The following is a 144179-nucleotide window of genomic DNA, read 5'->3' as shown; positions in this document are numbered from 1 at the left end:
ACTCCTATGTGCAAAATAAGCCTCAGAAAAATTAAGAGGCATATAAACCATGTGTTCAACTTTAAGGCATGTTGGTTCCCTAACAGAGTGGACAAGGGCTACAAAGCAGAAGACATCTGCTCAATTGTGGGAATGCCACTTCCTCTAATGTTTTATTTGTCAAGGAAAGCCAAAAGGCCAAATCTGATGCCAACAGAGTGGGAAGCACCATCCTACTGCAAAGAGGGCTCTGCTGGAACAACAGCAATACTTCTGAACAATAACACAGTCTACCACTAAGCATTTCTCATCAAGACTCAGTGGTTGGTAATTATTTATTTGATAGGCTATAAACAGCACAAGGCTGTTGTTGCTCACTGAGGATTCAGCTCTGCCAGGGTCTGCACAAAGTACGGATGCACTCAGTTTCCAGGAGATGAATGAGCAGCCAGAGCAGTAAGCCACCCAGAACCAAGGAGTTCTTGATAAAGTATTACAGCTGCCACAGCCTGATCCGGGTAAAGTCAATTTTCTTTTCATTGTCAAACGAACTAAAAAGAGGGCTGGAGATATGGCTCAGCAGTTAAGGCGCTAGCCTGCGAAGCCTAAGGACCCAAATTTGATTCTCCAGTTCCCACGTAAAGCAGATGCACAAAGTGGAACATGCATCTGGAGTCCATTTGCAAAGGCTGGAGGCCCTGGCATACCCATTCTCTCTGTCTGTCTCTCTTCTATCTCTCTGTTTGTAAATAAACCAATAAAAGTATTTTTTTAAAAATGACTAAAAACAGCCGGGTGTTGTGGCGCATGCCTTTAATCCTAGCACTCGGGAGGCAGAGGTAGGAGGATCGCTGTGAGTTCAAGGCCAGCCTGAGACTACATAGTGTATTCCAGGTCAGCCTGAGCTAGAGTTGAGACCCTACCTCGAACAACCAAAAAAGACTAAAAATCAACCAAACAAAAAACACAACACATATGAAAACACTGTGGATGCTGCTATATGTTCGATGTTATCACCAGAGAGTCAAGTGGGATGAAGCCTGGTAAATGCTTACTTTTTTTTTTTTTTTTTTTGCAATACAAAACATCCTATGCTTTCAAAGGACTGACTGGCAAATAGAGAGAGAGAGAGAGAGAGAGAGAGAGGGAAAGAGAGAGAGAGAGAGAGAGAGAGAGAGAGGGAGGGAGGGAGGGGGAGATTATATTAGAGCAGCTCACATGACAGAGACACATGGAAGCTCAGTATGGGCAAAGGGTACTGCTACTGCCAAAAAATGTACGGTACATTTCAGGCTGCATTGAAACAAGCACAGGATCCAGATAATAGCTTCATTGTATTTAGTATGTCAGATCATATCTAAAGTAGTTCGTTCAGTTTTGGCCTCTGTATTTTAAGAGGTACAAATGACAAATAAACATTGTCATGAGCTTAGAGAGATGGATGTGGGAAGGTGGTCTGTAAACCATATTACGAGCATGTGGATTGAAAATTAGGCATTTTCTTAGTTTGATTTGAAAAGACTTAGATAGACTATGATGTATGTATGTATGAATTTTTTTTCAAGGTAGGCTCTAGCCCAGACTAACCTGTAAATCACTATGTAGTCCCATGTTGGCCTCAAATTCAGAGTGATTCTCCTATCTCTGCCTCCTGAGTGCTGGGATTAATGGCACATGCCATCACACCAGGATATGATACCCATTTTTAAATACTCTTAATAATTATTGTGTATACGAAGACTACATTTCAAATACATAGCCCCAAATGGCTACGGATCAGTAAGTGAAACTTCATGGGGAAGATTTAGCTCAATAAGATGGTACAACTAATAATCAGAAACCTTCCACATGCAAAGAAGGCAATGAAACCTAGAGACACTATGAAGGTGGGCAAGAGTTGACTCTCCCTACATAAGCAAATGCTTGAAACACTGCAATACACCTGACATGGCAGCACTACTCACTCTTCTGCACGAGAGAAAACAAGAACAGCAGCACGGAACAAGAACCAAGGTAAGGAATAAACCACCACACTGTTGGCCTTACAAACATGGGAAAACATGCTGTTGAAGGGAAATGAGATTTTAAGGCTAAGTAACATTAAACACAAAATAGTGTTTTAGATTTTACAGAGGAAATGTGTTTGGTCAAAACTACATTTCTTCTAGATGATTTTCCCCCCTGGTAGGACCAAGCTCCTTTCATTGTCGAAAGAGGTGCAAAATGGTCATAAAAAAAAAAAAAAAAAAGGCTGGAGGGATGGCTTAGCAGTTAGGGTATTTGCCTGCAAAGCCAAAGGACCCAGGTTTGATTCCCCAGAACCCAAATTATACAGATGCACAAAGGGCGCATGTGCCTGGAGTTTGTTTGCAATGGACGGAGGCCCTGGCGTGCCCATTCTCTCCCTGCCCCCTTTCTCTGTCAAATAAATTTTAAAAAAATAATAAAAAGCTGACATTAAAAACTACTATTCTAATAGCAAGGCAATACTAGTGCCATAATTGTATAAGCATTGAAATTTCGTGACAGACTAGCACACAACATGCCAATGCCATTAAAAAGGATCACGCCAAAATGCCTTGGCTTTCTCATATAATTAACAATCCAGAAAGTTGCCCAGCTTTGTTGTAGCTTCCAAATCTCTGCACATTTTCCACATACTCTGTAGGTCATCAGTATGTAAGACCTTGCCAGATGTGGTGGCACACACCTTTGATCCTAGCACTTGGGAGGCAAAGGTAAGAGAAATGACATGAGTTCAAGGCTACCCTGTAACTACATACTGAATTCCACGTCAGTCTGGGCTAAAGCAAGACCCTACCTTGAAAAAAAGGGAAATACAGTATGTAAGACCTTTATATCCCAGCTCTTGTTCAACCCACTCTCAGCTAGCACAGAAAATGCTAAACAGGATTTGTTAAGTCCCCATTTACTAAAATGTATTTTAAGTCATTCAAATCTACCATTACACAGTATATGCATGTAGCAAATCATCACACTGTACCCTGTGAATACCATATGTCATACTTAAAGCATTTCAAGCTACCAAATTTACCACTACACTTTACAAGAGTGTGACAAATCACCATACTGTACCCTACACGATAAAGCCACCAGCAACTTTTCACTATTTTAGAATTGTTACAAAAGAATTATATAATAGGTAAAACTATTATAGTAAGGAATGAGCAATCACTTTTTGTTTGAGAAAGGATATTGCTATGTAACTCAGGCTGGTCTCAAACTTGTGATCCTCCTGTGTCAGCATTCCAGGTGCTAGAATGACAGCTAAGTGCCAACCACCACAACACATCATATCCAGCTCATAATCACTTTTCTTCTGTCACTTACTTGTTCTAAACTGTGCTTATCTCACAGGATTTCACAGTGTATAGTTCCTGACACAAAGGACTAAAGCCCTACCTGCTTTTTCATGGCAGCTTTCAAATCCCCATTATTTTCTACATGCTCTGGTTGCTCCAGTAGGTCATGGGTTGTTTTTTTTTTTTTTTTTAAGCTCAAAGTCAGGTCCACTTACTTATAAAAATAAGTAACAAATTCAAGACTCCAAGCCAAAATAAGCAAACAAACAAAAAAGGGAAAAAATTTAAAAAGGCAAAAGCTGCATTCCTCTCGTCTTCTAGTAAGGAGTAGGAAAGTTTGGGACTTAAATGCTTAAGAACAAGTCACTGAGCCTCACTCATGCTCATGTAAGCAACCCAAGTTAAAGTCATTGGGTTATCAAAGGGGAGTGGAAAGGATATGAAAATGGAAGGGGGCTAGTTGGGAAGAGGCTTGGTGGGAGGGGGACAAGAGAAGGTAATGGTAGGTATGATCAAAAGACACTATATATACACAATAAATAAGTGTGTATGAAATTGTCAAAAAAATAAATTTAAAAATAAGAACTTGTCACTGGATCCCCAAAGTCACTATCTTTCTCCATCCTCTCATGGGCCCTACCAAGAACAGTCCAGGTCAAGGTGCAGAAATCAGGTCAACAGTTTCAAATCTCCCATGCTGATCCATTTAATATGAATAGTCTATATTTCACCAGAGAAGGGAGTATGAATCAGAGCCATGCTTTGGAAATGCTAAAACAGGGGCCACTTTCATGGTAACAGAGGTAGGTAGCACTCCCTTCCCACCTCACATACACACCTTATTGTCAAGGATATTTCAAGATATATGAGAGTGGATGCCCAAAATCATTAGTAGTACTGAACTTTACATATGCTATATTTATTCCTAAACATACATACTTATCAAATTTAATTTGTAGATAAGGTATAGTAAAAGATAAGAATGGAGTAATGTAAAACAATTATAGCAATGCAGCATAACAGAAATTACATAGAGGGCTCTTTCTTCCTCTCTTAAAGTGTTGTTCTTTACTGTGCTTATCCTTTGACTTGTGATGCAAGATCACACAATATCTATGTAGAAAACTGGAGTGACAGCAATGCCTTGGCTACTGTTAATTGAACACAAGTATAGGACGACTGCCACAGGTAATATGTTAACTCCACCCTGTATTAAGTGACGGATCAGCAGGTACCACATACAGCACAAATACAGACTAAATGATGACTAATATCCTGGTAGAAGACCTTGTCATGCTACAAAGTGGCATGTAACTTCAAACTTATAAATTGTTTATTTCTGGAATTTTCCAATTAACATTTTTAGACTGCAGGTGACTACTAGTAACTGAAACCAAGGAAAGTAAACCCTTAGGTAAGGAACTACTTCAAATTAACTATAGCTACCACGTAATGGCACATTTCCTTATGGAAGGCATTCTTTTGTAAGTACTTAACATGAATTAACTCATGCATCTTCTTTATCACAACTACATAATTCACCACAAAAATGAGAAAAAGGAAGCATAAAATGATTAGGTAATTTTCCAATATCATATAGCAAATGACAGGCAGGAAAGAGATACAATTTCAGTGGGATAGTTCCAGGCCCCTCTTTAACCTTTATATGTGGTGTGTGTGTGTGTGTGTGTGTGTATACACATACATATATATATCCTGACACTTGAATTCCCTTTTGAGCCCGCTAGCTTTAACCATACATGAAGAAATATTTTCACATGCAGCACTAACTATAGTCTTATCAAAATGCTTTCATAATCAAATTTTAATATTAGATGAATCCACTGTATCTCATAAGCTTCTAGTACCTAATAAAATCTAATTTTTTGAAGTAACAGCTCTCTTGGCACTATTATATTGGTACATGCAAGTGGGTGCCTTTTATACATTTGGCTTAATGTCTGGCACCAAAATTCCTTTGCACAGACTAGATGTAGAATGTGTTTTTTTTTTTTAAATTATTTATTTACTTATTTGAGAGTGACAGAGAGAGAGAGAAAGACAGATAGAGGGAGAGAGAGAATGGGCGTGCCAGGGCTTCCAGCCTCTGCAAACGAACTCCAGACGCGTGCGCCCCCTTGTGCATCTGGCTAACGTGGGACCTGGGGAACCGAGCCTCGAACTGGGGTCCTTAGGCTTCACAGGCAAGCGCTTAACCGCTAAGCCATCTCTCCAGCCCTAGATGTAGAATGTTTTATTTGCATGACTGTACATTAAAGTAATTCTACTACTTCTCAAATTCTAAATGTAATCATTCACTAGACATTTGACTGTGGAATGAACTCCAAGCACTATGGAGACAAGATGCATTAGATGGTTTCTACTCTCCAGGGAGGGCACAGTTATAAAGCAGTGCAAAAAGTGCTTTTCTGAAGATAGAACCAAGGTTTCCAAAGACAGACATCCGCCTAGCGAAATGAGAATAGTGAGCATTCCATGTTCAAAGGAAAAAGATGACTTTTTTCCTCTTAGGGAAATAAAACATTTCAGCACCACTGGCATGCAAGGTTTACATGAAAGAAAGGCAAAGTGATTAAGAGATGAAGAATGAAGCTGAAGCAAGATAAAGAAAAGGCTCAAGAGTAGTAAAACGCCACGGTCAGGACTCGGGCAGGACAGTGATAAAGTCAAATATGCGAACAATGTAACCGTCATGGTTATCACTTTTAAAGCCGAATCCAGCTCCAAGGGAATCTCACCCATACTTCCACACTTAGAGAAAAGCTGCACAAGGTGAAAGGAGGATGAGCTGGCTTCACCTGAGCTGCAGAGCAGTTTCAAACTGTGTCTTAGAAATACAGTATGTCCTGTTTACCTCATGCCTCTGATGAGTTTAACTGTTCAGGTTCCGAGATTCAAGCTCGAAGTTTTTCATCAATTATAGAACTAACCATATGTAGATCTAACCATGTGGCACTAGGTCTTTAAAATGGCAAAAATGTATAATGTAGAAAACGAGGTTAGATTAGTTTTATGGCTTATCAGTGTGTTTTTTTTTAAACTAAAAACTGTAATTTTAAGGGACTTAATTTTCTAACCTAAATATGAAGATTCACAACTGGACAAATACCAGTGTAATTTACAATCACAAAACTGGTATTGCTGGAAGCAATATACCTAATATTTAAGTGCAAGCAGAGAGAAAGAGAAAATGAATGAATGAAAATGGGCATGCCAGGGCCTCTACCCTCTGTAAGCAAACTCCAGATGCATGCTCCACTTTGTGCATCTGGTTTTACGTGGGTACTGGGGAACTGAACCTGGGTCATTTGGCTTTGCAGGCAAGTGCCTTAACCACTGAACCATTTCTCTAGGCCATAACTGGCCGACCACCGCCCCCCCAAGTTTTTTCTAGCAGTGATTTTGCTACTAAAAATCTATTTCTTAAACATGTTCTTCCACCTTATAGAATTCTAATTCTAAATGTGATCATGAAAAATTACCCCCTTCCTTGGCTACCCAGGTTCCCTATGTTCACTGAAAGTAGATTAGATAAACACACACCTCTTCAACAACTCGCAACTCATTTCTTTAAACATTTAAAAAATTTACTTATTTGAGAGAAAGAGGCAGAGAGAGAGAGAATGGCCACGTGAGGATCTCCAGCCACTACAAATGAACTCCAGATGCATGTGCTACCTTGTGCATCTGGCTTATGTGAGTCCTGGGCAATGGAACCTGGGTCCTTTGGCTTTGCAGGCAAGCCTTAACCACTAAGCCATCTCTCCAGGCAACTATTCTTGCCTCTACAGTAAGGAAGGCTCTGGGTTATAGCCCTAGGGAAAAGGTATGCCTGACTGTTTTATATCAAAACGATTATCCCTCCTAAGTCAGTGTAACCCCCCCCCCCCGCCAACTTTTTTCTCATGCTTTACCACCCCCCTCTTTTTTTTTTTTTTTTTTTGGTTTTTCAAGGTAGGGTCTCACTGTAGCCCAGGCTGACCTGGAAATCACTATGGAGTCTCGGGTGGCCTCAAACTCACAGCAATCCTCCTAACTCTGCCTCACGAGTGCTGGATTAAAGACATGCGCCACCACGCCCAGTGCATCCTTTACCACCCCCTCTTAAACGGTGATCCACTTTATAAGTTGTACACTGAAAAACGAATGTTCAACAACATTTAACTTATACTAAGAATTACAAAATTTTTCTAGTACATGAAACATAAAATAGAGAACACTTTTAGGACCACTTGATCATGTGTCAAAAAGGTTGCCTGGTACTATGTGGTTAAGGATGACTATCAAGTTATTTATGGAGAAAGAGTAGAGAAATAAATGGTAAATTAAATCCTTCAAAATATCATTTAAACAATATTTACAATATATGTACTTACTGAACAAGCACACAATATATGTACCTACTTAAGAAATGGCCCTTTTAAATATTATCACGGGAAAAATACTATTTTCGTGTATTTGCTCAGTGTAAAATTTAATACTGAATAAAAAATCATGTCTGGGCACTCTTCATATCCTCTAAATTTGCAAAACTAGCAAATGATTCCATTATAAATTTATTTGGGATAAAGATAACTCTCTACAAACAGTAAAAATAAATTACATCACATATTCCAACTAAATTAGTAATTTCAGGCAAACAAGTAAGTCAATGGCTCAATAATTCATTTCCACTTTTACAATATAATCATTAAGAACATTTTCTTCTATAAAAGTTCTGCTTATAAATAAAGCTACAACATACTTGAAAAAAAATACCACAGAAACACAGTACAAAAAAAATCGTCCTATGTAAAATCAAAACAAAACAATAGTAGTAACACACACTAATCTATATATGCTACATAATATATGAATATAAAATATATTAAATTAGTCCTAAGACTAAGCTTTCAAACCCATATCCTTTTCGGGACAAGGTTCTTGAATCCTTTTGAAAACATTCCACAGACAAAACAGATTTTTTTTAAAATCAAGAATTGTATTTTTACACTATTTTTACTTATTTAGAAGACACTGAGAGACCATGGGTTCACCAGGGCCTCTTTCTGCTGCAGATATGTGTACCACTCTGTGTGCATGGTTTTGTGTGGGTCCTGGGGAAATCAAACGTGGGCCAGCAACTTTGTAAGCAAGCACCTTTAACCACTTAGCCCAGCCCCAGGGCAAATTTATTTTAAATATACCTACTGTGATTCTAATAAATCACTAAATTTACCTTAGCAGAACTGCTAGCAAAAGCTAGAAGCACCAACTTATATAAGTTTTACTCAGTTATCCCCACAGGAGTATAAAATTTTCCTAAGTTATCTGCAAATAAATTTTTAATTCCTTCTACTTTGTGCAAAGTACAGTAACCTTTCTATTTAGACTAATTTCTATTTAAACCATTTTGAATATCCAAAACTCAAAACAATCTTCTAGAAAAACAGCTGGGAGAAAGGACTTTTTTTTCACATAAACTTTCTACTAATGTTATAGATAAGATGATCCAATGACATCATTAGCATGAGTGGAGTCCAGAAAACAAACATGGAATAGTGAAAGAAAATTAGAGGGAGTAAGAAGAAACTGGAATTTATACCATCACTCAGGAGGGAGTCTCTCAACTGTTAAATTTCTGAAGATAGCCAGGTCTAAACTTAGGAAATTTCATCTAATGAATTTCAATCTTTATTAGTTTTACATATTTTATAAAATATAGCAAATATTCCCATACTTGAGTTAACATTATGTGAAATTTTTAAAGTGACACTGAATGAAATTGAGAACATAAATCAGACTGAACTCCGATTAAAATTTCTCATCAGCACCCCCATTCCTTAATTATCATTGCACAGGTATTTTTAAAATGCAATAATATGCTTATTTTTTGTCTGTATAAAAAAAAACCCATGCCTGCAATAATCATAACTCAAATGCAATATATTTTTACCTCATTATGCTTTAAAATAACAATCGTTGGAGATAGTCCCAAGATTTTTTAAAAAAAGTTGAAAATATTTGATGCCAATATCTTCTTCAATCTTCATTTCAGTTATTTGCTCAACTAAGAAACTAAGAGCCTATAAAAGCTCAGTGGCATCGTTCAATCTGTTCCTTCATTCTTCATCATATTCAAGTATCCTGAGGAATAAAGCTATGACCAGTATTCCAAAGTTGGGTTCTTGAATCAAATTTGGTATTAAAATAGTTTACATTTGGTCTTACAAAAGCCAAGACAACACCAAGTGTCTAAACACACTTTTAGCACTTACATACCCACATGCTTAAGTCTTACCTTTCAAATACCTTCTCTAAGAATAAGTTCTCTAAAGTTACAGGTGGTAAAGGTGTCACTCTTAACGCACACCATGCAAGAACAGTATAAAGTTTGTGGCCACGACTTCCTCTCCCTCCTGCTTATCCCAACATTAAGGCTGAGCTAACGTGTATCTTCAATTCTGTTAGTTCATATTCCTTCTTTTGAAAATTCTATATATAACCAAAGCAAAGCAACATCAGAATTAAACTTCCCAAGTACTTCACTCAACTCCCTGCCATTCCAAATAAACCAATGCACTGACACAAAGGAAAAACAGAAATAAAAGTACCATTGTAAGTTTACAAAAACATATAGCTTTTAAAAATCAAAATAGCACTTTTTTTTCAAGTGGCCCAAACAGAATTACTACCCAGAGAAAATTTCAAGGTAAAGTTTTTTTTTTTTTTTTTTTTTTTTTTAAACAGCTTGTGGACTTTGGACTAAATCTATTTATTCTGACTTTGCTGATGTCTGTACATAACCACTTGTTGGACTAAGCTGCAGGACCACCTTCCTGGTGAGTGTCTTATAAGGTACTTTTGACTCCTTAGGAACCGAATCATCTTGGGTGGGATTCCCAACAAACCTAACCACCGTAACATTTTACTCAATGTTCACCATTTTAACTAGGTTTCAAGGTACTCGTTATAGTCCAGCATAAATCCAATGATAAATTTTCCACACATTTGAAACATTAATAAGTGGCATGTAAATATGGGACAATTAACTGAACTTTGACCCCGATGACTTTAGGAAAGGAATAATTCAAAGAAGACATTAACGAACCCTTATCTATGCCAAAAGCCTCTTTCCAAATTTTATGCTAAATAATTCTTATGAATCAAATCACATTTAATGAGTACTATTTGAAATTGTTTAAAGGTACCTTTCAGTGTATCCCTTTTCAAAAATTCTCATATAATTAACTACACATTAATTTGTTTTAAATATCAAATTTCTTAAAGTAAAGCACAACAGCTGTTTTCCTCAGCCAAAAAGTGTCACCCAGACATTACTGTCCTACTCTCTAGACCCCCTCAAGCAAGCTCTAAAGATTTCACTGCCAAACTCATCTGTTCCTCTTGCAGTAGAGAAAGCAAGCAATACTAGAAAAGTTGAAAAATAAATTAAGTGATTTTAAAAATGTAACATAATGTAGCTCATAAGTAATGGTCAAGGGACTAGTTTCCTTTTGGCAATAATTTCAGTAAGTGCTCAATAAAGATTATTTTAAAAATCAAGACATGCATATCTCCAGTCATTTTTCCATGTGTCTATCGCCTACACTAAAATGTCCAAGAACTCTTTTAACAGCAGGACGGACACATGACCTTTGTAATGTCACCAATGTCAACTAACCTTTAGAAGGGAGTTATGCTAACTACTAATTCGCCTATTTCTACAGCTCACTTTAAGAAAGGGCAGGCGAAAAAAACAAAGTAATTCACGTGTTATAGGAAATAATCTTGTTAAGATGCAGCAACCAAGTACTATAAGCTTGTATGTAGACATGTTTCAGTAGTGGCCAGTGGAGCAAGATCTGGATCCAAGATCCCCAAATACTGTCTTCCAGTTCCTATGGAAAACCTCTGGTGCCCTTTCTGCATGCCACAGGGGCTCAATTTTGGGGAGAGGGTTCTCTGCTGAGTTTTTCAAAGTGATAATTGACCAAAGATCCACAACCAGCAGGAAAAGCACCCCAGTACGAGAGATACGCTGAACCTGAACCTTCCAGTTAACATGAACTTTATGGACAACTTCCACTGTCACAAACCTGTACTTTTCTCAAACCAAGAAGTTTTCTTGGATGAGATTTAAGAATTAAAACACACTACTCTTTCGGGCATCTTTTAAGGCTAAACCTATGCTGGGGGGAAAAAAATCCTATTGATTTGACCCCACTACAGTGGAAATTTCCAGACAACTTACAAATATAAGCACGCGGCAGGTCAGCGGCAGTGCTGGATAACCTCAAAGTGATCTCACGGAGGGCAGGTCCTTTGGAGAGTTCATCATTTGGTAGAGGGACAGACGCGGGCACACATGCGACGGGGCTTAAAAGGGGAGAAAAATCGACCACCAGCAAAGACCCGGGCTGGCGAGAGTCCACGGAGCTGCTCGCAGGGAGGCCGCGGAGTGGTTGAAGCCTCTGGGCCAGCGGGATTACTTAACCTTGGCCGTTTAGAACGAAACTCCACTTTGACAGGCTGCAAAGCTTCGGAGCCAACGACCGCGGCCCGGGCGGGCGGGCCGACTCCTTCGCCCGTCCTCCGCGGGCGCGGCGCCGGACACCTGAAACTCCAGGCGGCACCTTGTTCCGAGCCTTCGCGGTTTGCATTCATCTTCAGGCGCCACGGGCGTTCATTCGGTTATCCGTGTGCGAGAGGGAGAGAGAAAGGGAGAGAGGGAGAAAGAGAGGTGGGGGGAACCGTATTTCCTGGACGCCCAGGGACGGAACCCGACGCTCCAGGCACTTCCCTCTCTTCCAAGTAACTTTTTTCTTTTTTTGGATCATTTCTTCCTAAAATAACCATAAGCCACAAACACCACACATCGGCATGGCAACGAGCACACGCCGTGGCCCCCATGCCGCAGCCCGCGGGCGGCTCCGTCCCCGCCGGCCTCGTCCGCGCCGCTCGGCTCCGCTCCAGCCCGGCTGCCCGAGTTCCGAGGCGCCATGGAGCTGTCGGCGGGCGCGCCGTCCGCTCGGGGCCGACTTTCCCAAGTGTCCGCGCGCTCGGCCGCCCGCGGGCCCACCTGCCCCGCGCCCCCGTGGGCCGCCCGGCCGGTCCCCGCCCCGGCACGAGCGCCCGCCTGTCAGCGCCCGGAGGGCTCCGGCCGGGCCGCGTCCGCTCGCGCCGCACTCACCTGACGGGACTCGCCGGGGGCCGGGGGTCGGGGTGGGGCGCGCAGGCCGTCGCCCGTCCCCTCCCCGCCCGCCGCCGCCGCCGCCGCCGCCGCCGCGCCTGCGCGCGCACCCCGAGCGGCTGTGGGGGGAGAGGCCGCGGGCACGCGCGAGCGAGCGGCGGGGCGAGAGCACAGGCGCGGGAGCAGGGGCCGCGGCGAGAAGGCCCGCGCTGCGGCGGCTCCGCACGAGAGGAAGCCGTCTCGGCCGCGTCCGTCATGGCGGGCGGCGGCGGCGGCTCCCTCCGGTCTCTCGGCTCCCTTCGCCTTGAGTTTGACCTTTCCCTCCAGTGTGTCTGAGCAGAGCGGCCGTGTGTGCGCGCGCGCGCCCCTGTGTGTGAGTGTGTACGCGCGCGAGCGCGAGCGCGCGAGGAGAAAGGGGCGGGTTCGCTCCCCGACGCCTGACGTCACTGCCATGGCAACGGCAGCCTCCGCCTCTCGATTCCCGTTTCCTGTCCCCTCCCCACCACCACCACTACCACCCCTCGCCCGGCACGTTCCGGGAGCTTCACGTGCTCACTCGCACGCGCGCACGCACGCACGCACGCACGCTAGCTCGCTCGCTCGCAGCGCGCGCGCCCGGAGCGTAGCTTCCTCTCCCTCACTTCTTGCCCTCGCTGCCTCCCCCGAATTGGACCAATCGGGAGAGGAGGAGCCAGGGGCGGGGCGCTCAGCTGCCCGGGCTGCGTGAAAAATATCCCGAGGCAGCGCGAAAATGCTTCCTTGGAGAGGGAGCGAGCTCCACGGCGGAAGGGGCGTGGTGGCCCCGACTGGAGCGCTGAGGGGAAGGAGGAGGAGGCGCTTGGTAGTTGCGGGAAGAAACTGGAACTGCTGCGAGCTAGCCTGGAAGCCTTGCAATGGAATCTGCCCACCCACATCTCCCTGTGTGACCTTGGACGTGTTGCTTAAACACTCTTACCTGAATGTCTGGAAAGATGAGGTAGTAGGAATCTACTACAGTGCTCGTAAGGATTAAACGAGATTACGTGGAAAACGCTGTATCTTGTGCATGGTAGACACTAAATACTTAGTTCTTACTGCGGAGCCCATGGCCTCGATATTTTGCAAATGAGGCCAACAGGATTAATTAAAACATGAAATGACTTTCGAGGTTAGATAGTGTCAGGCATTCTTCACGTTCAGAGTTCTTTCTCATGAAGGCTTCCCTTAGGGGAAAAATGAAACATTGCAGGGAAATATTTAAAGAGCTCTTTTTCCTACCTGTGGGGTCACTTCTTGTCCTCGCAGAAGTTTAGAACTGTGGACATAAGGGTTGCTGGGCCAAAGTGCTGCTTTGGAATGCGAATTTGGCTCACTTAAGCTCCAGAGTGACGCTGTCCTTTGAGGTGTGTAAATTTATTGCAAGGTTTCCATTAACATCTGAACACAGTTGTAGGAAGTCCCAGGTCCTCAACTCCGGGTAGCTGATTGGAAAAAAACAAAACAAAACAAAACAAAAAAAAACGGGCTGGAGTGATGGCTTGCTTTGCTTGTGGTTAAGGCAGGAGCAAGAATCCAGGTTCGTAACTCCCCCAACCCACAAGGTGGCTCATGCATCTGGAGTTTGTTTGCAGTGGCCAGAGGCGTGCCCATTTTTTTTCTCTAATATAAAAGTGAAATATTTTTTCTTGGTTTTTGTTTTTCGAGGTAGGGTCTCACACAGGACCAGGCTGACCTGGAATTCACTATGTAGTCTTGGGATGGCCTCGAACTCACAGCGAGGCTACTACCTCTGCCTCCCGAATGTTGGGATTAAATGTGTGCACCACTACATCCGGCTTAATATAAAAATAAAATACTTTTAAAAATGAATTCAGGGCTGGAGAGATGGTGCAGCAGTTAAGATGCCTGCCAACCAAGCCCAACTATCCAGATCCAATTCTCAAGCACCCATGTAAAGGCAGAAGCCCGGTGGCACCTGCATCTGGGGTCCATCTGCGGCGGCTTGAGGCCCTGGTCGCCTCTCTCCTTGAACATAAGTAAATAAATAAATGAAATTATTTTAAAAAATGAATTCAGTTAACCAACATTTTCTAGTGTTCAGTGGGCAAGAAGGCCTCCCCTAACCATCAGCAAACCAAAGAGCTGGGCACCTTAGGTTTCAGGCGGACTGTTGACCTTCAGCATTCCTGAAACCTGGACTTCAAGTTTTAAAAAATATTTTATTTTCATTTGTTTATTTGAGAGAGACAGAGTCAGACAGAGGGAGAGAGAAGGAGAGAGAGAATGGGCGCCAGGGCACCCAGCCACTGAAAAACGAGCTAGAGAAGCATGTCCCACCTTGTGCATCTGGCTTACGTGGGTCCTGGAGAATCGAACCTAGGTCCTTTAGCTTTGCAGGTGACTGGCTTAACTGCTAAGCCATTTCTTTAGCCAATTTTTTAAAAAAAATATTAAAATCATTTTGACTTATTTATTTGAGTGTTAGAGAAAGAGGGAGGGGGGGGAGAGAGAATGGTAGCACCAGGGCCTTCAGCCATTGCAAATGAACTCCAAAAGTGTGGGCCCCTCGTGCATCTGGCTAATGTGGGTCCTGGGGAATCAAGCCTCAAACCAGGGTCCTTAGGCTTCACAGGCAAGAGCTTAAACACTAAGCCATCTCTCCAGCCCTCTGGCCAATTTGTTAAAGATAGCTCTTAATCACTGGGTGCCTCCCAATATTTCTTGAATGTTGTAGTCTTACTTAACTCTTCATGTGCTCATTCCCTGCCCACAGCCCCAAACCTAAACTTGATCTTGGGAAAGAACATCACTCATCTCCTTAAATTGCCCTGGTGTTCCCCACTTTCCTCCCAGGACAGTACTGATCATGTGGCCCTTCCAAGTTTCCAAAAGGTTGGTGAAACTACTCAGTTGAATGCATTAGTTCTTTTCCAGAGCACTTTGCACACCTCTTTGGCAGCCATTCCTCGCAGAATTGCCCTCTACTGGATGTGCACATACTAGCCGCAGAAGGCTGCTCTGAACACCGTGTATGGAGTAGTTGTTCCTGTGGTCCAGTGTATCACTTAATAACCTTTTCCTCGAAGGCTGGGTTTATTTGCCTTCCCCATAAGTCTGCAAAGCATGTGTAGCTCCACTTGGCATGTATAGCCTCTTCCTCATACCACACACACCACCACTCAGCAGCTAGCCTAGTGAAGGGCTGGATGGGCTCCCTGCCTAGTTTATACTGGATTTTGTTTGCATTTTAGAATCAAGAGCTTATGGAAAGTTAAGAGTTCCCAATTAATTTTGGCCTACTCTCAAATATACCAGAAATTACAAGGTTACTCTCATGTGGTGAGAGAAAGCTCTGGCAGTAACACAAGATGTGGGGCAGAGCCAGAAGTAGGCCAGTGATGATCAGCTGCAGCTGTGAACCTGAGAGCTGAGATTTTGAGATGTTGTTAAGGGTGAGACAATAGGCACATTGGCCACGGTGTGTCAGTGATGGGGCTTCCTGGGAAGAGCTGTGGAGATAGCTCAGTTGATAAAGTGTTTGTTTCACGTGCATAAGGACCTGAATTCAATTGGCAGCACCTATATAAAAGGCCAAGCAGACACTGGGAGGTGGAACAGGTAGGTCCCTGGGGAATTCACCAGCCAGCCAGTCTAGGCTAACTAGGGAACTCCAGTCCACCTTCTTTCAAAAAAGATAAAGAAGATGGGCTGGAGAGATGTCTTAGTGGTTAAGTGCTCACCTGTGAAGCCTAAGAACCCTGGTTCGAGGCTCGATTCCTCAGGACCCACATTAGCCAGATGCACAAGGGGGAGCACACATCTGGAGTTCGTTTGCAGTGGCTAGAAGCCCTGGCGAGCCCATTCTTTCCTGACCTCTCTCTCTCTCCCTCTCACTCTTTCTCTGTCACTCTCAAATAAATAAAAATAACCAAAAAAAAGAAAAAGAAGAGGTGGATGGTATTTCTAGAGGACAAACACCTGAAGTTATCCTCTGGCCTCCACAAGCATACACACCTACAGACACACATGCAAGTGTGCACACACATACACACACACCTAACTATAACAGAGGAATGCTGACATCCGTGATCATTTATGCTGGGCTGGTAGCATCTGCTCTAATCAGTTGCTGAAGCCCACTGGTATTCTTTTGTCCAGTACTGTGTTCCTAATGATTTGCTATTTACCTTTGAGTAAATCTTTCCTAAATAGAGTCCTCTTATTCCCCATGTGCTCATAGAACTGCAAACACCAAGTAACCTGGCCTCAGTTGTTGGTTAGTTTTTTCTTATCTCCATCTGTCATCAGAATCTGGTTGTCTTCTTCTTTGGTCAAAGTCAACTATGAATTGTTCACAGCCTTATCCCCATCATAGGTGTAGTGTGAACCCTCCTTTAGCTTCCAAAATGGCCTAACAGGTCTTTCTTACTTACCTTGGAACCATCCAGTCCTGGCTCCTTCCCATCCAAGGATCCAGAGGGACCAGGAGGAAAGGAGGAAAATGGAGCACATCACCAGCCAGCTTAAAAATGCTTATGTTTTGGGCTGGAGAGATGGTTTAGCAGTTAAGGTGCTTGACTGCAAAGCCTAAGGACCTAGGTTCAACTCCTCTGTACCGATGTAAGCTAGATGCATATGCTGGCACATGCATCTGCAGTTTGCTTGCAATGGCTAGAGACACTTGTGTGCCCATTCTCTCTATATGTAATAAATAAATAAATACTTATGATTTGGCCGGGCGTGGTGGCACACACCTTTAATTCCAGCACTCAGGAGGCAAAGGTAGGAGGATCAACATGAGTTTGAGACTAGCCTGGGATACACAGTGAGTGCCAGGTCAGACTTGGCTAGAGTGAGGTCCTAGCTCAAAAAAAAAAAACAATGCTCATGACTGTAAAGTGCTCCAGTGACGTCTGCTCCATCCTTACTAGCTCCTTCAGCCCTGTTGCCTGCACTCTTTCTCAAAAGCTGCTTTGTTGTGTGGATGCTGAGAGCGCGCAGCTTCCCCTACACATCCTGCTCCTTGTGCAAGCAAGCCCTCCTGCCGAGGACTCTCTACTCTGCAGTGACCTCATCTTTGCCTTTGGGGTCTCTGAGGACAGCCCTTTCTGTGTCCCTCTGGGGCAGTTCTTCTTATTCTGTGTTGCAAGTTCTCTATGTTCTGACATGCTTTTTCTTTCGAACTGAAATGTCAGCTTCTAGAGATTAGAGGCTAACCTCGTTCCTATGTGTGTTTCTGAGAGCTCATGCTATCAGATAGTCCATAGTCATTTATTGAATAAATTAAAGTATTGAGCTTCTGCACTTACTCAGGTTTCCACCAAGTCATGTATAGTGCGCCACAAGTCATTAGCAGATACTTGGTAAATAAATGAAATAAGATATTTCCAACCTACTGTGTTTCAGGGCTGAGAAATGCCTTCCTTTGATTTTTATTAACTCAGCCCTCTCCCTTCCCCCGCCCATGACCCATCTGTAATGGTCATTGCTGTCCCCATTCTGCAGATAAGTAAACCAAAACATGAGAGTGGAGTTGACTGGGCCACAGTTACACTTAGCTGTGGATGAAGCCAGGATTTGATCCCAAGTTCACCTGATTTGAAATAGACCATAACGTAAGAAACCTGGTGCTGTACTGTGGTGGTGTTGATAAGGATGTTGACCACTTTTACATTTCCTCTTTCTCTTGCCTGTTTTGTCAGAAATCAGTGCTCTCTTTGTGTCAGTGTGAAGAAACGGGATTGCACTATGTGCAATGACTATGCAAAAGTCAGGCTGAACATGAGTCTTGTAGTTCTTAGCTTGTAATTGAAGGTAAAATTACCAAAGTTGAACTTTTAGAATATAAATGTTGGGAATGTAAGCACTTAAGGACCCAGTTAAGCTAAAATCTCTTTCTCCACAGTCTTTTTCTTTTTTTATATTTTTTCTCTCTTTTGTTTTTGCAGGCTAAAATATGAGTACATTTTCAGTTTGCAACATGGACAATTACTGGAGAGATGAGTAATCTCTTGGTATTTAAAAGGCAATCCTGGGCTGGAAAGATGGCTTATTGGTTAAGGCCTTTGCCTGCGAAGCCTAAGGACCCAGTTTGATTCCCCAGTTTTCACACAAGTCACATGCACAAGGTGGCACATGCATCTGGAGTTTGTTTGCAGTGGCTGGAGGCTCTGGTGTGCCCATATTCTCTATCTGCCTCTTTCACTCTCTCATAAATAAATAAATAAATAAATACTTTTTAAAAAGGCAATCCTGTTGCTGGGCAAATGCCTCAGTAGGTAAAGGCACTTGCTTGCAAAGTCTGACCGCCTGGGTTCGATTCCATAGCAAAACTACATGCACAAAATAATACATGTATGTGGAGTTTATTTGCAATGGCAAAAGGTTCTGGAGTGCCCATTCTTATTCATTTCCTCTCTCTCTTCTTGAACATACGTAAACAAAAAAATTTAAATAATAAAAAAAAGGTGATCCTCAAAATGTTGAGTATTAAAGCCACCAAGTATCTGTTGACCTCATCCAGAAGAAAGAGCATTCAGTTCCTGTCTTGAGGGACTCTGGCTCTGTGTTGAGAGGGCCCCAGAATGCCTGGGCTTCAGCAGAGTTGTAAGTACACTTTTGACTGGAGAGCACTTTCCCCTATGGTGAGGGTCAACATCTTTACCAGAACAGGAACTAGTAGGAGAAAGCAGTGAATGAGGGAAGTAGAGAAGTGGAGAAGTGAGGACCGTTCTACCCAGTTTGCCATACCAGTCCTGTGATCAGTGTGAATCATCTCTCTGAAGGCTGATGTGTATGAGCAGGAGTGTGCACACTGTGCGTAGCACAACAAACAGTAGGACACCGTTTGCATTGGGGCTCTAAGTGAACGTCTTCCTGTCATCCTCTAGGTTGTATGGTACTCAGCCTCAAAAGGCATGAAGCAGTGCACAGGGCACATATCCATTTAAATGATCCAATCTTGAATATATATATATGTATATATATATGATGATAGAAATAAACATTCATGTAATACTCATCAATCATCACCTCAAAAGATAAGAGTTCATTGTACCAATTGGCATCTAAAGACTTGTGCATATTCCAAAGTGCTTATTAAATTGATATCATTGTCATTCAGTTGAGAATTAATGCTAAATTTAGACATAGTCCAAAAGTCTGCAATTACATATGTACTAAACAGTAATGTACATCTTAGGAAAGGTTTTTTTTTTTATTTTTTATTGTTTATTTATTTATTTGAGAGCAACAGACAGAGAGAGAAAGAGGCAAACAGACAGAGAGAGAGAATGGGCGCGCTGGGGCCTCCAGCCACTGCAAACGAACTCCAGATGTGTTGCGCCCCCTTGTGCATCTGGCTAACGTGGGTCCTGGGTAGTTGAACCTCGAACCGGGGTCCTTAGGCTTCACAGGCAAGCACTTAACCACTAAGTCATCTCTCCAGCCCCTTAGGAAAAGTTTAACTGATACCTTCAATAAATAAGTTTAGGGCTGGAGAGATTGCTCAGTAGTTAAGGAATTTGCCTGCAAAGCCTAATGCCCAGGGTTTGATTCTCCACTACCCACATAAGCCAGATGCACAAAGTGACACAGGCATCTGGAGATTTTGCAGTGGCTAGAGGCGCTGGAGCACCCATTCTCATTCTCTTTCTCTCTACTTTCAAATAAATACATAAAAATATTTTTAAAAGGTATAAACATTTTCCTTGTATGCTATTTTATAATATGAAAGTGTTCTCCAAGGATGCAACATTTGGTTCATCTCTTTGAAACAATCCAATGTAATAGGGTACATGGTGAATAGAAAGTTTTATTATAATGCTATTTTTTCTTATACTTTTATCAGAAGAGGTGTCAGGAAATTAAGCTGGCTTTTCTTTATTTTATTTTGTTTTTATTTTTTTATTAATTAGTTTTGTAGTCAGTAAATACAGTCAGTTTGGTACCATTATTAGGCTCATCCGTGACTTCCCCCCGCCCTTGGCCCCTCCTTGTTGAGGTATATGGGTTGGAATTAGCCCTCCGTTATGGGTAGGAATTATGTCTCTGCATATCATGACCTAACATGTGGCTCTGACATTCTTTCTGCCCCCTCTAGCGCAAAATTTCCCTGAGCCATGTTGGGTTCATTTTTGGTCTGTTAAGCTGGCTTTTCTAAGGGTCTCCTGGGAATGCCTGAGAAAACTACTGTGAGTAGAGTGAGTACAGTAAGTTACTGTCCAGAGTTGGAGCCATTAAGCCAGGATCCATGAGCACCACTGCGTGTGTCAGAGAAAGCTGCCTTCAACCAGATTGTTGGACTTGGATTATTATCTGTGGTAGTTTGAATGCATGTCCCCCATAGACTCAGTGGCTTTATGAAAACTTGTAACTTGGATCTCAAGCTGCCTGGCTGGAGGAAGTGTCACTGGGGGCAGATCTGGAGTCCAGCCATAAGTTGTCACTGGGTACAAATTTGAATTCTAGTCCAAAGGTATGCAGAGTAGTGTGGACGCTGGTGGGGCTACTGGTTTTGTGTCTGCTGTTTTTCTGTGGTGCTGGCTGCTGTTTTGTTTTTTTTTTAAACCTCTCCTTGGATTTAGATTTATGAATGGAAGCAGCTTCTTCTGCCATAGATTAAACTTCCTCCTGGATCTGTAAGCTGAAATCAATCCCTTCCTCTTATAAACTGGGTCTGTTTTGGATGTTCATCCCAGCAATATGGAACTGATTACAACATTATGCATGCAATAAATCACTGCAAATGTGTGGGTTTCTTTTGGATATTGTTAGAGCAGTGAGTTTCCCCCAATGCACTCATGAAAAACTAAAATATATAACTATATTTAGATCCCAAATCTGTGGAGATACTCATGTTAGTTAAGACCCTCACGCCTATGAACTCCAACTTTGGGTCATTGTCTAAGTTAATCAAAAGAACTGAAAACGTGGACTTGGAGGAGGGTAAATAGTGCATTATGAGAATTATTTTAGGGAGCGTTAGAAGGGAAAGCAAAGCAGGAAAGCCCAAGCCCAAAGAAATTCTACTCCTTCTCAGACTGGCTGGGAAGGCAAAGAGAGATTGAGACAATCCCCCTCATATACATGAGAGAAGCAGCAGCAGCAGCTAGGGAGGGTCAGGGAACCAGGAGGGTCAGAGAAGCCAAGAGATTCCAAGAAGGGGCTGTCACACGTTTCAGGCCCATTTATGTGAACCATACATTCAATTAGAATGCGCCTCATCATCAGACTCAGCCGTGTAAGGGAAGGACCTGATTGGTTGTCAGGCTCAAAAAGAGGCTGGCTCAGGTAGGCCAGCCCACAGGTGTTAAGCCCAGGAAAAGTTGAGGAAGAAGCAAACAGCTGTTGCTAAGGTGCAGTTAGGAGGTTGATTTTTTGCAGCCATCTTGGATGAGACTAGATCAGATGTGGGTTCTTAGCTTTGCCAGAGCAGGTAAGCTGGCATCCATGTTTCTGTGTGCCAGTCCCTAGCTAGCTAACTACCAAAAACAAAACAAAACAAACAAACAAACAAACCAAACAACAACAAAAAAAAAACCATCTTACTCCTAACCTGTAACACTAGTAATGATAAATGTTCATTTTGAAAGGCACAATTTGGCCACTGCCTCTTTATTTCATTGCTTCCAAGTCTTTAATGGTCTTTATGCATGTGGGTGTTACTACTGAAACACTAGGAAGATACAGAAGTTGGTACTGAATCTGAAAAAAAATGACGCCCAGGAAGAGCCAATACATCATGCACCCTTGAGTTATCCACACGTGGTTACAGTTACCTTCTCATTGCTGGGGCAAACATCCAATCAGAAGTACCTTACAGGAGGAGCAAGTTTATTTCAAAGTTATGAATTCCAGGGGAACACCATCAATAGTGGAAGTAGCTGACTCACTTTCACAGTTCCAAGCACAGAGATACTACCGATAGCCAGCACTGAGAAAAGCCAAAACTCTAACTGCTCTCCGTACACCCAGTAGGGCTGGACTAAAGATCCGCCCCCAGTGACGTACCACTCTTCCCCATAGGGATCCATTCACTGGAGACTCAAGTTGCAAAGTCAATCTAAATAAAATGCCCGAGTCTGAGGGACCATACATTCAAGGCACCACACATGTCCACACCCAAACTCACTCATCAGACCATCATCAGAACCCTAGTCACCCTTTTTCCTGTCACCTTTACCAGCACCAGCATCTTCCTCAACATTGTTTTCTTAGTCAAGATGCTTACAGAAGTCCGAAGCCATAACCTTGACTGTTTTCAGTAACTCAGGAAGAATGAATGCCATGGTGAGATGATGGGCTCTCCTTTATGAATGATTGTTGTGTGTCTCTCTGCAATGTCTGTCTAGGGACTCACGAAGCCAGCAGCGTTATGTGAGGCCTCTGTGTTTGCATGGCCCTCTGGATCCTCGCATACAGCAATGGCATTTCCAGGTGCTTTACGTACAGGTCAATAGGAATGACTTTGGCTTGGTTGAGCGAATGAACTTCCCCTTCTCCCTGGGGATGGGCTGCAAGGTCCCTCCTGTGCAGTCCACACTTGTGCTCAGAGGCAGAGCACTCAGCTTCTTCTACTGGCTTGGCCATCGGAGTCAACCTGTAGGCCAGTCGATATAATGCCGTGACAATTAGAGAGCAGAGTTTTATTAAATTAACAGTAATATTCATGCTTCCAGGGGATCTGCAAAAGTCATTCCCATCATATGTATTAAAAATCAAAAGCCAAATCACTCTTGCCAGAGGCTCTGAGGCCATTGAATAAGGCCTTGAAGTATTTTAAAGTTATTTGAAAACCTTTAATCCTACACTGTGGCAATAAGCATGATAACTCTAACCAGAATCATCAGTTGTGAATAGTAATGACTATTTGTGGAGTGACCACCACATGCAAGGTATCTTGCTGGGTACTTTGTGTACAACAAGTATTTAAGATATTTATAATGGCTTTGCAAGGTAGTGTTGCAGTCAGGTTCCCATTGCTAGCTGGAAACACCTGACCAAGAGCAGCTTGTGGGAGGAAAGGGTTTATTTTGGCTTATAGACTCAAGGGGAAGCTCCATGATGGCAGGGAAAAATGATGGCATGAGCAAAGGGTGGACATTACCTCCCCACCAACATCAGGTGGACAATAGCAGCAGGAGAGTGCTAAAGACTTTCAAGGGGAAGCTGGCTATAACACCCATAAGCCCTCCCCTAACATTGCCTCCAGGAGGCTTCAATTCCCAAAATGCTGACTGGGTCCTGGCATTCAGAGCACATAAGTTTATGGGCACACCTGAACCAACCCACCACAGTAGGATTATTACCCCATCCTAGAGATGGGGAAACAGAAGTTTTGAGCATGTAAGCAACTTGCCCAGCATATCCAAAGGCACAAATCCAGTGCATGTAAAAAGTATCCTTTGAGGGCTGGAGGGATGGCTTAGCGGTTAAGGCATTTGCCTGCAAAACCAAAGGACCCAGGTTTGATTCCCCAGGACTCATGTTAGCCAGATGCACAAGGGGGCACACACATCTGGAGTTCATTTGCAGTGGCTGGAAAAAAGTATCCTTTGAGCCGGGCATGGTGGCGCATGCCTTTAATCCCAGCACTCAGAAGGCAGAGGCAGAAGGATCTCCATGAGTATGAGGCCACCCGAGGACCATAGAATGAGTTCCAGGTCAGCCTGAGCTAGGTGAGCCACTACCTCAAAATCAAACAAACAAAAAAAAAGTATCCTTTGAAAAGTAGAGCCCAAATCTTGTGCGTGTAAGAACCAATTCAAATTCATGAACATTTAGAATTGTCAATGTGCAAAAAATGGAGATGTGTCTTCCTTAAGCAGCTCCTACCAGGAATAATTTGGAATTAAAGGGCTTTGCATGGTTTCTTCCTGATTTTCTTTGGAGGATAGCCAAGTTTTAATAAGACTCTCTGCAAAAGAGGAACCTGGGGCTAAATCTTATTTACAGAGGCAAAAGATTATTTTCATTTCAATCGATCATTCTTACTCTCTACTTAAATGTGCCAATTAATGCAGGAATAGGGAAGAGTTGTCCAGTCCTCACGCTAGCTATGAATACTTATTTTAGGCCCCAGGCAGGTTTCTTCTGAATCATTCATCAGTTTACTTCCTTTCTGTCACCTGCAGCAAGACTGAAAATATGTGTCCTAGCCTGGGACAGTTACAGGTCACTTCATGTGCAGTGGACCCTGATTGAGGAGCTGAAGCAGCAGTGCACTGGCCTGCTCACACTGGCTCACCAGAACAGATCATGTATGTTGCTTCCCAGATTTGAATTTGCTGACATTGGCCTGAAATTGTCCATGGTGGGGATACTTACCCCATGCGCATGATAGATGACCACATTGGTCACAATAATGAGAGAAAAAAAATTCACATAGGTACTAAGGACCCGTTGTTCTCAGCTGAGACCCAAAGAAGTGATGTCAAAATCCATTTGATAACCTGATATTTGGTCACATGAAGATATAACCATCTAAAATGGAGATGATGTTCTATGAGTGATACCAGCTTTGGTATAGCTCACTGTCCACTACAGAGGACTGGGGGAAATGCTGACACTCAGAAGAAAATCTGGGAGCCGTCCTGTCTGCTCTGCTTATGTTGTAGGCTCATCTGTTACAGATGGCCTGGGTTCTTCCCTCACTGAATGGTGAGCCCCTTGCATGACAGGACTATATTTTGACCTGGGACAGCCCTTAGTAGACAGTAAGTACTCCACAAATGCTCTTTGGAATCCTTAGATTTGGAGAAGCAAGAAGAAAGTGAGAATGAAAGATGTACCAATTAGAAATAATTCAGTTGAATTCTTCAAACCAGTACAACTGGATCATGAGGCTACTTTTGGGGTAAAAAGTTGACCCTACTGAGGATGGCATTTTCTCTCACTTTCTGGGGCAATGAGAGGTACAAGTAACTGAACCGTTTGCTCAGGATCCTTCACTTTCAAAACAGTTCTACTCCTGGTTTGATGACTCTGTGGATTTCTTTACATCAACCTTTTTCATTTAAATGGGTCAATAAATCAATTTTCAAAAATTAAAGTTTAGGGGCCGAGGAGGTGACTCAGTAATTAAAAGTACTTACTGTGCAAGCCATGTGATCCAGAGCTTGGCTCAATTGCTATCCCAATAATAGCAATAATCAACATGACCTAAGATTTCAATATTTTCCAGCTGCATGGAATGCTACATGTGGCCTTGGCTCTCCTCTTGGAGAACCCACATAAAGCCTGACACATATGTCTGTAATCCTGGTGCACCTGTGACAAAGGGCGATGGAGTCAAGAAAATCCTGAAGGTCAAAGGCCATCTCACCTGACATTTGCATTGGCAGAAAAAGACAGACTCTGTGTTCAATGAGGTTGAAGATAAGGACCAACACCCCAAGGTTGTCCTCTGACCTCCACAAGTACGCCATGGCACATGTATGCTCATGCACACCACACACACACACACACACACACACACACACACACACACACACACCTCCCCCCACACCTTGTAGCTTTGGTCTATAAAGAGCATCTTTGAGCTGCTTTTCAGCATGACTATTAGAGATGCTGATGTATACAGCCATGCTTTCTGGTATACTCCAATTTGTAGCCTACATGTTTTTATGTGAATTGAATAGTTGATTTCCTAAGTCATAAATTCCTTTGAAAACAGACATACAATATCATCCCAGTAATAGCAATAATCAAGAAGACCTAAGATTTCATTGTCCTCCATCTGCATGGACTGCTTCATATGGCTGTGGTGCTCCTGTCGGTTGCTTGGCTATGTGGAAGGAGCTGTATAGAGAGATTTCTGACAGTCATCTCCCATATGAAGAAAACTCACTTTGAGAATGAGGCCCAGGAAAGCCAAGAGAGATGGGGTCTTGCTAGACTCCCCAAAGCTCCAAGTCTGTGTAAACAGAAGGAAGTCTAGCCACTGAGAGCCAAGAGAGCAGAGGGAGTCAGTCCTGGTGACTTTCTTGGGACTCCTGTACCCAGTCTTGCCTGAGTCCCTGCTTCCTAGTGTCCCCATTTAATGTCATCTATGAAATGAACTTCCCCATCCTCTCTGGGATTGGTTTTAACTAGTTTAACTTGAGATTCAATCACCTGTTACTAAAAACATTCTTTGGAATAAACTGGTCATTGGGGTTACTGGCAGATAAATTGAGATTGTGCACATAAACATTTCTTGCTACATAATGAGTGTTCAATAAAAGGAGGTTTTTAATGAAGTCTGTTGTAACCTGGGAATAGCACTCAACTAACAAGTCAGAGAAGTGGCCGGGATAGCTCCGTTAGAGGCTCATTGCTCTGACTTTCAGCAAGTGGGAGTGATCCAGGCAGTGGGAGGAAGAACTGGGTGGTAGAATCACATCAACATGAATTTGAGTTCTGACTCTGTCACGTGAATGACGTTGGACCCAAATGCCAAGCAATGTCAGTTCTCAGTTCCTCTTCCATAATCACCTCTTTGCAATGACTGAAATAAAGAAATAAGACATGTGGCATCATTCTTGGCACCCGAATGTTCAGTGAGTGCTGGCTGCCTTCCTCCTCCTGATTGCTTGCTACCTCCCCACCTCCACCGCTGGCCCCTCCTTAGGAGAGAACTCACTTGTTAAAGGAAGACACAGAGGGCTGTGCCCACAGTACCTTTTCCTGTGATGCCTCTGAAGGCATTGGAAGGCTGTCAAAAAGTTGTATAAAATGTGTCTTTTTGGTTTAAACTCCAGGTACTTTCTAATGAATATTTTATATGTTCCTTACTGGTTTTTATTTTGATAGAATTCAAGTAATTGAGAGAATGATTTGGAAGAAAAGACAGAATCAGAACCACAAATATTGGGGCTGCTATGTTCTGAGCGCCAGAGCCCGAGGTCAGTGGCCCCATCCCTCGCTTCAGAATTTGGTCCTGAAAAGCATACGCACTTCAGCTCATGGCGTTCACATGCCTCCTGTTAGCAAAATGGATCCCTGGCCCCAGTCAATAGTAGGGCTAAATTAATGGATATACAGTCTAAGACATTGCAAGGTTGGGGGTGGGGTTGCAAATTTCTTTCCCTTGCCGACTTGAGCAAGACGTAGAAAGCTTCAAGACCATCAGCTGCATCATGGAGACAGCATGGAACCAGGGGTTGAAGACAATAGAACTAGAAAAGAGCTGCTTGCTGTCTGTGCCAAGGCTTTGAGTGCTGAGATCTCTCTCTGCTCTGGACTTATGGTTACGCGAGGTGACGGATTTCCTTACTTTTGTGAAAGTCTGCTCCTATGGAAACTTCTTCAACAAGAGTAAGGTAGAGCAGAGGGTAGAGTCTACCAGGGACGCAGAGAGTCAGGGTCACCTCACCATCCAGGTTCAGATCATGTTCCTAGCACAGACTATTTTCATAATGTTGAGAAACTCCCTTCACCTCTTTCTGCTTCTGCGTCTGTTAACAGTCATGTTGAGCTCCTAAGAAGGTCCCTTTGCATGGTGTTCGCCATGCGGTGCCAGGCACGTGCACACCTCAGGAAAGACTGACCTGTTAATCACCAGCGCCTCTAGATGTGAAAGGTGATCTCTGAATCCACAGACCGATCTGAATGGGGTTCCTGATTCTCTTCCCTTCTATACTTGATACATTTTCTTTGAATTAGTTTTTTTTTTTTTTTTTTTTTTTTTTATGAGGTAGGGTCTCACCCTAGCCCAGGCTGACCTGGAATTCACTATGGAGTCTCAGGGTGGCCTCGAACTCATGACAATCCTCCTACCTCTGCCTCCTGAGTGCTGGGATTAAGGGCATGCGCCACCACACCCAGCTTGAATTAGTATTTTCATTGATTTTTTTTTTTTTTCGTTTTCTCTTTTCTGAGCCTTTCTCCTGGTCTCATTTCTTTAGCTAACCATAATTGGAATCAATTTATAGTGTCACTTGCTATGCTTTAAAATATGTTAAATTTACATTTCCTTGTTTTAATTTAAGAAATCAATCAAAAAGTAGAACATTTCATATTTCCTTCAATAAAGAAAAGGCCTTGTGATTTGTTTTTACACTGCCATTACATTTCATCTGCTGGCCTCTCATCCAGTGTCCCACCCTGTCAAAATCATTTTAAATCCTGACAGTGCCAGTTATTGGATTTGCTGTCCTCCCTGGCTTTATTTCATCTTTCTTTTAAGCCTTCACCAAGCCCTTGACAAAGCCTGCAATTTGGGATTGCTCTATCAGTTATCATCAGGTTAAGTGTACGTGCTAGAGAAGTCAAAGCCAGCAGCATGAGAATACTGGAGCTCCTGAAATCAGATTCCACACTCCCTGCTTGAAATTCCCATTCAGGAGGTGTCTGGTGGGGACCAAGTGTTCAGGTTTCTAACACACTCCTGAGAGATGCTCAGTAGGGGTCCCCTACTTAATTGTGGCTTAAGCAAGTTGGCAGTTCACTTTTCTCTGACTTTAAAGAAAGTCTAACAGCAAGGGGTTCAGTGCTGAAACCAAGGTTTCAGAACCATGACTTCTTTTAAAATATATTTTATGTATTAGACGGCGGGGCGGGGGGGGGGGTGAATGGGTCCACAAATTCCAGACTCATATATCACCTTGTGCATCTGGCTCACATGGGTACTAGAGAATCAAACCTGAGTCCTTAGGCTCTGTAGGCAAACATCTTAACTGCTAAGTCATCTTTCCAGCCCACACTGATTCCTTCTGTCTTGTTTTTTTCCACATATGACATTTGGTTTCCTACTCATCGTCCATAGTAATTCAAAGAAAGGGGGAAAGGATGTCTTCTTTTTAAGAACCATGGTCCAGAAGATAGCACTTCTGATTACATCTTCTTGGCCAGAACTTCCCTATAAATCATACTAGGTGCAAAGAACTTTGGGAAATATAGTTTTAATTTTGAGTGTCATGTGCTCAGCTTGAAATCAGGAAGATGAAAATGCAATTCCAACATTACTAAACTTTACCATTAAAACTGACATTTCTCCAACTCACCATCTGTGTGTTGGCATCTAAACTTCACTATGGCCAAGCAGTTAATAAAAATTCTGAGTCTCAATTTCTGATCTTCCCTAGGGTTGGTATTTTTTTCTTTCATTTCACAGTTAAGGATATGTGCTCTCAGAAGGTTTTAGTGACTTTCTTGAGATCCCATAGTAACCAAATGCCCAAACCATGAGTGAAACTCAGCTCTGCAGAAGCGAGGACTTATTCATATGTAGCATTCCAATTTGCAGCAATTGCCTGTGTGTCAGCAGATGAGACTGTGCATAAATGCCATCGTAAAGGGATCCTTGGAGACTGAAGATAGTTAGCTTACTTCCATATCCACGGAAGGGTCTGTGCAGACACCTGCTCCAGGTAGGTGGGTCTGGGTCAGAACCATGAGCTCCTCACGCCCTGGGGTCTGAGGACTCGCTGGATGCAGCCCTTGTAGGCACAAGGCCAGAGAAACACTGCAAGGCTGCTTGGGCGGGTCCACTTGCACTCCCTCAGCAGAAGGAAGTCCCAGGCCATGCCCAAAGTCAAGCAGGGTTTTGCTCCCAGGAACCCTGAATATCTCAAACATCCTCTAGTCCAGCCCAAACCCTCAGCCAGGCACACTGGAATGGGAAAAACCCCGAAAGAGCTGAGGACTGGGAGTCCCGAGTTCCTCTTTCACATCTACTGACTTGTGTGACCACAAATTACAAGATTTTTCTGGGCCTCAGGTCTGTTCTAGGGATTTCTAAGATCTATTCCAGTCTCATCTTAAGAAGATATGGTTTAGAAAACAAATCAGACCCTATCAAGCTTCTAATCTATGGCTTGTTCTTATTCTGAGTGTGCGCGCACACAAACACACACACACACACACACACACACACAGACACTGCATATCTTCCTTTGGAACCATTGGGTTAATGTTTATGGCTGTCAATGTTCAAACCAGAGCAAATTGCCCCTGGTCCTGCTGGCTACTGGATGGTTCTTGAAAAAACAACAAGAGCTTTTGATGCCACGGCCTGCCGTTCACCTGGACTGAGTGCAGCCTGCTCCTCCACTTAAACGGGTGAGCTTTCATTTTGGTGATTTACGGTAATGTCTCTGGGTGTATAGGTAAACATGCCATGGTTTATTTTGTAGCATTAATGAAGTCAGATTAATCTTCTAGTCCCTAGCAGATTCTGTTCTGAGAAATGGAGCGAGATTGCTAGGCATTTGTGTTAATTAGAGAAACAGCATTGATGGCATGGAAATCATCCTGAAACTTCACAACCCAATCTTGTTAATCCCCTGGATCCTTTGGGTGAATGCTATGCTGTTAGGTCAGATGACTGCTGGTCATGGAGAGACCCTCTGGTAGCGTGGTGTGTGGTGCCATGATAGCAGCTGAAGGCCTCTGGGCTCCACCATGTACCAGAAGCCCTACTTCCTCCTTCACAGGCATTAACTCAGTAGCTGGAGAGAGCACACATTTTCAGCTTGGATGGGCACAAGATCCAACCCTCATCTCACACCTTATAAGCTCTGTGACACTGATGTGTTGGGTGGAAAATTGGGTTCTAGGGAATTGAAATCAGCAGCCCCAGGCCCCCTCAAACCTCATGCTTGTGCAGGAAGAGCTCTTAACCAGTGAGCCGTCTCTTCAGCTTACATTTTTCTTTACTAATATCCTTGCTGTAGCAAATAAATGTATCTAATTTGTCTGTTCTGCTTTGGTTATATCCATTCAGCAAATTCTTATTAGTGCGATCACTAGATCAAAGGGTATGTGTACTAGCAAAATGTATTATGTATTTTCAAATTTCCTGTAAAATGGTTCCATCAGTCTATGACACCATCAGCTTGGGCTTCCCTCTCAGTCCTTGCCAAGTGCTGTGTGGTGGAGACACGGTCACTCCTTCGAACAGACTCTCCAAGTGCTTCGCTAGCGCTCCTTTCCCAGAACAGTCTGTGTGTGACAGCTCAGCACTATTGCTCTGCGATCAAAGTGCTGTGTGTGATTTTTCTCTTTCTTTATCTAAAGTGCACTTTCTGGCCTGTGCCAGCTAGAGAAGGACATTTAAAGCATATGACAGTATCTTCAGACTGAGGAACTTAGTGACTTTGTATTTAAAACATTTGAATATTTGTGGAAAAATAAGACCAATGATGAGGCTGGTTGGTTGCTTTTAGCATCTCTGGACAAACTAGTGAGGGAACAGCAGAAGCTCAAAAAAGGAAAATTCCAAGCTTAAGACCCACATACGTGATCTCAAGATTTCTAAGGGAGCCCTGGAGGAGAGTCTCCTCTCTAGCCAGAACAGGGATCAGATTGCAGAAAACCAAACCCAAGCTCTCATTGTGAGATTGGCTAACTTGCAACATAAACTCAAATCTCAGCTTGTGTGGCGGAACACTGGGACATTGAGGCAGCCTGGGCTCATGTGCAGTGGGACACTTGTGGGCGGCAGGCATGGGAGACAGGGGATTGGGCATGAGCTGGCACTGGTGTACAGGAAGAGTGAGCTGGAGCTAGTGTGGGCAAGTGGAATGGGCCTGACCTAGCACATGGACAGGTGGGCAGCTGGAGCAGTAAGCAGGCAAATGGGTAGAGCAGGCTAAGCTTGCACGAGTGGATGGACAGCATGCATGTGGTGGGCACATGGAGCAACTGTGCCTGGGCTGGAGTGAGCCAGCAGGTGGAGCCTGCCCAAGGTCACGTGTGGGCAGGGGTATCAGGGTAATCACCCCTGTAAGGTGAGGCAAGAGGAACTATGCTGGCTTGGACCCCTTTCCTTCAGTACGTGAGGGAGTATCCTGAAGCTGGGACTCTGGGTATGGCAGCTGCTTGGTGGGGTTGGGTGACTGGTGGGCTACCTGCAAGTGAGGGAATCAGCGATTCCCTTTTTCCCCCCCCCTCTGTGCCCTCCCACTGGTAATCCATTAGAGGCTGTCTCCCCTAAAAGACCCAGTGAACCCTTAATGCCTTGGCTTTCTTTCCTGGGGAGGTGTGGAGGAGTTAGGCCATCGCCATCTTGACTGGAAGTTGCATCTGACTTTTCATGGGTTCTAGGGAATCAAAACCAGGTCATTATGCTTTGCAGTCAAATGCCTTAACTGCTGAGCTATCTCTCCAGCCCCAGCAATTATTTTCATAAGTAGCTCTCTGCATTTTGTTCAACCAATTATGCTAACATTCATTACTTTAAAAATATCTAGCATCACAAGATGTCATATACATGGGAGTTTGAATTCTAGGTGTACCACTTACAGGTTCTGTGACCCTGAGAACACAGCTTCGCTTTGATGGGGCTAGATTTCTTTACCAGATAAACAGTGAACAAAAGTCCCAGGTGAGTCAGGTAGATTTGTTATGTAGTTAGGGTGACAGGGTCCCTGAAAGTTGGAAGCAGAAATGTTTTTGGGCCTCTCCTGTGTGGTTTTGCCAGGCCTACCACATGGGATCTCAAGCCACATGGATGTATTCATTTACTTTCACTTGGTTCTGTACTTCCACAAATAAATATAATAACTTAATAATCATCCTACTCAGTTTGGTTTGTCCAATTCTTCAGCTAAATGCAAACACAAACCCAGAGTTTGGGATTCAAGGACTTTCCTGAACCCCTTATACCCTGTTTCACAGGGAAGGTTAAATTTGTCACTATATGAAGAGCATTGGTTTTGTCCCTGCTATCTCCTATTATTGAGTTCAACATTGATTGGGAAATAGCAGACAACAGTGCGGCATGTGTGGCATGGGTCACAGTGAGCATCAGGAACCTTGCTCCTGAGATCTCAGAGTCAGGGGGAAAACAAACCAAGATTGGCTCAGCACAACAAGAACTGCAAGGGAGAGTGTCCCCTGATTTGTGTCTGTGGTAGCGGGGCCCATCTGTAGTAATGCCCCAGGCACTTGGCTGCCGTGTTCTTACAAGCCCCCTGCAGTGGCTCATACCAGTTTGCACTCCTGATCTTAACAAGATCAATAAGTCCTTTGTGAGAATATCATGTATGCTCTGGATGGCAAGTGTACTTAGGCAGGCAGTTGAGAATTCCTTTTTTTTTTTTTTTTAAAGGATTCTTTACCTGCTGTGCCAGCTCCAGAAGAGACTGCATCCATTGTTCAGGCATGAAATGGATTAGCCTGGTTGACACCACGCTATTGGTTCACTGTGCATTGAAGAGTTGCCAATCTTCAAGGCTTTCTTTCTACTTCCTTTTACTGCAGGAGCTGCTGTACAAACTGATGACCCTCATTGACAGTCCACTGTCCTCTCTCATGTGTTCTTGTGTCACTGTTGTCAGTGTGGTGTGATGGCACATTTTGTAGTGAGGGAAACCTGTGTGTTGCCCATAATAGCAGCCACTAGTTATGTGGCTGTTGAGTACTTGAGGTGTGGTTGGCATGACTGAAGATTTGAATTTTAATAAATTTTAAGGCAGTTGATTTAATCTGAGTGAATACCAGGTCAGACATAATAATGAAGCCAATAGCTCTGGTGTCACACAGGACAAATGTGCCCAACAGGAAAGGATAGTGGACAACTTTATATACTTTCCTGTTTCTGTTTAGTGATCCAATATTAATTAAGCTATGTCTGTTTTGAAAAACAGTGCCAGCCCCATATTTTTGTTTCTTTAATATGGAAGAGAGAGAATAGTGAAAACCTTTAATTTTTTTTTTGAGGTAGAGGCTTGAAATGGTTAATATTAGTTTCAAGTTGACAGGATTTAAAATCACCATGGAGCCAAATCTATGGGCATATCTACTACTGACTTTGTAGAATTCATTAATTTAGGTGAGAAGACCCACCCTAAGTGTGGGTGGTGGTATTCCATAGGCTGGGGTCCTGGGCTGCATGAGAAGGAAAAAGCTAGCTGAGCACCAATGTTCATTACCCAGTTTCCTTATGGTGGACTAAAACTGAATGTGACCAAAAGCTGCCTTACTTCCTTCTCTGCCATGATGGACTATAGCCCCTCAAACTGTAAGGTGAAATAACCCTTTCTTCCTTAAGTTGCTGGTGTCATGAGTTTTGTCAAAGTGGTGCCATAGGTAAATAATACAAAGCTGCATTTAGTCTCAGGCTTTAATTCATTTTGACCAGGGAATACAGAATTTAAGTATTAACTGCTGTCCCAGCTGACAACAAAATAAGAATTAATTTTCTGAATGGCCACAGTTTCTTGTCAATTTATCTCTGTGGACTTCCACAGTGAGGATAGGTGATGGGTAGTACAGGATTTGGGCATTTCTTTGAGTCTTAGAAATGCTACATTTCTAACCCTATCTTGCTTCCCTGCACAGATAAGCCTATGGCTAAGGGGACGTGTCTGTATCTCAATGTGGCTTTATTTAATGCAGTCCCAGCATGGGAGTTGGAGTTCTAGGTCTACTACTTACTACTTACCTTAGCAGAACAACCTTGATGGGACTCAGTCCCCAGTTTGGGATGAGTGGATGAGGTCATTGTTCCTGCAACACAGTGTGCTTTTGATTTATCTATTTCAGCTGTTCCTTCTTCCCCTTTCCTGGATTGCTTGCCTTATTTCCTTCATACAATATTACCAGAAAATAATCTTGTGAGAGTCTCATGTTCTGCTTCTATACCTTGTCCCTCTTTTCCTGCTTTTCTCCCTCTCTTTCCCGAGTGATATGCCTTAGACCCAGATACTGTTTCTTATGCGTTCCCTAGCATTTCTCTTAGTTCCTTTCTATGATGTCATCTCTTTTATTTAGAGGATTAGGACTTCTAAAGTTTCTGTAGAGATTTCCTCTGCACATGAGCTCCTCTAACATATTAATTTTGAGCCTTGCATTCAACTCCATAATGCCAGTGTGGACATGGGTGTCTTGGGGCTCCATGAGCAAACCTGGATTTCCTGGTGTGGGGTCACTCTCTGCCTGTTTAGATTGAAGCAGATTCAAGAGTCAATATTGGCCATGCTGCTGGCCAGCTTAAATATGTAGACTGCGGGCTGGAAAGATTGCTTAGTGGTTAAGCGCTTGCCTGTGTAGCCTAAGGGCTCTGGTTCGAGGCTGGATTCCCCAGGACCCATGTTAGCCAGATGCACAAGGGGGCACACACATCTGGAGTTCATTTGCAGTGGCTGGAGGCCCTAGTGCACCCAGTCTCTCTCTCTTTCTCTCTCTCTCTGTTGCTGTCAAATAAGTAAATAAAAATAAATGAAAAAAATATGTAGACCACTGGGTACCTCTCATCTCTGTCTCCTCATCTGTGGAGTGTGGACGACAGCCAGCTACCGGCAATGGGTGTAGCGGTTTGATCAGGTGTTCTCCATAAACTTAGGTGTTTGGATTCCTAGGTTCCCAGCTGGTGAAGATTTGGGAATTAACACCTTCTGGAAGTGGTGTATTGTTGGGGGCGGGCTTATGGCTATTACAGCCAGTGGCCCCTTGCCAGTGTTTGGCACACTCTCCTGGTGCTGTTGTTCACTTTATGTTGGCCAGGGGGTGATGTCCACCTATTGCCATTGTTTCCTCTGCTATTGTGGAGCATCCCCTTGAGTCTGTAAGCCAAAATAAGCCCCCCTTTTCCTCCTTAAAGCTGTTCTTGGTCAGGTAATTTCTGCCAGCAATACGAATCTTCTTGCAATAATGGTGCTATAGGAACTAAATACTATCTAGTAGGTATAATGCCAAGCAAGGTGACTGGCATAGGACAGTCTTAATAAGTGAAGATATGGCTATGTGACTAAAATTGCAATATTTAACACAGTTCTCATTCAAAATAGATATTAATCTGTCACCTGTCATTTGATAGCTTTTGAGGACATTGTTTCCCATATTCCTTGTTTTCATTCTATGTCCTTACAGTCCCTAATCAGTCAGTCTAGAGCTTGGGACATGGAATAATTAGCAAACACTTACTGGGCTGAAGTGATGCATGCCACTCCTGCACAGGGTGGAGAATGGAGTGGAAGCAGAATGAGCCAATTCACAAAGGTTGAAGTGAATCAACCCAGTGCCAGTGATCTCTTTAGAAAAATATAGAGACGGACCTATCTACTGCATTTCTTTTTTAAAATTAACTAATTAATTAATTTTTGTTGACACTTCCATGATTGTAAACAATAAATATCCCATGGTAATTCCCTTCCTCCCCCCCCCACTTTTCCCTTTGAAACTCCATTCTCCATCACATCCCCTCCCCCTCTCAATCAGTCTCTTTTATTTTGATGTCTATTGCATTTCTTAACGAGAATTTTTGTAAGCATACTTGAATACCTTACATTCCCTAAAGGAGACAGTTTGAAACACATGAAAGCTCTCAACTGTGCCTTCTAAAGGCACTGTTTATTTAATCTGAGAGACAAGAGGTGAGGTGTTATGAGTTTGGAGGCAGGGCTGCTAAGGATTCCATCCTGGTGCCCATGAAATGCCGCCCTTTCTTTGATGGATAGCTCATTATTTTACACAAGAGGTGAAGTGCTTTCCATGGCAGGTACTGTGCTCTTTCCAAGTTTGTAACTTCAGAGCTTAAGTGGAGTAAAATGTTTAAAATTTAAAAAAATTTTTAAAAATATTTTTATTTATTTATTTGAGAGAGGAGAAAAGGAAGAGAGAGAGAGAGAGAGAGAGAGAGAGAGGGAGAGAGGGAGAGAGGGAGAGAGGGGGAGAGAGAGAGAGAGAGAGAGAGAGAGAACAGACACACCAGGGCCTCCAGCCACTGCAAATGAACTCCAGACACATGTGCCACCTTGCATATCTAGCATACATGGGTCCTGGTGAATTGAACTGAGGTCCTTTTAGCATTAACCTCTAATCCATCTCTCCAGCCATATTTTTGCTTTGTTTTTTCGAGGTAGGGTCTTATTCTGGTCCAGGCTGACCTGGAATTAACTCTGTCATCTCAGGGTGGCCTTGAACTCATGGCAATCCTCCTACCTCTGCCTCCCGAGTGCTGGGATTAAAGGTGTGTGCCACCACGCCCAGCTTCACCAGCCATTTTTTTTTTGTTATTTTTGTTGCTTAATATTTTGCTAGTAAGGTATAACTCCATGTCTATTAATGGATATGTGTGTTTCTTCAACCTTATTTATTTTTATTTTATTTTATTCATTTTTTATCGAGGTAGGGTTTCACTGTATCCCAGGCTGACCTGGAATTCACTCTGTAGTCTCAGGATGGCCTCAAACTAACAGTGGTCCTCCTACCTTTGCCTCCTGAGTAAATGGGAGCTTTAGAAACTAGCTGTGCTTAATGCTGCACTATATATGTTCTAACTTATCTATTCTAGAAGGAGCTTGAGCCTGTGAGGGTCAGCAGCTTTGGAGAGTCAAAAGCATGTGAGGGTCATCAGTATGTGATAGTCATCAATGTACATGGCTCATCAGAATATGAGGGTCGTCTCATGCCAGAGTCATGTAGCATCAGGCCCTCTACCCTGGTTGTCATAAGTTGAAAAAAGAGTCTTCAGATCTAGATTCTGGTCTGGGTTCTGTCTTCCTCTTGGTAAGTGAACTAGCATTGTTGGGTTTTCCCTTCCTGGATGTCATCTTTCTCTTCTGTAACATTAGATTAGAATAGTAGTATACCAAACCTTGCATAGAATTTCATGGAATTCATAAAATCTCCTGGACATGTTAAAACTCTTTTCTTTCTCTTTCCTCCTTTCCTCCCTTCCTTCCTCCCTCCCTCTCTTCTTCCTTCTCTCCCTTCCTCCCTCCCTCTCTCTTTCTCTCCCTCCCTTCCTGATTTCTTTTTTTTATTTATTCATTTGACATAGAAAGAGGGAGAGAGAGAGAGAGTGAGAGAATGGGCATGCCAGGGCCTCCAGCTGCTGCAAGAGAACTCCAGACATGTGAGCCCCCTTGTGCATCAGTTAGCATGGGTCCTGGAGAATTGAACCTGGGTCCTTTGGCTTTGCAGGCAAACACCTTAACCAATAAGTAATCCCTCCAGTCCATTTTTTTTTTTTTTGAGGTAGGGTTTTGACCTAGCCCAGGCTAGCTTGGAATTCATTATGTAGTCTCAGGGTGGCTTGAAACTCATGACAATCCTCCTGCCTCTGCCTACTGAGTTCTGGGATTAAAGGCATGCACAACCACTCCCGGCCTGATTCTTTTGTTTTCATGTGAGAGACAGCACTCAGGTTGGCATATACCCACAGGCAGTAGAAAGAAATGACTGTGGTCCTCCCATGTCCTGGAGTCAATGTGGCTGTGGACAGGCTGAGTTGAGAAGGTCTGAGGATGCTTTAGGAACTTGTCCCCATCTTTCTTCTCTGCTCCAAGTTCTCCCAAGTGGTGTCAGAGGCCCAGCAGCAGCTAAGACTGGCTTCCTCCCAGTGAGCAGCTCCAGTAGACAGGCACAAGTTCTCTTCATGGTTCTGGTGAGTTGGGCCTAGCCTCAGCATAGGCCTGCAGATAGTGGAGTAGATGCTCAGTTGGCCATTTGCCTGTCACTGTATGGAGGGATGGGCAGGTCTGACTTAAACCATAGAGAGAGCTTCCCAAAGGGACCTCTGCAATAGCAAAGAAGCAAACAACGCAGAAAACAAGGAAGACCTTGTTTCAAGAAAGGTGTGAAGGAGAGGACAGACACCCCAAGGCTGGCATCATACCTCTGTATGCAGGTTGTGTACAAAGACACATCATATGCAATCCACACATATGTAAAACCATACTCAATGACACTGAGCACAGTGAATGCCAAGAAGGCAAAGACCACAGGCACCTGCTAGGTTTGGATCTTAAATACCTACTGCCCCACCGAGCCTGTGTGGTGCAGGGATAGCCTCTAGTGTGAAGCTCCTGGGAGATAATGGAACCCGTAAAAGTAGAGCCTATTGGGAGCATATTCTTGATGGGGGTGATGGGACCCTGCTTCTCTTTCTTTTCCTCCTTGGCCATGAGGTGAGCAGTTATGCAGTGTGCTCTCCACGATCTAACAGTCCCACCAGAGACCTAAAAGCACTGGATCCACTTGGTCACGTACCAGAACCTCTGAAACCACGAACCAAAATAAACATTGTCCAAGATGTTTGTTTTAGTTACAGTAAGGTCACACATATATCTTGCTTTGAAGGCTGGGCATCTATGAACCTCCCCTAGAGATTCTTGGCCCCAAGTTGAAAACCTCTAGACTCATCAGGGCAGAGGTCTTTCTCAACACTTAAACTCTCTCATGAGAGATAAGGATGACATTGCTATGAATTGTGTATTTGAACGTTTTCATAATATTATACAGTTAATATGTGAAGACTATTGACTTTTTCTTCTGTGTTTAATTTCATATTCCACTTGCTTCCATTTGCTCTGATGGCAATAATGGATATCCAGGTGATGTGGGGATTTGCAAAAATCCCACACAAGAGGCCATAGAGCTGAGTTTCAAGCAGAGCTCTCCCATTTCTTAATATTTTTTCCATGATTATACCTCCTCATGCTCTACCATACACTGCTTCCGCAAGCACAGTTCCTCATGCTTTGCCATATGTTCTTGCTAAGTTAAGATACTAGCATGACGAGGACTATTTAACTATGAACACTCCTCCTTGGTCCTTTGGTGGAAATGTTTTCTTAGTGTCTCATGACTCAGGGTAGTTTCTTGTCTGTTCACCCTTGATACTTTTATTTATTTATTTTGATTTTTTGAGATAGGCTCTCACTCTAACCCATGCTGACCTGGAATTCACTATGGAGTCTCAGGGTGGCCTGGAACTCACGGCAATCCTCCTACCTCTGTCTCCCGAGTGCTGGGATTAAAGGCGTGCATCACCACGCCCGGCGATACTTTTATTTTAAGAAAAATAACATGTTCTGTGAATTTTACTTATCTCTTGAGTCTATACGCTGTAGTTCATTTATTCTACCCCATTACTTAGTGTGTGAGCCTCACACTGGGAGGACTTTTCTGAAATCTGAGTGTGACGGTTTTGGTCATATCCAGAAAAATCTCAGGAGACCAGTGGGAGAGTGATTTTTGAGTTTGGCACACTGGAGCTCTCTGGTTTTTGAAATGTTAAGACCAGGATAAATGACCCATCTTTTTAAAGAAAGTGAGATTTCAAAGGCAGTGACTCAGCTCTGACAAAATGAGCATGGGTTTTTGAGAATTTTGCTGATTAAAGAATGTCATAAGTTTGTTTACTTTACAACTTTATATTTATTTATTTACTTATTTATTTTTAATGTGGGATAGTGAGAGACAGAGATAGGAGAGAGAGAGAAGAGAGAGGGTATTTGAGCACCAGGGGCCTCCAGCCACTGTAATCAAACTCCAAATACATGTGTTATCTTGTGTGCATCTGTGACCTTTTGCACTTGTGCATCTGGTTTATGTGGGACCTGGAGAGTCAAACATGGATCATTAGGCTTCGCAGGCAAGTGCCTTAACCACTAAGCCATTTCCCTAGCCCTAATCTAGGTCTTTTAATAGTGATCTAATGCAATGTTGTGGGTATTGAAGATCTATTACATAACTTCCTCAGAAATTTGGAGAATGACTTTGAAGGATGAACTAAGCTTGTCTGCTCAGTGTATGCAGAAACACTTTGAAGAAGAGGAATGAAATGAATAATCTGACAGTGTCCTTCCTGGTGTTATTTGATCAGGTCCTCTGTAAGCACGTGAACACATAACAGCAAGGAGTTCTTGTCCCAGGTCCCCATCCATTATAGGTGGGATTGAGCCATCTCCAAGGAGGACTCTAATGTCTCTTAGTCCAGCTTGCTCACATTCTGTTTAAAGAAGCAGAAACTCATCTAGATGAAATGATTTCATTAAAGTCTCCCCGTTCACCTGGAGCTCCTTCCCTCCCAGTCCCTGTACTTTCTTTTTTTTTAAAGTTTAGTGTCCCATAATTCAGCACCTGATCATCAACTTAAAACACACAGAAAATGTTTCCTTTAGAAACTGAGATCCAGTCTTGAAATGTAGTTGGCAGTTCAATGTTTTACAAATTGTCAGTGTGATTAGTGCTTACTGGCTGGTGGCTGCAAACCATTTCCTGCCTACCCAAACAAAGCAAATTATTAGGAACAAATGATGTAAGTATGTTTTTTTTTAAAAGCTATTGAAATTTTCTCCAAAGAGAGGAAACTATTATTATCCCAGACTAATAAATGAGAAGATGGAAATGGGCTGGACAACGTCTCCAAAATAGTCAGCCAGAATTAGAAGTTAGCCTTGCTAACAACCACCCAAGGGCAAGAGCTCTGCTGGTGTTTGCTTTTGCCAACTACATGGAGGGCCAAACTAAACAGGACATAATTAGGGAAAGAATTCCCATGCCCCATGTCCCCTGATCAGGAAGCTCTTGCCAAGTTCCTTGGTGGCTCTCTAAACCTTCTGACTTTCCGGGTCAGGAAGACAAAGCAGAAGCCATTGGAGTGATTGACTCTCTCAATGCTTCCCAGCCTCACCCTACCTGGCAAATAGCTTCATTTCCAGGACCCAAAATGTCCCATCTCAAGTTGTGGGTGACAACTAATTGCCCTCTCAGCTTCCACAAGTCATGGTACAAAGTAAGAAGTACATTCCAGAAGGTCTTGGCCAGGGCCTTTTGAGGAAGATGATGAACTGCCAGTTCATAAGAAATTAGACAACATGGGAAAATTTCAAGAATTTACCAGACTACCTTTTTCTGTAAAAATATGGTGCTAAAAATTAATAATATAGGCTTAAGACCCTTTCTAAACATACAAACAGACAGCTTAGGCTTTTAATGATTTATTCCTTTAGGTCCTTGCAAATACTGAGGTCTTTGTATTTATCAATTTTGTTGTATGTGGAGGAAAATGACTCAAAGACAAGGTTGCTGTGACACTCTCTGTCTCTATGAAGCCAGCTTAGCTGCCACTTTCTTTGCCTTCTGGTTGGAGGAGGGAGAGGCACAGGCATGTATGGAGCAAGCATCCTGGCATCCGAACGAGTCCTTCTGGAGAGGTGGTTATCTGCAGACAGGCAAGAATGCAGAAGCTGCCTCTGCAAGCGGGCGATGCTTGTTTGGGACTTAGAGGGACAGAGGGGCTGTTCTCTTCCCTATGGGTTCACATGACACCCATCAGGAGCCCAGGATGTCCATGTCTGAGATGATAGCCACTTGACCTGGTTGGCTTGTTTGAGGTCCTACAAACTGAGGATGGTGGCTCCCCAGGACTCACCACACTGCTAGAACCCACAAGCAACTTGACACTTAATGGGTAACTTTGTACATTAAGACCTTTGCTGGCCACTCCAGTGAGAGACTGCTATATTTCTGTGGGGTGGTGTTCTGATAATATTTTTATTTATTTATTTGAGAACAGAGAGAGAGAGAGAGAGAGAGAGGGGAGGGGAAGAGGGAAAGTGTGGGTATGCCAGGGCCTCTGGAAACTGCAGATAAACTTCAGAAACATTAGGAGCCTGATTGTGACTGTCTTTTTTTTGGTGGGTACTGCAGGAGTAAACACAGGCCAGTGGGCTTTACAAGCAAGTGACTTTAACCCCGAGAAATCTCCCTAAGTCCTGATCTCCACTTTACAGCTGAGGAAACTGAGACTCAGAGAGATTAACTGTGGTGGTCTGGGTCACTAAGCTGACTTTATACTCATAGACATCGGATTCTGGATCCAGGACTCTTTTTGGTGATGGTGGGAACGGTGTTTTGGTTCAGGTGTTCCCCAGAGACTTAGTTGTTCTGAATGCTAGGTTCCCCAGATGATGGCAATTGAAAATTAAAGCTTCTTGGAGGTTGTGTATTGTTGGGGGTAGGCTTATGGGTATTATAGCCAGTTTCCCCTAGCCATTGTTTGGCACACCCTCCTGTTGCTGTTGTCCACCTTATGTTGGCCAGGGGGTGATGTCCACCCTCTGCTCATGCCATCGTTTTTTCCTGCCATGGTGGAGCTTCCCCTTGAGTCTTTAAGCCAAAGTAAACCTCTTCCCCCCCACCACCCAAGCTTCTCTTGGTTGGGTGATTTCTACCAGCAATGTGAACCTGACTGCAACAGTGGGTGTATATATGTGTGATGTGTATGGGTACCTTTGTTCCTGTGTGTGTGTACATAGGTGTGTGTACACATTTGTACACATGCGTCTTAAGGCCAAAGGCTGATGTCAAGTATCTTCCACAATGGCTCTTCATCTTATTTATTGAGGCAGAATTTTTCACTCGAACTCATAGCTTATCAGTTTGGCTAGTCTAGCTAAACAGCTTGCCCTGGGAAGTCCCTGCCTCAGCTTCCTGAGCGCTGGAATGACAGGTGGGCTGCCACACACACTCCACACTTGCATGGAAGTGGAGATCTGACTCCAGACCTCCTGCTTGTGTGGCAAACACTTTACCGACAGAATCATTCCCTCAGCTCTAGACTCAGGACACTTTTTCTCCTTCCTCATTGGTTTACTTTGGAACACACTCTGAAGGCCTTTTAGGCAAAACAAAACCACAGCAATACATTAAGTCCCAACTGAGGAGCAGAGCACCACAGCTGGAAGGGCTGTTAAAGACGAATAAATTGGGAAGTCCTTGAAAGTTTTGGGGTTACAAAATTCCTTGATACTTTTCTCAGAAAGGTTCACAACAGCACAGATATATGAAATACTGCTTACACATCTGGAGATGGGGGAAGTCGACTCTTTCCCTCATCTTAATGCTTTCCTATCACATATGAGTTTAGAATGATGAAAAGTCATAACCAGTCCATTTCCCTCTAGATGATGAATTCCTGTACTTGTCAGAGTTGCACAAAGAGTTTGTTATACAGTTGCATAAACTAGGCCTTGTGTGTTAATACATGGGAACAAAATAAGGAGAGGGAAGGAGGAAGGGGGACACTGAGCTTTGGGTCATTTGCTCATGAGATTGCGGGGGTTGCTGGAGTGAAGTCTGACAAGGCTGGCCAGTTGGAGACCCCGGAAGAGATGCTGTTGCAACCTGACTGTGAAGACAGTGTGGGAATAGAGGTTCCTGCCTTCCAGGGAGCTCAGCTTTTCTCTCTTTTGACCTTCCCTCATGGTGGAGCATCTGCTCTACTCTGTCTATTCACTGAACAGCTCACCATGTCTAAAGGATGCCTTCACAGAGACATCTACGCTGGCGACAGACCCAACAGCAAGGCACAGGAACTGAACCATCACAGCTCCTCCAAGCAGGGTCTGGGTCCCACCCACTCTGTTTCCACAGGGCCCAACGCCCTGCCTGGCAGGTAGTTATTGCTAAAGCCCCCAGAGTGATACTGAGCAAGGCGAAGAAAGAACATTATGCCCAGTTTAGAAGGTCAGAAGTGGGTCGAAATAGCAATTAAAGACACATGAGAGGGTTGTGGGTTAGAGAGGTGAAGATGCAGTGATGGGCAGGGACATGGATTCCCAATGACCTTGCATCAGAGCACCTTCTGGGACTCTGCACCAACTGCGTGCTGCGGTGTGAAGGCTGGAGTGAGAAACGTCTGGCTGCGCTGAGGTCCAGGCCCTGTATCCTCACTGCTGCCCGCAAGCAGCATGTCCCCAGTACTCAGATCCTGGTCATAAACTGGTAATCTGTAGGCATTATCTTGTGGCACATAATCAAGTTTGTTTGTCATAGGCAACAGTTTTTTTTCCTTTTTTATTGGTTGCTTTTCTTGTCATTTGCATACATATATTGCAGTGTGATCATATGTACTCAACATTGCCTTCCACACACCTTCTTTTAACCACTTCCCAGTGGCTACACCATGGAAGAGAATGACTTCCCTCCCTAGCCACCATTAGATGTCATTAGCTCCTTAAGGAAAGAAGAGGCCCCTAGGCCCCTCCCCTGTCCATAAGAGGATGTTGACTGGCCCCATCGTGTTCAAGTCTTGTACAGGTAACCACGGCTGCTATGAGGTCATGAATGCAATGGCTTTTTCATGTCTGGATGAGAGTTCCATAGTACTCCTCCCCACCCTTCAGCTCTTACATTCGTTTCATTTCACCTTTCACTATGTTCCTTACACCCTGGAGGGGATGTGGTATGTTCTGTGTAGGACCAATCACTTATCAGGCACTTTCTTTTTTAAAGCACTTTGACCAGTTATGTCTCTATATTAACAGACTTCCAGTGATAGGCAACCTTTTAGAAGCAGCTGAAGTGAATGGCTAATGTTATTAAACACTGCCAGATTACAAATAAACACAGCAAAGGACCTGTGGCCATTTTGAACCCTTGGAAAGGGCTGACAGCTCTGGGCCTCCCTTCAGATGTATCAACCAGACAGACAGGGTGCTCTTGCATGCTGGGCTGGGCAACACTCTTGTGTGCTCCACCATGAGGGCCCATGTCCTGCTGGTCTCCCTGCTGCTGAAGTGGGTATCAGTATCACTATGAAGCCTGCAGGATGGTTTTCCACTCTTACATACACCACACTAGACCCCTGGAAACCCTGGCATTTGTGCATCTTGTTCCAGGTGTCCTTCACGATCTTTTCATACTAATCTCAATATGTCTTTCTAACTGGACCCACCATGTTTCAGTCACAATGGTACGTGGTTTATGGACACCCCAGAGGCAGTATTCTAGGATTCTTAACTACAATGCAGAGCAGGCTCTGTATGGAACAACAAGAGGGCGAGACTAGCCCAACATCAAGGGGGAAATAACATACCCTGGCTGACTGGATGGGCTTATAGCTGGATGACGTGAAAATAACTATCTCTTGTGGTCCAGCTGCCCTGGGTGTTTCTGTATACCAGCTGTAAGTATATATATTAATATCTTACTCAGGAAAATTGGAGAATGTTTCATTTCTTCACAAATCTAATGTCTGAGCTGGATGCTTACACCAACATCAACAGCTCCTCAGAGGATTTCCAGGATGGAGCCTCATAACTGGTTCCTGGTGACTCTTCGAAGCCCCTTCTCCTCATGGGTCTGTGACTATGCAGTGATAATGAGGTCTGAAAAACCTATTTTTTTAAGATCTGTTTTAGTTGCATGGTTCAGGAACTGAATTGGAAATGATCAGGTAGGAAGGAAAATTTCTAAGATGAGGTCATGTCACACATATCTACTTTAAGCACTTTGGGGACATGAGCTCATCTGATATGGTCCCACATCTCAAGGGCAAAGAGGGCCTACAATAAAAAGACACCAATATAGAAGAGTGAATCGTTGGGGGAAAAGTGGGGGTTTCATGGGAAGGCATAGAGAAGGGGGACAAAGAAAGGTGGAGGGGTTATGTATATTTTAAATAAAGTTTTAACTTTTATTTAAAAAATAAAAAATATTAACTGGGGTTGGAGGGATTGCTTAGTGGTTAAGGCATTTGCCTGCAAAGCCAAAGGACCCAGGTTCAATTCCCCAGGACCCACGTTAGCCAGATGCACAAGGGGACACGTGCATCTGGAGTTCATTTGCAATGGTTGGAGGCCCTGGCACACCCATTCTTTCTTTCTCTCTCTCTTTCTCTGTCAAATAAATAAATAAATAAAAACAAAATATTAGAAATTATTAGCCAATGAAGAAGAATGCCTTTTAAATTTTCACATCATTATTATTAAAAGAAAAGAACTGGTAGTTACTGCAAAGTACTTTATCTATTTTTACTAATTTGGAGGAAATGTAAGAGCCTGTGGCCTTCATCCATCTTTTCTCAATATCCCCAGGAGATAAGCAGTGATGACAGAAATCCTGTGCCAGGTAAGGCTCATTGGTTAAGACGGAAATAAATAAACATGTAATGACCTATTTTTTCAAATATATTCAGCTTTCTCTTCCAAAGAAAATCATTGTTTTTCCAGAAATTCCGCTTTTACTTTTTTTTTTAAGTGGGGGCTGGGGAGATGGCTCACTGGATAAAGTGTTTTTGTATAAGTGTGTAGGCCTGAGTTCACACACCCATGTAAAGTTGTGAGCAAAATGGCACACTCATCTGTGACCCTCACACATCTATGGTAATGGGAGGCAGTACCAGGAGAATCTAGGCACAGCCTGGCACACACACAGTGACAAAACAAGGGAGACATCTCTCTCACAAAGGTGGAAAAAGACAAGTACCCCCAGGTTGTCCTTTGACCACTACATGTGTTCTGTGGCACATGTACACATACACACACACACCACGAACACTTAATAAAAGCGACACATGATTTTTTTTAAAAAATTATTTATTTATTTGATACAGAGAAAGAGGCAGAGAGCGAGAGAATGGGCACGCCAGGGTCTTCAGCCACTGTAAATGAACTCCAGATGCATGTGCCTCCTTGTGCATCTGGCTTACGTGGGTCCTGGAGAATCAAACCTGGATCCTTTGGCTTTGCAGGCAAATGCCTTATCCTCTAAGCCATCTCTCCAGCCCTGATTGTTTCCTCATAGTGAGAAAACATGGGATTTAGAACTTTGTCATGTGCTACCAAGAGTAAAAAGTTTCAGTTTCCTTGAATTCATAGTAAGGACATTGATTGTTCTTTTTGTGCATGTTTGTTTTAAAAATCCCCACACCATGTATAAAGTGCTCAGAATACTGCGTGGAATGCAACAAGAGTTTAATAAATGGCAGCAACTATTATTATAACAGTCAATAGGGCTGCCTGGGATCCCTGGGTCTGGTGGGCCTGGGAAGTGGCTGAGCTTCCACTGGGCCTTGGACAAGCACGGGGAGGCAGGTGGGCTTGGCCATCACAGGAGGTACAGTGTGCTCAGGGGACAGGGAAAAGCTGGTCTGGCTGGAGGAGAGGCTTCACATAGGCAAAGGGCTAGCACAACACCAGGCTTGGAGGCAGAGTGTTAGAACTGCCCTGAAGTCTTTCTTGAAACGTCCTCTCCTCTGCCTGCCACGTGCACGTTGGCCAGCTGGAGCACTAGCTACCCTAGGGCTGACGAGCTGCGGCGTCTCGGGAGAGTGAGAACCTTTCCTGCCCCTTCCTGCCATTGAAGCCAGCAAAGGCTCTTGGTATGCAAAGAAAGAAGACTGCTAGGGTGAAGATGAATCTGACAGAAATGGACGCTTGTCCAAGACAGGCTCAACGCCAGCACAAACACAGGAAAGGTAAGAGCCCACAAGTTCAAGTGGAACACTTCCCCATGCATGGAATTGGCAAAGTCCAATTTTCAAGGACCTGGAAAGAAGCTACTCCTGCATGCCATTTTTCTTCATGATTTTATTAGTTTATGTTCATCATCATAATGGGTTTCATTCATTATGGCTCTTTTACACACGTACACACACACACATACACACACACACACACACACACACACACACGATGTATTTAAATAGTATTCATGCACCATCATTATCTCTCTTGTTCCCCCACTCTTGCTGATCTTTTTCCTATCCCCAGCTAGTCTTCTTCTATTTTCATATCTTTTTTTTTTGAGGACCAAATACGTATCATTGTTGTTAGGTATAGGAACATGGGCGGGGAAGTATTTCTTAGAGCACGGGCTTCTTATCAATGGCTTTACCTCTGAAGAAAATGTCTCCCTCTCTCCCATCAAGCATTAGCTGCTTATACATAGTCAGGGTGGGGTGAGACTATGAGATGTTCCCATATCCATGATAGGATGTTGGAGGGCCAAATCTTATGCAGACTTTATGCAAGTACTCACGGCTGGGAGCAGCCCATGTCTGAAGTCAGCTTTCCACACCACTCCCCGCCCCTCATCTAACTCTTATATTCTTTCTGCTCACCTCGGCGATGTTCCTTGAGCCATGGATGATGTGGCACAGATGTTCTGCTTATGCACGAGCATTCACCCGTCCCTCACTCTCTGTACTTTGTCAGTTATGAGTCTGTGTATTTACCTCTGTCCATTGCAAAAAGAAGCTTCTCCGACCAAAGTCGACAGCAGCACTAAGATGTGGACTTAAACATAGTTATTAAACTTTTTTTTGTTTATTTATTTATTTTGAGAGTTACGGGGGGGGGGGAGAGGGAGAGAGAATGGGTGCACCAGGGCCTCCAGCCACTGCAAACAAACTCCAGATGCGTGCACCCCCTTGTGCATCTGGCTAATGTGGGTCCTGGGGAATTGAATCTGGGTCCTTTAGCTTTGCAGGCAAACGCCTTGACTGCTAAGCCATCCCTCCAGCCCAAACATTAGTTTTTTTTTTTTTTTAATATTTACTTATTTGAGAGAGAGAGAAAGAGAGAGAGAGACAGAAAGAGAGAATGGGTGCACCAGGGCCTCCAGCCATAGCCACATGCATCATCTTGTGCATCTGGCTTATGTGGGTTCTGGGGAATTGAACTGGGGTCCTTAGGCTTTGCAGGCAAATGCGTTAACCACTAAGCCATTTCCCTAGCCCCCAAACATAGTTTCTAAGAAAGCAATTTGACAGGTGTGGCAGGGTGAATGTAAATTTACCTCCATAGTCTCTTGTGTTTGAACACTTGGTTCCCAGAGAAGTGGCACTTTTTGGGCAGGTTGTGGAACCTTTAGGAAGCAGAGCCTTGCTGAAGGATATACGCTACTAGAGGACAGGACTTCAGGCTATAGCTGGGTCCCATATGCTGTTCTTGCTCCTTTCTTTCTCTCTTTCTATCTCCCTTTCTTTCTCTCTTTCTCTCTGTCTATCTCCCTTTCTTTCTCTCTTTCCTGCTGATATGACAGTGTGATGCAGGCTTCAAGCCCCTGCCATGCCTCATCACCCTGTGGAACTGTAAGCTGAAATAAACTCATTCCTTCCCTACTCTGCTTCTGGCAGGGTATTTTGTTTTAGCAATGAGAACGCAACTTATGCAACAAGTATGTCATCCTATGTATGAAAACAAAAGCAGCAGCATGCCCACTAGGGCGCATCAGCTTTCCAGCCTGGGCAGTTTTGTGTTGGGTGTACATCTGCACACACGTGGTATCACACATACCATGACACATGTGAGCTGCTCTGCGGAGGTTTGACTTAAGCATCCCCCATAAACTTAGGTGTGCTGAATGCTAGGTCCCGGGTTGATGGAGACTGGGGAATTAACACCTCCTGGAAGCAGTGCATTCCTGGGGGAGGGCTTATAGGTGTTATAACCAGCTTCCCCATGCCAGTATTTAGCACACTCTCCTGTTTCTGTTGTCCATCTGATGTTGCCTAGGAGGTGATGTCCACCCTCTGCTCATGCCATCATTTCTCCTGTCATCATGGAGCTTCCCCTTGAGTCTGTAAGCCAAAATAGACCTTTTTTTTTTTTCCCCACAAGCTGCTCCTGTTCGGGTGTTTTCTGCCTGCAATGCAAACATGAGTGCAACAAGGTCTTTGCCTTCTACCTATTTTGAGAGAGGGTCTTTTTAGCCAGCCCATGTGGATTCTCCTGCCCTCATCTCTCTGCTTGTGGTAGGCATGCCGTCGTGCAGATGCTCAGCACAGCATCTGGCTTTGTGGGGATCCTGGGGCTTCACACTCAGGTGCTCTTGTTCACACAGCAAACACTTTATCCATGGAGCCATCTCTCTAGCTTGCCCTGGGCTTTTGATTGGTTTTACACCACCAGACATGAGCTCTTTCCTGTGAAGTGGGCCTCAGATCCAAGCAGCAAGTGGTTACTTACCTGCATGTCACCACTGCACCAGTGGGCACACCTTGACCTTTGTACTTCCCTTTCCCCCATTTTTATATTTTTCATTTTATTTGTTTATTCCTCCTCATTCATCTACTTTTGCTTATGGAATCTGGTATTGAATTTTCTTCATTGTATTTACTCCCCGTGTTTCCCCCACTTATCTGTTGACTACTATATTCATTACTATTTTAAAAAATATTTATTTATTGTGTGTGGGGAGCAGGCACTACGGTCTCTTGCCACTATAAATGAAAGCTAGGCATATTAGCCACCTCTTTTTGTATCTGACTTTATGTGGGTGATGAGAATGGGACACAAGCATGCCGGCTTTGCAACCAAGTTCCTTTGACCACTGAACCGTCTTCCCAGCCCCTTATCGTATTTAGTGTGTTCATGCGTGTAGTATCCAGTGGTTGATGTCAGGTGTCTTTCTCAATTGTTCTCCACCTTATGTTGCTGAGAGAGGATCTCTCACTCAAATGGAATTCACTGATATGGCCAGACTAGTTCTACCAAGCCTCAGGCATTCTCCTGTCTTTGCCCCCCACCCCAGTATAGGGTTACGGGCACATCCACTGCACCCAGCTTTTACATGGGTGCTGGTCATTGAGATGCAGACCCTTATGCTTCAGTGGCAAGCACTTTGCCACCTAAGCCCTCTTCCCCACCTATCTCTATTATTTTTTGCAGTATTTTATCATTTTTCTAAAAAAACCACATTTTTTTATTCGCCTTTCATGCTTAACTAATTTTGTTTGTGAACATTGTCTTTACTGGGGAAACTGCTTTTTTTTTGTTTTTCTTTTAAAAATTATTTTCCAATCTCTTGGTCTTTCCCTTTAAGCTCCATAAAATTCATTTCTTTTCTTTCTCTATTTTCTATATTTAAACTTTCTTCTTTATGTTCTTTTTCCTCCTACTTCCTCCTTTACTTCATTCATTTGCTACTCCCATATTTATCCTAAGAGATGTTTAACTTCATAAAACTACTTTTCCTATTTTCTGGTTCACTGTCATTGGTGATATATTATAAACTTTAATAATCTTTTAAATTTTTATTTTATTTATTTATTTGAGAGAAGGAGGGAGGGAGGGAGGGAGTGAGAGAGAGAGAGAATGAGAGAATGGGCACACCAGGGCTTCCAGCTGCTGCAAACAAACCCCAAATGCATGCACCACCTTGTGCATCTGATTTATCTGGGTCCTGGGGAATTAAACCTGGGTCCTTTGGCTTTGCAGGCAAGTGCCTTAACTGCTAATCTCTCCAGCCCTGAACTTTAATAAATTTTAAGTGCATCTCTAAGTCTTGTACAGTTTGATGTTGTTAAAATTTTTTAGCCACCTTATGTGGGTAATGGGAATTAAACCAAGCAAGCAGGCTTTGCAAGCAAGTACCTTTAGCCACTGAGCCATCTGCCCAGCATCAGTAAGTCTGTGCCGAAGAAATGACATCATGGATGGAGAACTGATGAGGAAGTCCTACACTAAACACCAATGGGGAAAAGTAAATGAGGGTGACTACAGCTTCCCAGAACTATAGCATCTAGTCATGAAATCAAATCTAGAATCCACAGAACAGGAGCAGGAGGTGGCATAAAAACTGAAGGCATAAAGAACCTATTTAATGACGTTATAATAGAAAATTTCCAAATCTTAAGAAAGACATGGACATCCAAATGCAAAGGGCCTTCAGACCCAAAAATAAGCAGAGGTAAGCCTCTCCATAATAGATCACCGTCAAGATGTCCAAAATACAAAGCAAAAAAAAAAAAAAGACAAAATTTAAAAACTGTAAGAGAAAAACACCTAATCAGATGCAAAGGCAAGCACATCAGTGTCAGTCCAGATCTTTCACTAGCAGCCAGGAAAGAAGGGAAAGATATAGTTCAGTCCCCAGAGGTAAATACCATAGCCACAGTCTATAGATTCAGTGAAGCTATCTTTTCAAGTTGGTGGAGAAATAAGGACATTTCAGGACCAACACACACCAAAGCACCCCATGGTCACCCAAGCCGCATTGCAGAGGGTATTTAAAGGAACACGGCACACAGAGGATGAAAGACAGTCTCCATTACAGGAGCACAGGAAAGTTAAATGCTGTGAGCGGAACAGTCAGACAAAGGAGAGCTAGGAGGAAATTCTCACATCCAGCAGAGTATACCAGCGAACTTCTACTACTTATTGGGGAGGAAGGAAAGAAAAACCAACAATTCAGCCAGTCAGAAAAAACAATAAGTGAAATGATAAGAATTGCTCTGCATCTCTCAATAACTTTAAGTTAACTTTCAGTAACTTTACTCAGTTACTTTTAGTAACTTTGAGTGTAAATGGACTCGCTCATCAATAAAGAGATACAGACGGGCTAATTTGATTAAAAACCTAGATCTAGCTATTTGTTTTATTCAAAAAACACACAAAACTGGTGAAGACATCCACAGACTGAGAGCCAAAGGATGGAATGTAATCCACCTAGTGAATGGAAATGGAAAAAAAAAAAACCAGCTGTGTTAACTATTCTGATATGTAGAAAAAAGGTTTCAAACCAAAATTAGTTTTGATTTGAAAAGAACAGAGATCTCTAGAAGGTCACTGCAAGTTAACAAAGGTAACCGTGAAAAAGATGCACCCATTGTAAGTCTACGTGCACTGAGTGTTGATGCCAACAAACACTGACGGGCATCGAAGGTCCTATGTGCTCTGCCACAGTGGTGGTGGGCGAGTTCACTGTCATCTTCAGATGGCGCATCCAAAGTAAATACTGACACAGAAACTTCACAGCTGAATGAACCCTAACAGATACAGTATGTGGGAGGGACAGAATTTATTTGAAGTTTACATATCTAGGCGAAGTTCCGTAATAGGAACCTAGGCAGAACTCAGACTTCTCTCTGCATACGTTAGGCTGGAATTGCAGATCTGTTCCCCATGAATGGGGCCATCCCTTCAAACCAATGCATTCTGCCCCAGGCTCCTGGTAGATTCATAAGCATCTCACAGTGTAAATTGTGTTCAGTCCAACTTCGAAGGTCCCCACAGTCTTTACCAACTTAAGATAGCTCTAAGGTCCCAAGTCTCTTCTGAGAATTAAGATTGTTTCTTAGCTGTGAGTCCTGTAAAATCAAAACAAATTATATATTATCAATATATAAAAACACAGGGTAAACATTTTCAATTGATATAAGGCATAGCAAGTAGAAACTGGACCAATGCAAACTCAATAACCATCAAGCACATGCCAAACAGCTGCAGTTCAGCTCTGTTATCATGACCAGTGACTGACAGTCTTTGTATTTTCCAATTCTGCCCCTCCAGCTGGGATGATTAGCCAGAGAAAAGTTGTATCCCGAGCCAACAGTGCTTCATGCTAGCCCTTGCACAGTCCTAGTACATCTAAGCATCCTTGGGTCTCTACTGAAAATCATTGTCCATCTTCCAATGGTTTCACTTGCCTATTAGGGACATCACACCCTGCCTCATGCCACATCTGAGTAGTGGTTTCTGGGACCATGTGCACTCATGACCCACACCATGAATTTTCCATGCTTCTGAAATCACTCCCACATATGCAGGGCACAGTCATTCTGTTAATTCAGGAATAAAATAAATCATGATCTTGAAGATCATGTTCCTTCCTTTCTAAAGAGTTTGCATTCCTATCATTCAGACTTTCCTCAGGAATCCTTTCCATTGTTTCAGTGTAAACGAGTTAGGTCATCTTCCTTAAGATTGTTAATGTATTAGACAATAGCAACTTCAGTAGCCTAAAACTAGTCTGTGTGCCAGTAAATTTTAACCTTGTTTGATTTTTTCCAATTTTAAATATTATATTGCTCAGTTCCATGTATGTAGCCATGACATCAGTCCATTATAAATTTAACCTTGATCAAACTCTCTGGACATGGGCAACAGAATACAGCCAACTCCAATAAAGTTCTCTGCAGTCTTTCCTTCTCCTTTGAAAATTCATAAGCAAAGCCTTCAAATACATTCTGCTTTGTACTTAGCATTTTCAAACTTTCACCAGAATAGTCCATAAAACTTGAATTAGTGCTCTGGAATGCATCTTGGGTTGCAAGCACCAAGTGCACATGCCCAGTCCTTCAAATCAAAAGTTCCAAAAGGCCAAAATACACATGGTCAGATTATTTGTGCAGTAACACCCCATTCCTGGAACCAATTTTCTGCCATAGTCACCTTTACATTTCCGGGATGAACCTCCAAACCAGACAGAGTTTGAGGAGAAACAATTCATTTGAAGCTTACAGATCCAAGGGAAGTTCCATAATGGTGGAAGAAGCTGGACCCCTTTCACAAGTCCACGCAGACAGAAATACCATCAGCAGTACGCTCCAGAAACTCCAGGCAGAGCTCAAGCACTCTGCAGACCTTAGGCTGGAATCCTAGATCCTCCTCCAAACACACCTCAGTGTGGATCATAAGATCCACAGACAGTGACACCTTTTCCATCCAGGTAGTCAGAAATGTAAACTGTAAGCTTTAATAAACTTCTGAATACACTGGGTGACATGCATTCAAACTACCATACTATTTAAGATAAGCAGAGTGCACATTCTTCTCACAGTCAGTGAGAATTTTCTCTAAAATACACCATATTGTAGGGTCTCAAGGCAAGTATCAGCAAATACAGAAGAAACAAAATAATTTCTTGTGTTGTATTAGAATATTGGGTAGAACTCAATAGTGATAAGTGCTGCAGAAGCTAAGCACACACATGGACTGTATAATACACTATTGAATGACCAGTGGGTTATTGAAGAAATCAGAGAAGAAAATTTATATCCTAAAATTGAATAAAAATAAAGGGATAACTTACCAGTACCTTTGGTATCTAAATCAGTCCTAAGAGGAAAACTTATATCTATGAGTATTTAGATTTAGGAGGAAAGATCTGGACTGGAGAGATGGCTTAGCAGTTGAAGTGCTTGCCTGTGAAGCCTAAGGATCCAGGTTTGATTGCCCAGTACCCATGTAAGCCCGATGTACAAGGTGGCACAAGCATCTAGAATTTATTTGCAGTGGCTAGAGGCCCTGGAGCACCCATTCTCTGTGTCTGCCTCTTTCTCTTTCTCTCTTTCTCCAATAAATAAATAAGACTTAATGATGTACCTCAGGTTTTGAAAAACAAGACTCAGCCAAACCCCAAAACATCAGATGGTAAGAAATAAGTAAAGATTAGGATAGAAATCAGTGAAACAGAGACTATAAAAAACAATAGGCAGAATCAATCAATGGCTTGAGTCTAGGCTGGTAAGATGGCTCAGTTGATAAAGTACTCACTGCGCAAGTGTGTGGACTTGAGCTTGGATAACCAGGACTCACGTGAACTTGGATGCAGTGACACACATCTGTAAACCTAGCATTCCTATGGTGAGATGGAAGGCAGAGATAGGAGAACCCCCAAGTTTGTGTGCCAGCTAGCCTGACATATGTTGTGATGAACATCAAGAGACTCTGTCATATGAGGTAGAAGGCAAAGACCAAAGTTGTCCTCTGATCTCTAGATGTGAACTATGGAATGTGCACACCTGCATTCAAGCACATGCATACAAACATAGGCACACACCATACACATATGTACATACACAAAAAACAGAGTTTTTTTAAAATTATCTTTCATTTTTTGTTTATTTGAGAGTTAGAGAAAAACAGAGAGACAGAGAGAATTGGAATTCCAGGGCCTCCAGCCACTGCAAAGGAAATCCAGACACAAGTACCACCTTGTGCATATGGCTTATGTGGGTCCTGAGGAATCAAACCTGGGTCCTTTGGATTTGCAGACAAGTGCCTTAACAACTAATCAATCCCTCTAGCCCAAAGCTGGTTTTTTGAAAAAATAAATAATATTGACAAACCCTGGCCAAATTAACCAAAAGAAAAAGAGAAGATCTAAACTAATAAAATTAGATATAAAAAGGGAATGTTATAACAGATTCCAATGAAATCCAGATAGTCATCAGAGAAAATATATTCAAAAACATCACTGGAGAATCTAGAAGAAATATATAACTTAATAGACACAGATTATCTACTTAAATTACATTAAGATAATACAAACAATTTAGACCCACAACAAGCAAGGACAGTGATGAAGTAATAATGTCTCCCCACAAAGAAAAGCCCAGACCCTGATGAATTCACTTCTGAACTCTACCAAATCTTGGAGGAGAGCTAAAACCAATACTCTTCAAACTGTTCCTAAGAATAGAAAGGACAGGACTACCAAAGTCATTCTATGAGGCCAGCATTACCACATAAGGGGTACCAAAACCACATGAGGACACCACAAAAAGAAACTATAGGCCAATTTCTCTATTGACAAGATCTTAAGATAGGGGAGAAGGAGAACAAAAAGACAATAACAGAATACTGTCACATGGGAATGGGCAGGAAGACTAAACTACCGAGGAGGGGAGAGGAAAGGGACCAGCATGATGGGGGTAGGGGTGGTCTGGGAGGCACTTGGGAGGGGGATGAAGAAGAACAAAGTATAGTGACATAAAGAATAAAAAGACATAATGTGGGCTGGAGCGATGGCTTAGTGATTAAAGCACTTGCCTGCAAAGCCAAAGGACCCAGGTTCTATTCCTCAGGACCCATGTTAGCCAGATGCACAACATGAACAATGGGGTTCATTTGTAGTGGCTGAAGGCCCTAGCACACCAAATCTTGCTCTCTCTGTCTCTCATTTCTCCTTTTCTCTTTCTCTGACTCTCTCAAATAAATTAATAAAAATAAAATGTTTAAAAAATACACAATGATGTCCATTGCTTTCTATGTACCATAAAAATAAAAGAAGAAAAGAAAATGGCATTTATATACAACAGAATTTGTTTTAATCATAAAGAAGTTTATTTTAACATAACTATTAGTATACATATAATTTTACCATTTATTAAAGGTGGAAACAAATTTGCAAGCTAATGACATGGATGTGTTTATTTATTTATTAGTTATGAACATACTCAGTATGGAAATAGCACATGTTGGTACCAACCTCATTCCTGTACCCCCCTCTGAAGGGACCTTCCTCACTGAGGATGCCGGTTATCCCCATGGGGACTGTAGGTTGGGCATTGTGGGGGCAGCCTTCAATTATGGGGAAGGGGCAATGTCTCTGTGAATAATGTCCCAACTTTTGGCTCTAACAATCTTTCCGCCCCCTCTTCCATGATTTTCCCTGAGCCATGTTGGGTTCATTTTAGGTCTGCTCCAGTGATGAGGGCTGGGAGCCTCTGTTTCTCTGGATATCTGGTTTGGTAGGAGTTGAGTGTCCTCTGTGTCTATATCCTTCACTCTTATGCTGATACCAGGTTTACCAAGAAAGCAGAACTCTTGCTCATTTTCCCAATTACTCTTAGTTTCAGCTGTGGCCCTGGTGAGGTGTGATGGGCTGGTTCTCCCCTCAGGTTCTGTGTCCATCTTAAAAAGAGAAGCAGATCTCCAATGGGGCGTGAAGTCAGCACCAGATAAATGGGATAACCATTGTTAGTTTAGAGAGAATTTAATAGGTATAGACCCTCTTGTAGCCCAAGATTGGTGGGAACTTGATTTTGGAGAGTGAACTTGTTATTTGGATATGATACAACAGAATAATTTTCAGCCATAAGAAAAATGGAAATTCTAAAACATGGTACCACATAGATAAACCTTGAGGACATTGTGTTCAGTGAAACAAACTAGCTCCAAAAGGTACCTACAGAGCACCTAGAGTCATCATATTCATGGAAACAGGAAGCAGAGTGGAGGGAATAGGAAGAAGAGATTGTTTGATGAATACAGCTTCAGTTTTGCAAAATAAAAGAGAATTCTGAAAACATATTTTGGTTATGGTTATCTAACAATGTACATAAAATTTCCAAATATGACTGAAGATGGTAAATTAAAAAAAATTTTTTGGTTTGTTGCTATTTATTTATTTGAGAGTGACAGACAGAGAAAGATAGAGGCAGAGAGAGAGAGAGAGAATTGGAGCACCAGGGCTTCCAGCCACTGCAAACGAACTCCAGATGCGTGCGCCCCTTGTGTGCATCTGGCTAACATGGGTCCTGGGGAATTGAGCCTTGAACTGGGGTCCTTAGGCTTCATAGGCAAGCACTTAACTGCTAAGCCATCTCTTCAGGCCAAGATGGTACATTTTATATGTATTAACAGCCATCATCAAAAAAATTTATGATCACTATCTATACTGTTCTATCAAACTCCTACCATTCTTTTCAAAATATGCTCATTTTTAAAAAAATTTTTAAAAATTTATTTATTTGAGAGCGACAGACACAGAGAGAAAGACAGAGGGAGAGAAAGAGAATGGGCGCTCCAGGGCTTCCAGCCTCTGCAAACGAACTCCAGACGCGTGCGCCCCCTTGTGCATCTGGCTAACATGGGACCTGGGGAACCGAGCCTCGAACTGGGGTCCTTAGGCTTCACAGGCAAGCACTTAACCGCTAAGCCATCTCTCCAGCCCAAATATTCTTATTTTTATTGATTTATTTGAGAGAGAGAATGAGGCAGAGGAAGGGGGGGAGAGAGAAAGGGTGTACTAGGGTCTCCAGCCACCACAAAAGAACTCCAGATGCATGTGCCACCTGTGCATCTGGCTTACATGGATCCTGGGGAATTGAAGTGTGGTACTTTGGCTTTGCAGGCAAGCATCTTAACCACTAAGCAATTTCTCAAGCCCCCAAATCCCACCATTCTTTAATGCAATTCCTCCAAGCAGCAATCTTCATTGTTGATCTCTTTAAAAATATTGCAGTTGTACTTTTTTTGGGTATGATCCTCTACTTAGGGGCAAAGAATTCACAAAGGCTAAAAAGTCTTTAGGCTCTCAGGGTCTCAAATCTGGACTCCACCATTGAGTGACCATATGATCTTGGGACAGTTGCTTTATCTCCATGAGCCTCAGTTATCTCACATGCAAAATCAAGATCACAAAGGTATCTCCCTCATACATGACATTTCTTTCAGGGCTGAGTAGTGGGAGGTATGTAAAATGCAGTGCATAGTGCCTGGCAAGAAGTAAGCACCAGTCAATGTCAGCTGTTTGTTAGTACCTAATAAAAGAGAACATCTACCCATTGATATAGAAAAAAACACAGTGAATGGACCTTTTTATGCATAACACAGAGAACACAAGAATCTTGGCAACTGAAAAGCATACCATATAGTTTCATATCTATTGTATGATCATAAGAACAAACCATGTGCTCTTTTAAAAATATTTTTATTTATATGTATTTCAGAGAGAGTGAAAGAGGGAGAGAGAGAAAAAGAAAGAGAGAGAGAAAGATTGGGTATAACAGGGCCTCCAGCCACTGAAAACGAACTACAGATGTACGCACCCCATGTGCATCTGGCTTATGTGGGTACTAGGGAATCAAACCTGGGTCCTTAGGCTTTGTAGGCAAGTACCTTAACTGCTAATCCATCTCTCCAACCCCCCACATGTTATTTTCCCTTGGTAACTATTCAAAATTAAGGGACAATTTCCCACAAAGTCTGGGCATGATAAAGATGAGTTGCAGCACAAAGCCTCCCATACTCAAATGACCCAATAAATGTCATAGCGTCAGTTCCCCTTCACTGATTTCCCTGGATTCCTCCATCCCACAGGCATCTCTCCCATGTATCCTTAGAACCCTACTACGCACTGGCCTCATCTAGCTCAAATCAGGTGGGCTCTGATTCCTCCTGTGCTGATCCAAAGAAGCTTCCTAAGTATAGACTCAAGAATGAAATCAATGATGTTGTGAGGACTTTGGGGACATAATTAGCAGTTCTTTAAGGACTTAGAAAAAATTTACAACTTGAGAATTCAACTTTCAATACCATCTGTGATGGGTGAAATGATATGGAGCCTTGCAAACCTGGAGACATTCAGGCTGCTTGTCTAAGTTGCCTAGGGTTGCTATTACACCTTCCTTTCCTTGGACTGTTGGGTAAAATCACAGAGATTGTGTCTAACAGGTATGGTGCTTAGGCAGTTTAAGATTAGGGAGCCAGTACTGTCAGGTCTTGCCACAGCTCCTGCTGACTTACAGATAGCTAGTGCATCATTATTGTCTTGATGCTGGGGCAAAAGGCCTGACAGGAAGTGGAGTTCATTATGGGAGGAAAACCATAGCAGGCCTAAGTAGGAAGCCTGTGTCGCATCTTCACATCAGCATGGGGGAAGTAGAGTGAGTGAGAAAAGCAAGCAGGGCTGGGCTTTAACACCTCAGCTCTGTCACTAGTGATACACTTCCTCTAGCCAGGCTCCACCTCTCAATGGTTCTACAACCTTCCCAAACAGAAGAGGATTAAGTGTTTAAACACATGAATATGGGGAACATTTCATTTAAACCACCACAGCTTACTTCTGTTTGTATACTGATGTAAGCAGAAAGCAGAGAAACTGTTAACTTCTCCTGCAGAAAGCAGAGAAACTGTTAACTTCTCCTGTCATTTGTTTCTTTTAAAAATATTTTATTTATTTTCATAAGAGAGAGAGATAGAAAGAATGGGTGCACCAGGGCCTCTAGCCACTATGAATGAACTCCAAACACATGTGTCACCTTGTATATTTGTCTTTCCATGGGTACTGGGGAATTGAACTTGGGTCTTTAGGCTTGGCAAGCAAGCACCTTAACTGCTGAGCCATCTCTCTTGCCCTTCCGTCTTTTCTTATAAGGCACTGTCACCATTACCTAATCACCATTCGAAGGCCCTATCTGTAGCCATCATCACAATATGGATTGAGGATTCAACATGTTAAGTTGGGAGTGGGCACATTCGATATAAGCACCACCTATGGCTTTACCCAGTGTTGACACCTAAAGGAAAGGTGTGCCCAGTAGAAGACAGTGCTGGTTGGTTGTTTTAGTGGTAGTTTCCTTGGAGGGATGAAAAGGAAGGTCATGAGGGGAAGTACTGCCAGGATCAGCCCTGCTGTCATCTGAGCAGGTGCCATGCTGGCCCCTGGGTCCACCAGCTATGCCATGCTCATGGTGGAAATGGGCGCCTTAGCCCCACACTCACCTCACCTACAGAGAAGGCTTGACAGGGAAATAGCACTGGCTAATGTGGACGTAAGAATTCTTGCTCTGTTACGGTGGATAGACTCTCTGGAACCTGTGGACATGGTATGAAGCTTAGCAAAGGCAATTTGAGGTTGAAAATGACATAAGGATTTTAGTCAACTGACTTTAAATCATGGAGATTATCCTGAAGTATCTGAGTTCAGTGCATTGACGAGGTTCCTGAAAAGCAAAAGTTTTTGACAGAAAGAGAGTGAGGTCACAGTGATGTGTTACGAGAAGGATTCAACCCTTACTCACTGGCTTTGAAAATGGAGAAAGGGCCCACACACCACAGTGCCAAAGCCTTTAGACGTGGGGCAAGCCAGGGGCATGATTTTCCCATAAACCCTTCAAAAAGAACAGCCCTGCTCTCACCTTGATTTTAGCCCATTGAAATCATGGATCATGTCTGTCTTCTAGTATGTGGAATCTGTGTTGACTTTGAGTAATTCGTTTCAGCAGTAGCAAGAAATGAATACATTGCAACATTGGGTTTTGAACCTTTTAAGTGAACAAATCCAGTTTCAGGGAGTTTTAGACTCCTTATTGGTTGACAAAATCAGATTCCTGACTCTGCCAGGGCAGACTAGAGTTTGCTCCTTCTGACAGACTGTGTGCCCCCTTCATTCTTAGGTTGAATCATAAGCCTTCAAATTATAGTTCTAGGATGGGGGGGTTGGGGGAGGAAATTAGTACATGAGAGTGGAGCCTTCACTAGTGGAATTAGGGCCCTTATAAACATTATCTCTAAGGGCCCTCTTGCCTTCTTTCCACCACGTGAGGGTAAGGAGGAAGACAGTGGTGTGTGCATGAGGAAGTCATCCCTCACTCGACACCACATCTGCCAGTGCCTGGGTTTTGAGTCTCCCGGCTTCCATAACTGGGAGAAGTAAATATTTCTTGTTTAAATTACCCATTCCATGGCTTTTTTTTTTTTTTTTTTTTTTGCTACAGCAGCCTTAATGGTCCAAGACATTCCTAGAGGACCTCTCCACTAAAATACAGTGGGATAGCAATCACATTTAGAGACTATTCGTGTGTTTGAGTTCTTGGTGTCTTGTCTAGAATTCTCTGCAACACCCTATGCACCAGCATTATTATGCCACTGGTATAGAGGGGAAACTGGCTCAAATGAGCCACATGCCTCAAGTGACATGAAGTGGATTTAATGCTTGTCTGGGTGTGTCTAATGCTAAAGCCATTTTCAGTACTCTCAGAAGTACCTTAGAGAAGACTCCCCCTCTGCATGAGGAGAGATAGTTGATCATTAGTGGAATTGAAAGGTCTTCCATTTCCTGTTTAGCTGAGGCTTTCAAAATTCCATTCCCAGAGAGAAGACACTAGAGTGAATCCTAAGAAGACCCTGTTTGAAAAATACTGGCAATGTCCTTTTGCAAGCTTTATGTTCTTAACTGTTTTACATAGTGTGTGGGGCTAATTCCAGCATGTGTCTGTCATTCTCAAAGATTTCTTCCTCATTTTCGATATTTATGAATGAAGACAGGCCCCTGTTTACCTACGCCGGGGATGTTTCACCTGAACTAGGAGGGGCCAAGCTGCAAGCAGGAGGACTGGTGGCTCATAGGTGTCAGAGGGAGAAGAGATAAAAGTCAACATCCCATGGGGCAAAATGTCTTCTTTTTCATATAGCAAACTCTTGGCAGGGCACAGAAAAATCTATCATGAGCACTGGCCAATGCACCTGATGTCCTCTGCTGCTTCTCAGAACATAATTGATCTGTGGAACGGAGCCGAGAAGAGACATCATTTGTCCACGCGCGCTCCAGTCAGCTGTGATCATCACCCACTCCATCCTCAGCGCTCCGTGCACAGAGGAACTAGGCCTGAGGGTTGGAGTGGCTTACCCAAGTTCATGCAACTGCAAGGTGACATGGGTAGAATTCGAATCCAGATTTCGGGATATAAGCACTTGCCCTATCTGCTTTATCCCAGCTTCCTATCCCCCCCTTCCCAGCGCCTTTCCCAGTGCCGGGGAAGCACTGCCAGCCCTCCGAGGGACCTCTGAATACAGCTGCAGCAATGCTGTGAGGACTGAGAACAGCACTCCCTGCTTTCCGGTTCTTTCGCTGGCTGACTGCAGGAAACACTTGGCTCTCATCATCTGCCAAGTGGGGATATTCACCTCTGAAAGTCATTTGATCATTTAAGCTCTCAACTCACTCAAGAGGTGGCCTGCGAGGGCCCCGCAGCTTTGATCCAAATGTTCCAACCAAATAACCACATAAGTGGAGAGGCTCCAGGTTCCAGCTAAGCCCCAAATTGCTGCTCTTTCGCAGAGAAAAGAAAGGGTGCGTGTCCTCCACGGTGGCTGGGCTACCTGAGCAGACGGAGTGCCAGGGCACACTGATTGCTTTGGGAAGCAGAATCTCTCCCGGCTTCATCTTTTCCTTCATGTGCTGGGCTTAAGGAGACTCAGGTTATTGTTCATTATGAGCCTCACTGGGGATAGTCTGGCCTCATCATCTTCCCTTTCACGGAAGGTTCAGTGAATTCAGTCTGCCCCAGAAAAACTAATGATGTGTGCATTGTGTCGCTGCCCTGTGTCAGGCAGCATTGATATGGGCCAATGTGAGGGCGCAATGTCTGGCAGAGAGAGAGAGAGGAAGAGGAGTCAGTGGCCTGACATGAACGAGAGAGGCAACCTTTCCCAGATTCGCAGAGTAAGGCCTGGCCCGGCCACCGGGTGCTTTCTCCGCCAAGTCTGAATCCTCCTCTGTTGGCTTGAGACTGGCATGTTCTTCCCATTGCAGAGACAAAGACACTGAGGCTCAAAGGGAGAAGGCAATGCATTTGGTGTGAACAGGCTCCGGCGGACCCGAATCCAGACCTGAATCCCCTTCTTAGCACAGAACCTCCGCTTGGTAAAGGAAAAGGGACTTGGGAAGGCGCAGCTGTAGAGCAGCTGGCTCCGTGCTGGAGGTGCTGGAGATGCTGGACTCGGCGTGAACATCCACGCAGGCCAGGGAGCCCGTGGGCGACCCAAGCTCAGGCACCTCTGCAGCCCGTCGGGCAGCTTGGAGAGCAAGAGTCTCCCCTGCCTCCAGGGAAATGCCCTGTGGGATGATACGGGAATGTGCCCACCGGCCTTGTTCATCATCCATCTCTCTGGGAAAGAAATGCTTGTTTGTCCTCGCTCCCTGGCAGGCCTTCCGGGCCCCGGCTCGCCCCACTGCTGCTTCCCACACGAGAGGAGGGGGCTGGAAATCCATTTCCCCCGGGTTCCCGCACACTACCTGCCGGTGGCAGGGCACCTGTCTGGGAGATATCTGCAGATTTGGGCGGTTCTTTCCGTTCCTTCTTTCTTCCTCTCGTCTTATTTTGCTGAAGAGGGTGGGTTTTCTTCCCACTGCCTTCGAGAGCCTTCAGGAGAGACCGGCTTGGACCTTCCTTACTAATGCTATTGGCTCAGCGCTGCTTTGATGGATAGAGGCAATTTTCTTTGGAATGGGCTGCGATATTGGCAGCTGCATGGGACATACGGTATATTCCCCTTGGAGGGAGCTTTCCATGGGGCCTCCAGCTGGAGTAATCTGCTCAAGAGGGCATGTGTGGGTGGGAGGGGGCAGGAACAACCAGAAAGGCAGCTGCATTAATTTCTTGCACAGCTGCTCTTCGCGCTGAGCCCACCCCCGTGAATTGGCTACCTTTGGAAAGAAGAGGAACTCGAATACATGTTGCTAAAGGCAGGGAAAATAAAGGAGAATAAATAAGCACGACTGATTATAAGCAAAGCGCCTATCAGGTTTAGAAGGTGGCTCACAGAGCTGAATTTAATACCTCTGGACTCCAGCTGAGGTTCAAAAATAAAACCACTGGCCATAGGGTGGGCCACTGCTACGGAAGGTGCTGGGCTCCTCACACAATTATCGTTGCTGCCCTCTAAGAGTTAAGACTTGTCACTACTAACATCTGTTATGTACTTACCATACCAGTTCCTTTAAACCATTAAGTAACTTACGCTCTCGAGGTAGCTTTTACGATTACCGTCCCTCCATTTTACCTATGAGGAGAGTGAGACGGGAAGTGAAAGAGCTTGTTTGAGGTCATCCCCTAAGAAGAAGGGGGACTGGCAGTCAGATGTAGGCCCTCTGGTCCCCAAGGCCTCGCCACTGCTGACCCCATGAATATGGAGGCCTCTGTCACCAGTCAGAAGGCTGGGTATGGTGTTTTGTCCCCCAGAGCTTGTGTCTTCGCTATTAAGCCTCATACTTAATTCCCGGCTGGCGGTGCTGCTGGGAAAGTTTGTGGAGCCTTTGGGAGAGGGAGCCTTGCTGGAGAGGCGTGTCACTGGGAGAGGGCCCTGGGTGTGACAGCCCAGGCCGGCCCGCAGCGCTGAGATCACTTTTGCTACTTTCTCCCTGACGGTGTGTGGACAGCGACGTGCACGACACCCAGCAGTGTCCTCCGGCCGCACTTTCCCTGCCATGATGCAGCTTCCTCTGGGAACCATCAGCTGGAGAGGAACCCTTTCTTCCCATCGCTGCTTCCAGTTGGGCATTTTGTCCCAGGAATGAGGGTGTAACTGTACGCTGGGGGCTCTCTTGCTCTTTCTGTCAAGAAGTCATGGCTAGGGAAGATGCTTGTCAAATGCTGGACTTACCGTGGCCTTCGTTTCCCTCTACCTAACAGTAGCAAAGGGCAGAAGTTGGCAGGTGCAAACACTACCCAGCTATTAGGACCCTTGGCATGGCTCTGTTTGGAGTCTGATGCCTTTGTCACTGGAACTCTTCTGACTCCCTGGACCTGCAGACTTTCTGGTTCCTTAGAGCCATCAGCTCTTCATCTCATCTCTTTCAGCCTTCTGCAGGCCTCTGGCTCCTTACAGCCTTCCATCAGCTCTCCATCTCGTCTCTGCTTCCATCTTTCTTGCCTTGGCTGCTCTCAGACTGTTCAGCCTCTCTTGCTGTTGTCAGTGGTTGCTGCCAGGAGGGCTTGGGGTATCTGCCTATTGTCATGACAGTACCTGGGAGTTGGGGCACAATGAGAAGACCACTTAGGAGCCCCGTGGATACTGGGTGAATCCATTATCACTCCCATGCAGGCTCCTCCTCCCACCAGGGCAGGTGGATGGGAGCCCCAGGTGGTCATCAGGTCCTGGTCCATGGGGCGGGGGCATGGCACTGTTTGGGATGACCCAGGGTGCTGGGGGGTGGGCCAAAGCCTTCACAGGCAGCTGCCAAGTCTCTTCAGCTGTAAAGCGGTGGCTCCCAGGCCTTTCACAAGTGGCTTTTTCAGCAGTTAAGTGGAGTGGCAGTTTCTTTGTGTGGGGAAGATGGCCTGCGACTCAGAATCTCAGTGTCAATAATGAGCAGGGCTGCCCAGAGCTCGATGTTGGGTACCAGAAACCAGGCACCAGCCCCTCAGAGGGTGTGCAGATCGTTGTAGCTATCAATCAGTCACAGATGCTTATGTGCTGAGAAGACTGGGACTTGGGAATGTTGTCCACTTGGCTTTTGAGACCTTCAGTTAGGGGACTGAAAGTGGTCTTTGGCATAGGAGTGTAATGGGGTGCACAAGCAGCTAGAGCTTCAGTTTTAAGCTTCAGGGTAGTGTACATAGCCCACACAATGGTCAGCTGGTGTCTGGGGGATCAAGCCATGGCACGAGGGCTGGTGATGAGGCCTCAAGGAGGTGCCTGTCCAGCTGTCCCTGACCAGTGGGCTGTGGTTCTGTGTTGCCTCTGATGTGTCCCCTTTCATGCTTCCAGCTCCGCCTGTACCCTACGTCACTCAAAAGAGAAGCCTTCACTGGATCAGGGAAGGTAGCATAGGAAAATCTTTCCCAGACAACTCACTCAGTGAGCCTGAGCAGGCTGCTCAGGTAACCCACCTTTGTATGGGCCAAACCTAGCTATTAACCAGGCTAGTCACAGCCTTGTCTCTCACTTCAAGCGCAGTTCTTAAGGCTTATGTTGTGGACCTGCCCTGCCTTTGCACAAGTCGATGGTCCCTCCATCAGGGTCATGCTCCTTCTCCTGCCACAGAGGAGATGGTTCATCCAGGATTGTGATTGTCCAGTTTCAAATAATCCTGGACAGTGCCAGGGAAATCAGCTGCCGTCTTTGGTATAGTTGTCAAGGCATCTGCAGAGTGTACAAGATGGGGAGCACTGGCATAAGGATGGTCAGGCCGGCAGTTCAGACTGACAGTCCTTTTGCTCAGGGCAGTTTGGGCAGCAAGAAAGAGGCTAATAGCTGTCCATTAGGGAGTCACGTTGTTAACTCCCCAGTGTCTTTGCTTATTTATGAAAGATAAACATCAGAAAGAGTGCTTTCAATATAAAGAACTTATCACTAACGTTATCAGCAATATTCGCAGATTCCAATGTGCTTTTGCAATGCTTTACTCCTTCCCAGTGCCCAGGAGAGGTGGGTGCTCCTTGTCTGCCTCATGAGGGCTTCAAGTGGCGTACTTTCTGGCTCTTAAATTCCAGGTCCTGGTTGGTCAGCTTAGCACTTTCTGCCAGCCTCCCTTGCTTCTCAGAATATGTGCCAACTCCTGTATGGCCCACCTTCTCAAGGTTGGAAGATATCTCTCTGTGCTGGGCACTAGACACACACACACACACACAATATATATATATATATATATCAGTGAGCAACAAGACAGTGTCTCTGTTCTCTTGGATCCTACAAGGGCTGGGTGGAACATTAAAACTGCTAATGAGACTGAAAGGGATGGTGTCCATTGGGATTGGATGATTAGATAAGGCCATTAGAGTGGTGACTTTGAAAGCAAGGTCTTAAAATCAAGCTGGAGCCAGCCACAGGCTGACAGACAGATGGTTATCCCAGGGAGAGGCACCCTGTGTGTGCCGAGGTTCAGCGGTAGAGTAGGATGGGCGTGTTTGAAGATAGAGGGGCTGTAGTTGGAGCGTGCTCGGTGGGGATGCGGAGAGGAGAGAAGGCAAGAGAGGAGGCCAGGATGACCATGCAGTCTTTGAAGGTCACGGTGAGCAAGCCACAGTGGTGGGATCTGATGAGATGCTGTCATCATCCAGCACCAGCTCCTCCACAGGCACAAGGCATGTGCAGGCCTCGAGGCAAGGGTGTGCGGCCTGACCGCGGGGGTCAGGGAGGACCTAGTTCCTTTTCACACTTTTCATCCAGAAAACAGTTGTTTTGTTTTATTATATATATTATAACAGTATATATTCCTTTATCCCCTTGTCCCAGCTCCTGTTACCATGGGAGCCCTCCTCAGTGGGGTCATGGTAATCAATGTGGGGTCATGAAGGCCTCAGTCAGTCCCTATAGAGTAGCAGGTGACTGTGCCTCAGGGTTTTCCTACCCACCCTGTGGCTCTTACAATCTTTCCACCCCCTCTTTCACAATGTGCCCTGGGTAATGGCAGTCTGGTTGTCAGTCTGATTTAGTGTTGAATTCCCCATAGCCTCTGGATTTCTGCTTTGATAGATTTTGATTGATTACTGTATTTGTCACCATTGCCCTGGAACTGGTTTGTCAGGCGAGTGGTAAGAGCAGTATTCATGCCGCCACTTCTCCTGTGCTCTGACAGATGTGGTGGAGGTGGTGTGTCTCGTGGTGAGCAGTCAGCTCTCTTCCTGTCTTATTGATAGATCTTGGTTCTTCTCTGTTTTCTCTGTCATCTGCAAAATAAAGCAGATTCTCCAAACAAGAGTGAGAGCAACTTGGGCTAAAGGGGTCATGCAAATTTAATTTGAGAATTGTGTGTGTGTATGTGTGTGAAAGCCCACTTTTCTTTTACAGAAAGCAGTGGGAGCTTCTTTCTGAACTCTCAGTTTCCAGACCATGGGATTCTGACTTGGCTTTGAGTACCAGATATGAGTTCTTTCCCACTGAGTAGGCCTCACGTCCAATCAGGGAACAGTTCATTATCCGCAGACGCTGTGTGCCACTATCGCATAAGTGTGTACTTCTTGAGCAGCGGGTTGATTTCATAGTCTGCAGGACCCTCTGCTTATTCATGCTGCTGGTGACTGTTGTCCTCCAGTGGCTCCCATTGGACTCTCCAGCACTATGTGAGCTAGGCAGGCAGGAGCTAGTTTCCCTTTTTGGTTTTAGCATGATATTCCGATATCCTGTGACCACAGCCCTGGCAAAAGGTTTGGGCACTGAGCATATACCAGACACTGAGGATACCAAGTAATCTTGAATATATCCTTGGACCCAAGGAATTCTCAGGCTATGTTTATCAGGAGACAAAGAAAACCATTAGCTCATCTCTGGCCAGCAGAGGTGCGAAGTAGGCTTCCCATAAGGGCAAAGGACACAGGTGAGTCTGAGTCCTTGGCCTTCTGTAACATGTGCCTGAGACAGGTTAGAAATAAGAGTTAATTATTTATTAGGTAATCTTAATTAAACAGTACAAACGATTATACAATAATGGAATATCAGTGGAACAGTCAAGTTTGTCTGCTCAGCTAGACTGGAAGGAATGGAGGTTCGGCAGAGACAAGAAGCTGGTTGTGGGAGAACAAGGTCAGGGGAGGGAAACCTCGTAGGAGCCAAGGTTGCCTGGCGACTGGGAGCATGAGAAAAAGGAGACATATCAGGTCAAACTTGGAGAAAAATATCTCCTACACATTCAGTGCAGATGTTAAACAGCCTCAACTTTCAATCAAGACTATGTAAGGGCCTTTGATCCAATCCCCAGAAGCTAGAAACTTCAGACAAAACCCTTACTGAAGTCCTGCCTGGTAAAGAACAAAGCATGACTGAAAGTAAACAACTTTCTTTTAAACGCCAGTGCGTGCTACACTGTTCTCTAGTGGCCGAATGTAGAATAACAGGGCCTTAGGTCCCACATCAAGCCTCGCCTACTTTCTACTCTTCTGTTAAACATACTCATCATGCTTTACTGTGGAGCTGCCATGTTACACACGTGGCATCATGTCTTCCATGATGATGCCCACATTTCCTCAGCTGTTTCTCTTCCACTCAGCTCTCACTTGCCATCACGACGTTTTAGTTAGGCTTTCCAGCACATGCCTTGCGTTTGCACTGTCTGTGAGGATCTGTCTGCCCAGGCGTGCTATGAGCTTCTTATTTTAATTATTTTGATATTTTCATACATTTGTATCACATTTGGAGCACATAGACCCCACATTACCCCCCCTTATCCTTCTTTTCATCGCTTAGAGAAGCTGTGCCACAGAGGAGAGGGACTCCCTCTCCCCTGCAGCCTTTCACTGCCCTTAGCTCACCAGAGAGAGGAGCGGCCTCTCAAGCCCCGCCCCCCAGTAACAAGGTTGACTGGTCCCATCATGTGCAGCCTTGTGCAGGCAACCATGTTTGGTGTGAGTTCATGAGGCTTTTTCCTTCTTTCCTTCCCTTCCTTCCCTTCCTTCTTTCCTTCCTTCCTTCCTTCCTTCCTTCCTTCCTTCCTTCCTTCCTTCCTTCCTTCCTTCCTTCCTTCCTTCCTTCCTTCCTTCCTTCCCTCCCTCCCTCCCTCCCTCCCTCCTTCCTTCCTTCCTTTCTTTCTTTTTTTAAAATTTTTTTTTGTTCCTATTTATTTATTTATTTATTTGAGAGTGACAGAGAGAGAAAGAGGCAGATAGAGAGACAGAGAGAATGGGCGTGCCAGGGCCTCCAGCCACTGCGAACGAACTCCAGACACGTGCGCCCCCTTGTGCATCTGGCTAACGTGGGTCCTGGGGAATCCAGCCTTGAACTGGGGTCCTTAGGCTTCACAGGCAAGCGCTTAATCGCTAAGCCACCTCTCCAGCCCTCTTTCTTTTTTTTTTTTTGAGGTAGGGTCTCACTCTAGCTCAGGCTGACCTGGAATTCACTATGTAGTCTCAGGGTGGACTCGAACTCACGGCGATCCTCCTACGTCTGCCTCCCGCATGCTGGGAGTGAGTTCATGAGCGCAGCGGCCTTGTCATATGCACACACCAGAGTTCCATAGTGCTCCTCCCCTGCCTTCTGTTCGTATCCTCTCTCTGTCCCTTCTCCCGCTATGTTCACTGAGCACCGGGAGGGATGAGGTGTCTCTGCTGCTTCCGTAGCTGCCGTGGGGAGTCTGTGAACACTGACAGCTCCCCGTGCTCTCCAGCTCCCTGTGCCACCACGAGTCCAGGAGCACTCTCCCTCCGTGAGCTTCTGCAAGGCAGACCCTCCTTGTTGTCCTCCACAGAAAGAAGCAAATTAGAGCCTGAGTAAGGGGGCAGCCACCTGTGTCTTCAACGGGGGTTTGCGTGGCCTGACTCAGGACCGAGGAGTAGGAAGTCAGGCTGAGACGGCACTGCTGGTACTGCTGCTGACGTTAGCTGAGTGCTCACTGCTTGCTCCTCAGTGCCTGAGCTCTCTGTGCTTAATGTACGCACCTGTTAAAAGAACACAGTCGTTCTTGTTTGGAGAATTGGCAAGAGTTTTCTAAGTCACTACATGTAACGTCTCATGGTTTGGAAGAGTCTAAATTCTTTCATTTCTTTGTAAGTGTGACTTATGGGATGATGGTGATAAAAGTATCTATGGGTTTTGGTGGCTCATCACAATAATATTTGGCATACAGGATTAACTCGGTAAATATTAAATTGTGGTAAAAGTATCTCTTGTGAAATATTAAAACTGCTGTTGATTTTATCACTTATATACTCCTTTCACTGACACTGGTGTCCGGCCATGAAATGAAGAAACTGAGATGCAGAGAGGCCCAGAGCGTGTGCAAATGATGAGGCCTTGGTTGTAGTCAGGTTCCCATTGCTGGCAGAAATGACTCGACCAAGAGGGGCTTGTGGGAAAAAGAGGGTTTATTCTGGCTTACAAACTCAAGGGTGAGCTCCACCATGTCAGGGGAAAATGATGGCATGAGCAGAGGCTGGACATCACCTCCTGGCCAACATCAGGTCGACAACAAGAACAGGAAAGTGTGCCAAATGCTAGCAAGGGGAAACTGGCTATAATACCCATAAGCCTGTCCCCAGCAATACACTGCCTCCAGGAGGCATTAACTCCCAAATCTCCATCACCTGGGAACCTAGCATTCAGACCAGCTAAGTTTATGGGGAACTCCTGAATCAAACCACCACAGCCTCATTTGATAGACAGTTTCCCTCTTCACTGCTCCTTTGTAGCTCATATGTTGGAAAGATGTGGTGTGTGAAATCAGAGCTGGGATGCAAGCACACATACACAACTGTGGAGGATGTGGGGATGGAGAGGGATGGATTTCTATTTGGAGCTGTTGGTCACAATGGATAGGAGAGAGCATGTGGGGTGGTGGTGGGGGGAGAGAGATGGAGGGAGGGAGAGAAAGAGAAAGAGAAAGAGAAAGGAGACATCATATAATGTATTAGAAGACCAGTATTTGGAAAGAAATATAATTCCTATTCTATAGATTCATCCTTTTAATTCATACAAACGAATAGCTTTAGTATATTCACAAAGATTAGTAACTACCGCTGATATTTAATTCCAGAACATTCTTCAAAATGAAAGCTAAATGCATTATTATCACTCCACAGGCTCCCACCATCCAGTTCTCAGCAATCAGGAATGTACTTTTGGTTTTTTATGTACTTGCCTATTCTGAACATTATCAGTGCAACCACACTGTGTGCAGTCTTTGGTGTCCGCTTCTCTCAGCACATTTCCAAGATCCATTTGTGAAGTAGCATTGGTAGTGGGTGTTGCTTAACTGTCACAGAATACCTGTAGTAATCACCTCAAAAGAGGAAAGGTGTATTTCTACCGAGTTTCAGCTGTTGCACTCCATCATCACTCGGCTCTCTTGCATTGGGCCTGTCATGCGTAGAAGATCCAGGGTAGGCGCACTCAGGGGAGAACTCTGCTCATCTCAAGGGGTTCATGAAATAAAAGACAGACACAGCAGAGACAGGAAGGGGCTGTGGTCCGAATAGCACCTTCCAGAGCATAGTCCTAATTATTTAACTTCTTCTAAACCCTACTTCTTAAAAGTTCTATCACCTCCCACAGGCAGCATGACAGGCTGGGACATTTCAAATTCAGACTGTAGCAAGCATGAGACAGTACTTAGCTCTCTCGATGTTGGTCTACTATCTCATTGTGTGGAGAAGGCACAGTTGATTCACCCACATATTTGCTGATGGACATTGGGTTGTTTCCACTGTTGTGGGTATCACAAATACCACTGTTAAGAACTTTTACATAGATGCTTGCCATGGACGTTTGTGCATCTCTTGACTGTACTTAGGAGTAAAGTTGCTGGGTCATTTGAAAACTTACTTATTTGGGGACAGGGAACTGGCAATGCTGTTTTTTAAAGGTGGTCACACCATTTCATGTTATCACTAGCAATGCGGGAACATTTCTCCACATCCAACAATTATTTTTTGTTATAGCCAACTTAATGCGTATAAAGTATTATCACAGGGTAATTTTAATACCATTTTCCTGCTGGTTAACGATGTTGAATATTTTTTCATGTCTATATTTGATTATTTTAGAAGTATCGGTTCAAATTACTTACCCATCAGAATTGAGTTATTTATCTTTTTAATATTGATTCATAAGAATTCTTTCTGTATTATGGGTACAAGTTTCTTATCAGGCATATGGTTACAAAAATATTCTAATATATTTGGAAGTTGCCATGTGTGGGTAGTTAATCTCATTTGTTGACTTGACAGGAGCTGGAATCACCATGGAAACAAATCTCTGGGTGTGTCTGTGAGGAATTTTCTAGATTAGATGAATTGAGGTGGGGAGACTCACCCTAACTGTGGGTGGGACCATTCCTGTGGCTGAGACTCTGGACTTCATAAGAAGGAGAGGGTGGGCTGAGCTCCAGCATTCATCTGCTTCCCCCTCATGACTGTGGAGGCAGTAAAACCAGTTGCCTCCTGCTCCTGCTGTGATTCCCACTTCCATGATGGCCTATAACCTCAACTGTGAGTCAAAATTAGTCCTTCTGGGCTGAGGAAATGACTTAGCAGTTAAGGCATTTGCCTGGAAACCCTAAGGACCTGTTTAATTCCCCAGGACCCAAGTAAGCCAGATGCACGAGGGGACGCATGTGTCTGGAGTTCGTTTGCAGTGGCTGGATGCCTTGGAGTGCCCATTCTCTCTTTCCCTCTACCTCTTTCTCTCTCTCTCTCTTAAATAAGTAATTAATTAACCCTTCCTCCTTAAGTTGCTTTTGTGAGATATTTTGTCACAACAATGAGAAAGTAATTAATACCCATGGTTCTTTCTTGATGGTGTTATTTCAGGTACAAATGTTTAAAATTTTATATATTTATTTGAGAGAGACAGAGAAAGGAAGAGGCAGGTATAAAGAGAGAATGGACATGCCAGAGCCTCAAACCAGTGAAAACAAACTCCAGATGCATGTACCACTTTGTATATATGGCTTATGTGGGGACTGGGGAATTGAATCTGGCTCCTTAGGCTTTGCAGGCAAGCGCCTTATCTGCTAAACCATCTCTCCAGTCCTAAAATTTTAATGTAGTCTAATTAAATAAAAATTGTCTTTTTTTTGTAGTTTTGGTGTTCTACCTAGAGACCATTGTTTAATCCAAGATCATTAAAATTTGTCCCTATTTTTTTTATAGTTTTAATCTTTACATTTTGATCTCAAATAAACTTTGAACTGATTTTTATATATTAAGTAAGAACAAGGTCGAAGTTTATTCTTTTGCCTGGGTGTAACATATAGGATCATTTCTGTAAAAACTTTTATTTCTTTTATTGAGTTGTCATGACACACTTGTTGAAAATCAATTAACCCAAAGTATAAGGACACTGAATTCTATTCTATTCACTTGTATTTCTAACCTTGTTCCACCCATATTTAAGTACTATGGCTTGCAGTAAGTTTTGAAATAAAGAAGTATGACTTGTCCAATCTTGTTCTTTCTTTTATAGATCTTTTCTTCCTTGGCAACTCTAAGTTCCTACAATTTTGATACAAATTTTAGAATAATCTTGTTAATTTCTATAGAAAAGAAGGTACTGAGATTTTAACAGGGACTGCATTGATTTTGCATACTGTTGTGGGAAGTATTAACATCTGATTAATAAGTTCTTCAGCCCCCAAACAAGGAATGTCTCTCTATTTTTTTGAGCAATCTTTGGTAGTTTTTAGTTAAGTTTTATACTTCCTTAAAGTATCTTTAAGTACCTAATTGCTTTTGATATTACTGTATGTGAAGTTGTATTCTTAATTTCATTCTCAGTTTGCTCATTGTTGGTCTATAGAAATGCATTTGACTTTTGTACAGTGCTCTTATATCCTGCAACCTTGCTAAATTCATCAGTTATCTGTATAGACAATATCAAGTCATCTGTAAACAAATAGGTTTACTTCTTTATTTCTAATGCAGGTCTTCCTTTTTCCTCTCTTTTTTTGTTTTTCAAGGTAGGGTCTCACTCTAGTCGAGGTCTATGTGGAATTAACTATATAGTCTCAAGGTGGCCTCAAACTCACAGTGATCCTCTTACCTCTGCCTCCTGAGTGCTGGGATTAAAGGTGTGCACCACCAGGCCCAGCATTGTTTTCTTTTTATAGCTTAACTGTAATGGCTAGAATCTCCAATACAATGTTGAATAAAAATAGTGGGAATAGACATTCTTCTCTTATTCCTGATCTTATAGAAAAAAAAATTATTTATCAGCAAGTATGAGGTTAGCTATTTTTATTTGGCCATTAAAAGATTGAAGAATCTCCTGAGGTAGCTTGAATAGAAGGCCCCCAATATATTCAGTGTTTTATTAGCTTATAGTTTGGATCGACAGCCACCTGGCTGGAGGTGGTGTCACTGGGCAGATCTTAAGGTGTGGGTTTGAGATTTCAATCTAAAGATATGCAAAGTGTTCCTAGCTGGAGTTCCTGAAGTGTGCTGTGCTGTGTGGCTTTTGGCTTTTGGCTTGTGCTTCTCTCTCTCTGCTTAGACCTGTGAAGGCAGGTCAGCTTCGTCTGCCATTATGGAACTTTCCCTGGATCTGTAAACTTCCATAAATATCCCTTTCTCCATAACTATGTCTGGTCTGGAAGATCATCTTAGTGAACCTGAAGGTGTCTGCTATAGAAGCATTATTTCTGATTTGTTGATCATTGGTAGTCATGGAAGACTTTTGGTGGATATAGAATTCTTGAGATTTTTTTTTCTTTTAGTAATTGGAATGCTATAGTTGTTTGAATGCAAAAGTACCTCATGGGCCATATGTTTTTATACTCAACGCCTAGCTGCTGGCACTGTTTGGGAAGGGTGTGGAACACCTGGGTGGTGGAGCCTTTCTGGAGGGCATGTTACTGGAGGTTAGACTTGAGATCATAGCCAGGCACCACATGCAATGCTCTCTCTTTACCTCTACCCTGCCGATGTAGCAATCTGACCCAGGTTTCTTGCTTCCCCTGTACTTTCCTCACCTTGATTGACTCTACTCTCTGGAACTGTAAACCAAATTAAACCTTTTGCCCTTCCATAAACTGTTTCTGGTTAGATCTTTTATATCAATGTCATCCCATTTCATTCTGTCTTTAATGTAATGATGGTTTTATTCAGGTATCTCCTGTAAACTTAAGTGTTCTGAATGCATGATCCCTAGGTGATAGCAAGTTGGAAATTGGAGCTTATTGGAGCATGTATGTTTTGGGGGGGCAGACTTATGGGTGTTATGGCCAGCTTCCCCTTGTCAGTGTTTTATACACTCTCCTGTTGCTGTTGTCCACCTGATGCTGGCCAGGAGGCGATGTCCAGCTTCTACTCATGCCACGTTCCCCCTGCCATCATGGAGCTTCCCCTCAAGTCTGTAAACCAAAATAAACCCTTTCCTCCCACAAGCTGCTTTTTGTCTGGTGCTTTGTGCCAGCAACAAGAAGAGAACTGCTACAAATGGCTTGTGATGAGAAATCAGAATATGAATAGTAATTAATTAGTAACATAAATTTATGTGATTAGTTATATCTTTCTTATTACTTATAAAATTTTCTGCTTTTAATAGTTTGATTGTGATGTGCCTCTGTATGAATTCATGTGAATTTGGAATTTGTTAACATTCTCACAGGTGTATATTAGGGCTTCTAGATCAAATTTGACAAGTTTTTAGTTATATTTATTCAAATATTTAAAATAAATTAGGTATTGATTTTTAATGAAAAGGTTGGTATTCTTATATCCCCTGTCTCCCACCCCAATTATGCTGAGGGTCTTCTTTGATAGGGTTATTGTTATTTATTGTGAGGACCAAGAGGCTTCAGTCAGTCTTTGTGGGAGTTGGGGTGGAGGGATACAGTGGCTCAGGCTATTCCCAGTCACCCTGAGGTTCTTACAATTTTTCTTCCCCCTCTTTTACAATGTCTCCTGAGCCTTGGTGGGCAAGATTGAGCTCTGATTTAGTGTTGAGTTCTCTGTAGACTCTAGATCTCTGTTTTGACGAGGTTTGAGTGACCACAGTGTATGTTACCATCTCCCTGGAACTGGTTTTTAGGATAGCTGTGAGAGCAGTATTCATGTCACTGCTTCCTTGTAATGACTTCTGGGTCCAGGCAGATGAGGTGGAGGTGACTCATCTCATCGGAGACAATCAGCTCTCTGTTCTTGATGCATTGATGTATCCTGGTTCTCCCCAGTATTCTTCACCATCTCCCCCTCATGAGGAGATTCAAATATTTTGTACCTTTCCCTGTTTCTCTTCTACTTCTGGAGCTCCATTGATCCACTGTTGATTCAGTTGACAGTGTCCCACATGTCTTTGAGACTGTTCATTTTTCTTTATTATTTTCATTTTGATTTTTTGACATTTTACTCTCAGTTAATCCATCTTCAGATTTGTTGATTTTTTTCTTTGTCTACTCAAAAGTACTGGCAGGACCTGCCTGTGAATTTCTCATTTCAGTTATCATACTTTTTAACATCAGGATTTCTATTTAGTTCATTTTTTAGAAATGCTATCTATGGGGCTGGAGAGATGGCTTAGCGATTAAAGCGCTTGCCTGCAAAGCCAAAGGACACAGGTTCAATTCCCCAGTATCCACATAACCAGATGCACAAAGGGGCGCATGCATCTGGAGTTCGTCTGCAGTAGCTAGAAGCCCTGGGACACCCATTCTCTATCTTCTCTCTCTCTCCTTGCAAATGAATAAATAAATGAAACAAAAAATAAAAAAAATAAGAAATACTATCTATTTTTAAATCTTTGTTTGGTGAAGCATTGCTGTATACTTTATAGTGTCCTTTAGTCCTTTAAGCATATCCAAATTGTTGATTTAAAGTCTTTTTAAAATTTTTTTATCCATTTTTATTTATTTATTTGAGAGTGACAGACAGAGAAAGAGGGAGAGAGAGAGAGAGAGAGAGAGAGAGAGAGAGAGAGAGAGAGAGAGAGAGAGAGAGAGAATGGGCATGTCAGGCCCATTCTCCATGCTCTAGCCACTGCAAGTGAACTCCAGACACATGCACCCCCTTGTGCATCTGTTTAACGTGGGTCCTGGGGAATCGAGCCTTGAACCAGGGTCCTTAGACTTCACAGGCAAGCGCTTAACCGCTAAGCCATTTCTCCAGCCCCTGATTTAAAGTCTTTATCTAACAATGCCAAATTCTAGCTTTCCTTGGGGATAGTTCTCCTATGTGTAGCATTTAGATTATCATTTTCATGTTTTTGTTGGTTAGAAATTGGACATTTAAAATAATGTGTGAATTCCGGAAATCATCTCACCAGGGCTTATTATTACTGCTGCTTATTTAGTCACTTTGTTTATTGAAGTTACTGTTTTGTTTTTCTATTATCTGTTTGTCAGGAGGCTTTTCTACACTAACTGTGTGCAGTCTCTTTTCCTGGTTATGTGACCTTGCAGTCTCTGCTTGCTTGGCTTAGTGGCCGCTTAATTGGATATCAATTTCCTTAAGTGTCTGGTACAAACAAGTCTCCTAGACTTGGTCTAAGTCTCTCTGTGTTTTGAGCACACATTCAACACTCACTCATGGTCACTGTAACTGCCTTAGCCTTCTCTTCCTTGTAGCACAAAACCTCAAAGGAGTCGGAAGTGAGGCTACACCAGCACAGACCTGCTCATGTAAGCGACTCCGGGATTCCGGAGGCGTGACTGAGGATCCCTGGGTGACTGGGAGGAAACCAGCTGTGATCCTAACATAAGTTGCAGAGAGCACCCCTCTAAGAATTTGCCAGACGTCTCTTAATTCGGGAGTCCTCTGCTGCATCACCAGAAGCTGCCGTTAGGAGCACTTCTGTGTCTGTGCATGTTTACAGAGAGAGCCAGTCAGGCTGGCTCCGTACAGTGCCCATTACCGAACCCTAGAGTTATGGTGTACTCTAACGTGGGCTGGCCCTGGCGCAACCCCCATCCTTATGCTAGCCTAGATGCTTCTAGGTGATGCAGGAGATGTTGGAGCCAATATCCACTGTAGTGACTTTTCAAACAACAACAAAAAAAGGCCTTGGACTTATTGGGATGTAGCCTTTGGCAAATCAGACACACATTCAGCAAGACTTTGAATGGTAGTACTATAAGCAGAAAAGGTGAGTCCCCATCTGGAGCAGATGTCCAGGGAGAGGGGTTCAAGCAGTGTCAGGCCCTTTGTAAGAGGTGAGCCCCCATCTGGAGTAGATGTCCAGGGAGAGGGGTTCAAGCAGTGTCAGGCCCTTTGTAAGAGGTGAGTCCCCATCTGGAGTAGATGTCCAGGGAGAGGGGTTCAAGCAGTGTCAGGCCCTTTGTAAGAGGTGAGTCCCCATCTGGAGTAGATGTCCAGGGAGAGGAGTTCAAGCAGTGTCAGGCCCTTTGTAAGAGGTGAGTCCCCATCTGGAGTAGATGTCCAGGGAGAGGGGCTCAAGCAGCGTCAGGTCCTTTGTAAGAGGTGAGTCCCCATCTGGAGCAGATGTCCAGGGAGAGGGGTTCAAGCAGTGTCAGGCCCTTTGTAAGAGGTTTTGGTAAGGAATGAAAAATTACATAGAGCCTGTACTTAGGGTGATGGAATCAGGTAAGAACGCCCATAGGATGGAAAGCTGCCATGGAAATGGTGATGCCACAGTGCTAAGGGAACATGAGGGGCACGATGAGCAAGCAAAGTTAGAATTCTGCCTTCCTAATACTTTTTATTTTGGCACAGTTTTACACTCTTTCTGAAAAAGCTTCAAAAATAATGCAGGGAAGTATCAATCACCCTTCATGAGGATTACCCAAGAACCAGCATTTTACCATATTTGCCTCATTCCTTTCCTCTTGCTCTCCCTTTCCCCATCAGACTGTTTTCCTATCCCAGTTGAGATTAAAATTTAGACATGATGCCCACTTATCCCTAACTTCTTTGTCAGTGTGTTTCCTGAAATCAAGGATGTTCTTGTACACAACCCACAGTGCAAGCATCAGCATCAGGAGGTGAACGTTGACACCATGCTACCAGCCTCTCCTCCCTTTTCTCAGTAGCATGCTCAGCAGTGAGAAGTGACCCCAGCTCACACTGTTCTGTTGTCACACTGCCTGCCTCCTTTAATCTGGGACAGTGCCTGTGTCCTTTATGCTATAGACAGTTTTTGAAGAGTGCAAGCTAATGATTTTGTAGAATTTTTCTCAGTTTGTATGATGTTTCCTTGTGGTTAGATTCAGGGTACTTCTTGACAGAAAAGACCACAGAAATTGTGTATTTTTCCTTCACTGTGTTTCATATAAGGAGGCACACAATGATCATTTTCCTTATAATTGAGGATGTTAACTTTGATCAAGTGGATAAGCCAATTTCTGCCAAACGTGTCCACTACAGAGTTACTACTGTGGTGCAGTAATTTGAAATTTAGGTAAAAATCTTCTTACTTGGAAATTTTCTGCACTACATCCACATTTATCAATGAGCCTTACTTGCAGATTTTGTCATTTGAAGGTGACTATTTTAGTTGACTTACTGTATTTTTTTTTTGCTTGAAAATAATTTTTAGATAAGGAAATTTCTATAGTTATTTTCTTAATCTTAAAGAATGAATCATCTTTATTCTATTGAAAGACTAAGACATTGGAAGTAGAGGTCATAGACAGTGGGTTAATTATCACAAGGTCAAGAATGTCTCCCATTTATGCAAACCACGGGGGGCAGATTTAACTGAACAGACATGATTCTAGGCAGCTAAATATTTGAACATATGTCATTTCCTAAATAAATATTCATGCCTCAAAGTTATAGTTCAATGACCCCTGAAAACTAATATTTCTTAGTAAATAGGTATAAATAAAATGATGACCTGATGGTTCACCGTGGAATACATGAATACATAATGAATATATATGTATATATATAATTTTGTTATATTTCCATACACAAAATAATGTATCATAGTTATACTCACCTCCTACAGCAACCTTTCTTATCTCTTCTCCCTTTCATGTTGCTATCCTTATAGCATTCTCCCCTTTGCTTTCATGTACTAAATTCATCTGGTAATTTCTATGTGTTTGCTTACTTTCTTCTTTTTCTAAGTAAAAGGTTCCTCAGAGCAATCTCATGGCTTCTGATCTACTACTGCCATGTTAACCAAGCTTTAACCATGATGATTTAGGAAACTTCATCTCTACCCTTAGCAGAGAAGGTACAGCTTGTTTACTACATGGATGAGTGAATGAACTGTATAGTTCAAGTTGAATCTTCTAATATTTTTCGAAGGCCTCAGTACTGTCATGGTGAGTTTCATATGTCTGTCTACCAAGCTTGGTTAATGGACTTCTCTTGGGAAATTGCTGGTAACACCAGTTCCCCATGAGCATCTCAGATGGAAAAAGCAAGGGATGAATAATTGACTTGAGGCAACAGCTTTCTGAGATTACTTTGAGTGCAAAGAAACAGATCATTTTCTGTAACTACTAAGTCCAAGGAAGGCCTGGGTCAGGTACAGCCAGAGTCTTATCCAGATAAAGCGTGTGGTGTTTTGAATGAAAACGGCTCCACAGCCTTACGTATTTTTGGGTCAGCCTTTTAACTAGTCTTCTGCAGGTACAGCCCTGCTACAGGAACATGTCACTGGTGTTAGATCTTGAGTGCAGCCCTAGGGTGTGTGGAGCCAGTGTAAGCTCTGGCTATTGGCTGTTCCCTTTCTCTGCTGTGGATGTATAATGAAGGAAGCTGGCGTCTTCCCTCATGATGAAGCCTCGTGTGGAATCTATAAGTCTGTGATAAACCCTGTTCTCCCAGAAGCTTCTTCTGGTTGAATGTTTGTCCAGAAATGTGAAGGTAATGGCAACAAAGGTCTTGGAGCTCTGAGTTTCTTCCCATGGTCTTTCTTGTCTCTGTTCTGCAGATTGTCTCTCCACATGCTGGGCATGTTCATTTCTTGGGAATTTCATATTTTCACATACTAGTTGTCTTAAAGAAAAATGAATTATCCTGTTGTGGTGGTTTGATTCAGGTGTCCCCCATAAACTTAGATGTTCTGAATGCTAGGTTCCCAGCTAATAGGGATTTGGGGATTAAGGCCTCCTGGAGGCAGTATATTGTTGGGAGTGGACTTACGGGTATTATAGTCAGTTTCCCCTAGTCAATGTTTGGCACACTCTCCTGTTGCTATTGTCTTCCTTATGTTGGCCAAGGGGTGATATCCACCCTCTGCTCATGCCATTGTTTTACCCTGCCATGATGGAGCTTCCCCTTGAGACTGTAAGCCAAAATGAACCCAAAAGCTGCTCTTGATCAGATGATTTCTACCAGCAATGCAAATCTGATTGTGACACCTGTAGTTTTGGAGACTGGAAATCATAAATCAAGGCACAGGCAAGGCACATACTCTCTGAAGATCTCCCTCTTCCTAGGCTGTAGTAGCTCCTAGCAGTATGTGACATCCCTTGCCTTACAGATCTATCAATTCCACCTTTTCCTCTGTCTTATATTATTTTTTTCTGTGTATCCTCTCCTATTCTTATAAAGACACAAGTTATTGGATTTAGGACCAATCAAAATCCAGTATGGTATCACCTCCATTAACTGATTAAAGACCCTATTCCCAAATAAGACAACATTCTGAGGTTCCAGATGGATACACATTTGGAACATACTACTCACTTCTGTGCAGAGGGCAAGGTGGCCATGTGCAGCCTCTGAGTCACACCTTCTCAACTGTGTAATAAAAGACATAGGGGGCTTCTTTCTCTCAAAATCCAGACATGGACTGGGTGGAATGCTTTTCTTGAACTCCTTGTATTGTTATGAGTTCATCCGTAACCTGACCATTATGGGGAAAAGCATGGCTATAGGGTTGCATGGCTGGTGAGCTGAAAGACACTAATAAAAGTGCAAATTGGAAAATTTTCATTGGAATTGGAGGTAGAATGGAAAACATGTGGCCATAGCCACTACCAACTCAAACCTACTACTACAAAACCTGTGATGGTCAAGTTGACAGGATTTAAAATCACCTGGGATACATACTCCTGGACATGTCCAAGAGAGCATTCCCAGAGAGACATTGTGGGAGACTGGGGTTATAGGTGACAGATTAATCTGGTAGGGAAAAGTGGGTAAATATCAAGGAAGCCCAACACATAGGCTAAGAATGGATCTTACATGCTGCTTTTGAAGGAACCCCAGGAGGGGGACCCCACGCTCTGCCTGGATATGGCGACACCCCAAATCACTCACGAGAAGCGGTCTTGATGCAAACTGCAAGAGGATTTTATTCCAAGCGCGCTGGGGCTCACAGTCGTACACCGCACAGGGGTAGAGGACTGCAGAGCCCCGAATGCAGGAACGGGACAGTTTTTATAGGGTTTCTAACAAAGCCTGAGCATTAGACCAATCATTTTTTTAATATCAGGAGCCCGCAGGGTACGAGCCAGTCAGTTTGTGCCACCCCATAGTTTCTAAGCCAATTAGTTTAATTTGTTCATGTCCCTCGTGGACCAATCATTCTCTTATGACCTTGGTGGTCAGCATTTGCGCAGGTCCTTAGATGGGGGTAGCAGAGTGTGGTATCAGCCTCCTATGACCTTGGTGGTCTGAGGCAGGCTGCTACAGCTTATGGTGCGAGCTACTAAGGCTTACAGTGTGGGCTATTAAGGCTTATGGTGCAGGCTATTTACAGAAACCAAATAAGTGGTTCACTTCATTACTCATTTCCCATCCTTGAGGGCTATCTCATGCCCTTTTTACCTAGTTTTATATTAGGAGCGGGCTCTGATATAATGTGAAGAGGGATTCTTTACTTGCTTCCAACAGAGAGTAAAGCCTGGAGTTTGAGGTATGCAGGGGCCTGCTTAAGCTCCCTTTGGAGCGTGATAGTATTTCTGGGCTTCTGAATTCTTGGGCCTTTCACTTTCAGCCAGGTTTACAAAGAGGAACCGGAGCAACAAGCTTTTCTAAGAGAAAGCTCTGAAACATTTGCAGATTGGTCAGAAAAGCCTACGTAGAACCGAGTCTAAGGGAGTCAAGTTTGTGAATGGATTAGCGCCACTGTGGAGATATGCAATAAGGCTGGTGCCTCGAAGGCATCCCAGTCACCGCAGAGTCCTCCCCTATCACAGGTTCAAGCCTAGGAAAGAGTAAACTCACCCAGGGCTGCTGCCTACCTCGGAGGCTGTTTCCTGAGGGATCGTTTTAGGGGGTGCTCTGCTGCCCAGGCACTCACAAGCCACTGAGGCCGTGATCCAAGTGTCTCTAGTTACTGCTCAGTCTGTCTGTAGACCTCGATTTCATCCATCCGGTGCTGGTTTTGTAGTCATGTAGAATGTAAGAGCCATGGCTTGTGGAGGCTTCTGCCAGATATTAAAGGAAGGTCTGAGGGGCCAGGCGCTCTGTGGCAGGATCACCTTATAGGCATTTCCCGAGATTTAGAGACGCCAAGAATGTGGAATGTCTGCTAGGGAAAACCCCAGGCAATGAGCTGAGCCAGCACAAGACAGAGAGGCCATATGCATTACAAAAGGAAAAGCCCTAAGATTGGGGCTGCCCAAGCAAGCCCTTAGGAAATCACATATTGTCGTACATCCCAGGTCCCGGACATGGAGCTGTAGAATTGATTGTCCTCTGGGGCTCAGGTCCTGCTTGAATACTAGCCCTCTTTTGTATGGCTGCACTCCTCTCTTTGGAATGAAAATATGTGCTCTGTACTATTATATGTTGGTAGTGTAGTGTTAACTTGTTCTTTCTTTCCTTCTTTCTTTCTTTCTTTCTTTCTTTCTTTCTTTCTTTCTTTCTTTCTTTCTTTTTTTTTAAATAGGTTTTATTAGAGCTCATAGCTGAGAGTTTGCCTTGTGTCTAAGAGGAGACCTTGAGCTAGAAATTTTGAACAATGTTGGATTTGTTGAGACTTTGAGGACTCTTTGAAATACACTAATTATATTTTGCTTCATGAGACAGACATGAGCCTTTGAGGGCCTGAGGCGGAATGCGGTGATTTAAAGAAATGCACTTGGGCATTGAGTTGTTAAGGTGTGAACTTGATTACCAACTTGATTAGACTGAAACTGTTTATGACATTAGTAAAGCACAGCCCAGAGTGTGTCTGACAGGGAATTTTCAGAGAACATTAGCTAAGGGGGAAGACCCTCCCTGATGGGTTCTACCTTTTGGGTATTGGGGTGGGGGGTCTGGATGGGATAAAGTGGGAAAATAAAAGGAGAAAGCCAGCCCGTGCATAGGCATGCTTTTCCTGCTTTCTGTAGTGTGAGATGCAAGCTGCAATGCTCTGTCATACCCTCCCCCCACAAAGAACTGAAACCTCTGAAATGGGACCAAAATAAACCCTCCTCACTTAAATTATTTTTCTCAGGTATTTTGTCAGAGCAAGAACGAATTGCTACAATCTCTCAAACCATTTTTGCTGTTGACCCCAGTGAGACCATTCTTAAACAAAGGGTGAAGGGTAACTCCTTTCCAGAAGTCACGGTGGCTCCTTCCTGCCCCTCGCTGAGTTGAGTTTCTAAGGAGAGTCCTCGTGCCTTACAGCACTCTCATCTTCATCTGCTTGATATGGTTTGGGTGATGTTTGTTCCTATATATCGATGTGGTGGAAATTTGGTCCCCAAGATGGCAATGCTGTGAGAGGGTGGGACCTTTTAGAGGCGAGACAGGAAGTACCATGTTTGTAAGATTAAACTCACAAGTACTGTTTGGATGGATGACTGTGGTGGTTTGATTCAGGTGTCCCCCATAAACTTAGGTGTTCTGAATGCTAGGTTCCCAGCTGATGCATATTTGGGAATTAATGCCTCCTGGAGGGAGTGTATTGTTGGGGGCGGGCTTACGGGTATTAAAGCCAGTTTCCCCTTGCCAGTGTTTGGGCACACCCTCCTGTTCTTGTGGTCTATCTTATGCTGGCCAGAGGGTGATGTCCCCCTTCTGCTCATGCCATCGTTTTTCCCTGCCATTGTGAAGCTTCCCCTCGAGCCTGTAAGCCAAAATAAATCTCTTTTTCCCAGAAGCTACTCTTGTTGGGTGATTTCTACCAGCAATGCGAACTGGACTGCAACAATGACTCAATAACCTTCCAACAGGTCCCACCTTTAAGGCCATTATCTTTTTATTACTGAAGACTCCACAAACTTGGGCTGCAAGGTCACTGAGAAATCCTGCTGGAGCGGAGCTAAAAATTTCCTCTGTGTAGACCAGCTGACAGAAAGCTGGAAAAAGCTACACTGTATGCAGTTCCATGCGAGAGATAGAGAAATCATCAGTGGGGATAAATAACAGTGGACACTGCAAGCCTTAAATTTGGCCAGCCAGGCCAAATGAGTTAATGGGTGCAATAGTGGCATGTCTGAAATCAACTGCTCCCTAGTTGTTCTTGAGGCCTGCTCCATGGAAGGGAATACATACCTGATACTGAAAACCTACAACAGGGGTAGTCACGTCGCTTAGGGGTGTAATGTCTGCTAGTGTCTGGCTAAATGTATATCCTATGCTCACCAAACTGCCTGATAAGCACTTCTCTTAATGTTCATACCCACATATTAATGCTACTTTCACTTTTCATTACAGAAGCTTCTCTCTTCAGATGGCAGTGACCTTGGGATGACTCAGAAGGCACCATGGTGCTGAGAAGAAGTGATAGAGGAGTGCTCAGCACTGAAATATCTCTATCACACCTTGCAGGGCTCAGGGTTCATTGCAGAAGAGGTGGCAGAAAGAATATAAGAGCCAAAGGAAGGGCAGGACTCATTACAATGCACTCTTCTAGACCTAAAATGACCTGGATATCCATGACCTCACAGTGCTTGGCACTACCAACACAAGATCCTCATAATAGGAGGAAAAGATGTTGACATCAAAATAAAGGAGAGACTGATTGAGAGGGGGAGGGGATATGATGGAGAGTGGAGACGGAGAGTGGAGGGGGAGGTAATTGCCATGGTTTATCGTCTGTAATTGTAGAAGTTGTCAGTTAAGAAATATCTACCCTCTTTTCATTCTGTTACCTTGAGAACTGAGTCCTAACATAACCTTTGGTGGTAACAAGCTACTCTGAAACCACAGAAGCTCCCCTGTGAGGCTTCCCATGGCCTTTCCTGTCCTCTGACAACCTCACCCAGTTTGACACTCCCAAAGGGAATGTGGGACTTTCTGGTCACTTTTGTCCATAATGGACCATGTATGTTTTTCTATGAATGTGTACTTCTTCCCTCTTTGTTTTCAGAGGAAGAACACTTAGTGCTGTTACCCTTCTTGGGGCAGCGAGTTGCAGGGGGTGTTTGAAGAACAAACAGGACTTAGTTCCAGCTAGATTTCACTCCACTGAAACTAGTAGCCAAAGTGAATTTTTGAAAGCTGGCCTGTTTTCTTTCTTCTCTTTCTTTCTTTCCTTCCTTCCTTCCTTCCTTCCTTCCTTCCTTCCTTCTTTCTTTCTTTCTTTCTTTCTTTCTTTCTTTCTTTTTTTCTAGAATGGCAGAATCCCCCAAACTTCAAGTTATCTGGGAATCCCATTGAAAGATTAAGTGGCCCTGGGAGAGATCTGAGAACCTTCACGTCTAACAAACTCCAGTGTAAGAACATTGTTGATGGCTCTGGGAGAGGTCTGAGGGCCTTCATGTTTAATATGCTTCTGGATAAGGATTTTGCTGACAGTTCATGTACCAATCTTGGGAAACCAGATTCTCACTACACAGCCAGGCACCTGGCCTTCTCTGTGTCCTCAACACTTAGTATTGGTCACAAAGGTTGATGGGCAAATTATCACTGGATGGATTAAGTAATGGATCCACCCTAATTGTAGTGCTGACAATAATAGACACTGATGGAATTGTTAGGATCCACTAAGCACTGTGCTTTACATTATTTTCACATGAGCCACATGAGGGACTTACAACCGTCACTCCACTTAGCAGACAAGATAACCAAGGTTCAGAGAGACTAAGTGACTCTCCTTGCGATAGAATCAGTGTAGGAACCCACAGCATGGGCCCTGAATATCTGTGCTGCCATCCACAGTCTTTGAGGAAAGGGTTTTGTTAGACTTGTATTTCTTGCCAACTTGTAGAGCAGCTTCAAGTATACCATGGGGGCCCAACAATTTCCTTAATTTCATTGATCAAATACACTTCCCTATGAGTCTACTTTACAGATTTAAAGCAGTGGAAGATTGTAGTAGAAGTTTTTGAAGTACATGATTATAATTTTGTTTTAAATCACAGAGTTCCAAGTGATCTGGAAAGAAAGAAAGATTCTAGAATACTGGCTCTTGGTTGAATGCTTGGAGAAGTAAAATTTACTTATCTGAAATTATATATATATTAGACAGGAGAGAGAAAGAGAAAAATATTGAGATTTTGTATATGTGACAAAAGGTAAAGTTGACCTGAGTCTTAGCTGCCTGGTATCTCAGGAACTATGACTTTTCTTTCCAAGGCTCTACTAGATCTGGTTGCAAACATTTATCTCACCTTTCACAATGTCCCATACATTACTGATTCGTCTTAAGGCTATCTCTGGGGCTGGCTGGCACGTAGCAGAACTACTAAAATGTTGGTGGAATTTTTAGGCTTGGGAAGCAGAGAACTTTTCTCTAGAATGGTATTTCCCACACCAAAAAAGAGAATTCATCCGGATTCCTTGTTTTCTGAGCTTGTTTGAGAAAAGGGAGATGAAGTTGTCATTTCTCAGTTTGCCACTAGGCTGTGCTATCGGTCTTTACTCAAACCGGGTCACTTCCATCTGCTCTGTGGAAATGCATTATTCAAAAGGGTGGTTGCTACCACCCAGACTTTCTGTGGATAATGTCACACAAAGATGATCAGTGATGAATGTGATGGGGGCGATCCTTAGCTGCACCCCCACTTCCTCGTACCTGTTTTTGAATGGATTGTCCCTGCAGGACAGAGGACCATCTTGCCTACAATCTGAAAGATTAAGAGATTCATTGTGAGAGCCCACAGGTTGCTGCCAGCTATTTCAACAGGACACGTCTCCTTCACCCCATATGCTTCACCAGGAGCTGACGGAAAATGGTATCTCCAGCGCAGGCTCAATTTCAGCCTGGCAACATTAGATGGCGTAGTTTACTAGTGTCCTTGGAGGGTTGCTTCTCCATGGAGGGTGTGCAGGAAGCTCAAAGTGTGTGGGCAGCAGGGGGAGGCAGAACTGAGTCTGCCTCCTGGGCTAGCAAAGGATGAAAGTCACCTCTGAGGATGCCCCCAGGTTCCTCCTTTCTCTGCGGTGATGTCAAGCTGCCTAGTCGATGCCTTCCTTGGCGTCTTGCTGGAGACGTCCTCTAGGCGGCAGCACGTGCAAGCGAAAGCACACCGGGCTCCAGAATGGGGATTCTAGCTAGAATTCTTTAGGCTGAGTCCCCCATGCAACTGTGTGATTTTCAGCAGGTCACTTCCTGACCCCAGATTTTTGTTTTCTCTTCTGTAAATGGGATGTTACTAGCGGCTCTGTCCAGACATGCAAGGGCTCTTCATGTTATGTCATGTGTTCTTTAAGTGGGAGGCATTTACACAGTTAGAGAAACCTAGGTTGTAAGTCATAGTTTGCCTTGTGGCCTTGGACTGATTTTATGACCTCTCTGGTTCAGAAATTAATGTTTGCAAGAAACCAATTTTGGACCAGATGTGGCTGGTCTTAGTCCACTTGGGCTGCTTGATTGGAATATCTGGTAATTTGTAAAGGATAGAAACTTATTCCTCACAGTTCTGGAGGCTAGAAAGTCCAAAGTGAAGGCACCAGCATGTCCTGTGTCTGCTGAGGCTCACTCATTTTCTGACCTACACACGGTCTCCCTTGCTGTGTCCTTACCTGATGGAAGGGAAAAAAAGCCTCTCTTTCGCCTTTTTAAAAATAAGGTCACTAATTCTATCCAAGCAGCTTCTGCTCTCATGACTTAATCAGCTCTTTATTGCACTGCCTCTTGATCCTCTGACATTGCAATTAGGTTTCACCATGTGGAATTTGGAGCAACAAAGTATTCGGGTCCCAGCATTGCTTAAGGTCTTTTCCCTCCTGCACTGTGACCTCTCCTGTGTTCTCCATCTTCACAGACTCAACCTGGAAAATAATCAGATAAACTACAGAATATGAATGGGCAATTAGGGTGACCTAGATTATTTGTCTAACATAATTCATCCTTTACCAGGAAACAAAATGCCCATAATGCCTCCTCTTCCCACTCGCCTGCTGAGTTACTTATCACAGCTCAGAGATAATCCTCCAGTTTTCTGTGACTTTCCCACCCCTCAGGGCGATGCCAAGTGCTTTAAATTCTACATTCATGCATTAATTCTCAAAACAGAACCTGATATTGTTCGCACGTTTATTTTTGAAGTCATCTTGTTTCCCTCCATTCTTACTGGAGCTGTGGCAGCTGATAGACAACAGTGACTGTGTTGTGATGGCTTGTGCTTGCTTGTCGACTCCCAGAGCAGGTACCGGCAATGCTGCCGCCCTTGCATGGTGACTTCAGAAGAGATTTGTAGAGGAATACATGAGAGGGTAGATGGGACTAAGAATGTGTAAGTGAACGAATGAGCGAGGCATCTCTAACCATGAAGTTTCAGCTCCATGGCAGCATTGTTCATGAGGACATGCCATGGAATAGCGTGACACACCGGACTGCCTCCTCCACCAGAGCAGACCAAAATCATCCTTTAAAAAAAAATTTTGTCCAAACCATTGATGGAAAGGTCATGCATTTGCAATCACACATTCAGTCTTTTTTTTTTTTATATTATGTGTGCTCAAGTACAGATTTCATGTTCTCTTTTATTTTCCTTGAAGGTGAAACTTTTGCTTTTTTTTTTTTCATCTATAAAAATGTTTTAAAAATGCCATCTTGAGGCCTTAAAGATTTTTTCACCCAGTAGCTAGATGTAGACATATAAAATCTACCTACCTTACAAATGAAAATGATTGATACACATCAAAAAAGTTATCTGCATAGATAATAAACTCAGCCCCAGTCTGTCTTTAAAAAGCTTACTCCACGAATTTAACTGGAAAGGCAGGCTTCTTAGAAACGAAGCAGTAAGGAATTGAAAAGTGAGACACTTAGTAATAGGAAGAGAAAAATCACATTTTTATTAATGTTCCAGACAGTTTACATAGGATGAATTCTTTAATCCTCTCATACTGCAAGGAAGTTAGGATCCATCCTAGTATTGCAGGAGAGGAGAGCTGATGTCTTCAGCAACACCCACGCTGATTAACTAGGCTGCTGCTTATGCCACCTCTCAACATGGTTGTTCCCCATCATGGTACTCATCAGGTCTATGGCTTCAAGTAGAAATGGAGAAATGGTGTACACACTGTACTCCCAGACTTCCTTCCATCACTCCTGTGCAAGGCTGAGTCCTTGCATGCCTTGGTCATCTATCAAGGTTAAGAGTGAGGGCTGGCAAGTCAGGAGTCTTGCTTGAGGAAGTGGGTTACTGGGGGAGGGGGCGTTGTATATTCCACCCCTGCTTGCTCTTCTGACCCTCTCTACTTCCTCCCAGCTGCTGTGACAATGTGATACACTTCCTGTGCCTGCTCTGCTTTCCCCACCACGATGGACTTCCTTTCAAAACTGTAAGCTGAAAATGTAGCTGATACAATGACCATGAACGGTCTTCCTAGAAGTGTGCTGTGTGAAACTTTATGTTGTGATGCAGAATTTACTCAGAACAAACAAACAAGCATTTCCCTTTCTTTGGTGACAGAGAGAGCTGCACACTTCTGAGAGCTGATCTTTCCAGCTCCAAGTGAAAGTGTCCAGTGTATAAAGACCCAGCCTTTAAGGTGGGAGGGGGCAGGGAGCAGAAGCTGACACCTTATAGGGGCAAGGACTGGAGCCTGAGCCAGCCACAGAAGAATTGAAATTCCCAAATCACCAGAAAGAAGGACTGGGGGTGATGCCACAGGAAAGAGAGCTTGAGATGAGAAATGGCAGGAGGGGCTAGCCTTCATCAATCATGTTGCACGTTGTAGCTGATCACTCCATGGGAAAATCTGCAGGGTGTGGAGGCAATGTGTGGTCCCCAACAAAACCTTGCCTTTCACATGGAACCCCTGGTACTTGACAAGGAGTACTATGGCAGTTAGAATAGCAGAGACTATTTCCTGTGCTTTTGATGTCACATGCATTCCAGTGTTCCACACAACAGTGCGGGGTTTAGGGATTCGGTAGCAGAGTTGAAATCTTTATCCCTCACCTCCTTGATTTTGGACAACAAGTTCATCAGTTTCTTTGACAGTTATATGCAGATTCTAATGCCGTCTTACCCAAGATGTTGTGAAGATGAAATTCACCAGTGTTTGGGGCAGCATGTGGCATGCAGAAAAGCCTCCATAAAATATTAACTATTTGTATCACTGTAGAATTTCAAAGGAGACGATGGGCTTCTTCTCATTGCTCCAACCTTCATCTGTGAGTAGACTGCTCTTGCCTGATGAGGATGAGATGAGTGTCACACAGAGCAAATGTCATCTCTTGGGAAGCATTCATCCATGCAGCTCTCCTCTTTGTTGCGGAGGGGGGTGGGGCACACCACTTCTGCCTCTGCTCTGACTCAGGTTTCTCTTTGGTCTGGAGCTTATGCATTAGGCTAGGCTGGTTAGACTCCATCTGTCCCTGCTTCCTCAATGCTAGGATAACAAGGGTGCCACGCCTGGCATGTTTACATGGGTTCTGGAGACTGAAGTGTGACCTCATGCTTGAGGAGCAAGCACTTTATCCCTGGTCAATCTCCGCAGCCTCTGCCCAAGTGGGCAGTTATAGGACCTGCTCCTCTGAGGTCCCAGGCAAACAAAGCCATCGTGATACTGTGTGGACCCCTCTCAACTGTGAATCATTGCATTTTCCAGTTGTTAAGCAGTAGTTCATGTAATTTTAAGACTCTATTTTTTACTTTCCCTAATGCAACTGATGTCCTCAATCCATGTAATTTCCCAGAGGTTCTGTCTTTGAAAGGACATCCATACCTCCTCTGAATGCAGTGAGTGGATTTGGGGGCCTGGGAGTGCATGATGGACCTCTCCATGGCTGTCAGCTTTCCTCTTCCTTTCGTCTAGTTTTCCTGGGTTACTTAGTTCTTTTTCTTGGAACTAGCCAAGCCAGGGTACAAGGAAGGTAACTTTCTGCATATATCTGCACACACCCTTATTTTAATCCGTCAGTTGAAAGCACCAGTCTCATTGCATCCTGGTTCCAATGAGTCATACTTCTTTATTATCAAAGTTGAAGGATCTAACGGTAGATAGCATGTCTTAAGAGTGGGCCTCATTTCCTTTACTGTGTGGACACTGATGGCCTCTTTCCATCTTAAGCTTCACAGATTATGAAAAGATGAATGGTGGCAAGTCTATCCCCTTGCTCACCCAGGCTGCCGCTTTCCCATTCTACCACTACCTGTGTAGATTCTGGAGAGTGGCTATTATGTTCAGGCTGCTTGGTATCCTGACATTACATTCAGCATAGTGAGCAGTCCTTCAAGCCATTAGAGTCCTTGAAAACGTCCTCTTGATTACATATAGGTATGTCATGAAATTGATTCCATCAATTCACTCTTGTGGTGTTTCAGGCTGGGCCTACTTGATACTTTAAGCAGTGTTATGAAAGCATGCCTCTAAATCTTCATGCATGTCTCAGGTTATTCCTTATGCTGTTTTCAATATGCACACATGTGAAATCACAGGTACTGTCTCAGTGTGGGGTGGGGGATGACAGTGGGCAGAGCCTCTTGTGGTTTGATATTCTTTTCTCCCATGGACAGCTGAGGTTGGAACCCCATTTTATGTGTGGCTAATCAAGTGTGGAACATTTGGTCATCCCTTGCCCACACGCAAATGACAGAAATTCCCTTCCTGCAAATCACTTTTTGCTAACAGGAGGCTTCTCACTCATGCCGGATGACATCATTTCTATGCCCAGCTGTCCACAGAAACTCAAAGCTGTGAGCTTTGGAAGTCACGATTTCCCAATCCTTCCTTGAGCTTCTAAAGCAATAACAACAACAACAACAAAAATTACATACCTTGCTCTTTCTGCACAGAAGTTCTGAATGCTCAGAGAGTTCACCTGGCTTTAGAATTTTGTTCCCAGCAAGGCCTGATGCACACAGGATTAGCACTGACTTATATTGGTTGGGTGTTTACCCTCTTTAAAGCATTTCTTATATCTGGAAACACATCTGACCCCCACTGCACTCCTATGAGGTCTGGAAGTCAGGTTGATTGTTTCTCTTGAAGATTAAATGGTCTCAGAGGAGGTCAAGGTCACACAGGGATTTCAGGGTAGATCTGGGTCGTTTCCAAGCTAGCTCTGAGCTGGTTCCAATAGGCAACACCATGTTTTAGCAAGCAGAAAGAATCAGAAGGAGAGTGTTGCTGGTATCTCTGGAGTTAGGAGAAACTGGGTGTGAACATCCTTTTCTCTGAACATCAGATTTCTTCTTTGTGAGAGAAGATTAGCTGTTGAACTCCTCTCAGTGTGGTTGCAAGCATTATAGCACACCTATCACACCTATTATGGTACCTGTTGCACAGCAAATATCCAGATGCATGAATAGACCACTGTATGAGGGAAAAGACTGACCCAAAGTTCTTAGAAATTTGGACTACATACAGCTGAACAAACTTCCAATATGACAGGCCATACCCAGGCAAAGGGAGGGGCCAAGCCAGGATTAGGACTGTGTCTATCTTCCCACCTGTTGTCCTTTATACCACCCCATGAGTCAGCTGGATGGAGGCCCTTACCCTGGCTAAGTCTGATAGCCTCTGCAACCCACCCCTTCTTTGGCTCTCTGCATGCAGCACATGACTACCTTCTCACGAAGCGTGTGGCTCACATTACTTCTCATTTGCATCCCTTCACTTTGGCTTTCCACCTGCTGGATTTCTCTTCCCATGTCCTCTTGAAGTGTTGCTCTCCTCATTGCTGCCAGAGTTCCTCATAAGCAGGGTTCACTCCCTGGTGATCTTGCGCATACCTGTGTATTTGCATTTGCTGGTCCCGTGCCCAGCAAGGCTTCTGCCTCAACTCTTCCTACACCCATGTCCCTTCTTGAATTTGCAGTGGAATAGCATTTCCCCGAGAAGCCTTTCTTGGTTCCCCTGCTGAAAGGAAGTTCCATCTCATCACATTCATTATTTCTTCTGCAGTGCTTTGCGCAGCCTGGTTTCATTGATGTGTTTGGGCACACTGTTGTTTTGTTTCCTCCCACTTAAATGTGAACTTGGACATATGGATGTACCTATCTGGCTTACCAGGGTTTGGATTTCAGTGGTTCATGGCTCCAACTCTTTTGGGGTGACCCTAGCACCATGGGAGCTAGTCCCAATAACAAATGAGATTATCCTCTGGTCCTGGAGCACCAAAAACCATGACCACGAGGCAAATTTCCTAAGGCAGAATGTTGGGAGCAGATTTTAGTCCTAACCACCCAGTAAGCCCTAGAAATTCTAGCAGGAAATTCCACCTGAGAGAAAGAGAGACCGTGTTGCCAGCAGGGAACATGGGCACAATCTTTTCTCAGTTGTCAGTAGAGACAGGTGGGCATGAGCTAAAGAGGTTGAGTCTTCCCCAAGATATGGGATTGTCTAACCCCAAACGTTAGCAAGATTCTCTCTAGGAACAACTGAGAGCCTCTAGCACATTGTGCATCCTTCAGGGACCCCAGTCTGTCTAGCCCATTGCCATGTCCGTGGTTCTGGCTATCACCCTCTCATGCCAGAAGGCCGGCCCTTTGTGTTCTAGAGGGACTGAGTGCAGAGATGGCAGATGATGACCTATTCTGCTTTGGCAGAGCACTCAGAACAGGCCCAGGGAGGAGAATGGCTGCCGAAGGAAGATTTGGGAGAAGACAGTGAAAATCACAACCTTGCTTGGAGTGTGGACCTGGTGGGAGGATGCCTGTGACAGTACTCCGTGAACTGCAGCGTTTTTGTCTAGTAGAAGGATTCTCATGCAAAATGATTGCCAACTCAGGTTAAGTGGTACTCTGTGTTCCAGTTACTGTGGTTAGGTAACACATCACCCCCAAACTCAATGATTTAAAATAGCAATTATCTTTCTTTGCCTCGTGTGTGTGTGTGTGTGTGTGTGTGTGTGTGTGTGTGTGCGTGCGCGCACGTGCGCGCATGTGCGCACGCCCACACTCAATCCAGGGGTAGCTCAGCCGAGAGCCTCTCATTTGAAAGCTTGTACGAGGCTGTGGCTTTATAGTAGAGGAGGCCAGGGGCTTCCCAAAGGCTTCAATACACATACAACTGGTGCTTAGGCTAGGAAAGAGTCCAATAGTTGGAGCTCCCTAGACTTCTATCTCCATGCAATCTTTCCATATGTTCTCCTCTGGCTGTGAGCTATAACAGACATCCATCCTGACAGGCAGTAAGGGGACCAGGTGGGGGAGGCTTTCCCATCCCAGTCTTAGAAACATGCAGTGTCCCTTCTGCCACTTTGTACTGGTGAGTTCAGTTACAAAAGTCTGTCTGAGCTGGGGGTGGGGGGAGACCACGGGGCTGTCGGCTTGATACAGAAGGGCATATGTGGAAGGTACAACCAACCCCACTCCTACTAGCACTGCATTGGCTCCTCTGCCCACAGAAACGTAGAGATTACTCTACAGGCGTGGGCTGTAGTCACCTGTCCAGCAGCCAGCCTACTCCCTCTGGCCGCTGCACTGATGCCCATCTAGGAAATTCCCTCCCCCAGGGCGTGAGGGTCAGTGGGGGCTGCCACGAGTGAACATGAGACCCAGATGAGGCTAGTCGTGGTTTTTCCTCTCAGGAGTCTGAGTCTTGAGCAGAGTTACAAGCGGCAGAGAGTACAAAGTGGAAACAAGGAGACGGAGACCCGACAACCGGGGAAGGGCTGAAGTTGATCCCTTTTCAGTCATACCCCGAACCTCAGAGGCACTGCCTCAGCTGTTCTTGGAAGCCCAGCCGTGGAGCTGAGCCTCTGATGCTCGGCCCTACATCCTGTTCTCTCCCCAGTTACGTTGAGAGCTCCCTTCTGCTGCGTGCCGCCCACACAGTCTAGCTGGCACTATGCTTTTAAGGCTGCCATCTAAGATGCTAATGAAGCCTTATGGAAATGATTGGGTTAACTGACGTTGATGCTATCTTTCCCCGGTCATTGGCTAGAGCAGAGGGTGACAAGTTCTGCCCACTGCTCGTGTGGATCAGGAACACCATGCTTCCCCATGAACTCACCACATCTGAGCTGTGGGATGAGCACCAAGAAGGAGAAGACCGCGGCTGACATCCCGGTTGTGCTGGGCCACTTGTCTCAGCTTACTGCGCTTATCTGAGTTCAGGATTTCTCAGTGTCAGACGGATCCAGGGGCTCCTCAGAAGATGTGAACTAAATGGAGAAAAAAAAAAAAAACCTTATTTTCTGCTGGCTCACCCAAAGGTGGCTTATAGTGGAAGTGCAGTAACTGGTCACTTCTGGGAGTGACGGGGCCTCAGAGAACCTCCATGAGGAGACAGTCCTTTCCTTGGGCTGGGGCTAGTCCTGTGTGTGTCTCCCAGCCTCAGCAGAGCCCAGACACATGGATGAAGCTACAAATAATGAACATAAAAGGACCAAAGAGCATCTTCAGGCACAGACGCTCACTTGGGAGATGCAAACCTGAAGTGTTCACTTCCAAATTTCTTGTCTAACTTGAACAGGGTCAGGGTGCAGGAAAGGGGCTTTCTAAAGGCAAACTCATTTGGTTTAGCTTTGGCTTTTCTCCTCTGATTCCTGCCCCCAAGCACTTGCTGTTGTCCGGCCCACAGCTGGGGAAGTCATCAATATGTGCATGTGCACACACATGTACTTGTGTGTGCACATGCATGCATACTCACACACATGTGAATGTGTCTCTGTGTGTGCATGTGTGAACAGGCATGATGAAGGTTTTGGTGAACATCTCAAGGCAATCTTTACCCCATACGCTCCACGCAGGGTGAAAAGTGAGGAGAAATGTCTCATTTTTTCATTCTCCTTTTCAGTTTCACAGGTGGGATGGCTGTTACCATACAAGTGAGCGAGCTGGGGAGAATTGGATGGATTTCATTGAGGATAGTTTGAGGTTCCTTAGGGGCCTCTGTTGCAATGGTGCAGACTGTATGTGGTGTCTCATCTTGTAACCCACTAGCCCAGGCTGTTCACATGACGACAGAAGGTCTCACAGGAGCAAGGACAAACAGGCCACAGAGAACCTGGAACTTTCAAGTTTCAGCTTGCATCACACAGCTAATGTCCTGTCAGAGAAAGCCACAGGGTCATACTCAGATTCAAGAAGTGGAGAGGAAAAGAAGAACTCTGCAGTGGAGAGATGGGTCAGGGCAGTTGGAAGGACACAGAAGACAGTGCAAGGTGGCAGTCACCTGCCTAGGAAGCTCTTGAGGGCAGACCTGTGCCATCTGTTTTTTCTTCAAGCAGAGATCAAAACATTGCTTCCTTCCCCATCCTCTGCTGGACCAGATGGGCCTTTCCTTTAGGACTCACAGTGGGTATAGAAGGTCCTGTTCATGCTGAGGAGGATCATCAGAGGCAGCTCCACGGGACCCTTGGGAAGGGGCCCAGGCTCCTCAGGAGCTGGTGGGGCAGCAGAGATGGAATGAGGCATTGGGCTGTGTGAGTCATGAGCGGCTTGCAGGCTGACTTACTGGGAGGCCCAGAGAAAATACCACGCCAGGCCAGGCTTGACTTGAATATCTCTGACTCGGGCTTGGAGAATGCTGTAACTTAAAACTCTCCAGCTATAAAGGATGTGGATTCCCCTGATCCAGTCATCTTATTTTATAGCATGATGGGGTCTTATGATACATGTATTTTTCATACATGCTTAGTAGTCAAAAGGAGGTTAGCTGTGACAGGTCAACTTCCCAGTCGTAATTGTCATGGAGCCACAGGACCTGGCAGGGTGTCTATGACAGGAAGGTGCTGGGCACATGAGGAAGGCATCCAGCTCTTGGACCTTGTTCTGACTTAGGGATCCGTCCTTCCTCATCTGACATGATGACAAGCCCAACTTTCTGCCGTTTGCCAGCCAAAGCTTTCTGTGGGCCCATGTGACGATGGCTTTTCCTGTTTCTGGCCTTTCTCCTGGCCCTGAGTATCCAACTCCCTGACAGGGGCAGGGCACTCAGAATACAAGAAGGCATTTCCACCACTGTCCTCCTTCCATGAATCATGGATCTTTAGCTGTGTGGATCTAGCCCTGGGCAGGCCTCCACACGTGACACGACCAGAAGGATACCCAGCCTGCCTCGCTCACACCAGGCTGCAAACAAGGCTCGGTCTGACCCACAAAGCCGAAGGGGCCGAGGCTCCACAGCCACAACGAGGCGCACACCGACAGCGTCCTGCCAGGCCAAGCCAGTGGGTAGCCTTCCCCCACTTGCCAGCCCGTCATCAGCCTCAGACCCAGAAAGGGCAGCTGTGAGACCGGTGAGCAGTGTTGCAGCCCGCTACCCGCTGTTGTTTCCCAGCGTGGGGAAAGAAGCTGGTTCAAAGGGCTGCCCTAGTTTCTCGTAGTGAGCTTCCCATCGGGAGAAAGCAACATGCTGTGTGGATGTAGCACGGGGGACCCTTCAAAAGAGGTGCTTTGGAGATGGCAACGGGGTGCGCTTCTGATAAAGAACTCTGGCTGCTTTTCTGCAGAAAAAGGGCCTTGGAACAGAAAATGATCAAGCTCACACTGGAACCGCACTGGGTGCTGCATGTGCGTGCGCACGCACGTGCGTCTCTATGCCAAGCTCTTTACTTTTTATGCCATTGAAATAATCCCCTGCAGAGCTGCCAGGGAGGCACAATAATGCTATTTTATAGATGAGGAATCTGAAGCTCAGAAAATTCCATTAACACCATCAAGGTCACACAGTTCTAAATGGCTGAGCTGGAGTAGAACTTCAGACCTCTCTTTCCTCATGTGCATGAGTGTGTGCTCTGTGTGTGTGTGTGTGTGTGCGCGCGCACACACGTGCGCGCTTGCCCCTGCATGTGCATGCATATGTGTGTGGAGCCCAGAGATTGACATCAGGTATCTTCCACTGCTACTCTCCACCTTACTATTATATTTATGAGCAAAGAAACCTAGAAAATTTCAGTGTCTTGTCCAAGGTTTGGGGGTCAGGGAAACGGTGGGAGTGAGAATGGAATTGACTGATCTTGAATCCAGTTGGTGTTTGTTCCTATACCAGGGGTGGCAGACCCCATGTGCCAACTCTGTCTAGCTTCCCTTTTTGTAAGACCTGAGAGCTCATATAACAAAAAAAATGTAAATTATTCTATGTACTTTTAAAATGATTGAAAATAATCAAAATAACAACAATGTTTTGTGACATGAAAATTATACAAAATTAAAGTTTCACTGTCTATCAACAAGATTTTATTGGTACACAGCCATGTCTGTTTCTTCGAGGTCTGTGGCAGCCTTCAGTAACACATTAGTGACATTGAGTCTTTGTAACAAGGTACCTATGTCATGCAAATCCTGAGATGTCTTCTATCTGCATTTTATAGCCAAATCCTGCAGACCTCCATGCAACAGCAGCCCACTGGAGGAGACAAGAGGAAGATGGTCTTTAGACAGTAGCTATCCAGTGCTCAAGGGTTGGAGAAGGTGGGTGGGCCTGAGGAGTTTTCTGCCTTGTTTTGATGATGGTACATGGTGCTGTCTCAGGGCAATGCCTTTCCACCGACCGGTGGGCTAGCTCTGGGTTATCAGCAGAGCGCGCGCGCTCTCTCTCTCTTTCTTTCTCTCTCTGTAATGAAAAGCAGGTGCTTGGGCAAGTTAAAATAATGATAGACCTTCCAGACCTGTGTTTCCACACAGCAATAGGCCCCTCCACTCTGTTATCACCCCTAGGACCCTGCCTGTCTCTTTTTTGTTTATTATTATTGAAGGCATTTGCATGAAAACGGGGTTTTCCCTGTCTTCCAGGGCTCAGCTTCCTGCTGCTGTTTCCCACCTGAAGCCATAATTCTCCATTTGTGGCTCAATAACCATCTCCCGGGTGGCTAATTACGGCCCATATGCTCCTGGGGCTGGTGTGCTGGGTAGGCAGACTGGCTTGCTTTTACGCCTGCCTGTGTTCTCATTTCTTTTTGGACTCGCTGTTCGCAACCTGTCCTCCAGTGTCTCCCAGGGCATCCTGGAGACCGCTTCCTTTCTCCGTTAGTGTTCCGTTTTGCAGGTGACCCCAGCTGGGCCTAACTGGGCATGCACAAGCCAGCCTGCCAGCAGATCAGGCAAAAAGAGCCAGTGACGTCTGCACTGCTTAAATCCCATGCAGGTGGGTTGATGGAGTGGAAAGAGCTTCGGCCCTGGCGTCTGGAAGTCGAGTTCTGATCCTAATTTTGGAAATTGTTATGAGACTTTGGAGACATCTCCCTTCATGTCTCATTAGGTATTTTTTTCTTTTTTGTTGTTTTTCCTCACATGCAAGGAAATATTTTGACTAGATCCATGTTTGCTAAGTGTCTTCTGAGATTATGATGTACATTTAAATAGTTGTAAAGACCTAGAGAGAAATTATCTTTGCTTTCATCTTCCAGTCTCTATGCTCCCAGACAGGGTGAGGCTAGGAGAAACAAACAGTGCTATATGCTGAAACATGTTACTAGAGTCCTAGGCAGATCCTAGGGACCAAAGAGACACCCATGGGATCACTTAACCACCTTGAGAATGCAGTCAGAAGATCAAAAGGTGATAGAACAGGAAATGAGTTTATTTAGCATGCCCACTGGAAGGAACAGGGGAACCAGCAGTCTATGGGCTTTGGTTGACAATATCTCCAAAGTGATGTCAGGGAGGAGGGCTAGAAGTGCGCATAGCCAAGCAGCCTTGGGTCACAGTGCGCTGTGGTCGAGCATTACCTGCAAGTAGAGGTTCACCGGCAAGGTTCTCTCTTCCTGGAACTCGAGATGAAATGGAGGAGAGATGACTCCAACAGAGGTTGGAGGAGCAAGATGGAACCAGCCGGGGTGATGACTAAGTCTCCTTCCCCAGGAGGCCTCTATGTGCCATAGTGATGTTTTAGGCCAGGACTGTGTAAAACCTGCAGGCTGACAGTTGTTTGATTATGATGTCCCTGAAAAATTTTATATGATCTCAATTACTCTCATCCTGATGATGTCAACTGTGATGGAGGGGAGAGAGACCAGAGTGATCTTGGGTTAAAAATCCGTGTGTTCCCATCTTGAGACAAACATTCCTTCAATGCTTAACATATCACGATACAGGAATCTGACTCAAAGTGGGAGGTAGCAAGGGAGATACAATAAGAAGTCCGAGGTGCCAAACTTTTTTCAATTTTTACCTATGCTCTGGACAGCTTCAGGCCAAGTGAAGACACAGTGCTTTGAGGGAAAAAACAGCTGTGGGGTTCCTGTCACAGTGTGGCTTCCAGAAAGTCCAACACAGACTGTCCTTTCACCTTAGTGACACCTCAGGTAGGTGCGCTAGCAAAATGACCTTATTTTTCTAAAAATAATTTGAATTACTTAAAGGCTGTGCTCTTGGGGTGTTGACTCTGCACCAGTGACGATAACTCGAGCAGAAAAGCCATCTTCAGGAAGGTGCTGGACAGATGGAGGACTGATTGTAAAGTTTAAACACAGGCTCAAAACAATTATGGGGGAAATGATAGGAAATGATGGGGCAAGAAAGCAGCTGAGAACACAGGTAAAATGTGGTGTTAAAGATGGGCATGTCTCAGAATACCAGTCAGGCATGTTGCTGCCCAGCTAGTAGGTGGTGGGACGGGGCTTCTATATGCTCTTGTTAGGCTTTTGTGGTCTCTGCTTACCATGAAGACTATAATATGGTTTAGAGATTACTGCAAACAGGAAGAAAATTGTGGGTGGCTCAAACAGTGATAGAGGGCCATGGTGCCCACTAACTGCTATTAAACCATCTTTTCAGCCCTGAACTTTAATTTTAAAAGGATTTCCCTGTCCTATTCTCAAATCCCACAGCCTCCCAATGGAGTGTTTTATGAAGGGGGCAGTGTTTTATGAAGCACCAGACAAGGGACTGAGTGGAAGAGAACAGCTGTGTGGGTTTGAAGACCCAAGAGTAAGGGCATCCTCTTTCCAGTTGGCAATGGGTTATGTCTCCCTCTAGATGCCCGTCTATTTCTAGTAGCCGACTTCCGGGAAAAGGTGAGGTTCTGTCACTTTTAGAATCCATTCCAGTTGCACTCCCTGTATCAGGCAGAAAACTTAATTGCAAAAATACCTAATTTGTTATGCCTAATCTAAGCCTCAGAGGAACATACTGAAAGTGGCTGGGCAGCTCAGAGTTTCTCTGACAGGAGTGGAGAACTGACCTCGAGTCCATTGCATCTGAATGCTTGTGGGGACACTCTACAAAAAACATCATCGCCATCACAAAATAGCAGCTGTGATGCTATGAATCAAATGGCAGAAATCATATCACTGTTCTCTTCAAAGAACCAAACAGCTCTACCACACTCAGCATAAGCATCTTCTTCCTGAACCAAGCCTCCCACTGCTCATTTCTCATTCCAAGACTCAGACGAGTATATAGACTGGAGGGACCCAGGTCTCCTATCCTTATCCCAGCCAAAAGCAAACCTCAGAATACATCTATCGATCTGTATACTGATTTGAGAGCTTGTTTGGAGGTTCTGCGGGGGAGCGCAGCTACTCGTATACCCTTGACCGAAGACCGGTCCTCCTCTATTCAGGGAAGGTCGTCCTCTTCGACCGAGCGCGCAGCTTCGGGAGGGACGCACATGGAGCAGTGAGGGAGGAAGGGGACACCCGCCTAGCCAGCCAGATCAGCCGAATCAACCCTGGCGATCAATGGGGTGACAGATGTCGCAGCCAGATCGCCCTCACATCCTGTATCCTGATTTGAAAAAGCAAGAGTCATAATGTGGCAAAAATAATTACAATATAGCAAGGCCATTGTGCAGAGTTTAGACAGCTGCAAATGATATGTGTCAACCCCCAAAACAAAATAAGCATAAAGTTGTGAATTAGTGAGGAAACGGGAAAATGTTTCCCACCGATGGCCACCCACCCAGCTTGTCCAGCAAATTACCATGACGGACACTGGTCTTGTTGGCAGTGTTGCCGATACGGAACACACGAGTAAGCCGGCGTTGTGACACTGCCATCCATCATGTCATTGTGCCTCGTAGTCCCGTGAAATACAGCGGGTCAGAGTTGTGAGGCTTAGAGAGAGGACCGCAGAGACAAGACAGACATCAGGAGAACTCCACTACACAGCGGGGATACTGGAAAGGTAGGTCTCCCCCAGTACCTACATCTACGTATTTATAGAGGATTCCCCAAGGACTTATCATGGACCCAGAAGTAGAAAGCTTCATCCTTACATATTGGGTGTTGGTCTGTCTTCATCCAAAACCGTCCTGTTAAAATTCCTTTCACATGAACTAAAACAAATCTTTCCTCCATTAAGTTTTTCTCAGGTATTTATTATTATTATTATTATTATTATTATTATTATTATTAAACATATTTTGGATGGACACATCATGAGTTGGTACCCTCTTTTCCCTCATCCCTACCCCCATTCCGCTGGGGACCTTCCTCAGTGGGGTTGCAAGTATTCCCAATGGGGATCTGGTTTATGCGTTTTGGGAGCAGCATTCAGTTATTTTTTGGGGGAAGGAATGACTCTGGACATGATGTCTCAACCTGTGTCTCTTATAATCTTTCCTTCCTCTCTTCTGCAAAATTCCCTGAGCCTGGGTGGGTGACTTTTCAGTCTACTTCAGTGCTGTGCTCTTCGGAGCCTCTGGTTCTTTGCTTTGCTAGGTGCTGAGTGTCCTCAGGGACTGGCTCCTTCACTCCGGGGCTGATTGATTATCAGGTTCAGCAGAGAAGCAGCACTCTTGCTTGTCTCCCCAATTCCGCTGTGGTTTCGGCTGTGTCTTGGCTGAAGTGCGAGGGGTAGTTTATCTCCCCGAGTCTCGCTACCTTTTCTCTCAGGTATTTTGGTAACAGCTGTGAGGCTCTTAGGCCATTTCCTCCAAAAGAAGCCAGCTGCCGCATTGTAGACGTGCTCTGTAGAACTCTCACACAAGGCCAGTTCCCATGTGCTGGCCCTGCAAGTGAGACACAGTGTTGGCCGAACTCTACCCACCGGTGTGGAGGAAGAAGGCCCTGGGTCGCTGCTAGGCAGAACTAATCAAGCTGCTCCTTCATTCCTGACCCATGGAGAGTTGATAGATGATGGTTTTTGTTTTAGGCCAGTAGGGGTCAGGCTATTTGATACTCAGTGAAGCTCTCCCATTGTACTTCATGGGCAGAGGAGCTCTGGTCTCCAAGGTGGGCAGTACAATGGAGATGAGCAGAGATCGCTTAACTCCTTGTCACTGGCATTATTTTTTCTGCTGTGCATGCAGCCCCTGTCATTGTCCACTTAGCAGAAATTCCTCCAGGGCTCTGACAGATCATTGAACATTATTTCTGGTTTTCAGCATTGCTCTACCTTTAATTCTCTTGGGTCTATTTTCATAACTAATTCCATGGGAAGGTGGATGAAGATGAATCAGGTGCTCATTTCTTGCTGCTTTCTTTACCAGGAAATGCAAAATCCATAGCCACCTCTGATTTTTGATTACACATTTCATCAGCACACAGTTTTCAGCTCATTTCTCCAAGATATATTTGCTTGCTTGTTGCTTCATTTTACTTATTTACAAGTGCCACTTATTGCTTTATCGTGTGATAGAAAGCAGACATAAAATACAAATTTATAAAATATGTCAGAAAAGTAAATAGAATGAGATGTTGTACTATTTTATTTTTCTATCCAAATGGCTATTTTGACTATGGCTGGCAAATGTGTTTTTTGTCCCACTTTGAAAGTGACTATTCAATGGCTAGCATTTTATGTCTCTGTATTATCTGCAGCCGCTATACCTGGCTCTGTCTATAGACTCTTTAAGGGCATAGATTTTGCCTTATTTATTTCTTCTAAAATCACACTGCAATTACCCTTTTCATATTTCTTGGAAAAAATAATGAACAAATGAAGACATGATCAAATGGAGACATACAATTTATGTTTTAGCATGGCACAAAATATAATAAAATCAGAAATTATGGGCTGAAGAGGTGGCTCAGCCATTAAAGGTGCTTGCTTGCAAAGCCTGACAGCCCAGTTTTTATTCCCCAGTACCCAGATACAGCCAGATGCACAAAGTGACACGTCTCTGGAGTTCATTTTCAGTAGCAGGAGGCCCTGATATGTACATTTTCACATTCTCTCTCTCTCTCTCCTAAATAAATAAATAAATATATAAAATGCATACATAAATAATTATTTAAGAAATATTTTAAATGGAAGAAAGGAAAAGGCAGAAAATAACAAGCTATGGGAAGCTCATGAAGCTTAAACCCACTCTTCCTCTTTTATTCCCATGTACATGTGCCCTAAATTGCACACTCACTGGGAATGACCCCTGTATAAGCACATTATTAGAGGAAAGTTTGTGGGTATATCAAGATAAATTGTGTCCCATTTTCCTGACCAACTCTTGTTTCCAGAGGGTCTAGACAGGCCCCCATGTCACACCACTGCACAAAAGTGCTCCCTTTTTCTTTAAACTGGCTTCTAGCCAGGCATTGTGGTGCACGCCTTTAATCCCAGCACTCAGGAGGAAGAGGTAAGAGGATTGCTGTGAGTTCAAGGACACCCTGAGATTACATAGTGAATTCCAGGTCAGCCTGGGCTAGAGTGAGACCCTACCTCAAAAACACAAAAGAAAAAAACAATCAAACTGGCTTTTGGGCTTGGCTCTTTGGTAAACAGCCATCCTAGCAAAGACTTTTCTAGCAAGGATGCATAGCCCTTAACTAGCTTGCCTCACCAGAACTCAGGCTGTCTGGATATCTGTCTTCTTACATTTCCTGGGGCTGAGGAGCTGTGGCAGACTTGATTATAACCAGCTTGTCAGGTCTATTTGTTCCACTGGGCATCTCTCTTCCCTGTCACTTGTCTTGGCTTTTCTTCCCTGCTTAGGTTTCTGAGCTATCTAGTGAGTTAGAGCCAATGTGTCTGTTTCCAGGCCTCCATGGGCTTCCCTTGCCTGAGGTTGTCAAGCACCTGGGCGTAGGAGAAAGCAGGGAATGGGTAGCCTTGTGCTATGGGTGTGGAGTACATGCATGCACATGTTCACTATGGGATGATATATTGGCTTTAGAAGGCTTTAGCTTGATTGATAATTATGCATTAATTGCTGCTGAAATTTGGCTAAGATAGCTCAAGCCCAGTGGAAAGGAGTTCTTGAACACAGAAATAGACAACAGTATCATAGTGGGCATGTATTTGGCTGCCCTGAACCTTTCAAATCCTGGGCTGGATAAGTTTAGTCTCCCAAGTCTTAGTGGCTTAAAACAATAACGTGAATTTCTCAGTCCTTCATGGGTTTGGGGGCTCCTGTAGCTCTTTGAGTCTCAGAAGGGAGAGAGAGCACCACTTGCCAGGGCCCATGTGGACTCAATACTGCCAAGAGCACAAACAATCACAGCGTCAGGGCCCCTTCTGCTCATATTGTAGTGGCTGCGGTGAGTCGTGGGGTTGGCTGTATTCCACAAGGATGAGGAAGTAGTGTGAGACCACGTGACCAGAAGGAGACCGCTCAGTGTGCTCGTGAGTAGCACTGAGGCAGGCCCTGTGTCCTTTCCAAAGTGGGAAGGATATTTTTTCTTCCTGCATTGGGTAAGACTGGAGGTAGAAACTCACTATGGTAGGCAGAATAATGGCCACCCAGAGATGCCCACACCCTGATCCCTAGAACCTGTGGAGACACAACCTTACATGGAAGAACTTATTTTGCAGGTCTGCTCAGGTTCAGTGCTAACCTTTGCAGAGTTGAGGAGATCATCTTGAACTAGCAGGCTGGACTTAATTTGGCCATAGGGATTTTTTTTTTTTTTTTTTTTTTTTTTTTTAGTAAGGAAAGAGGGAGGCAGGAAAAGCAGACTGAAAGAAAGAGAAGGAGAGAGTGAGAGAGATTGGAAAATGAAAGCATGTCAGAGTGTCAGAGTGATGTGAAGAAGATGCAAAGTAAGGAATGCAGGAGGCTTCTAGAGTCTAGGAGACAGGTAAGGAATGCAGGAGGAATCTGGGAGAGACAGGTAAGGAATGCAGGAGGCTTCTAGAATCTGGGAGAGACTGGTAAGGAATGTTTCTCTATGGCTCCTAGAGGAGGGCAGAGTGCCAGTATCTTGTCTGACCACCAGACTAGAAGATAAGAGGTCTGTTTCATTTAATCTAGATCATGTGTGATTATTTTATTTTTATATTTTTTGTTTTTTCGAGGTAGAGTCTCACTCTAGCTCAGGCTGATCTGGAATTCACTATGTAGTCTCAGGGTGGCCTTGAATCCACAGAGATCCTCCTGCCTTGCCTCCCCAGTGCTGGGATTAAAGGCATATGCCACTATCCCTGGCTATGCGTGATTACTGATTTATTTTGGTTTTTCGAGGTAGAGTCTCACTCTAGCTCAGGCTGACCTGGAATTCACTATGTATTCTCAGGCTGGCCTCAAACTCACGGAGATCCTTCTACCTCTGCCTCCCTAGTGCTGGGATTAAAGGCATGCTCTACCACACCTGGCTATGTGATTATTCTTAATATGAATAGTAGGACACCATTATGATCCCTTTCCAAGCTTACTTTAAAGAGAGAATGTGGCACCTTAATCAAGATCCACCCATCAGAAGTGAGGACTCAAAATGTGGATTTAATGGTGGGACATGAAGAAGTGGAGAGAAGTCTGGGATCATTCTAGTGATGATGATGGACAGACATCCAACTTTCCAGGAAAACTGGCAGGTAGATATAGGTATTCACACCTGTGCTGTGAATCAGGGTGCCTGTTCCCTGCAGCAGAAACAATGTGTGTACATTAGTGAAGACCATGTGGTAATTAGGTTTCCTTACTAGATATACAACCTTTAAGCCTACTTTTATAGTGTTCCATGACATTCTTTAATCTTTACAATTTTCTTTAATAAAAGACTGGATAAGCTTCTGTGGTTTGCAACCGAGAACCTTGGCAGAGGTAGTTGAACTTTATTTTTTATTGTGTAACAAACAATCCTCAAAGTCACTGGCTTAAAACATTCTCTTATTCCTTCACATGCTTTTGAAGATTGCCTAGAAATTTCCTTCTCCTCACTCACCGCCTTACTGGGTTACCAGGAAGGCTGCCCTCACCTGGAAAGTCAACCAGGACCTCGGCTGGTACTTGAGCTTCAGGGGGACTGGATGGCTGGGGTCACTGGGAGGCACTGGTCTCTTGTAGGTAGGTCTCACAAGGATTCTTGGCCTGCCTATGACAGGGTGACTGGATTGAGTTCCAACATAGGGGAAGCATAAGTAACCAGGCTAAATCAAGGGCCTAAAAGTGACACTGTGACAATTCTCTTGTAACTCATCAGTGGGAAAGGACTGACTCCACAAGGCATGAATGCCAGGAGGAATGTCTAGGCAGTCAGCTGTGATAGAATAGGGTACTGCACACAGGGTTATGAAGGTCCTTTGAGAGAGAGGAGAGGGAGTGCCTGACATTGCCCTTGGAGCAAGGATCAGGCCAGAGAAGGGGTGATATTTGGGGATCAGGAATGGCTTGCCCACACACAGATGGTAAAAGGTTTTGGAAACCATTTTTAGCCTAATATGAATTCTTGGAATCTACCGTAAATCCTCAGGGTGAGGGGAGGGGAGGTGGGAGGGGAGGTGGGAGGGGCAAGATAGAGCCGCTGGTACCGCGCTGGCCCGGCTGCAGACCTCCTGTGAGCCGGAGTCCTGAGCAGGGAGGTGGCATCATCAGATCTCTGTAAAAGGGTTGGAGAGGAGGAGTGAGTGACATAATTTACTTTGCTTCTTTGTTTACGTTTAGTCATTTTCCTCTTTTCACTCCACTTGAGACACATTTGGATTATTTACCCAATAACAATATAAACAACCCACATTTGGCATATGTACTTGTGTACGGGAGACTGCTGGCATGATTTCTGATTCAGAGCTTGATGCAAAATTGGTGCTGCCCTCATTTTCCCAGCATGTATGGCTCCTCTCGTGGAGTTATCAGAGTTTGAATGGCGTAAATCAAGGGACACTCAGCCCCCCCCCCCCGACCCTCATCATGGGTCTCTTGGTTGACAGGCTGGGCTGGACTGGGCTCAGTGGGTGGCTGACTTTGGGCTGTGGGTCTGACTGATTTAGACCCTGCCTTCATGCTGCGCTGAGGGTTGAGTCCTGGAATGAAGTTATTCCTGGAAGCTCTGGGCATAGTACAGACACACAGAAGCAAGTCCAATGGCAACCTACCTTATTGCAACTCCCTCTTCCTTTCATGGATTCTAACATGCGGTTGGCTAAAGCAGGTGCGTGGCCAGTCAAAGCAAGGACAAGCAAGAGAGGTGAGGGCAGAGTGCTGTGCTTACAGCATGAAAACCTGGACCTAACTCAGTCGGCCACAACAGGGAAGGAAACACAGACTGGGGAAAATTAAGGTTAATTCCAAGTATTTTATAGGACTTAAATGTAGATATTTTGAGTCTGAGCCATTTCTCTACTGTTGCACTGGCAGTAACAGAGCTCTCACAAGAACCTTTAGCTTTCCATGTCTGGTTCATCTCCCTTAGCATAAAGCCCTCCAGGTTCTCATGAATGTCAAGCTCTCTTTTTTGCGTAGCTGAATGGTACTCCACTCAACAAATGCACCACATTTCCTGTCATATTCCATCTCTTGATGGAAATTTAGGTTGTTTCCATATTTTGCCCACCAAGTACAGATAGTTCTTCAGAATCCTGTTTTCAATTATTTTAAGTATAAAACCAGAAAGGGATTGCTAGTTACTTCAAAAGAGAAAATAAGATTAAATGAACTCTCAAGAGGAAGGGAGGAAATTGGGAAAGTGCTGGATGTGTGTGCTCATGGCCTTGACTGTGGTGATGGATTCATGAGTGGGCATGTACCTCCAAACTGATATATATCTATATTTTTTTTACATTCTCACCTACATTTGTTGTCAGTTTTTTTTTTTTTTTGTTTTTTTTGTTTTGGTGCTAGCCATTCTGATCAGAAAGATGGAATCTTAGGGTGTTTTAAATTTACATTCCTCTGATGGCTAAGGATGTTGAACACTCCTAAAAATGTTTATTAAACACTTGTATTTCTTCTTGTGAGAATGCTCTGTTCAGTTCCATAGCCCTTCTTTTGATGAGGTTGTTTTCTTATTGTTTAGTTTTTTGAGTTATTTGATAATTAATGTCTACAATACTAATCCTCTGTCAGATATATTAGCTGGCAATGATTTTCTTCAATTTTGTAGGCTGCCTCTTCACTCAGGAAAGCTCATGGCAGACTGGGTGGGGAGAAGAATGTAACAGCAGGAGGATGGAAGGAATGGCTATAGAATACTCTCTTTTGGTACAATCTGGCTGTGTTATACTCATGACCTCACAGCAGCTGTGGTTTTCTGCACCAGACTATGAATATCTGATCAACTTCTGATAGGTCACCTTCTATGCTCTAATGATTTATTTTGTTTTGATATTGTTTTTTTTGTTGTTGTTGTTCAGAGATTTATTTGTCATCATTCCTAAGTGTGGGAACAGCTTTGGCTCACTGCTCATCCCTCTGGCGACTCCCCCTGGCTACCATAAGTCCAACACCCCCTTCCTGTACTGAAGCTGTTCTCCTGGCCATGGTCGTCTGGGGGTAACAAGGTTTCCAGGACTATGGGCTGTGTCTCAGGGAATGCAGAGTAGAAGTCTGTCCACAAGGACCAGGAGGACCAGCTCTGAGGTCCAGAGCTTATGTGGAATACTGCATTTAGGTGGGGCCGCTATAAAGTGGGACATGTTCCTAAGGGAAGGTTCTGCAGTGATCCTGGGATCCAGAATGGCTGAAGATTCTGAGGCAAGTTGAATGTGGTGGTGCATGCCTGTAATCACTGCTACTATTGGGGTAGGTGAGGCAGAAGAATCACAAGTTTGAGGCCACCCTCACCCTGAGAGAAAGATCGATAACGAGAAAGAGAGAGAGAGAGAGAGAGAGAGAGAGAGAGAGGGAGGGAGAGAGGGAGAGGGAGGAAACTAGAGAGAGTGAGAGAGAGAGAGAATATGAATGAGAGAGAAACTAACATACGATCTGCCCTATTTGCAAGTTTCATTAGACACGACAATGTTATAACTACAGTCACCATGTTGTCCATTAGATCCCCACAACACATTTATTGCATGACTGAAAGTTGTTGTTCGGCCAACATTTCCTGTTTCTCTTGAGATTTTCATTTTTAGAGGTAGGGTCTCACTCTAGTTCCAGCTGACCTGGAATTCACTATGTAGTCTCAGGATGGCCTTGAACTCACAGCAATCGTACCTCTGCCTCTCGAGTGCTGGGATTAAAGGCGTGCATCATTATGTCTGGCCTTCTCTTGAGATTTTATTTTAAAATTTTATTTATTTATTTATGAAAGAGAGAAAGGGGGAAAGAGAGAGAGAGAGAGAGAGAGAGAGAGAGAGAGAGAGAGAGAGGGGCACACATAGAGAAAAATGTACATGTGCACCCCAGGGCTTCTTGCCCTGCAAAGGAACTCTGGTCACATGGGCCACCTTGTACATCTGGCTTATGTTGGGCCCTGGGGAACTGACCCTGGATCATTTGCTATGCAGGCAAGTGCCTTAACCACTAAGCCATCCTTCCATCCATCTCTTGAAATTTTAATACAATGTGAAGTCCTTCTTTCCTTAAAGGTGGCCCTGGGCTTTGAACATTGGATTACAACTACAAGTTGTAATTAACCCCTCTAAAGATATTTTATCCTGAATCCTAGGTTAAACATCTCTGCTTTAGAAAAAAAAAAAAGAGGCTCCTTTAGTATCTTCATAATGCCCATGAGCACTTAACGTTATGAAGCACACTGCTTCTCCTTGCAAAGTGTGGACCCATTCCCTGTCTCATTCCCGTGGCAGCTCCCCTTCCCTCCCCCTCGCCACACCACATATAGCTTTTCAAGCTAATGGTCTGGGCAAAGGTCTTCACCCTCATTATCAGTGAAGGCCCTGGTTTCTCACATAGAGCTGCATGGCTGGGGAGGTGGGTGGCCTGGCTCCCAACCACCCTGCCTATCTGGGCTTTTGTCTTATTCCTTTCCCACTGCCTTCCATTTGCCCGTCAGTTATAAATAGCTAAAAGAATATTTTATTTCCAGCTTCGGAGTGACATGTGCTGTCAGCAACACCACAAAACACTTCATTGATGTTTTTAGGGGAGGGGGTGGAAGAGGAAATAAAATTTCTTATTTGCCCAAAGCCATGTTCAGTGAACGCAAATCCATTGACTCGCTGTGGAACTCTACTTTTCCCCAGAGAGAGGAGTCTCAAATTCGTATTGCAGGTAGCCTGCGGGCTGAATGGCTGGATCGCCTCAGATTATTCTGGTCAATGCCGCGGCTCAAGGTGGAGGACTGCGGCGTGGAGCAGCCCCTCCCGCCTCGGGAAAACCCTGTGTGCATGAGCAGGGGACAGGAGGGGGCAGCCACTCCTAACAGCTTTGGAAACTTGTCTGAAAACGGAATGCTATTGTCGGGCTTTCTGGAAAGGACAGGCTGGCTTTGTCAAGACACAGGCGGGGCAGAGAAGCATTCCTTAGTGTGCTCTGTCATCCCAACAGAGGAACGCCACAAGGAGAGGTGGCAGTCACAGAGAAAAGAGAACGTGCCAGACATTGGGACATGGCTTTTGGAGGTATCATCCAGGACTGAATAAGCAGAGCCCTAGACAACAGCATGGACAAGGAGAGGCCAGTCCTCTGTTCTGGTCTGCTGAGGCTGGAACACCAGCCCCGTGCCCCGTGCTGGGAAGTCCAGGATTGCATTGGCCTTGTTGGTGGCTTGAGCACAGTCCTCGCTTTGCTCTGCCGGGACATCTAGTCACAGAGCTCTTCCTGTGCGCTCTGTGGGCCAGTGTCCCGTGAGATGGAAATCATTATTGAGGTGGCCATCTTTAGAGGAGACAACTGGGGAGTGAAGAGGAGAGGTCATTTGCTGGAGGTCAGGCATCTGGGTCTCAGCATCCATTTCCTTAACTCCTGGTCTTGGTTTCTTGGTAAGTAAACTCGGAATAGGGAAAGAAGGAGGGAGAGAAGGGGGGGAGGAGAGCGAGCGAGCGAGCGAGAGAGATAGATAGAGAGAGAGAGAGAGGGAGAGAGTGCGAGAGAGCGAGAGCGCAAGCGTCCAGCTCTGAAGCAGCTCGGACTGCTTGTCTGAGGAAGAGAAGACCAAGGGACTGTGAGGCAACGACACCCTGAGCAGTAGGGTCAACCCCAGCACTTACCATTTTGGACCCTGAGAAAGATGACAAACAAAAGCTAATTTGTGTCCTGACCTCTAACCCCACTCTGAAATGTCCATCACTGGCAATATTTTCCACTGTACTTGAGTCTGCCAGCCGGGCTGGCCATCTTCTTCCTCCTTGGAGAGGTGGACAGGGTAGGGACAGAGAAGGATCTGAAATATAGGACAGAGATGCTGTTTCTAATTCCAGCCCTGCCCCACTCATAGAAACCCTCAGCATCAAACCTAGAGTAGGGAAGGGAAATGAACTAACGTTCCTGTGGGGCATTTGACAGGTGTTTCTCTTGGCACATCCACTTCTCTCTGGAATGTTTATAAGGAAGGCCCCATTTTCCCCATGCTAGAGGAGGAAGTTGAAATGATTGTGTTTACAGGTTTGTTTAGATGTTGCCCACTGCACTAGGGTGTATGTTCCTGGGTACGGTGTTCTTAATACTTTCATTTATGATCATGTCTCCGAAGGCTCACATGGTGCCTGACACTTCACAATGCTCAGAACATACATGTGGATTAAGTCCATGAAGGAACTAACCTGGGGTCGGGTATCATAGTTGACACTGACATGATGTACTGAGACTAAGTCAGCTCTGTTCATTTCTGGGAAGTAGAGATGATGAGAATCATTAGCTGGGATGGAGCTAACGAGTGCACCTTGGGAACCAGCCAGTTTCTTCCCAGAGGGGGTGAGGAGAAGTCCATGCATTAATTATTCAGCTTAATTCAATGTGTATCCAGTGGGCTCCAGTCATTATCCTGCATGGAGTTAAGACAAAAGAAATTCCAGGTAGGTGTTGCCTCAGCTTTTGAGAACTTTCTATGATAGACAGGGAGTTCGATTGAGCACCCCGAGGAAGCGTGTTCTGTTTGTGGGTTCTCAGTTCTTTCCTGTGTAAACTTCATGAGCTAGGTGTTGTCTGCTGGTTTGAATGTAAAATGCCTCCACAGGCTCGTGTGTTTGAATACTTGGTCCCCCACTGGTGGAGCTCTTTGGGAGGTGGTGGAACCTTTGGGATGTGTGGTCAAGCTAGGAGTAGGTCACTAGGGGTGAGCCTTGAAGATTATGGCCACAGACTCTGCAATGCCTTCTTCATTATGAGGGACTGTGTACATGAGACAGAATAAACCTTTCTTCTCTATAATTGCTCTGTCTGGTATTTTGTCATAGCTACAAGAAAAGTACCTAATGCATTGTTTTCTTATAGAACTTTGAACTCTGCAAGTGTAGTCTTCTCTCCTCTCCCCGCTGCCAGCAGACTTTGAGCCAAGTATTTGATGTGGTTAATGAGGATGTGGTAAGAGTGCAAAGGGAGAGAAGGGAGGCTTACAAAGGGTGTTGACCAGTGGTCACTTTTCAGCCAAGTGAACTGGAACCTTGTCCCATGGGGGACCTCTGCCACTATTTTTCAAGCTTATCTCAGATCTCTCTCACTGCAGGGTTTGGTCTCCTAATTGTCTTCCTTTCTTGTACCTCTGTTGCTCCTGGTCATTGATTTCCTGCCCCAGCTCCAGCTCCAGCTTCAGGAGCCCCTCAGCAGGAGAGTACCCTGCAGCAGAGATGCAAGGATCTTTGGTTGTGTGAACCCTATTAGCAGGAGCTCCTGCGTGGGTTGGATGGCGGGTGGGGAACCGTCAGGCACCATGTTTGTTTTACTCATCTCTGTCTTCAAGTATGAGGGGCTGGGTCCTTGGGTACCCAGTGAATGAATGAATTCTCAGGCTTGGCTTTCCTGGTTCTGACAGCAATTGCCACTGCATAATAGGGGAAGAAAGCACTTTACTATCTAGTATGCTGATGGAGGGCTTTGGAAACAATGCGAACCTCAACAAGGGCTGTTGAAACCAGGCACCTTCCATGGAGGTGGGAGCCCAGCCAGGCTGGCAAGGGTAGGAGAGGACTAAGAACTGAGGGCATGGTGTGGAAGTCAGAGGCACCCCCTAGCCACACACAGAGAAGACAGAGCCTTTAAGCTACCACCTTGCTCTGTGCCAACCTTTAACCCCACACTGCAGGGGACTTAGCTTCCCTTTGCTGAGCCAGGACTTAGGGTTCTGAAATGTACTGCTCCTACAATGCTGTCTTGTTCTGGTGCCCTGGTATAGCTCCTTCTCCTATCTAGCTTCCTTTAACTCTGTGGTTCCCTGGCCCAGTCCTGTCTTCTATTTAGCTTCCCCTAACCCTATGACGAGAGGGGGGGGGGGGGGGAGAGGGAAAGAGAAAGAGAAAGAGAAAGAAAAAGAAAAAGACTTGGTATTAGGGTTCGGCATGTCACCGGGGCTCTGAACATGGACTGCAGGCTTGGCTCTAGACTTACAGCTAAATGAACAACTGAGGGAAGCGACTCCTCATGCTGAAGCTCATCTGTAGAGGGGGAGGGGCATAAGAGAGTTCTGACCTCATGTTGCTGTGAGGATTGAATGGGTGTCTACGTGAACGGGGCTCGGGGCAGCCCTGTCCCACAGGTTTACTGTAAGAATGGCCATGTTCGGGACACTGATCCCGCTCATAGAAAGAAGACAAAAGATAGGTAATATGAAAGAATAAGAGAGTTTCGAGAGCCTTGTACTGGTCTTGGCATATGACAGACACTTTACTTTGCATGGCATCATTTGGAGTTTTATTTTTGTTAATATTATTATTATGATTTGGTTTTTTGATGTAGGGTCTTGCTCTAGCCCAGACTGACCTGGAATTAACTATGTAGTCTCAGGGTGGCCTCGAACTCATGTTGATCCCCTACCTCTGCCTCCCGAGTGCTGGAATTAAAGGCATGCGCCACCATGCCTGGCTGTGTTTTTATAAGTGCTCTGCATTACCTCTGAGACCTTGTCTTGCTTTCCCAGTAGGGCCCAGTCTGTGTGGTCCACACATCAGACAGGTGTGAAAAACAAAGTGTGGGGGGGCATTTGGCCTGATTGTTGGGTAGCCTGGTGGGGGTGCATTTTCTTCCCCAGCTGTGTGACTTCTCTGCCTTGTCCTCATCTCTCAGCTTTGGCTCTTACCCAGGTCTTCAGCGGGATCCATTGTACTATAGAGGGATCTAGTGCTGAGGCTGCTGGGGAAACTAGTGACTATGACAGAGCCAGGACTCAGGATCCCTTCCTGTTGTCACAGATAATGCCTCCTTGACTTGCTCCCTGCCTCAGAGTGGACAAGGTGGGGCACTGAGTCTGCGGTTGGAAGCAGGTCTCTAAAGGATGCAAATGGTGTGTGTGGCCTGTTCTTCACTGTGACCTTAGAAAGAACTGTTTCTCTGCTCCAGATGGGTTCCTCTTTGACGGTATGGCTCTAATGGTAGAGATGCACATCTAAGGTTATTATTTTTCCCCATCTACCTCTTCTCTTTCTTTTCAGCAACGTCACTGATTTTCCTTGGAGACACTGCCCTCCTTGTTTTGAGTTCATGGGATCTGGAATGGGTAACCCTGCTCTCCTGGATGCAGAAGGGACCTAGTCTTGGCCAAGAGGCAAATTATATTTCTTTGGATGTAGCAGTTGGTTTAGGGGTGAGTGTGGAATCCAAATCAGTCCAATGCCATGTAATCTTGTCCTTGGACAATCCAGAAACGGGACCTTCTGCCACCACAACAGGCTGTAAAGTTCTTGTAGGGGTGTGGTTTAAGGTGTGGTTAATTGTAAGGGCACTGGACTTCACCTTGGGTTCTTTTCCCAGCTCGGCCTGCTCCTGTCACTGTGGCAGGCCACCTGGACTGGGTAATAAGTAGGCAACAGAAAAGAATTAATCGCAGGTCTCGAGGCTGGCAGGTCCATGATCCAGGCGCATGCTGATTCAGTGTTACCCTAGATGGGGTAACCATGCAATCTCCCCATGTGGTGAAAGGAATAGAGGGTGTAAGTGCTCCATGCCCATGTGGTCAAAGAGATGGAAGGGCAGAATGGATGAAAAGTTCGTTCAAACTTCTTTTTATAAACTGATTAATTCCATTCCCAAGGACACTGCTCTCGTGACCTAATCACTCACCGGAGGGAACACTCTTGGACTGTAGCTGTCAACTGTGCAATTCAGGTAGGTCACTTAACATCTTGGTGCCTCACCTTTGCCCTTTGTAAGAAGGGGTTTCAAAAGTAGCCACTTGTGGAGCTGTTTTGAGTTTTAGGTGGCTGAATGTTTAGGAATATTTAAGCACACTGTCAGGACTGAGCAAGCAGCAATGTCTGTTAGCTAAGACCCATTGTTAGGTCAGTCTAGAATTATCAGAATGTACAGGTGAAGAGGTGTGCTGGTGAAGACAGTTCAGTTCTAACAAATGAGGAGACTGTCTAGTACTTGTATCACTTATGTATTTTGACCCATCCATGCATGAATCTAGCTGTATCTCTATGATATCTTACTTAAGCCAATAAGAATTGAGTTTCTATAAGTGCTAAGCTAACAAGCTCACTGCTGCAAAGAGCATTTCCGCATAGAAGGGCTGGTAGCTTTGTGGGGCAATGGCAACCATTGTGAGGTCATGGATGCACCAGTCAGCCTCAAAGCACTCCTCCTTCCTACCCTGTGGCTCGTGTGTTCTTTCCACCTCCCTCTTCTGCAATATTCCCTGAACCTTGGAAGGCATAATAGAGGTGTTTAGTTCAGTGCTGAGCTTTCCACACTCCTATATTCAGTTTATTGAGTAGTTACAAACACACAACCAGCCCAGCTTTGAGATCAACAACATTTGGACGTGAGGACAGAGAAGGACAAAAGGAATGAGACATCAAAACAGAAAGGAATACTTGGAAAAAGGAGGGTGGTCAATGGAATGGAAATGGGGGAGACAAAAAAGGGGGGTGGGATGGAAAATGATCAAATTATATTATGTTCATGCATTAAAGTTCTCAACAAAAAGACGTTAAATGAAAAAGGCGATGGCCTCAGCCTCCGGTTTTCATGGTCAGGGCCTTGCCCAGCTCACTGGTGTCTTCTCTGCATCCACATGTCTTTTATTCTCCAGCACTTCTGCTCTCTGCTCCTCCATTGTTTGTGGTCTGATTCCTGCTCCTGCCCAGGAGCTGAAGCTCTCCTTGGTTTTCCAAGGCTGGGTTAGATGCCTGCCCTCTAACTGGCATAGCAGGTCCTCATTCTGCCAACCCTCCCACTCCCCTGCAGATCTGACTCCTTGGTCACTTCTTCCTGATTCCCCAGGCTTCTACCTCTGAATGAAAATGTCTCAGAATCCTCAGGGTCTGACACAGTGGCTGCCACACAGGAGGAGCTCAGGGCTCAGACATGCCTACAGGAACTCACAAGCATTCCAATGAGCAGGGGACAAGACAGAGGACAGGCTGATCCAAAGGGCCTGACTCCGAACTCTGTTCAGGTGGGGTTCCTGTTGCTTTGGCTGTGTCACGGACAGGGAAGCAAATGCCCATCTGGATGGTGCCTACTTTACTGAAACACCCAAAACTCACAGTAGCCCTGACAATGCCCAGTGACTGAGACTGCAAATTGTAGAGATGGAAACTCCAATCTGGCAAGAGCCAGGATTTTGTAGGCCCCATCACTCTTAATTATAGAGCTTGGATTTCCCTTTAACCCTTGGGTGAGAATGGGACAGCTGGCCAGTTTAAAATACTAATGAATTTTGGGCCATGTTCTGCCACCCAGAGTGAAGTTCCTAATAAATGTTCCCACCTTCCCACGGGGAATTCTCTCTCTGCTAATTGCTGTCAGCATCCATCAGGATCATAAAGCACACAGCCCAGGCAGGGAAGCCTTAGAGCCATGCTTTCTCACCAGGAGATAGTCTCATTGGGAACCCATGGGACCGACGAGTGACTGTCCCTGCAGGGAAGTTCCACCGAGGAGATCAAGGGGTCTGGACAAGCTTTCAAATGATGGTAATTGGAGCCACAGGACCCTGGGAGTGGCCTGAGCGATGGGGTCTGGAGGTCTCTAGGTGTCTGATAGATAGATGGTGGATTCCATCCACCTCTTGACCTGACCAGGCCTATTTATCTCTTTTATAGCTCAAATTAGTGCTAGAGGCTTTGTCAAAGAAATCCTGCTGATAGGACAAGAGAGGTTGGGAAACCACAAATCAGAACCAATTCCCATTTTAAATCAGTGATAGACACTGCCTGGGACATTTGGTGGGGAAGCAAGAAGGGAGGTGTGACAAGGTCAAACAGAGCATTAGTTACAACCTGGACCATGAATGCAGGACTGTGATTGTAAGGCGGCAATTCTCTCTCTCTCTCTCTCTCTCTCTTCACTTCCAGCATCCCATATCTGCTGTTTGCTTGCTGCTTAAGCCCTCACCTCCTGTGTGGAGCGGTGGGGAGATTGCCAGTGAGGACGAATGGTGGGGAAAGGGGCCTCCAGAGGAGAGGTGACATACAAACCAGGCACTGGCTAGGACTCCACACTTGCTCTGATTGATGTAGCAGAGTTTGCTGATTGCACATGTATTTAGGGCATAGAATAAACTGGAGCCCAGGCCTTGATCTTAGGGAGCTGATAGTCCCCATAAAGAAGAGTGAATTAACAGGGCTGGAGAAATGGCTTCATGGTTAAGGCATTTGCCTTCAAAGCCAATGGATCCCACCTTGACTCTCCAAGACCCACGTAGGCCACATGCACAAGGGGACGCATGCATTTGGTGTTCGTTTTTAGTGGCTGGATGCCCTGGTGCACCCATTCTCTCTCTCTCTCTCTCTCTCTCTCTCAAATAAATAAATAAATAAATAAATAAATTTTATAAAATAAGAGTGAAAAATAAACTAGTAAGTAAAATGATTACAAGCATCTAATGTGACAATGGAAAACGACAATATATTGTCATTTTGTCACTCCCACCCTGTGGCTCCAGGGTGTCAATATGTCAGTTTATTGTCATTGTGATGGGTCAGAATGGAGGGCCAGACACAGGGCCATGCATATTACAGGTGGTGATGGTATATAGGCCATTCAAATTGGGAGCGGAGGGTACAAAGCAATCTGAAGCTGGGTTAAGTGTCCAGGCAGAGGTCTGCAGACACCCTCCTTCCAGATCACCCGCTCAGGGGTCAGCTTCAAGACCTAGCCATCTCACTGGCACTCACCAGTCTGGATCATGTTCATGACCTCACACACCTCATGCCCTTTTCCCACTCTGTGGCCCAGTTTAAATGCTAAAACCATTAAAATCACCGCAAATTCTCCTTGTGTCCATGCCTGCCTCTGATTACTGACTCAACTCGATGTCAGCCTGATTAAATCCAGGAATACCTACCTCTCTTGCCTATACCTATGCATGGCACTGGATCTGGAGTGGAGAGGCATACACAGCCCTGTACATGGGTCCTGTAGGTAGATGATGGGCAGCCATTCAAGTGGACTTTCGAATGTGGTCAGTCACCTCCCTACCTTGTAGTTTACTCCTTACTCGTGCAAAAGTGTTTTCTCTTAACACGTCACTGCCCTCCTGGCCTGACATCCCTGCTTGGTCAGCTTACACCATTGATGAGATGCACCGTGGCCAGGAATTGAGTTCTCGGCAACCAGACCCAGGCCCTGTACCTGTCTACCACTGACCCTCCCTTCCCCTTCATTTTGGTGCACAAATGGTGCCAGCTCTATCAGAGCAGCCTAAGCCTGGGCCTGGATCACAGGGTTCTCTTCCCTTACCTGGCAGGGTTCCTTCAAACTTCTCACCTGCTCAGCACCTTCTACTGTCCCATATTCCCTTTGCTCTCTGACTTCCTCACTATCATCATTGCTTTTACTTTTCTTTCCCATTTTCTCTTCCACCCTTACTCTGTGGAAACTGCCTTGTCAGGTCATCATCACCCACTGGGCTGGAGAGTTGAGGGCGTCTCCTCTGCTACTGCCTTGTTTCCAATAACTTACACGTGGATGCTGAAGTTGTCTCTCCCTCTACTTTTTGTCCTCCCTCATGGGCTTTTCAGTGTTCGGCCAGTCTCACCGCAGCGCATTTGAGTTGTGCACACCTGACTCTCCTGGGCTGCTGTCACTCACCTTTGCTGTGTGCCCATCTTCTCGCTCTGAGTGCTGAGCTACTTCTGGGTTTAATTCTAGGTCCCCTTGCCCCTTGTACCTGTAGGCTTTCCTGAGGCGACCCCATCCACTGCCTTGGCTTTAAATACCACCTTCATAATGACTTCCAAATTTATATCTCCAGCTCTCCCGTCCCTGCTGCGCGCTCATCTATCCTGCTGCCTGACGTTCCACTTAGATGACTAATGGGCACCTCAACATTTTAATACATCAAAAAGAGAGAGAGAAGTCTTAATTTTCCTACCTTACATCCAAAGTTGTTCTTCTCTCAGTGTTCCACAACTTGGTAAATGTCACCGCCATCCTCCAAGTCACTCAAGCCCAAGTCCCAGGAATTCTCTTTACTGCATGTCACCACTTCACCCCCGTATTCAGCCCACGGGGAAGCGAACCTTGTGGGTGCTATGCTTAGGAGAGAGACCGAAACTGTCCACATCTTCCAACCTGTCTTGCTGCTCCAAATGCCCTGTCACGCGCCACCGTTCCCCCTCCAGTCCTTATGAGGCTATGAGGGTCAAGTTGCTCTGTCGCCTGCTTGGGCCTCTGTGACCTACGCTGGATAGCCTTTTCAGCGTGGGAATCAGGTCTCAGCACTCACCAAGTTAAAAGCTTCCTAAGAGTTCAGCTCTGATGCGCCTCTTACCAGGTCTCCCTGCTTGCTGCTTTAGTCTTGGAAGGAGGGGACCATGAGTGCCTGAATGATCTCTGAATAAACCCCACAGATTCGTTCAGGTCCCTTTTGCTCTCTTTTCCCCATACTGGGAGAAGCGCCTCTGTGTTCCTATTTCCCCTGGAGCTTCCTTTTTCTCACTGTAGTTTGACTTGCTGCCCATACTTTCTGAGCTCTTACTGATTAAGAATTAGGCCATTCTCCCTCTCTCAAGCTGGTGTTCAGTGCAAGCAAGGTCTTCAGTTTAGAAAAACCCCTGGTTGTGTCTGGATGACAAGAGAAGAAAATTTCTTAAATTTCAACAGCTTTCTGTAGCTGTTGCAGCATCCCTTCAAGCCCTGAGATTGTGATTCTAGCTGTGTTTTATAGATAATAAAGCTGATATCCCATTAAAATACAGCAGCCTTGAGATAACAGTTTTAAGTGTGACTTCAACTAGAGCATGTTGTTAGAGAAACAATTGGAAATACTGATGACAAAATTTTAGGGATGAGTCCCTGGAGGAGATGGAATTTCAGGGCTATTAGGACGGATTGCTTGTGCATTCCTGAGAGAAGTCATAGAGGACATTGTGTCTGTGCATATCCATGTGGACCTGAAGCTGGGATGACAGAAATTCTCCTCGTCCTTGTAGATTCTAATAAAGAATAAGTTAAAAAATTTTTACTTTTTCATTTATTTATTTAAGAGAGAGAGAAGGAGAGAAAAAGAGGAAGACAGAGAATGGGTGCACCAGGGCCTCTAGCCAATGCAATAAACTCCAAACACATGCACCCCCTTGTGCATCTGGCTTACCCTGGTCCTGGGGAGTTGAACCTAGGTTCTTTGGCTTTGCAGGTAAATGCCTTAACTGCTAAGCCATCTGTACAGCCCAAGAATGATCTTTTTGTTGTTGTTGTTTTCAAATATAGAACAGTGGGATTTCACAGAAAGATCACAGATTAGGTTCTGCTGAGTTGGGGAGAGTGTCCACTCTGGCCATCCCTCTTCTGTGAGGATGTGTCTAGTACCCATGAAAGGCTTTATGACAAGATGAAGCTTGGGTCAGGTTTCCTGTAGAGGCTATGGAGATGGGCAGGTAACTTGTGAACACAGTACTCTGAGGGAAGCCAGTGAGAGGGTAGGGAGGGGCAAGAGCAAGCAAGGGTGGCATGTCGCTGAGATCCTGAGAACATCTCTTCAACTTGGTCCCAAAGGGAGCACTGGGTCACCTGGCCACGGCATAGCCCTGCCTCCTGGCAGGGGAGATGGATGGGCATTTCTTAGCCCTGTGGCCATTGAGTCAGCCCCAGCATGTGGGGAGTGTGAGCTACTGAGAACTTCCCTCCCCCTTTGAGTACAGGACGAAGCAGCTCCACTTGTGTGGAGAATTTGTGTTAGAAGATCTTCAGTTTGGAGTTAAATACAAAAATACACTGAAGCTGGAGGTGAGGTGCACACAAGTGAGTTCTAAGGGGGTTCAGGTGAAACATTCCAGTGTGTGCCACAGAGAAAGCTCCCATCTCCCGTGGGTTGACCAACAAACTAACAATGAGATGTCGTAGACTCCCCTTGTAGGTGTGAGCTGGAGAATAAATGTGGAGACAGACTTGGGAAGAAGAAATGCACGAGAGTGTGCCTTGACTTGACAGAGTAAATGATTAATACCAGATTCTACATTTAGAGACAGTGTACTTACTTTTCAGCTGTCACGAGGGCTAATTCAGAAGCTATACAGATTCACAAACTGAGATGATGGGGTGGACATTTAGGCTTTTTGGAAACCAGATTGTTGCTGAGGGAGCTGTTGGGTGAAGGAAACTGCCCTAGTGGGTATTTGGAGAAGACCTGACAAGGAGAATGAGGGAGGCATGAATGTCTCTGTGAAGTAGCATCTCATGCAGATATTGTGCTAAGAGATCAGCAGAGGTCACCTTGCCATCTTGCCTCAGTTGTCCCACAGTGACTGTGTTTTGCTTGTCCTGTGGGTATGGAGACAAAAGCTTAGATGGAGGATGCTCGATACCTCACATCCTCATGCATCTCCAGTCATTCCACAGTGATGTGATGCCTAGCCCATAGGTAGAGAGTTTAGATGTATGGTGCTGGACACCTCTTCTCCTATATCTTCTTTGTGGTCCAAGTTGACTTTCAGGAACAACTTCTGCAGTCCTCCTGCCCTCTGGCTTCTGGCCAGGTTTGTTGTCAGAAGAATGAGCTTGTGTTTATTCTGTGCACAGTAGCAACCCTCCAGTAGCTGGATGGTCACAGCTTTGTCAGGTAGCCGTTTCTCTGCAGTGGACACTTCACTTGACCTTGAAGCCTTAGGCTGGGAAGTGTCTCAGCCTGCCACCAGTCCTTTGGGATGCCTAGAGTCCTGCCTTGACCTCACCCCTCACCTTTGCTCGTTCTCCTGCCGTCATCCTATGTACTACTCCTTTATTTATTTATTTACTTAAATTTTTTGTTTTATGTTTATTTATTCATTTTAAAGTGACAGACAGAGAAATAGGCAGAGAGAGAGAGACAGAGAGAGAGAGAGAGAGACATAAAAGAGAGAGAGAGAATGGGCGCACCAGGGCCTCCAGCCACTGCAAACAAACTCCATACGCATGTGCCCCCTTGTACATCTGGCTAACATGGCTCCTGGGGAATGGAGCCTCGAACCCTGGTCCTTAGCCTTCTCAGGCAAGTGCTTAACCACTAAGCCATCTCTCCAGCCCCTACTCTTTTGTTTTTAAATTGTATTTGTGGAGGGAAGGAGAGAGAAGAAGGGATAGAGGGAAGATTAAAGAGACAGGGGCCTCTTGGCACTACAGGTGAACTCCAGATGGATGTGCATCTCTGTGCATGTGGATTTAAATGAGTACTGGGGAATCAAACCTTGGCTGGTAGGCTTTGCAAACAAGTGCCCATAACTGCCAAGCCATCTTCCCAACCCCACCACTCACCTCTTTCCAGGCTGCAGTGACCCTGTTATTGGCCAAGTTATAGGACTAGAAGTGATTGAGCCGGCAATGGAGTCCAAGTCTCACTTTAAGTCTGTGACTTTTCCATGACACCCTGGACTGTGCGTACATGCTGGGCATGGACATTCATGTATCAGCTTACCTTTTCCATTCTTGTCTTCATGTGACATATCCTTGAGATGAATCATAGCAAGAACAAGAAATCTCCACTAGGAATGAGAGAAGATGCAGTGAGGTGGGCTGCCATCCAGGGTCTCCACACGTCACACCTGTAAACCACAGTTGCTGAATTCTGAGATGGGCATCCCCTGTGGGTCCACCTCAGTGTCAGCCAGGTGTGGGCATTATTAGCTCTAACATAGGGAGGTCCTTACTCAGCCAAGTGAGCTCTCACAGTGTTTGAGTCTGCGTACGGCTGTCTCCCTTCCTCATCTGGCCTTCTCACCAGGATGAACATCCTACAGTGGAGGCCATCCCATAGGCAGAGCCTGTTTTGTCCAGAACCAAGGAGCTGTCTGAAGAGTGGAGTCCAGGGAAGGCCAGGTAAAGCTGGCAATGTGGGCTCCACAGGGGATCAGTACAGAAGATGCTCTGGTTATTTAAGATATGAGTGGACATCTTTGTCCTGAGGGGTTTCGCCTCTTGACACAGAGAGGGAAAGGCTGTCACCACCTGGTGATATTGCAACATTTTATTGTTTTTCAGGCTAGCCACCTCCAAATCACACTGAAGGAAACTAGCATTGATATATAAAACACAAAATAGATTTATGTGCTTGCATAAATGCAAAAAGGACATAGAGAGGGAAAGAGATAAAGGCGCAGGTGCACAGGGACTGCAAGGCGGAATGTCAGGCCGCGAAGAGCCCTGAGTGGGGACAACAGGTGACAGCCTCGCAGTTGTGGGCAGCGGGGAGGGCTGCATGGGAGCAGGGTCTTGTGGACAGGCGGTCTAGGCCAGGGTGAAGGCCCTTCTCCCTTCAGTTTGCCTTGGAGGGAAGGGTCTGGAAGACACAAGGAAAAGATTGACAAGATCAACCTCTACACCAAACAACAGTTGATTCTTATGTTTTCTTTTCTTGATATGCAAATATATAAAATGTTATACAAAAACCTTTTTTTTTTTTTTTTTTTTTTTGGTTTTTCGAGGCAGGGTCTCACTCTGGCTCAGGCTGACCTGGAATTCACTATGTAGTCTCAGGGTGGCCTCAAACTCACGGCAATCCTCCTACCTCTGCCTCCCGAGTGCTGGGATTAAAGGCGTGCACCACCACGCCCGGACAAAAACCATCTTTTTAGAGCGACATCTCGTTCTCTGGCCATGCATCAGGGCCCGTGCCTAAGTCAGAAGCAGGTATCCCATCTCTCCTAGTCACCTCCTGGGTAAAAATCCCCTCAGCACACATCTGGACGTGGAGACCTAGCTTCAGGCTTGGTGCTGCCTTTTAGATGCTGTGACCACAGCTACTTCCTCAGTTTCTCTGAATCCCCCTCCATTATCCCAAACCTGGACACAGCAAGGAGCTCCAGGATCAGTGAGCAACTTTGTCTCAGAAAAGTATTTTAGAGAATAATTAATGAAAGCACCTGACAGCCAACTTTGGCCTCCATAAACAGGCAAACACCCATGTGTGTGAACACACACACACACACACACACACACACACACACACACACACCTCACAAGAGAAAGGCAGCAGACATTAATATCAGATTCTCACACTTGAACACAAACCAACTAACCAACTAGCCAACTGACAGAACCCTCCAGGAATGCCCCTTTGGACCCCTGGCCATGTCAGCCCTTTGTGATGTGGGATGATCTCAGCTCAGGGATGGATGGAGAAAGCACGGAGGAGGAGGGGGGAACAGTGAGCATGCAGTAGCAGACTTCTGGAAGGGAGAGGGCGGGTGGAAAGAAGACTCTTAGAGGCCAGTTCTCTGTTGAGTTAGTGACCCAGATGTGTGTGTGTGTGTGGGGGGGGTGCTGTGTAGACAGGCTTTATTCAGAATGGGGGGGGGCAGGGTAGGGAGAATTGCTGCTCTTCAGGATAGGCTTCAGACCATAAATAAAGACACTCATGGGCCTGGAGAGATGGCTTAGCAGTTAAGCTCTTGCCTATGAAGCCTAAGGACCCTGGTTAAAGGCTTGATTCCCCAGGACCTACATAAGCCAGATGCACAAGGGGTCACATGCATCTGGAGTTCGCTTGCAGTAGGGGAGGCCCTGGCAGGCCCATTATCTCCCTCTATCTGCCTCTTTCTCTCTCTCTCTGTCTGTCTGTCACTCTTAAATAAAAATAAAAAATAAAAAATAATGAAGACACTCATGGAAGTCCATGTAGCCTTATCTTCCCAGCCTGGCTGACACATCCATGGAACACTTAGATCCAGGTGTGCCTGGAGCTGAGCCACCTCTGTGCATCTCAGGTGCAGGAGTCAGTGGGTTGGGTTTGTAATGGGTATGTTTGGAATTGTTTTACTGATGTAGAAATAAGGGGAGACAGAAAGGGAATGAGTATAATGGTTCTGGGGTAGGGGGACACTTGATGCAAGAGATTTGGACAGTATAGATATTTCCTCCTTATCTGAAATGATCAAGAGGTTCTGGGTAGAGTGGGATGGAATGCAAATTATAGGAAGATGGAGGTGGTTATCTCTGGGAAAATCACCACAGTAGCAGAGCCTCAGGTTTCTCAATTATAACACAGAGGAAAGAACTGGAACATTGGCATTGTTTGAGGGTTGGATGTGGATGTTCTGAGGTGCTGTGGACACGAGCAATCCAGGACCACAGGAGGACCTCAGCAGTGCAGTTTGCCCCTGTGTAATACTTCTGTTTTTCACTGTGTTTGTCCAGCAGTGATGATACTTTGAACATTAAAGTTTTGATTACCTCATAATTTTCTTTGAGGAAAGTGTTTGCCTCTGGGTTGGATGGTAGCCATGTCAAGACATAGCTGGTACAGCCAGGGACTGATATTTAAAACTCATGTATCATGTTCAGGCTTTGTGTGTTCTTTACCTTGTGAGTCTCAATAGCCCCCCCAAGTCAGGAGTACCAGACCCATTTTCAGATAGGAAATTACAAGGTTGGTTGATGAGCCTTGGAACAAACAGTTGGCCAATGTTGAAGCCTGGGTTCAAGCTGTAAAGTGCTTTCCTACAAGTGGGAGTAAAGGATGCATGGCACTGGCTCACCTTATGGTTGGTTTTACCCAAGGATAGTCCAGGACTCCTGGGAAAGAAACCAGCCGAGGGGTATGACTGCCTTCCCTCCTTGTCCTCAGTCCCATCAGGAACTTGGGGGTCTGTGATGCTGGTTTGTAAGCACTCTGCTCCTTTCCATTGACTCTTTTGTGTGCCCTCTCTATCTAGCTACTGGGAAAGGTCCATCACTGCTGGTTACAGCTCCTTTCCTGCACTGACGCACTGGAAGAGCCACTTTCCCAGCTCCCACTGCTCAAGAGGACACTCAGAAGTCACTGAGCAGACAGCTCTGCAGCCATGGCAGCTCAGACAGCAGCAGACTTTGCCCCCACAGCTACTCGAAGAGGGTGCCGAGTGGGAGACCTGCAAGAAACCAGGGGCTCTTAATTTTCCTTTTAAAAGAGAAAAAGGTTTGAACAAGCCCCCACACATCCTCTTCTTTAGTTGAAAAAGATTTTAAGTGGATGAACCTCCTGGGGGGAAACGCTGCCACAGTTTTTGCTCCCTGCTCATGTTGGAGTTGTCTAGACTGGTAAGTCTTCTTTCCCTATAAATATCGATTATATTCGTAATCTCACTTTCACACAGTGGGCATGGTACCAGATACTTAAGGCATGAAGGTGAATACAATATAGTCCTTGTCCTTAAGGTCATGGGTTATGAGGAGGTGGGAGGGGAGAACAGTAGGATCATGAAAGACCGTGATAAAGGATGACTGAGCTTAGAGAGGGTGCCGCAGAACAGGGGGACGCTGAGGAGGGCACACTGCCTCCTACTAGCTCCTGGCAGAGGTGGAGTCTAATCTGAAAAGTACACGAGAAGTGGGATTTGGCCAGGCCCTGGGACAGGGGGACTCATAGTTCACCCCATTTCTCCATTGCGGCACAACAGAGCCACATGCGTGTATCAGTTTCAAAGCACATGTGGGGATCTCTGGTGGTTTCTGAGAGTCTCGGATCCCCACGTGGCTTAGCTGCATTCTATTCTTCACAGTGTTTCTAGGCTGTAATCCAAAGGTTGGCTGGGTTGTGGTCTAATCTGGAACAGAGAGGGATGCACTTCAAAGCCCCCAGTTGTTGGCATAACTCAAGTTCTTGTAGCTGCAGGATTCATAGGAGCTCGACCCATTGAAGAGAGCATGACCTCAGAGCAGGTCTCTAGTCCACAAGACTCTTACCTCATGTAATCTGACCACAGGACAGGCAGCTCACCCTTTTGCCACAGCCTCTTGCTTAGAGGAGGCTCTGCTCATGGGAGGTGGGGTCCCTTAGGATACCTTAAAATCTGTCTGCTACAAACATCTGTGTCTTGGTCCATGCCATTCCCACCCCCCGCCTTTGGTAAGCCCCTGATTTTCTTCTAAACTTCAGCTCAAATGTACCCCCTTTCTGACTGCTGTAACCTCCTCTCTTTGCAAGGTAATCTCTCCCACCTCTATTGCAGCAGCAACCAAGAACTATGAAATTGTTACCACTGACACAGGTATCCTGTCTCTCTCTCTCTCTCTCTCTCTCCTTATCTCCCTTCTTCTTTGACTTTCTCACTTTAGGGTCTCTTATTTACGAGCACATCACTGGATTAAGTGCCTTTTATTTTAAACCGCAAAACTATTTAGGGATTCCAATTCCAAGCTTATTTCACCGTACCAACTGTTCTCTTCAATGCTCAAAACTGCAGATCAAAGCTTGTTAGCACTGTGGATATTCTCCTTGGGACGAACTGGATTTAACTGGACTTAAAGGAGTGGCCTCCTCATAAGACATCATAGCAATGGATGATAATACATAATGCTTGAGTCATTTTTTTTATTTCCCAAAGCACTACAATATTCAATATCCTACCCAGTTCTTCAGTACACAATTGGATTTGTTCTCTATAAGGATAGCTTTAGTATCTGGTGCTCACACAAATGAAGTGCTCTGCTTAAAATTGTAAAGACACTGTGATTCAACCCATGGGTTTGACTCCAATCATGTATGACGTGCTCACGGCATGGTGAGCCCACATCAGACAGCACTGGCAATGCAGATGTGATGGATTTGCTGCCCTGCCCGTACAGGTTCATGTCCCAGGATGGAAACAGACAACTAGTATGATACATACAAAGCAAATTGTTAAGTTCATGGGTTCAGTTATGCATAGTAGGCTTGGGAATTTCAGAGGGAAAATACAACGCTCTAGGAGGGGAAGGGATATATTTGCAGTGAGCCCATAACCTCACTAAGAGCTGGTAGGCAAAACAAGGGAGGAGCTAGGGCAGATGGCTGCAGAAGAGAATACCAGCATGATGTATTTGGCTGCATTACAAACAGTATATATTTGGAAACAATGACAAGTGGTCATCAAAAGGTGACCTTTCTTCATTCCTTTACTCTCATGTCTCAAACCTCTGCTCCCATCAAGAACCTCTGGGTGCCTGCACCCTAAAGTCTGCCCTCCTCCAGCACTTCACTCTGTTGGTCTTTCCTTTTCTCTTGAATCTTCAGTCTGGCTATCCCATTCTGTTTGCTTTGATTCTTTCTGGCCCATCTCAGGCTAGCTTTCATCCTCCCCATACTTCCCTACCTTCTTTTGTCTGCCAATCCTAGTCTTGGTAAAGCCACTGGGACCTCACACTGTTGAAGGCTTGAGTTCTTGAGCTCTCATCATGCTGTGAGCCCTTCGCTCTCCCTATCCTGACACTGTTCACCACAAGTCTCCTTGGTTGTATTTTCTCTCCGGTTTAGAATCGACCTTTTTTTCCCCTGTCATGCTGTCTTCCCCACATCTCAGAAATGGGGGAGAGAGCGCGGGCTGAGACTCTGGGGAGAAACAGTTCTGCTGTGCTTGGTGATATCGTGTGATGAGGAGAGTTTCATCACATAGGCAAAGATGCTGGCTGAGGTCGGTCATGACAAGAACTGGATTTCTTGGCTATACTTGAAGCCTTTAAAGGTGCCTGGAGAAGCAGAGGCTAGATATGGTTCTCTATGTTTTTGGAAGATCACCTTCATTTCCCTGGCAAAGTGAGGTAGAAGCAGAGAGGCCAGGTGATGTGCAGAAAAGTTAGAAACAGTAGTATTTGATGATGGATGGCATGTAGAGCCAGTCACTGAAGGGCATGCTGAGTCCCTCTTACCTGCTCAAAATATCTTCCTTTTCTTTGTTAAGTCCAATACCAAAGGAAGGGCCCAAGTCAGTGCTGGCAAGATAGAACAGGCCATGTAGATTGACACAGTGCATTGTTCATTTAATGAAAAGAAAGACAGCAGGAGGGATGGCTTCCTGAGGTCCTGGATCAGAGGGCCCAGATGACCATGCAACAGTGTGGGCTGCACATCCTACAAGACACATGTGGCTTGTGCTCTGCCCTCTGGGAAGCCTCAAATCTTGTCAGAGCCCAGGTGGTCTGGAGACATTGTCTTTTAGCAGCTTCTTGGGTGCTGGAGAGCTCTGTGGAATGAATTTTTAAGCCACTTGTCCTCTCAGGTCCTGGAAGGATCACAAAGTGTCCTGCTAAGACATTATCACATTATCTACCAGCTTTAGATGGAAATATTTAAGATCATCAGGGCACTGCTTAATACAATGGAGGTTAATTTTAAGCAGATGCATGATGTGTATTATGTTCTAAGTGTTTTGTACACGTTAAGTCATGTATTTGATCTTCACAGAAGTACTTCCTATTTTTATCTTTATGTTTCAGGTAGAAACCCCAAGGCACACAGAGAATCAATAACTAGGTGAAACTATCAAGGAATGGAGCTGGGTTTGGAACTAGCGAGGCTAACTATTAGCGCTTGTTTGTCCACAACAACTTCCCTGGAGATGGAACAATGAATGACACACAAGAAACTCAACACATCAAAGACTGCTGAGAACTAAGACACACTCCACGACTTAAGGTTAATGGCATAACACAGGAAGGACTTGGGGAGCCGTGGGTAACTCTTGCTCAGCGGTGATGAGAACACTGATGGATCCACAACCGCAGGCCATCAAGAGGGAGAATGCATCTGAGAAATAGCCTAGGAACACGTTGTGAAATATTTTGTTTTCAAGATTTCCACTATCCACTTGTGTGGTGTGATGTTCAAAAAATTACTGAGATGATTACATCAAAATAAACGAGAGACTGATTGCGAGGGGTAGAGGATATGATGAAGACTGGAGTTGTGAAGGGTCAAGTGTGTGTGTGGGGATGGAATTACCATGGGTTATTGTCTATAATTAATGGAAGCTGTCAATAAAAAATAAAAATAAGGGCTGGAGAGATGGCTTAGTGGTTAAGTGCTTGCCTGTGAAGCTTAAGGACCCCGGTTCGAGGCTCAGTTCCCCAGGTCCCACGTTAGCCAGATGCACAAGGGGGCGCACGCATCTGGAGTTCGTTTGCAGAGGTTGGAAGCCCTGGCTCGCCCATTCTCTCTCTTTCCCTCTATCTGCCTTTCTCTCTGTGTCTGTCGCTCTCAAATAAATAAATAAATAATTTAAAAAAATAAAAATAAGCTACTGAGCAAATAAAGGAAAATGAGGTATATTTTTATCTCCTCATGATGTATGCAGAAACACGAGTTATAATCACAAATTCAATGGTGAAGTCAAAAAGGGGAGAGAAAAGGAAGGGAAGAGGTGAGAATAAGCCTCTCATTTTGTGTAATGCATTCTTACTCTATGGTAAAGCTCCTTCATAGCATTGAAAAGGACATGGATTCATTGATCAGGCTTGGTGAGCTATTCTGGTCTTAACACTTAAGCAGTGGGGTGTCTGGCATTGACTCTATTCCGGTTAATAGTTCTTTCCAATTGCTCCCCCAATTAGACAATGTCTCATCTCTCTGCCATACCGGATTTCCTTATTTTTTGAATAGGTTCTCCCATAATAACCTGCTTTCCTTACTTAGCTTAAATGTTCTTCACCCACCTCTGGAGTGACGTCTATGTGATTTTGGGAGTCAGATGTCCTATTGAGGGGGATGTGAAGGAGGGCCCAAGATGTCTGTGGAGACAGAGATTCACACACCTTCAGGGTACATGGCTGAGCAGTATCCATAATGGGAGACTTGAAACTCCACAGAGAGGAACAACAAATGTGGACAGATATAGTCCCTTAGGAGGGTGAAGTTACACTGGGAGCCTTAATCTTCTTTGTCCAAATCAAGGAAGGACTTTTTTTATGATAGAAGATTTTGAAATTGACAGAGGCATCTATATAGTCAGAATAAGAGTTTGGTTAATCTGGTCTCTCTTTTGAGTCAGATCTTAAGGTCTACACATCTACCTCCATTGGTTCTTTTGCTTCTTTGCTTCTGGGGCATTGAAGAACCTTTGAAATTATTACAGGCCTGGTGAACATGTGTCTCCCTGCATTAACTTGCCAATCCAAGGGTGTAAGAAATGGGGATAACACCCCCTCTATGGTGGCAATTTTAGCCACACAACAACTCTGGAATAAACTGTTATGTGTCCCTTTTTACTGAGTAAGACTGTGGACCCTCAGACTGATCAGACACTTCTCCAAGATGGTACAGTCAGACTTGTTCCATGTTCTTAGATTTCTTGATTCTTGGTGTAAGGCTTGCTTCCGACATACCACAGTATTGGGGTCTGTTCATTGACCAAGTTCCCATTTTCTGCCTGTCCTCAGTAGCCCACTCTACATAAGTAGGCCAAGCGTCTGACTATCTCCATGCAGGACTTAAAGGAAACAGGATTCCTGTGCCTACACAACAGTCTGCCTGAAACTTAGATGTCTCTGCTGTGTGGGATGTCACATTCACATTGCACAGCAACTGGGAGAGACACGTACATACTCGCTGGTGCCTGGATGGGCCTGTCATGGAAGAAGGGACGCTGGAAGAGCATGCAGGAGACCCGGAACCCAGACTTGCTCCTCGCTCATTCCAGCTGCTTGTCTAATCCAAGAAATCCTTTTGGGGTTCTGGGTCTTTGTATGTTATTTGTATATCACTCAGAAATCCAGCCTGCCCAACTCACAGGCAAGTGAAAGTACTGAGTAATCTTCCAGGCTCTCTACAACTGGAAGGCAGAGCTGTAATTATCTTGGAGGCATTTGAACCTGAGACCTGGTATATAATTGCTTCTCTCCACATGGGAAATATGAGGAGGCACTTGCTTATTTCTTTTCCCCACCAAGGAGTATCAGTTATCTAGGGACATCTGGGTTGCCTTTTAATCATGTGCAGGTGCTGTAAGATTCTGGCAGCACACAGCCCCTTTAGGTGCCCCTCACAATCTCTGCATGTAGAGACAGTGATAAGATTATTTACACCCATTCCATTATTCACAGCCTCTTGGAATGTAGCATTAAATAATTCAGAGACCATACAAGCCTGGGGATTGATGGGGAAGTTGATAGTTTTGCAAACACAGCATTAGCAGCTACAGAAAGTCCAGTTCCAGTACAAACACATATGAGAACAACCACTGGGTGTTGTGTCCATCAGGACCCTGGAGAGGGCCATATGCTCAGAGACGGACTAGGATACAAGTGGTAGGAAGTTCTGTCTCTGGGTATAAAAGTGCTCAGCTTCCTCCCACCTTCTGCTCTAGAGAGCTTCTTGCATGCTGAGTGTGTGTGTGTGTGTGTGAGTGTGTGTGTGTGTGTGTGTGTGTGTGTGTGTGTGTGTGTGCCTCTATTAGAATTCTCCCCAGTATCTGGTCCAGATCCTGTCTTATACTTATATTGGTGACTTTTTCTTTTCCTTCCTTCCTTCCTTCCTTCCTTCCTTCCTTCCTTCCTTCCTTCCTTCCTTCCTCCCTCCCTCCCTCCCTCCCTCCCTCCCTCCCTCACTATCTCTCTCTCTCTCTCTCTCTTTCTTTTTTGAGAGGCAGCAAGAAAGAAAGAAATGGTGCCCGGGCTTCAGCCACTGAAGTCAAACTCCAGACACTTCTGCCACCTAGTGGGCATGTGCGACCTTGTGCTTGCCTCACCTTTGGGTGTCTTGCTTATGTGAGATCTGGAGAGTCGAACATGGGTCCATAGGCCTTGCAGGCAAGTGCCTTATCCTCTAAGCCATTTTTACAGCTCTTGTGACTTTTTTTCTTTTTCTTTTTTGTTTTCTCGAGGTGGAGTTTCACTCTAGCCCAGCCTAACTTGGAATTCACTATGGAGTCCCAGGCTGGTCTAGAACTCAGGGTGATCCTCCTGCCTCTGCCTCCCAAGTGCTGGGATTAAAGGTGTGCGCCACCACGCCCGGCTGACTTTTCTTTTTGAGACAGTGTTTCCCTACATTGCCCAGGTGGGCTTCAAACTCACAATAGTCCTGCTTCAGTCTGGAGTTAGAAGTGTGTGCCACCATGTCTAGTGATTTACAAGAAATCTGAGTAGGCCTTGTTCTGCTAGCAGCTTGTTTTCTGTTCTCAACAGAAGCTGAAAAAGTAGTAGACCCAAGGCTCAGCTCTTCCACTGACTTGCCAGAGAACCTTAGTGGTCACGGAGAAGCCTAGAGGACGAAGCAAATATCCTGGGGAAATTGGAGAAGAAAAGATGTTGAACGCTGGGAGGATGCCAAAGATGGGAAAGCTTCAGGTCAAGAGGTTCCGCTGTAGGAAGGTGAGTAGGATGAGTCCTGAGCAGTGACTCGGGTTGACCACGAGCAGGCTAATTTCTGGCATGCTAACTGGAATCTGAACAGTGCCCCTTGACTGTTAGAAGTGTATGATTGCTTACCATCCAGGTTTCTCTCTCTCTCTCTCTTTTTTAGAATTAAATAAGTTTGCGTCTGCTCTGAATCTGGCACAGAGTCAAGCCTTAGCCTGTCCCCATGCGTGTCATGCGCGCCCCTGTGTGCAGGGAGTAGCATGCCGCAAGGCTGCTTGCAGTGGTGACGGGGAAGTGCATGGTTACCAAGACAACCCTTCATTTCAGTCATTCGCTAATCTTTCCCAGGTGACATGGCATGGTGGGTACTGGGCAATGGCTGTTCTAGGCTCACTCAGCCCTGGGATGCCCGCGTCGCACTCTGCAGTTGGCACCTGGGCTCTAATAGCTTTCTTCAGGCTTTGGCACCTCTTCTTGTCCTCTCCCACTTTGGCAAGCTAGACACGCTCACAGGTTTCTGTACCTCGCCCCTGACCGACTCTGAATTTGCTGTGGATTTAGTGTGGCCTACAGGTCTGATATAAAGTAACTTCGCAGTCCCGTGTAATCTTTGAATCACTGTGAATTCCAAGCCAGCCTCCAATATGTAGTTACATAGTGAGTTCTAGGCCAGCCTGGGCTACAAAGTGAGACCTTGTCTTAAAATAAAAAAGGAAAGAAAAGAAAAAAAAAAAAAAAAGAAACAAAGAAATTGGGGGACTCAGGTATCCAGACGTATGGCACAGAAGCTAACCTGACTCTCTAGGATTCACACAGGATTTTGGCTCCTATCACATTTCAGGCATGTTCGCAGACTCTTTCTTTATTCTTTAGACCTACATTATAGAGAATTATTACTCTGCTCCATTTTGCAGATGAGGCACTGGGTGGTCAGCAAGGTTAATTAACTGCACCAAGATACATAGCTGAGTGGTAGACATGGGCTTCTAACCTGAGTCTCTGTGACTGTGATGATAATGACATTTCTGTTACTCCCCTGCCCCCCACCCAGGGAACTGGGGTAGCTCTTTTCTCCAGCACATCATGGACACATCTCATCAAAAACTCAACCTAATGGTGCGATCCACATCTGCCAAACAGCAACAACGGTCATGACAGTTAGGACAGCATCAATCCTTCCGCCCTCATGCTTCTCCATGGCTTGCAAGTTACTTGTTTTGTCAAATTCCGTTACTTACAACGATAATTAACACAGGTCAAGTAACATTACTAGGTTGGAAAGTGAAAATGAAATTGGCCAGAGAGGCTCAAGACCACATAGCTAGTTAGAACTTTTCTACATTTTGATCCAGGCCTGTTGTGGAGTCTTTCTGGTTCCCATGAATGATCAGGTTGATGATTCTCACAGAGAATGACTGAAGGGTTGTCTTGGTAACCATGCACTTCCCCGTCACCACTGCAAGCAGTCTTGCGGTATGCTACTCCCTGCACACAGGGGCGCGCATGACACGCATGGGGACAGGCTAAGGCTTGACTCTGTGCCAGATTCAGAGCAGACGCAAACTTATTTAATTCTAAAAGAGGTAAGTGTGGCTATCATACACATTTAACAGACAAAGAACACTGTTCAGTGGATGCTTTGCCTCGTCTTCTCTTAAAAGCTGTCTTCTTTGCTTTTTGGCCCCGAGCTTGTGGCTAGGCAGTGGATACCGATCTTCTGTCAGCAACCTAGAAAATAATTGAAAATTTCTCCTCATGGTTTAAGAATTGTGCATCCTCTGCCCAAATACCTAGGGCATGGATTGTCATTGTTGATCTCTAAGCTGTGTTGAAAGCCAAGTTCACTGGGCAAGAGACTTGATTTGTGTTATTGACCATGGACTTTGTATGTCTGCCATAGTGTAGGCTATGTTCAGAATGAATAAATCCCGTTATAGCCACAGAACTTCCAGTCTCAAGGTGCTAATCAGATGTGAAGTTGGATTTGGATCCAAGCGTACTGTCCTTTCTACAATTGGCCTACTTCCTATTCTTTGGAAAAGGCAGGGTCATGTAGTAGTATTGGTGTTTTGTGAAAGTGGGGGAAGTGGTGATCCCTGGTATAAATAGATAGCTGAGGAGATCTGGGGAGCCCAGTGTGTTATCTGCTCTTCTTCATGGGGAGTCCTGTTGGTGGACATGCTGTGCCAGGCCTGTGTGAAAGGAAGAGCGTCACTGGCTTGACCTGTCACAGGGGCTATGTTCTCTATGACGACTATCTTCCTAAACGTTTGTCTTCGAAGTTGCTGACTTTGGACTATGCTATACAACAGCAAGCAAGAACATGGGAGGTGAGGAACCAGTGCTTAACGCAGACCTTGTGATGTATGCTTTATTTTTTCTTTCATGTGTTTTTTAAAAATTAAATTGAAATTTTGTATGGCTCCATCATGGGTTGGTGCCATCATTTCCCTTCTCGCTACTCCCACTCTATTGAGGGCCCTCCTCCGTGGGCTGCTGCTATTCACCATGGAGTTGTGGAAGCAGCAGTCTGTCATTCTGGGTGTGTGTGGGGGGGTGCAGTACCTCTCGACATTCCTTACCACCCTGTGGCTCTTACCTTCTTTCTGGCCCCTCTTCCACAAACTTCCCTGAGCTGTGGTGGGCGTGCTTTAAGTCTGCTTCAGTGTCGCGCTCTCAGCAGCTTCTGGATTTCTGCTCTGGGGCATCTTGAGTGTCCTCAGTGTGTGTGTCCACCACTCCAGTGCAGGTTGTCAGGCTCACCGTGGGAGCAGCGCTCTTGCTCATCTCTCCAACTCCTCTGTGGTTTCCCCTGGGCCCTGGCTGCTCTGCTAGGGGCAATCCACCTGCTGACATGGGGCCAGCGATCCTTCTTCTGTTGATAGATTTTGGTTGGTCATGGTTCTCGCACCTTCTGAAAAAGAGAAACAAATTCATCCTGGAGCGCGCAGGCCCCACACACGCTAGGGGCCAAAAACCCTGTTTTGTAATCTTGGTGTCCTGACTCTTTGAGGCAGTTTCTTCACTTCCACTGGCCCTGGCCTCCTTCTGTCCCTGCACTTACTCAGGGTGTCACAGAGCACTGCTTAGCAGGCATGTGCTAGATGTGTTCTATCAGGACAGTTAAGTTTCAAAATTTAGGCCATAGGATCCCCAGTCAGTCTCCTGGATTCAGTTGTATTTCTGGCAAGAACTCACTGGCATGCTTGTCAGGGGCAGTGGGGGCCTGGGGTGGACAGTGGTCCTTGGAGGTCAAGGTGTGTTGCTTTGTTCTGCCCTCTCTTGCTTTGTGACCTGGACAGGTTACCCATGGCCATCTGCCTTACACTTCTGGTCTGAAAGATGGCCTGAGAGGGAAGCTCCTGCAAGGCCTGATAGAAGGAAAAGATGATGACATCAAAGTAAAAGAGAGACTGAGTGAGATGGAGACTGGAGTTGCAAAGGGGAAAGCGTGTGTGGGGGGGGGATTTGCCATGGGCTATTGTCTATAACTATGGAAGTTGTCAGTAAAAAAAAAAAAGTCAATGAGACATCAATTCAGCACATGTACCCAGGTGCCAGCATTCCACAAGACCATACTGCAAGCTTTGACCAGATGGTTTCAGGCTGTTTTGGATCAAAGAAGGTAATGATGATGTAATCACCCTGCACAAAATCTAAGGGGCTGTATGCTATGCCGTTCTCTGTAGGACCCAGTGCCCGTCACACAGGGTCTCCTAAAACAAGTAGGATTTTCACACTTCACAATGTGCTTTTGTCTTGTCTGCTTGTAATGACAACCCATGACCTTGTCAGTTTAGCAAACTCCTATTCACATTTCAGTGTCCTCTCTGCCACGCAGCCTTTTTCAGGACTTGGTGCAGATCTCAAGACTCAGGGGAGCTGCACTACTGGGTGGTGGTCTGGGTGGTGGTGTGGGCTCTGAGAGCAGAAGGTCCTGAGGTCTTGGGTCTCACGTTAATCCCACTCAGCTCTGTACCCAACCCAGCCTGGACCATGGAGTCAGTGATCCATGCTGCCTTGAATTGAAGATCTGATGATTCAGAAGGAACAAGAAGTGATTTATAAAATTTGAAAAGAATTACCTATCTTTTGCAGGCTCTGGCATAGAAATATGACTGGAGATTTAAATTACTCACTTTCTTCATTTTTTTTTTTTAACTTTCAACAATGCAAGAAAATCTACCAACTGGTTGTGTGAATGTAAGTTTCTTTCCTCTAAGAATTTGTTTTGTGCCTCATTAATAGAAACTCTCCCACACATTGCAAGAGGAACTTTTCCCTCTCTTCTGCAGAAAAGGACAGTTAAGAAATGACTTGTATTCTATTTTTTTTTTTTTTCACGAGCTTAGAATAGATAATTGCTTCCAGTTGAATTTTGGGCTGCTGATAATCCAATTAAGGTTTTGGGCATAATTGTTTCTCTGTAACCTGATGCTTTTTATTCCTTGTGGTTCTGACTTCTGAAGTGGGTCCCTCGGCAACAGCACATCTTCCTGGGGGAAAGGATGCAAACATTTGGGGTATGCTTTCCTGAACAGATAAGGACAATGTCACACCTGAGCAAAGGGACCTGAGGTGTGAGCACTGGGGCAGAGACGCCCGAGATCCGTCAGGGTGTGGAGAAGAAAACCCCGCATCTCTGATGAGGGTCCCAGGCTCCCCACTTCTCGACACCTCCTGTCACCTGAGACGAGGCAGTGACACTCTTTTGTGTCTTGTCTAGTGAAAGGACACTGCCAGCGTGACAAGGGATGAAATGTTGTGGCTGGCTATGCAGGACTGGAACTGTCCTCTTTCCATTATTCTAGAGGGCCTCCAAGGAGGGACAGCAAGATGCCATGGGAAAGCCCAGAATGGGGTCCTAGGATTTTTGGATTCCAGTGCTGGCAGCCTCTTCATTCACCTCACCAGGCCTCTGAGGTGGAGAGAGGTGGGTCAGAATCAGAGGGCATGCACCACAGGCCCAAGGGTGACATTTCACCTCAGACTGCTTCACATGGTTAAGGAATATAGAACTCTGTATGATTTTATACCGTAAAGCATGTATCACATCCATGCATTCCCAGCCATTCTCACACTTACGAGGTTCCGTTATTAAATCTTTAATCAAACCAAATTGAGCCTCAGTTTCCCCTGTACAAAATGAAGGGATTGAACAGATAAACTTGTGTTTCCACAACCCTGAGATTCTATGATTTTGGGTCCTTATGCTTCTAAAAAAGCTTGAGTTAATAACTACTATTGAAAAATTCCAAACGCATTTCAGAAAATATCAAATTTCTTCCTCCTTTTGGTAATGGGAGAAATCAACATGCCCTGAGTCCACATTCTGCGCAGAGCTGGGATGCATCAGTTCTTTTGATGAGTTTCTTAGTTTACCACAATCCGCCCCAGACCCTACTGTGTTTTACTGCAAGTTCTGATTCCTTCATGCACCCGCCTCACCCCTGTAGGCATTTAGTGTGTGAGCCAGGGCAAAGGGTCAGGAAATTCCCTTCTTAATGGCCAGCACCTGGGGCGATACTGTCTTTTATTTGGTCCTTAGTTGATGTCAGTTCCCATGTCATGGGTACAGATACTGAGACCCTGGTCCTTAGCATGGTCAGTGGTGGAGACAATGACAAGATACCAGGGTTCTTGACTCTCCAGAGACTTTAGTGCTTGTGTCTAGATCATTTCCAGGCTTTAGCTGGTCCTGTGTTTGCCACCAGTGAGGAAGGCTAGATGTGCGGGGCTGAGATAAAAGCACTCTTAGAACCACTTAGAAGCTGGGTCTTTTGGTACAGGCCTGTCATTCTAGCTTCTTTGGTGGTTGGGGCAGGAGGGATATAAGTGAGACCCTATCTCAAAATAAAAAGTACAAAAATAGAGGGCTGAGGACATGGGTCAGTGGCAAAGCACTTGCCTAGTATGTACAAAGCCCTATGCTCAATTCCCAGTACTAGAAAAAGACAATCAACAAACAAACAAACAGAAGAAACATAAATATAGCCTAAGTTGCTGATTCAGAAAATAATATCACAACTCCTAAAGGTTTTTAGCACTAGCATTGTGGTGTGTTTGCTACTGATGTTCAGCTGTCCTCACATAGACATAGACGGTCATTGTTGAAAGCACCACGTCTTGAATTTGTGAATTGGAT

The 144179-nt window shown here is 44.8% G+C and overlaps 1 long non-coding RNA gene across 2 annotated transcripts; it reads left to right on the top strand.

Moving 5' to 3' along the window:
- Positions 1–30453: 30453 nt before the first annotated feature.
- Positions 30454–138005, top strand: LOC123458523. 2 transcript variants are annotated; one of them, XR_006635705.1, is made up of 3 exons: positions 30454–30516; positions 134180–134378; positions 137861–138005. It is a non-coding gene; the product is annotated as an uncharacterized LOC123458523 (long non-coding RNA). The 2 variants fall into 2 exon arrangements; XR_006635706.1 differs by lacking the exon at positions 30454–30516 and adding an exon at positions 119629–119695.
- Positions 138006–144179: the final 6174 nt, after the last annotated feature.

This window comes from Jaculus jaculus, chromosome 2, assembly GCF_020740685.1.
Source record: "Jaculus jaculus isolate mJacJac1 chromosome 2, mJacJac1.mat.Y.cur, whole genome shotgun sequence".
Taxonomy (NCBI): Eukaryota; Metazoa; Chordata; class Mammalia; order Rodentia; family Dipodidae; genus Jaculus; species Jaculus jaculus.
Note: the sequence above shows the minus strand (reverse complement) of the source record. Positions and strands in the feature narration are given on the sequence as shown.